Below are 140,199 nucleotides of genomic sequence, written 5' to 3' on the forward strand. Positions count from 1 at the left end.
GCTCAGGGGGTCTTACAGAGCCCTCAGGGACACCTGTAAGCCATCCTTTGCAAGGCAGGCTGGACCCTCAACTCCCGTCCCCAAACTTCAGCTGCAGTTGGCCATAACTGCAAATCAGTTATCCTCTCTTCCTTGCAGGCGTAATAAATGCAAGCTGAAAGCTACGAGATTGGTTTCCATAAGGGACACCACGTAGCAGGTTTCTTCCCGCTCTGTGATAGAGGAAGGAGAGAATGGACGTGATAGGTCTAGGGCTGAAAGACCGCCAAGGGATGAGCTGCGTAAATAAAAACTGGGGTTGTGCTTGTTTGATTTTTTTGTTGTTGATGTTGTTGTGTGTAGCGCTGGATTTATTGCAGAAATGGAAAGGGAATGTATCTGGAAAGTGACAAGTGGAAAATAGGCGAGAGAACGTAAGCGCAAGGTATATAGAAAGACAGACAAGTTCCAGGTACATACGGCTGTACTAAGTTCTGTTGGATTCCCTTTCCCTGTAATCTGAATGACACGTTTTCTCTGTCACTTGTTTGCAAAGCTTCTTGCAGTCTGAAAGCCAAATAGGTATACAGGGTAACCTACGAAAATACCATCCGTGCACCAGGGTTAATGGTGAGCCACATTCTCCATTTCATTATGGTGTCTGGCTCTACGAAAGCACAAAGGGATGCCTTTTAATTGCGGAGAAGGATGTAGTGCGATTTCTGTTTGTCTCACAGCAACTTTCAGTGACCTGTCACTTCCCTTCAAGACATTACATAGTATCAGAGAAGGATAGTACTAGTGCTTGCGGTTCTTTGGAATTGAATTCACACTGTTTTTGAAATACATCCTTTTATCTCTTTCATTATGAAGTTTGAAATAGTTTATGCACTTTTTTTTTTCCTTTGGAGAACCATTTATTGGCTATGAGAATTGATTATAATTCACTTGTGACATGTCAGCGATATGAACAATCAGTTCTCTGCTGTATGTTGTGACAATAATGACATATTTATAAAGATAGCATGTGCTGTATGAACTGCAGGTAGATGCCTCTGTGAATTCAGCTGTCTGGCAACAATGCAATTTCTTTTGTTTGTGCTTCCAACAGGGGTGAATTTCTCTCTGCATGTTATGTGTTCAACAAGGCCAAGTGCCGGGTCCTGCACCTGGGGCGCAATAACCCCAAGCAGAACTACAGGCTGGGAGAGGAATGGTTGGAGAGCTGCCAGGCAGAGAAGGACCTGGGAGCGATGGTTGATAGTCGGCTGAGTATGAGCCAGCAGTGTGCTCAGGTGGCCAAGAAGGCCAACGGCACCCTGGCTTGTACCAGAAGCAGTGTGGCCAGCAGGGCTAGGGAGGTGATCGTCCCCCTGTACTCGGCTCTGGTGAGGCCGCACCTCGAGTGCTGTGTTCAGTTTTGGGCCCCTCGCCACAAGAAGGACATCGAGGTACCTGGCAACAGGACGAGGGGTAATGGGCTAAAGTTGCACCAGGGGAGGTTTAGGTTGGATGTTAGGAAGAACTTCTTTACCGAAAGGGTTGTGAGACACTGGAACAGGCTGCCCAGGGGAGTGTTGGAGTCACCATCCCTGGAGGTCTTTAAAAGACATTTAGATGTAGAGCTTAGGGATATGGTTTAGTGGGGACTGTTAGCGTTAGGTCAGAGGTTGGACTCAGTGATCTTGGAGGTCTCTTCCAAGCTAGATGACTCTGTGATTCTGTGTTTGACCTGTAAACTTCTTAGCAGAGAAGTTTGAAAGTGATTGTTGACAGGGTCAAGCTTTTTAGAATACAGGTATGTGAATTAGATAGGCACACCGGTAGCAGCAATTTCTTTTAATTGAGAAATTAAACTGATAGTAGGCTGGTTTTGTACTTTAAAGTGATCGGTAGTACCTGAGCACTAATGAAACTTCCCTTCAATACCAAATGCAAAACTGCCTTCTCAGTTCCTTTCTGCCATGTACTGTATGTAGTTTGTACCAGAATTACATGTATATTAGCTCTCCCTAGCCCCCTTTCGAGTGCTGCTTTTTATGTTAAGTCAAGGAACTTAATGACGAGGGGGATGGACAGTGGCTCTAATACTGAACATTGTGAATGCCTTTGGTCTTTGTGCTTTTATTTGTAGTAATAACGTTGGAGATAGGTAGTTACAAAATTGGTTTCGGTGCCTCTTTTCACTGAGAGCTTTTTTTTTTTAAAAAACAGTAATATTCTGGCTGTTCTGTTTGAACAGTTCTTTTTTTAATCATTGTGTGCACAGAAGCATTTGTGAATTAAAATATGTTCCTTTGGGGCAGAAAGAATCTGATTTCTCTACTCTGTCCTCCGGTCAAGCAGTGAGAGGTCTGTGCTGTCATGAACCATGCAAGTGTGCCTATCAAGAGCAGCATGATAAAGACTGCAGTTTCCTGTGGGGTTGAGCTCATCTGCTGTTCTGCTGCTGCCAGGAGGGAGAGCTGGGCTTCTCCCTTCTCTGTCCAGTCTGCCAGCCATGCTCCTACTCTCCCTCTGCCTGTATACCAGCTCAGGTGTAGCCCATACCTCTCATTGCATGGCTCTGACTTCAGTAAAGGACAGAGCTTTCCTGTAGCCATGGTGGGAGACTGAGTAGCTTCCTGTCATCTTAGCAAATGGGAGTTTTAGCTAAGGGTAAATAGCAGAGCTGGGAGAGCTGCTTTGCTTGAAGAGCTGTTTGTTTTGGCTCATTATATCTCTTGAAACCAAGCCCATGTGCTGCAGTACCAAAACAGTGATACAGCCTTCTCCAGCTGTTAAGAGGCGGGTCTTGCTGTGTCAACCTTCTCTGCTCTGCCAGCTTATCAACCTCCCTCAGTGAGATAATTCTTATTTTACTTCAACAGAAGGTTATTCACTTCTGCTCTGCTCCTGTCTAAATTAGCGGGCAAGTTCAAAGTACGTCATGGTAAGGTGCAGTAGAAAGAAGGGGGGCGAAAGGGAGTGGGATGGCCGTGATGAGTTACCAGGTCAGCTGAGCTCCGTTTCATGGAACTACATCCTGCATTCTCAGCTAATCCTAGATACGTATTTCAGCTAAGCCTTCAAAAGTGATGGTGGTTTATAGGTTCTCCAGTTTCTGACTTGTTTGAGACATCAAGGACTTGAGTTTAAAAGAGTGTTGGAAACTGTGCTGCTTAAAACACCTCCAGTTCAGAAGCCATACAAAAACGGGCCTGGAACTGGTGGCCAGTTTTGAAAATGTAGGCCTTGAAGTTCTTATAGTTAACTTCAGTCATGGGTGTTGGTATTATACTGGAGCAGGAGTAATGGAATTGCATTGTAAACAGTGTTAAGCATGCAAATGTACTTTTTTTTTTTCTTTTTTTTTTTTAGCCTGAAGAATTTCCAGAACAGCCAGAAGATCCACTACCGCCTCCACCACCACCGCCACCTCCGCCGCCACCACCACCGCCACCACCACCAGCAGCTTCTGTGTTACTGCCCTCTCCATCAACTCCTTCCTTCCATTTAGCTCAAATAGATGCCAGATTTGTAGATCCAAGTATTGGATTATTGATGCCTCCTCTCCAGACCCCTAGCAATCTTGCAGTTTTTTGTGATCACAATTATACCGTAGAGGATACAGTTCATCAGCGAAAAAGAATTCAGCAGCTGGAGGAGCAAGTTGAAAAACTGCGAAAGAAGCTCAAGACTGCACAACAGCGATGCCGGCGTCAGGAAAGACAAATTGAAAAACTGAGGGAGATTGTTCAGTTTCAGAAGGAAAAAGACATACTGTCAGGAAAAGGCTATGTGATTCTGCCCAATGACTATTTTGAAGTTGTAGAAGTACCTGCCTAACAGTCATGAACGTCAGCTTTCACTCTGCTAGGCCAGGACGTTTAGTTTAAAAACTAAATGCTCTCTAATTCTGTGTGAGACTCTCCAGAATTCTAAACCAGTAAATGTTATAGGGAGGACACCACATTTTTTTTCTTCATTTTCATTTCAGTTCGATATGTTTTTAATATACGGAAAATGCAAGCATCTCAGGATTAGAATATGCATTTAGTTTATGAAATCTGAACTGCTTTACAAAAGGAAAGGATGCAGGGTTAAAATGCACTTAAAATCTGTACAATTTTTATTTTTTATTTTTAACAATGGCTGTCTTATGCTTACACGGGATGGGAACTGAATGTGGCTGAGAGTGAAATTGAGGTTGTCGTACACTTGGCACAAAACTTTGTCAAGGCATTTAATACTGGCTTAGGTGATCCCCAGGAAGTAGTTTTCTTTGGTTTCAGGAGGAGTGGAATTAGGCCAGCTCAGAATACCTGAAAGTGCTGCCTTGTGTAGAAAAAGGTAAGTTACATATTTCAGCCTGGGAAACTTCCAGCCTCAGCTTGTTATGCCTTCAAAGCACTGCAAAAAGTCTTAATTCCTGGATTCCTTTTGGTGAGGTTTGTAATTGAGCCTTTTCTTTTGGAGTAGCATATACCAACGCGTGTGTGAGAGAGAAGGGGATATTTCTTTAGTGTAGCTAACTGGAGTTGTAGAGGATTTTGTTCTGAGGGTACTTACGAGCCCTGCTGAAACACAGTACTGCACTGAACGTGCATATTACCAGATTGCTGGCAGGATCAAGAAGGCGCTATCCTGTTTAGGGTGACTGCTTTCCAAAAGTGCCCTAACAATACACAGTCGTCCCCAGCATGCTGGAGTATGCCACTCCCATAAGCACTGTCACGGGTGGAATGTTGTCCTCGACTTCGAAAGTTTTGGTCTTAGCTTGCATCTCAAATACGTTTGTAGCTTCATGAAATGAAGAAATTTGTTTTTCCTTGTCTGGGGTGCTAGACTCTTTCTGCTTTAATTACAGCATACTCTAGTTTTCTTTTTCCCCTTCTTTTTCTTTCTTTCTTTTTTTTTTTTTTCCTTCCCCAGAAGGCATCCACCACTGGGCAGATATGGAATTAGACTTCAAGAATTGCTTGGTGCTAGACTGGTTTTTAATATCTCAAATGCTGCTGCCTCTCCTTCAGCCTTATTAAGAGCCTTTCTAAAAATGAATTTAACATTCAGTGCAGCAGTTTGCACTTACTGTCCAATAATTTGTTTAGTCAACAAACTCATTCAAAATCAGAGAATGACATCATGCTAACGTTATTGTAGCCTTCACAGCTGAAATTCCCTGACATAATAGACATGAGGGGAATGACTCTTCTCCATCCATCTCAAACCTGTGTGTAGTGTGAAATCTAGCTCTGGTGTTAATCAAGCCTTGTTCATGATGGCTTAAAAAACTTCCCTTAATATTCTGTTAGCATGACATTCTGAAATGTTTAGAACCAGTCTTGATACTTCTGACCTCACTCACGCTGTGTATCTACTTTCCCTGCCATTTCATATACTTAAAATGAACAAAAATTGCTGGTGCATCCTTTTGTGTAAATTTATTATTCATGATTAAAAATAAAAAGCAAATGGTGTGTTAGATTTTTAACTGCTCTCTCTCCTCTTTTCCCAGGACTTTGCCAAATCTATCTTAACATTTTCTGTCTTTTTATAGAGCAGTTTCCTTGTTTAGATGCTTATTTAAAAAAAAAAAAATTTTTTTGGTGGTGTTTCTGAGTTTTTGCGGTTACTTTTCATATTTAAAACTGAAAAAGCACAAATTCAAAAATTGAAAAGGAAAAGAAGTTTAAAAAAGTGTTGCTATACAGTTGGCAGTTGCGGCCATGTAGTGAATTGTTTCCATTTTGCCTGCAAAATGCCGCTTCTGACACAAGGGCAGGGCCAGAAGCAGGGGACGGGGAGAAGTCCTCTCTTCTGGCTGCAATGAGCCATTACCTTGTGGCAACTACTTTTGCAAATGTAAAAGTGACATCTTGCTCTTAAGTTTCAGCTTTGCTTCCTTCCACCCCAGCCAAGGATTCCCATCCAACAAATTTAGACTCTGGGAACCGTGTCATTGTGGCAGAAAACACTTTCTGCAAGTGTTTCCTTTTAACCCGTCAGAAAAGCAACACAGCAAAAGAAGTAGCTAGTAAGGTAAGAGTGAGGCATACTGAGAGATTCTTGTTTCCTCTACGAGGTGCAGTGCTGCTAGGGCTAGGTGTGTTGCGGGCTGTCAATACCACAGAGCTATGAAGTGTAAAAACAGCTGGCACTAGAACAACCAATTGACTTTCAGCAGCTGATCTTTCTCCACCTGTCATTCTGCTGCAATCTCTAATTGTTAGCAAAGTTCCTTCTTTCTTCTTCTTTTTTTTTTTAAAGTATGATTTACTATGTTCACACAATCAGCTGTGCAAAGGTACTGTGTCACTTCCTGTATGTATTGGCCACAACTGGTATCTGCATATAGCAGCAGTTTCGTTAGCATCTCCGAAAAATGCAATTGGGAGTTAAAAAGAAGAAGTGAGAATGTAAGATGTCAAAGGCTTTTGTGAGTGGTGTCTGTCCAACTGCAGATGAAATAGCTAATAACTGTTTAAATGCCTGTGTCTGCATTCTGCTGAAGACCATTCTGTAAAGGAAACAACCTGAGGAGGTTTGCTGGCAGTTGTCGGAAGTGTCCCATCCTTAAAATCTGGACAGAGAGATCTCTTGACATGGACTGATGTTATGACAGGCAGAACATCAGCACTGCTTCTGAAAAGAGAAGTGTCTGCTTACGTGCTTCCCTCCATTTGCCCCAATTTATTCTAGTAGAGCCTGTCTGAGCTGTATGTAGCATTTAAATTTTTCTCCTTTTAAAAGTATGATGTTTCCCTGTGTAATTGGGTTATTCAGCAGCCTACTGTAGAATGCTGTGTGGGCCCTGTGTTTTAAGGGAGGTTGGGGGGGAGTAAGAGAATGGTTGGGTTACTGCTCCTCACACTGAGGGAATCCTTCATTGCTGAGCTTCTTTCTCCTGTACTTCCCATCACTGCTTTGTCTCTGTTGTCATTAGAATGGTCTTAAAAACTTCTGTCGTGCTAAGATTTCATTTGCTTTCAGCACTATGTAGGGTAAACCTAGGCAGAGTGCCTGATACGAATTTTGAAGTTGTACAGCTGAATAAAATACAAACGAAATCCCAGTCTGAATGTAGGAAGAAGGAAAGCCAAGTAGCTCCTTGGGTAAAACTAAAACTGCAACTCCAGTTTCTAAATCCATTTCAAAGGACTGTTCCTATCCCATGCTTCTTTGGAGCAAGGCAGTTACTCATAGTCAACCTTTTTGGTTCCTTTCCTGAGATCTGTTGTAGGTTTTTAGTCTATAGGCTATTCTGTCTCCTGGTGGCTCACATCTTTGTCTGTCTCTGGCAGGATGGAAAGGGGTCTTTTGAGCTGCTGTCTGATTTGAACAACTAAAATACAATCTGCCCAAGAACATTGATGCTCGTGCTGTATCACAACCGCAAGTTTAGGAATGTTAGCCCTGCTGCGTTAAACACAGCAGTTTATTTGCCATACCTTAGCCACGATAACGTCTGATTGGTAAATGAGAGACAGCAAAACAGAATAGATACGTGATTCAAGAGAGATCCTGATAGTAATCACTATTACAGATCTCCTTTTGTGCCTGTCTGATATTTTCAACAGAAATTGTCTCTTCTTACAGGGATCTCCTTTTGAACTAACCACAGCATTTTATTGCTCAAATCGGACAGAAAGCCTTGCAGTGTTACACAGACCAAAGGAGTTTAAAAGTGTGTGTGGGAAAAAATGTGTAGCAAAATTGCTTGATACACCATGTAACTCTAGGAGCAGCTTACGAAAGAAAGTCATCTTCAATCTTCTGAAGAAGTCAAAGGAAACATTTAAAGCGGATATTCAGAAGGAAATTTTCAAGGACTTCTCCTGTGAATAGACGTATTATATTGTCATAATTAAATCTCTCCACACTCCTGCCCCTGTTGATTCATTTAACATTGAGTATCAAGGCTTTTATTGCCTGTAGCTCAAAATGATCTATTATTTCTCCTGTAGCTGCTTCCTCACACTGTGCAGGGAGGAAAGACCTGTAAAGCCTGGGCTCATGTTTGGACCTCTGAAAAAGTGATAGTCATCTGCATCTTGGGTCTAGTTAAATTGGACCTATGAAAAGGTCTTGCAGTTAGGCTAGTCTCTACAGTTTTAATTCAGAGAAGGGCTTGAATGGAGTAGGCAAGCTTCTAAATTCCTTTCAGGCTTCACTGGATGTGGCTATTAAAATTTCAAGGTCTATGACTGTACTAGTTACCTATAGATGAATCAAATCTTCAGTGTTTGAGCCTGTGAAAGATATGTGATTTCTTGTTGGGAAAGCTTCAGTCCGGTGACGGGTAATCCAGAAAAAGGAGGTCTTGCCTCCAGCAGTGGTTTCCTCTTTCACCTTGGACTCACTTATGGCCCTCCTGTCAGAGACCAATACTCTCTGGCCAGGTTCTTCCAGATGTTCCAAACAAGAAGGGTATAAAGTTTAATACCAAGCTTATTTATTTGGAGATACTTGACATTACACAGGACTTAGACTTAGTCTTTAGGACTTAGAATGATATGGCAATATGCTGACATCAAGACACCAGCACAGCATAGCGGCTGTATGTGGTGGAATCACAACATAAATGTGATTTCCATTACTGCTTTCTATATGCTCGCCATCACAATGCTGGGTGTCCCTAATCTCCAGGATGAAATACATGTGTGAAAGGTAGCTTAGACCAGCTGCTCTCTTCAAAGTGCTTATCATGAGTTCTTTAGTTCTTACATGAAGGCTGCTTATGCAGTTTGACAACCCAGTAGTACAGCTGTATATCTAAAGCAAAGGTTACCATCCGGTTCCCTTTGTGTTGAGATATTTTCAGCTTTTCTTATGAAAGTTGGTGGTTATTCTTTACATTCTTCCCTGCGTTCATTGTTCTTACTCATCTCCTCTGAACCTTATCTGCAGCAGTTTGCTATTCAGTCACCCCTCACCTCCCACCCCCATCTCTTCTCAGGACTGTCCTCACATGTCTTCTGCAGAAAGAATTTGCGGGCTTTAGGTGCTTTACAGTCTGGACCTGCTCAGAAAGGAAAGAATTTTCAGAGGTGACTTTTTTTTTTTTTTTGGTCAAAGAGGAAGTGACCTTTTACTGGGCTTGAAAAATCCCAAGATTTCTGCCCGCATTTCAGGTTTCTGCTAATAACCACGATAACACCTGTCAATCAGAAAGGGAAGCTTCAAGATACCCGATTTGACAGCCTTCTCTCTCTCCATTTTTCTCTCCCTCCCTCCAGGAGTCATTTCCAAATAAAGAGATATCTATCTGTGGTGTCATGTCAGAGGTCTGAAAATCAATTTATTTTTCAAGAACTTAAAATTCTGCCATCTATACATTCAGTTCTTACTTTTTGAGTCCAGAGGAGAAAATCTATTAGTTTTCTTTGACTGACAAGGGACTGAAATTGCTCAGAGTTTATTTATGTGTTCAGCATGTTGGGAAAATGGGCAGATCCTACTCTACAGGTACTATGCCAGGGAAATCTCCTGGTCGTGGATAATAGGACACGTTTATCCCCTAAAGCGAAAGCACATGTGGGCATTTCACCTTGAGGAACTTCAGATATTTGTAAGTAACCTCTTAAAAACACACACACACAAACCACAAGTGTAGTATCACTGGAGTTATCTTCCTTTGATACTGCCATCCGTTGACAAAATTAAATTTCCTGGTGACACCAAATCAAAACCAGCCTCTGTCAACACCTTTTGCTCTGGGCCACAGCAGAAATCACTGGCTTACGCAAGCAGTAGGTGGCAGTGGCCTTGCTCCTGTCTCACAGCACAGTCACTACACAGCCTTGTGATCACGCTGTCTGCAGAAACCACCACTTGTGTGATATGACTGTAGACGTAAGACCTCTCTCCCCACTAAAAGATCTCTCTATTAACAGGTCAGAACCATTTTTCTTGTCGTGGATGTTATTTTCACCATCTTTTTCTTGTCTGCCTTGGCTTGCACCCCTGTGGTATTGCTCTCCTTGTATTCCCAAGTTAAGGTTCATCTGGGTTGTTCAATTAATACTGTCGGAAGTTAAGCAGCCCTCAGCAGCTCAGCACTAGGATATTCAGGACGTGAGACAGTAACCTCTTGCTACGTGCTGGTAACTCTTACTGTTGCATACTACAAAATGTGCCAGAGATGAAAATGCAAAGCGCTGTTGCAAACAGCACTGGTAGAAAAAGCATGTCTCAGATGAAGACTGCTTGGGGTTTAGGGATGAGGAGGCTTAATTGTTGTGATAGATTTCACTCTCCTGCCTTTCAAGCTGAGCTAACATACCTGTTTGCTTTTACTCTGCTTTGGCTTTTGATTCCTGTATGTGACTGCTAGGTTTGCAAAGAGAAATGCTCATTTAGGATAGGTGGAGCAGTGAGCTCAGGTACACCCCCTGATTCTCAGAGGAGCTGAGAGCTTTCTGGGTACGTGTTCACCACTGGCATAACTTTCCTCACGCAGAAACCTACAGAGAAAGCCCTGCCTATGCAGCAGTGCTGAAAGCCTGACCAAAGAGTTCGGGGAAAACCTTGCTGAATCCCGTGGGGCCGGGATTTCTTCTCTGTGTCGTTGAAAATTGTGTCATTGGAAAGCCCAGCATGGTTTTTCGTATCAGTATCACTGGAAAGTCCACCAAGGTTTTTCCCGTCAGTATCACTGGAAAGTCCACCTTGGCTTTTCTCATCAGCGTCACTGGAAAACCCACCGTGCCTCTTCTCATTGGCCCCGTGTCGACGAGGGAGCAGCGGGGCAGCACCTCTGTCTGCAGCGAGGTGCAGCAGCGCCTTTCTCCACCACCAGAGTCACAAAGCCACGCGTGGCCCCAGCTGTCCCCTGAAAAGCAGGTGTTTGCCCATGATGTCACAAGGGGACAGTGCTGCGGCGAGGCCACAGCAAGGCAACACCCGCCCGGCTGGGGAGAAGATGGTCACCCTCAGCAAGTAAGGTGTCTGACAACATTCACAGCCCGATGGTCGTCCCCGCTACCCACGGAGGAACAAAACCCTGAAGTGGCACTGGTGGCGGGCTCCTGAAACCATAGGTTTGCTCCTTTCTGTTCTCTCGGTGGTCTGAAGGCTCTGGAGCGAGAGTGTCGTGGTCTGTGGGCTCGCTGGGGAGGCCTCCTGGAGCCTCTCTGCTGGCTGACTGAAAAGTCAGGCACGCTGCATTGAAAGCAAGTGTGAGGAGTCACCCCAGTGAGGGCAAATGTGGGTGATAACGCGCTGTAGGACGCTGGTGACAGCAGCCTGGTTTGTGTGGTTAGGTCCTGAGGTGGTTAAAAGGCGGTTTGTGGCCTTTGCAGAGTTCAGGTCAGTGGCTTGTGCTCTGCAAGCCCTCCAAGAGCCACCGTAAGTTGTCTGCTGGCACCTGCTCCTGTCACCTGGGGGCCTGGCCCCGCACTTACCAGCCTTCCCTCAGAGAGCTGGCCCTCTCCCTGCATGGCAGGGGCAGCCTGCAGAGCACTTTGGCCATGCCCCCTCCTGAAAATGCACACGAGCTGGTGGTCTGTGCTCCCAGCTCCAAGCAGCCTGGCTTGCTGTCAGGTGGAGCTAGGCGTTGAAAACCACGTCTTTAATGAGGTTAACTCCTCTGCATGGTCACAGGCTTGCCATTAAAACTGCTCTGGAAAAAAATAATAATAAAAAAAAGTTATTCTGCTGTGGCAGCAGGGGCAAATACAGCTTTTACATCCTTTGCAAGAAGGTAAGATTTCGCTTTCAAGTGAGGTGCAACTGTAAACATTTGGTGTTTGTATGCAGCCCGTTTGGCTTGTCAGAAGCAAGGTAAACGACAGGTACCAGATATGTTATCCAGTAGTGAAAGCTTTTGGGGTCTCGGAACCTCTAATTTTTCTATTTTAATTCCTCATACTATTCAATTAACTGATGCAGTTTTCAGATATATCCATTGGTTACATACGGCACTAAATAATTACAGAACATCACTCTATAGCTAGCAGTACCTTCACGTCTCTTCTGTCAGGATTATACATTACTTCAAAATTAAATTCTGCAAATTACCTGAAAAACGTACGCTGGCTTCATCCAGGAATTGTGAAGGTGTCTGTAACCCAATGCTCTGCTTGCAATCACGTTTCACACAAAGCATTAACATGCTCCCAGGTCAACTGTGTGACTTGGAGCAGTCCTGCTGTAGATAGCAGTCTATTATGCCCGTGTGGCCAAGGCCTTTATTTCTTCTGTACCAAATACTATTAGAATTCTGTTGTGAAAATTAAAGAAAAAATATAAAATTGAAAATTTGGTTTTTCAGATGTGCCACTCAGGGATCTAACTGGCTTTTGTTTGTAAATATTCATGAGCATGACTGGGAAAAACTCTAATGTAAAGAGCAAACGCCTTGCTGTAGACAGTGCTGAATTTCAGGCACATGGGGACATCTCCTTTTGAACTGGGATTAACAGCTTTGCGCAGTGAATTAGCACAGGTAGGAAACCCTAGACATTACTCTGTAAGAAAACTTGCTTCAGGATCTGCATTTAACATTCTCAGTTAGAAACCTGGCAGTGCCTGTGCGTGAACCAGATAAAATGGAAGCCCAAAACATGATGCAGCTTTTCAAAATGATGGTCCTGTGTATCTTATATCTTTGGGTCTTACCTGTAAGCGTTTCCATTTAACCTTAAGAAATCACTGGAAAGAATAAATATTATTCCTTATAAATTGTTTGACATTAATTCATCTCATATGGACTCAACACAGCAAGGAAAAAGTCTCACAGCCCCTTTCAAACCATCAGGTAGGCTTCAGAATTGCATTGGGCTGAAGCGAGCCCTGCTGTGACGGGACCTGGGGAGGACAGAAGGAGGTCAAAGGGAGGTATTAAAAGCAGAACCGCTCACAAACTCCCCCAGCACTGTTTCCCAGGGACATGCTGACTCTGTGGTCCTGGTTTGGGGTAACCGCTGTGACAGAGATGAGGCCTTGTCTGCTGTTTGGGTGCTACCAGAAGAGTTTCTCCTCTTTAACCAGGGGTGATTCAATCAGAAACGCATGCACTTTATAGGACCTGTCCCCTTTCATGTGGGAGTCCTGACTGCTATGAGGAAATTCCCACTTTCTAAGATTTTTGACTGTAAAGTAGCTGAGCTGCAACAAGTAGGAGAACTTTGCTCTTGGTGTGCTGTGGCCTACAAAATGTGAGTCCAGGCGGGGTCAACCTAGAGTCCAGACCTTTTTCTTCCTGGATGAGAGCTGAAACCGTCAGATACCATGCAAAAGATCTCAAACATCAGGTGTCTTGCTCATAGGGGGGCTAAATGGCCTGGATCCTAACTTAAGTGTGCCTGGCCACCTTTTGGAGATGGAGTGTTTCTAGGTAGGGCAGGCTTGCTTTCCCTTTGCAGCTCTTCAGAAGAGCTTCTTCTCATGTCAGGGGTCATGAGAACTAGGTTTGCTGCTGATGAGTGGTTGGCATGTGAAGGCTTCTAAGAGCCCTCAAGGTGAAGGAAATGGTCAGAGTGATCTGAATCAGCCAGAGAGTGCTCACCTTTGCACCTAAGAAAGGACCCTTCCCTTCCCTTCCCTTCCCTTCCCTTCCCTTCCCTTCCCTTCCCTTCCCTTCCCTTCCCTTCCCTTCCCTTCCCTTCCCTTCCCTTCCCTTCCCTTCCCTTCCCTTCCCTTCCCTTCCCTTCCCTTCCCTTCCCTTCCCTTCCCTTCCCTTCCCTTCCCTTCCCTTCCCTTCCCTTCCCTTCCCTTCCCTTCCCTTCCCTTCCCTTCCCTTCCCTTCCCTTCCCTTCCCTTCCCTTCCCTTCCCTTCCCTTCCCTTCCCTTCCCTTCCCTTCCTTGCCCTGCCCCTAATGGTGAAGACACAGACATCTGTCTGGCAGCTCCATGGCACATGTTGAGGAGCTGTATTTCTCAGCCCCTGAGTTTTGAGAGACTGAATGTGGCTGAAATGTTTGGTACTGAGGTGTTTTGTTGCATTTTCTATTAAAATAGTACCTTTAAATATATATTAAAAAAAAAAAGAGAGAGAGAGAGAGAGAGAGAGAACATAAAATGTTTTATTGAAACTCTGGATGGTAGAGCAACCCATCATGTACAAAAATTTGACTCTGAGGACCATGTTCATGAAACACAATTTGATAAGGCTATTGTGTGCTTGCAAATGAGATAGAATATGTATCTTTTTTTTTGGATGTAAATGCAAATTCTAATACACGTGCTGAAAATGCATGTGATAGAGACCTTGTGAACCATGGAAATAAGGATCTTTTTGTAATTCAAACAGGTAGCAAGAAGCATGGAGCAAGAGAGGAAAATGCACAACAGCAATTGTATGTCTTTTTAATGAAACAACAAGAAGAAAGCCACAAGCACCAGAAAAACAACATCCAGTAGTGTAATATAGCAAGAGACTGAGGAAAACGACCCTCCTAGCAATTCCAGCATTTCTAGATGATATGTTGCAGTTTCATCTTTTAGGCAATCAGGGAATTACCTTCTGACTGTATCAAAATAACACCTCTAAAGCTAAAAAGAGGAATCCTCGTGTGAATCTTGTGTGCATATGTGGATCTTCAAAGCAATCATCTCTGTTAGCCCAGGAGAAGATCATGACAAGCAAGGGCCCTCAGATGCAGGCGGGAGCAGAGCCCGTGGACCTAGCCACCATCACCTCAGGCAGAACATCGTAATTTCTGACCAAGTATCTTATTTCAGTGTGGTATCTTCAGGAGAACCTCCCAGCCTGCCCCACCAGACACAGCAAAGCACCGCATGGCAGCAGCTCCAAAAACAGGCTCAGCAGGCTACCATCATTCAGGCTGCATGGCGAGGCTACCGAGTCCGGAGAGAGCTGGATGAAATGCACAAAGCTGCTGTCAAGATTCAGGCAGCTTACCGAGGCTACCGGACGCGGCAGGAGTTGCCCCTTGGGTTTTATGATTGTTTTGGGGATGAAACGCTGGCATTAGATCAGACGAAGACAGAAGAAGAGAGGGTGGTGTCTCTCCCTGGAGCGTCTGGAGCCTTGGAGTGCTACATGCTCCTTGGTGAGGGCTCCCAGGCATCGGGAACGTCCACGGGACACGAGGGGCCGACAGCTCCGTGCGGGGACACACATGACCCCGGCACTGTTGTTATTCCCAGAGCAGTTGTCTGCAAGCCAGCATTTTCTCCCATGCCAAGCAGTGTTCTGGTCCTAGGTAACAGTTTACCTGCCTGTGAAGTCTTCCCAGCCTTGACAGCTGAACAGCAAGTCCAGGATGCTGCGGATAACCCTTGGGCTGCAAGGAGAGAGCATCAAAGACCGGAGGAGCTGGATAAAACGGAGAGACAAGCTGCGAAAACAGCAGAGCAGGGCCAGGTCTTGGTTTACAGCTACCAGCTCAGAACAAACAGCTGTGAAAAGTACCACGTGTCAGAGATACGCAGCATCACCGCCATGCAGGAATTGTCCCCAAAGCCCCAAGATGCGGTGCCCTGCCCCGAACGAGGCCTCACTGTACGCCTGGAGATGAGAAACATAAGCAAAGCGACTAAGGCAGGAGGCAAAGGGCCATCTATAAGAAACGTTGATGTGCGTGCAGTGGTGAGGAGCCCACCAGCCTCCTGGAGCTCCTCGATGTCCCTCCGCGTGTCCAGCCCCAGCGGGACAGTGGAAGGCTCTGCGCGGGACGCGGGCAGAGGCCGGCTGTGCGGGCTGTACACCGTGCACAGGCACGGGGCATCGCAGCCTTCGCACTTCCACATCCACCTGCACGTGGTGGGAGCGGGACGGGAGGCAGCAGGCAGCTAGCCACGGCAGGGAAGCGCTGAGGAGACCTGGGACTGAAACACCTTACATAAAACCTCATCCTGCACCCGCACAGCCTGGTGGAGCTGGAGAGGGGAGGGGGGTGCCGTGCTGGTGGCCCCCGGCACGGGCTCACAGTACACGGGGATTTGCACAGCGGATCCCACAGCACGCAGTGGGGCCGGGCAGCCGAGCCACGACCCCTCTGGGATCCCCAAAACCCCTCGGGACCCCTGGGGACCCCCCAGGACCCCCCGGGACCTGCGCCCGGCGGCTGCGCTGCCTCCTCCTGCCGGGGAGCGGAGCTGCGGCCGCACGGGAGGGAGGCAGGAAAACGCCTGAACGGCAGGCGAACGGGCAGGGAGAGGGGAAAGGAAATTATTTTCCCAAAAATACGGAGGAAAGCGGCGGCGGTGAGGGGGCGCCGCGGCGGAGAAGCGGGGATGCTGCGGAGCGGTGCCCTGGGGGGAAAGGGAGGAGGAGGAGGATGGCGAGCAGCAGGGGAGGGCATCGTGAACCCTCGGGGGGGACCTGCTGTCACACCGCGATCCTCCGAGAGCAAAGGCAGGTGCTGAAAGCTGATGGTGCGAGTTTCACCCCGAATTTACCGAATTCACCCCGTCGCCTGCGGGGGGCTGCCTCCCACGCTTCGCTGCCCCCTTGGTGAGATGGACCCTCTTGCACTGGGCAGCCTGCACAGTAAGTTCCTAAGGGAGAGTTTTGTCATACAAAGAGTTGCACTGGGCAGGATGAAAACATTTTGCACATTCTCAGCTTTAGGGTGGGTTTTGGTGTTGTCTGCCTGCCCCCTTCCAGCCGAACACCCTCTGTTCCCTTAAGTGAGCGTGAGAAGATGCATCCTTGCAGTGTGCTGTGGCCAGATGAACACACCTCAGCAGCGGGCTTGCAGCGGGTCTGGGTCTCACTACTAGGCTGAGCAGTCTGCTGGAAACAGGAACAGGGACAACAGAACAAGCTGCTCAGGACAGAGTCCCTCAATAGTGCTGCTGTTGTTGGGACGCTTTCTGCATTCAGGGTGAGGAAAGGCAGCCAGGATAGCAGCTGCTCCCCCAGCCCCACAAGGCAAAACCAGCAAAGCCATGGTGCTAACACAGTGCTTACAGGTTTCCCCTGAGGACTGTGAAGGTGGAGAGGGCAAAGCCACCAAGCTGCCGCAGGGTCAGAGGCAAGCCCCTGGCATCACAAGTCAGGTGGCGAGACACGAGAAGTTGCTGCTGGCGGCAACGTGACTTTGAACCACACTGGCATGACATCTTTTTCATCAGAGAAAGCCGAATAATCTGATAAGGCTACAGCTGCCTGTTATCAGTCCTCTGTGAGGACCTCAGCTGAGGCAAATCTGAATCGAATAACTTATGACAGTACCAAAATCCGGGCCTGGGTGCTGCTGAAATAGCAGGCTTCCCATATAAAAAGCAGCAAGCAAAAGTTCCTCTAGGTTTCAAATATGCGCTAGAGCATGAGGATAATCTCTAAGGATATAACAGCCTCGGTTTTGTTTGTGGCAGGCATGTAGGGAAACTGTGCCAGCACAGCGAGAGGGAGAATCAAAGCAGAGATTTATGTCTGGGTGCAGACTGAATGAAGTTTGCAACACTCTCCCTTAAACTTGAAAATGTCAGGGAAAAAGCTCCTCTGTAGGCAGAGATGGTGCGGTGACTTTACTTTGGGAAGAAAACCAGAGCTTTTGTGCGGCTGAAGATCCTGATACCCTTGGTGGAGAAGTGACTGGGGGCAGGGGGAGAAGAGCCCGCATCCCATCCGATATTGGAGATTTGTGGCTCCCGGAGGAAATTCAGCCCAAGGTGTCGCTGCCTTTGCCACACACATCACGTGTGGACACACACTCACGTGCCCTTCAGCTGAAAGTGTTTCTGTGCTGTCCCCTTCCCCCTAAAATCTACTTTTTAAGCTGTAAAACTGTATTAAAATTATAATTCGAAAAATGAATAAGCTAGGATAGGTCTTTAGGGATTTTGCCTGTTTTATCAGATCAGCAGATACAGCTGGAGCAAACAATCTTGCAGGCATGTGATCTGTCTTTGGGGCTGATCCGTAGCCTGGTTTTGGTTGTATTTTTCCCCCAGCTGTAACTGGCAGTGTAACAAAATGCTTTTCTCCTCCTTGAAAACCTTGCCTAGCTTCTACTCCTAGACGCCAGGGGCTGTAGCCACCCAAATACTGCCCCAAACACATCAGTCAGAGCTTAGGACCCAGAGACCCGTTTCAGGCTTACGGGACGTGACAGCTGACCGAAAATCAATGAAGTGTGCTTTACGGAGCGTCATAATGATGCAAGATGAAGCTCAAAAGGTGCCCGCTTGCCTTGCGGGCTCAATTGTCCGCCGTGGGTTTTAACCAGATTGTTTTAGCCCCCGACTAGGATGAGACTGATTTGCCTATGAAAACAAAGGACCATACTTAAAGGAAAAGCCACGGTGGTGCCCATGCTTTGCCTGATGCTCTGTGCGCTGTGTTTGACCCACTCAGGTAAGTGTGATTTTTTTTTCTTTATTCTTCCAAGACAAAATGCAGATTTTCAAGATTTTTTTTTTTCTTCCAGCCCGTTAGCTGCTGCTTGCTGTGATGAGGCAGACGCCAGTTTCTCCTGATCCCCTTCTCAGTGCTGCCAGGCTAGCAAGAGAGGGCTGTACCAGCTGCTGACTTTGCACTGCAGCCTCAGCCAGTTTGGCAATGGGGTTTTAAGATTTATGGTGTGACAGGGTGGTCACTGGGAAGTTAACCAAAGAACCAAAGCTCAGCTCTCACTGCTGGAGCAGGTTTAGGGGCAGATCTCCATCATCGGGAGTAATGCTTAAATGCCCCAGGTGAGACCATGGAGTCCTAAGTGTCCTGACAGCGTTCCTCAAGGGGCTTGCATGTTTGTATTGGCAGAGTCCCTATCCAGCCCTCCCTGTTCCTGCATTTGAGGGGAGCTGCTCCTGGCATGCATGGCGGTGAGAAAGGGGACTTGTGGCAATGGTGCTTTTTTTTTCTTTCCTTTTTTTTTTTTTTTTTTTTTTTTTTTTTTTTTTTTTAGTGCTCATGGCAATCTGCCAGGGAGCTCCAAAACTTTTACCCTCTCTATACTTAATGTGATAAATTCAGGGATACATCTGGCCTGCAGTCTGTGTCTGTTTTTCCAAAGGCAAAACTGCTCGGTTCAGTGTTTGCTCTGTGGCTTTATTTAACTTAATCACCAGACGAAGTATGATCAAAGGAGCTGCTAGGCTATTTTTTACCCTGATAAATCTTCCTTCCCATTAAAAACTTCTGCTTTTAAACCATCACCCTGCAAGTACTGAGGCTGTCTTATAAGAGCACTGATCTTGTTCCTTCTGCCTTCCTCCTCCTTGGTGCTTCTCAGGAGCACTTGACTCTGGCCCTCCCTCTGGAGGGGCCACAAGGCTTGTTCCCCTTAGGGCTGCTCCACCTCTGGTGCTTGCTGCTTGCTGTGTTTTGGCCCTTCAGCTGTACCCCCTGCAGGGCTCTCTTGTGCTCCCCCTCAACTGGGAAGAAGCAGAAATCCCAGTGCCTGCAGGATGGCGATGGGAGCACAGGGTCCTTGCTCCTGGTGGGACTGGCAGGGCACTGGTGGTGGGGAGCGAGGTGGGAGCAGGGCAGGGACGTGCAAGGTCCCCTGTGGCTGGTGGCAGCTCCTTTTTCCCCCGTGGGGACTGTGAAGTGAGGTGGGCAGGCCTGGCCCTACATGTGTCACCCAGCTCCTTTTGCCTCCAAGCCAGCTCCTTTTGCTGCTATCCCCTGGTGCTGCTGCCTTCCACCCCACAGCTGGGCAAACTCATCTCTTTCAGTAATTTTCTGCTGTCCCTTGGCTAACCCCAGGAGGGGTTTATGCTCATTGCCTCTTACCCTGGCACTGGGTTCTGCTGAAAACATCTGGGCTCCCGAGCAAGTGCAAACGAAGCCCCACAGCTCTGAAATGCCCACAGGTTATTGCTGCTGTTCCTAGCTACAAGCCAGGAATGTCCCCACAGTGACCAGCTTTCCCCTGTGGCTCCCTGGCTCTGCTATACTGCAGGTATCAGGAAAAAAATATAGGGGTAGCATTAATCAGGCTCTGTTTTTACTACTGAAGAGTGAATGAGGGCACCTGATGCTCTTAGCCTGAGGATCTCCTAAGGAATAGCAAACAGGACTGGGAAGGCATGCCAACTCATGGCAAAACACCACAGAAAACATAAACCTGGTGCAAACTCCTCACAGCTCTGTTTGCCCTTGCCCCCTGGCTCTGCTAAGGGCCCGTGTCCCGTCTCCAAGATGTCCCCTCTTTCTTCCAGGTGTGTCTGCCTTCATTTCGGTGGCTGAGAATGAGGACGCGCTCCTCAGGCACTTATTTCACGGCTATCAGAAATGGGTCCGCCCCGTGCAAAACTCCAACGACACCATCAAAGTCCTCTTTGGGCTAAAGATATCGCAGCTCGTGGATGTGGTAAGTGTTGTGGTGGGCTTGAGAAAGCCTCGCTTCTTCTGGGGAGGCCCAGTGGGCTGGTTGCCTCGTGTCATGGAGGGGGTAGGGATGGGAACCCCAGGACTTGTTTTATTCGCAGTGAAGCTGAAGGCCCTTCCTTTCCTGACCACTGCTCCTCGTGACTAAGGCCTCCTTGCATCAGATGTTCCTCAGAGTTTGTCCCTGGTGCCTACACCCTCAAGCTAATGAGGTGTAGGACGGGGGTGAGGAACTGTGGGGTTGGCTGGGCATTGCTCGCTCCAGGCAAGGCCTATCCAGGACAAATCCTATCACCCTGTGGGTGACCCAGGCAGCCCCAGGCTGCTGTCCACATCCTCTGCCCTCTCCTTTCAGGCTTTATTTGCCTGTGCAGGATCACATTTTGGCTCCTGCCTGCCCAAATGCTGCTGGGACGCCAGCCTGGCCCCTCTCACTGTCCAAGCCCTGCTGCCTCCCACCTCCTCAGCACCCTCCTCCATAGGGGGCTGAGACATCGTGGATATGGGACATTTCTCCTTTGATATTGCTGTCCTCTCTACCTTCTGTTGCCCTAGGATGAGAAGAATCAGCTGATGACAACCAACGTGTGGCTGAAGCAGGTAAATCAGACCACGGCAGGCCTCCCACCCTTGGCTGCAGGGCTGCATGAGGATGAGGGCCACCCCAGCCTACCACGCTGTCCATGACAAGTACAGAGCCCCATAACCCTGCCTTGAGTTCTCCTCTCCCTTCAGCAAGCGATTAAAGGGGCACAGAGGCAGGCAGTGAGCCTTCAGGAAATGGGGTACCCTCTTTCAGTGGCCTGCACCCCAGCTGCGGGCTCAAACCAGCTGATTTTCAGGGAAGAAACATCTCCTGGTACAGCAGTCACTGTCCACGGGATGCTGCCCGTGCCCTGAGGGACTATCTTGTCTCAGACATGAGTTTGGTTTGGATTACAGGGCACCAGTTTATTGACCTTGTGACAATTATTTTAAGTCTCTCAGACATATAAGCCCTATAAATGTGTCAGCTGATCCTAGGGAGAGGACATAAAACCCATAAACTCAAAATGATGCCTGGGGAACAGTTCCCAGGCTGCTGGGCTGGTGGAGGAGAAGTGCAGCTGAGTTTGTGTCCTCAGTCTGGTGCCTGTACCCCTGCAGTGAGTGCAAGTTTTGGGGCAGCGCAGGAGCCCAGGTGCTGTACACACAAAGATGGCAATCTCCCTCAGCGATGGAGAAGCAGTACCCCATCGAGGCCCAATGAAAGGCAAAGGGAGCAGAAAATAAGTGAGACATGGACACTGGCTTTCACACATGCAGGTGTCCCCCGGATAGCAGGCTGAGCCCTACATACCTGTGGCCTGACCCGGGTGTCCTCTTCTGGGAGCTGTGCCTTCCTGCAGACTTAGTGTGAACTGTTTCCACATGCAACCCAGTGCTCCGGGGATTATTAGAAAGTGCAAAAATAGCAGCTGGGAAGAGATGCCTTAAGCTAAGCAGAATTATTTTTCTCTTTTGGGTTGGGAAAAGTGAAAGAACACTCAAACAAACTGGAACTTTCTAATGACTCAGAGCTTCTGGTTCTGCAGGGGTAGGGAGCTCAGGGAAGTCTGCTCCTCACTTTAGGTGTGAGGTGGAGAGGGAATCCCAGTCATCATTTCTCTGCATGAGTTTGGCTTTTTTTTTTTTTTTTTTTTCCCCCCAAAAAAACAGCTTCTGAAGATGGTGGAACCTGATGCTGTGCATCGAGGCAGACATAAAGAGTACAAAGGAGCTTTTAGTAGCTGCTGGGATGTATCAGATTGTAGAAAGTAATAGCAAGAGTCAAGAGTCTGGGTCCAGTGTTTCTTGATCTGTTTGCTGTGGCTAAGTGCCTGTGTGACAGCCCAGGAGCTGGAGTTAGGCAAAGCTGGTGGAAGCAGAGAGCAGTGGAGGATCTGGAGCAGTTTGGAAGGCAGGGGGAGGAGAGGAAAAAGCCCTTTTGCATCTGGTGCTACAGTTCATGTCAGCATAGCCCGTGGGGAGATACCCATTTTAAACTGTTCAGCTTCAAAGTCTGCACGCAGTCTATTTTCTGCTCTAGTAAGGAGACACGCAACCATCTGCCTTGCAGACATGAAAGAGCACTTTAGCTTGGAGACAAATCAATGCAGGGCATGGGGGGGAGGGAGGAGGGCTGCAGATGTACAGATAACCCAGGCCAAGGGGCAGCTCCTGTTTGACTCCAGAGGGATGATTGTTTCCAGGTGGCTCACAGGGTGTTTGCCTCTGCTGTAAGCTAGCTGCCGTGGCCACTGCTGCCAGCCCTGGCTACCCCCTTGCACAGCAGGCGTATTTCCAGCCCAGGCCCCCTTGCACGTATTGCAGGAGGTGGCCAGTGTACACGTGAATCTGTGCCCATCTGACAGCACAGGCTGCTGGTAACATCTGCAAATCCTCATGAAAAGGGGAAAATCAATGCTAAAAGCGGTCCCTGCTGCTGAGGGTAAGAGCACTGAAGGCCCTCTCCTCTATTTCCACACCTGAACAGCTCCCACCCCTCCTTCAGCAGCAGGAGGACTCGGGATGGAGGGCTGAGCCTGACAGCTGACCCCAGCCTTTTGGGCAGCTCAGAGAGTGGTGGGTTCATCTCTTCTGGTGCAGGTAGCAGGGCCATTTGTCCTGCCAGGGTACCACCCTGGGCAACAGCCTCCTTGGCCTGTGCTTTGTGCCAAATTTTAGGAAGGCCCTACCAACCATATGCCCATGACCTTGGTCCCATCCCCTCCCTGCTCCTGGAGGAGATAAAAACTTGCTCTCGCTACACCTAGATCTCCACTGAGGCTCTGGGTTGCTGCAAAGGGCTGCAATAACATGTGGGTATGGCTGCAAAAGGCATGTGGAGCTGAAGAAGTGGGAGGGGAAAAGTATGGAAGGAGGAGAAGCAGAGAATACTGCTTTTTGGCTTGTCCTTAACTCTCAGAGGAAATTGCCCTGAGAAGGCCCCCAAATCCCTGGGAAGCTCTTAGTGCTGGAGCTTAATGGAAAGTGTTTTATCCCCTGCTTCATGGTATTGACCACAGCCTACAGCTCTCACTCCCCCTTGCTGCTGTTCTAGTGAGCAACTGAAAAGCCCCATCATGGACAGAAATCAGAGAGCTGATTTTCAGTGCAAATCTCCAGGTTGCTGGAGCCACTTTGCTGGGCTCTTCCCAGCTGAGAAACAAAACAAAACAAAATGAGTTCAGCACGATGGAAATGATCAGCACTCTCCTTGCTTTTACTTTTTTTTTTTTTTTTTTTTTTTTTTTTCAGCAAAATAAATCTCTTCAAGATTGTAACCAAATGCTTTAAAAGATTATTGCATTTTTTTTCCTGCAACAGCATGCAGGGTTTTTTTTGTTTGTTTTTTTTTTTTTTGTTTTTGTTTTGATGAATGAACAATGAAATGTTGGAAGGGACCATGTAATCTAGCTGATACAGATAAATGTCTTAACACAGACACCAGTATAAAAATCTTACACTTGACCTTATTACCAGCTGTTTTTCTCCCCTTGCAGTACAGAAGGGCTCAAGTTGCTTAGTTCCCCTGGCCAGTGCCATGAAATATCCATGGGAAAACCATCAGTGCTCTCCAGGAGTCCCCACCTGGAGGCTGTGTGGAGAGGCACGTGTTGATAGAGCCCACCTGTGGCTCATGAGGATTAATGTCTCCCTGCCATGCCTGCACAGCATCCTTCCTGCATCTGATCAGTGTTATGCCAAGCTCTGCCCATAGTGCTGGACAATACAGCCCCCCGAGAGAGGTGGTGGGAGGAGGAATGAGTGAGTTGGGTCTGGGTGGGCAGAGGAATCTTCTGTCTCGTTGCAGGAATGGATCGACCACAAGCTCTCCTGGAATCCAGAGGAGTATGGTGGGATCACCGCCATCCGTGTCCCCTCTGAGTCTCTGTGGCTTCCTGACATTGTTTTGTTTGAAAAGTGAGTAGCGTGCTGCTTGCTCCAGGCTTAGGCTAGAGCATGGGCAAGGCTTGTCAGCTACCATGGAGCTTGCATGTGCTGTTATAAAGATGGTTCTTTATCTGCATGTTGGCTTTCCTTGTGTGGAGCTGTGAGGAGGTAGGACCGGGGCAAACACAGTCCTGAACTTGGTGCTGTTTCTTCCTGTCCACCTCCCCAGTGCTGACGGGCGTTTTGAAGGCTCCCTGATGACCAAAGCCATAGTGAAGTACAACGGAGTGGTGACCTGGACGCCCCCAGCCAGTTACAAGAGCTCCTGCACAATGGATGTGACCTTCTTCCCCTTCGACAGGCAGAACTGCTCCATGAAGTTTGGGTCCTGGACGTACGACGGCAGCATGGTGGACTTGATTCTAGTGGACGAAAATGTAGACAGGAAAGACTTCTTTGATAATGGGGAGTGGGAGATCTTAAATGCCAAAGGTATGAAAGGCAACAGGAAGGATGGGCTGTACTCCTACCCGTTTGTCACTTACTCCTTTGTGCTGAGACGCCTTCCACTCTTTTACACTCTTTTCTTAATAATCCCTTGCCTGGGACTGTCTTTTCTAACTGTCCTGGTGTTTTACCTGCCTTCAGATGAAGGAGAAAAGCTTTCCTTGTCTACTTCAGTTCTGGTCTCCCTCACTGTTTTCCTTTTAGTGATTGAGGAAATAATCCCTTCTTCCTCCAAAGTCATCCCTCTGATTGGTGAGTATCTGCTCTTCATCATGATTTTTGTCACCCTCTCCATCATTGTCACCGTCTTTGTTATCAACGTCCACCACCGCTCCTCGGCGACCTACCACCCCATGGCTCCCTGGGTTAAAAGGCTCTTCCTCCAGAAGCTGCCGCGGCTGCTCTGCATGAAGGGCCACGTGGATCGTTACTCCTTCTCGGACACCGAGGAGAAGGAAGCCACCTTGAAATCAAAGCTGCCAGGGAAGCAGAAACACAGGCAAGCAAAAGATGGAGAGAAGATGGTTATTGCCTTTCTGGAGAAGGCAGCCGATTCCATTCGGTACATTTCCAGGCACGTTAAAAAGGAGCACTTCATCAGGCAGGTAGGTGAAGGGAGGGCAACGAGGGGTCACAGCTCCCGTGAGAGCCGTGACTTCCAAGCCCTTTTCTTTTCTGCATGCCTTTCTGCTTGCCTCTTTCTCCTGCATTCCTCTGAGGCATGTCCTGGGAGCTTTCCCACATAGTTTCTGTGGAAATGCATTGCTTTGAGAAGACCTGTATGTTGCTGTGGGAATCCTTGCTTTTCCCAGACACGAGGCCACAACAACCTGTCCTGGAAGGATTCCTGCCTGGGTTTTTCTGAAAAATGTGTGCATGAACATTGTACCTGGTGCAAGTGTAGGACATCCAAGCAATGCACCCAGCAGCACATGAACAGAGAACAACTCCTGTTAGCACCCTCCTAGCAAAAGCCAGGGCTTTGTTCAAACAGTATTGATGTCTTTGGCAGAGAGATTAACAGTAAATCAAAAATGCAGTATGTGAGTGTATCTTGTCCATGACCAACGTCTTCTCTTTGAGGCTTAAATCATTAAAAAAAAACAAACCAAAACAGCCCTCCCCTGAATTGCTTTTATAAATAGCTCTTCCATTTATGTGGGGTTGTGCCAGTACTCACAGTGCAGAGTCTCCCTCCTGAATGCACGCAGCCTGAGCCAGCAGAGCACTTAAGCAAACACAAGCCAACGGGACCACTTGTCCTGGAAGCAACATCCGAATCAAAGTGCTTTGCTACAGCCAAGTCCTTGCTCGCCAAGGGAAATGCAGTTCTGTTAAAAGAAACCTAATTCATTATAAAGCCATCTTCAAGCTTGAGCCTGTAAGCTTTTATCTGTGCACTTAGCTAAAAGCTTTTGCACAGCCTGAAAGAAGTCTGATTATTGTGTGCTAATACTACAGAAATGCTTCGGTGTTTGAGTGGCTGGCAGGTATGGGTAATGAAAAGGAGATCCATGTTGCCTTCAGGCTATGGAGCACCACAAAATTCTGGTTTAAAAGCCAGATTTTTGGAACTGAAATACGTGTAGCAGTAACAACAAAGTACCAGGCTCATTGCTGTTTCTGTTTCTTCTCCCTCTCTCCTCCACAGGTTGTCCAGGACTGGAAATTTGTAGCTCAAGTCCTAGATCGGATCTTCCTGTGGTTGTTTCTGGTGGCGTCAGTGACAGGTTCAGTTCTCATCTTTACCCCTGCGTTACAGATGTGGCTGAACAACACTCTGTAGAAAATGCTCCCACGCTAGCATACCGGCACAATGCCACGGGATGGTGGTGTCTTTGGGCTTGGTCTCTGGTGTAGAGGATTGGTCTCTGGGAAGCAAAGGCAAGAGAGAGAGAAGGTGATGGTAACGGGCACTGACTGATGCTTTCTATCTTCATGCAGCTGTAATGGTTACAGTCTTGGCTGAGATCAGAGAAGGGCTTGGTGAGCAGCTGGATACTAAAGTGAATCAGTGTTGCAGAACTGGGTTATAAGCATTTTAGTAGTAGCTTGGTTATGTTATAATCATGAGCCAAGAATATTAGTTAGAATTGAAAATAGTGCTTCTGGCACAACTATGCTTTGCAGGCAGTTGTTCCAGTTAAAATATGACTTCATAAAATTGTTGTAGGAACACTAGTCAGTACTCAGTCTATCTACATTTCCAAGTTAAAACCACAAAGTCCCTACGGATTGCCTCCTGTACATGTTGGAAATGGCAATCACAAAGCATATGTGTTAGAAAAACTATAAATACCTTTTAGATGGGATATTCAAGACCTTGACACTGTGGCCCTACCTTGCTTCAGGATCAGCTCAACCCTGGGAGAACTTACAGCTCTGCCCACTTGCCACCAGTCTTTATATCATGCACACTTTACCTCTCCTCTTGTCCATAAGGAATTTAAGTATTAAGTATTCACATTTTTTTCTGATGCTCTCTAATATTCCAAAAGGCTGAACAAGTAATGATTTTCCCCATGCTTCACATTTGGAAACTATGATTCCTGCACCTGCAGGTTCACAGGACTGGAAGTGGCAGATCATCAGAAGTATATCACATAGAGGAAAGTGACCATGCTACTCCACATGGCAACAGTGATCTTCCTAAATAATTTTGTTGGAGGGGATCTTTGTCACTGTGTGATCATTTGTGGCAAATGAAGCTTGTGGCTGGTGCAGAAGAGGAGTTTCTCCTGAGAGCTGTGGGGTTGGGAGGGTACCAGAAAGGTACATCTTTGGGTGTTGGCTTGTCCATGTTTCTCAGCCAGTTCAGAATTTCATTCCTCTGAAGCATTTAAAAGGGATTTTTCTGCTTTATTAGAAACAGCTCTCCAAAGTGTAAATAAGACATGACAGAAAATGCACATGTGAGGCTCTCACCACTTTCCCTGGGGCAGAGCTGTGCCATCGTAGAGTCCTTTAGAAAATCCCTCTCAGAACTTGCAGGTGTTTTCAAGGCTAACAAGGGGTTTGGAGATTTGTTTCTCAAGAATATGAATGCGAGTCTGTTGCTAAAGCTTTAGCTGTCCCTGAAACTTTCTCTCTAAGGGTGGAGGTTAGAAGGTGCTAAAAATATACAAGGATGTTCTCGTGCTTGGATTACATGTGCTCACCAGACCTCTGTGAGCTAAAATCATCCCAGCTTGTTTTGCCACTGCAGAAAGCCTTGTTTACCTGTGCAAACATCATTAATAAAGCTGTGTTCAGTAAATGATTCCTGGGGTGAGAATGCTTATATATTGATGCTGATCTTATTCCTTGTTGTTGTTTGTTTGTGTTGCTAGTCTAGCTTTCAGCCCACTTCAGAAAAGTCTTGTCTCAAATCTATTCAAATACAGGATTTTGCATGTTCTTGAAAAGCACTTGTGAATTTTACTTGTGTGTGTGTTTGAGGGGGAAGCATTCAGAGCTGGTTATTACATTGCAGGAACCTAGGACAAACCCATTTGGTTTAGCATATGCAGAGAGATGTCTTAATATGGACACTGGCATAAAAATCTTACACATTGGGTTTATTAGCAGCTGCTCTTCTCTCCTCACATTGTTCAGGTCACTTTGTTCCCCTGGCCAGTACTGGGAAATACCCATTGGAAAACTGCCAGGAAACTCTTCTTTCCTGTATTTATAGATTCCTGCCCTCAGTTAGTGATGGGTTTCCCTCTGATTATTGCCACCAAGGGGTTGCCTGTTGGCCATGGCATCCTCTCCTGGGCAAGAGCTTGTCCTCTGGTCCTCCTAGTATGCCTCTGGGACTGCTGCATTTGTAGCTCCACTGTTCATTATTCCTTGTTCTGATTGTTTCTGAGCTTCCCTGAATATTTTTCTCTCTGGCCCACAAATGCATTCAGTGTGTCCCACTAAAAATACAACCAGGGAGGACGTTTGGGCAGGCAGGAACCTCTGACGGGTTCCCTCCTTCTGCTCCCTGTGCTCCTGCCTGTGCATGACAACATTCCAAATTTAAAACCTTAAAAGCAAACCCAACCCTCTGCCTTATCGCTGCCTCAGAGTGTGACATCTGGATACATAGAAGGTGATTTGCGGGGACTCAGCACTGCTTTCAAAGCGCTTTTCACAGTGCTTTCAAAGGCAAATTCCCAGATGTGAGCACTGTCAGGTGCGAGAAATGAAGTTGTGTTTTTGCAGTGGAAAATTCCACTAACCTGGCATATTCAGAAGTGGTTGTGCAGGCATAGCAGTGGCATGCCAGTGGGGAGTATGTTAAGCAGATAAGGAGAAGGTCCCACTGCCCCAAAATAAGGATAGCTAAGAAAAACAAGACAAACAGTGCAAAATCAGTAAAAACAAACAAACAAACAAAAAATAACAGGCCTTCTGGTCATGAGAGAAGAAAGGAAAACAAAAGGAAAAGGAGAAATCAAAGGTTGGTCAAATAAAATTGTACACAGATGGTGTAGTAATAAGCATTGAGTAGTTTGTGAATGTGTAGTGCTCAGCTGATGAGGCAACGGAAGGAGTCAGGTGTGTTAGGGGGACTCCTAACAGGGGTTGGGGAGCTGGGCAATTACGCCTTGACCAAAAGGCAGGGATTTCACTAAGGTCAGCTTGCTGGCTATGGGGTGCAAGCTGCCATGCCTGAGACATCAATGCAGTTCACGTTCACACATCTTATTTTAATTGCCTTATGGTCATAGGTTGCAGCAGCGAATGCTGGAAGGCAGATGTCTTTCCTGCAGGAAAGAAGCTTTCACGCTCAGAATGCAGCTTTCCTCTTCAAAGCCCCTTTCTTTCCCCTTCCTCCCCTTGCTAATTAGGGATCAATACAGCAAAGATAATTTGGTAGCACATCTAAACACATTGTACAGAAGTGGGCTTTAAAAAAAAAATACAAATTCTTCATGAGAGCATGTTCCAGGAGTGATATTTAATTGACTGGCCAATAAAGTAAAGTGTGGTTGTTCATACATCTGTCAGCCACTACATAATCGTGCAACATGCAGAGGGTTCACAGAAAAAAAAAAAAATGTTTTTCTTCTAGAAAAGAGTGACTTGACATATTTCAAACATTGGACTGAGACAGTTATATTCCTGTCATTGCACCGTTACCTCCACTGTGCATTTCAGTCCCATTGACTTGGATGGGAATGGTGCGTCTTAGAGAAGAATCCTCCTGTGCACAACCAGCAGGGATCAAAACAGAGAAGGGACCTAAGGGTAAATTGTCCACATAATTTAGGAACCACATCAGGTGCACAGCTACACAGTACTTTAGGATGAAGCGCAGTGGGACTGGTACCTGGTTGCACGGGAGAAACCCCAGCCCCAGAGAAGTGTCCCTGGAGCTGTAAAACAGATCACCCACACGAGACTGACCCGTGAGGAGCTGTCAAAGGGAAATCTGCTGCAGAGCCACTTGGACCAAATTGCCTATTTATGCACAGGTTTCATGACAAACAACCTTCTCCTGATATGGTGTGTATAATTCAAGTTGGTCCTGGGTTTTAGAAATCCAGATCAAACCAATGCTGTTAAGCCATTACTGTCTGCGATGAGTAGCTACCAGGGGACAAATGCTTCTCTAGAGGGCTTATGTCTGAACCTGAGCAAGCACGAGTTTTCACAGCAGACTCTGTGGACTGGGACCACTGTTGGGCTGCTGTAGGAAATCCTGCTGGTCCTCACCACAGGATTTGATATTCAAAACCAGGAAATAAAGGGGACCTTGGTCACTTACGAAGGTAAGCAGCAGGTGAACTAGTTTTCAACAATCTTAGTGACATGTAGATTTCAAATGTGGATGCATTACTCTGCATCAACTCTGCACATATTACAACAACACATATTTGATTGTACTTTTATTTGGATTTTTGTCTGCCCTGTCACAAGGACACAATGAAGAGCATCTGTGCAGTCAGTACAGCTGTGGTATCTCATCTAAGCGCCATGCTGGAGGCTGGGTGTTGTACAAGGGAAGAAATACAGAGGAAACACAAATTAAGTCAGTGCTGAGGAAGAGTTGTGATCAGGAGAGAGCAGCAAAACCAGGCAGAGCCATTACTCTTCGGGTGATACACTCAGAAGTGCCTGAGCTGTCCTGACGCCCCCCTGCACCAAGGCCGAGGGAGAAACTCAGAAACTTCACTCTGCTTCTGTGGTCCTCGGTGCAATTACTCTTGCTGATCTGACTGAGAAAGACAGGCAGAAACTCCAAAAATCCCATCCTTTCTGCCTTAGCAAGACCACATGGTCATTTCCCATTTCCAGCCCTTTTCTCATTCTGCTTTGGGTTGGTGCTTGCACAAAGGTCTCTTTGCTTCTCTCCTCCCCACTGGGGCTGGGTGCTGAGAAGGGGCTGAGCACAGGAGTGATGTAAGTGGAGGGAAATTTTGGGGTGGTTCCAGACTGAAAGTGAAGTAAGAACAAAAGTGGATAAAATGCACCAGATCAAGTTATGTATCTGCTATTAGTGGCTGGATAAAGAGCCCGGCAGTCCCAAACACACAAAGGATTATAAATACCCAGAGAAATACTCTGTCTATCACCATAGCTACGTATTTCCAATCATCTTCCACCTGTAATAGAAAAGAAAAAAAAAGGAAAAAAGATAAACTACATGTAATATAAAATTTTGAGTTGACATTATTTGGTAGAAATGCCCCTTTTGCTTTTGTACATGGGGAAGGACATGCATACAGGCAAGAACATTGCTTGTGGTGTTTATAGTTGTTGCAGTGTCTTTAGAGGGGCTGATTTACTATCCATATTTACCAATTTTGGCTGAGAACATCAAACACTGTCCTAGCCTACTGATTATTTCTAAGTCTTCAGGTGTGTTGGCAAGCCATGGCTGTGACTGAGATGGCAAATAGGACCCGGTCACTTGGTGGGTGCACAGTGAGCTGATATCACAGCAGGCTGAATCACCACAGCTACATCTTGCCAGAGGATCCTCTGTGGCCTGATGGCCCACACGAGAGACAATTTACTGTTCTGGCCTGATTTGCCCCCCTCTCACTCCAGTTAGTCTCAAATGACTCGTCAAAGGGGACAAATGGACTTCAGCAAAGCGAGCGCCCTGACTGAGCACAGCAGTGTCATCTGCTACGCAAGCCAGAGTGATTTTTGTATCTCTCCGAGAGAGACACCCTAGAGCCGCACTCAGTGAAGTTGCTGCCCTTTGAGCTGTACCTGTGTGTGAGGACTACTTCAGAAGAGCCTTCACTCATACAAAACTAGCAAGTGGTTAAGGGTTCTCTGCTGAGGGGTCTTCCACTCTCCCAACTTCTTGGTGTTTTCCTCCAAAAGGCTGCTGCTTTACTTTTTGTGAAAGAAAACACAGCAAGAACTCCTGATGCTGTAAAGGTTGTCACAATTTTTAAAGGGCTTTTATTTGTACAGGACGTGCACAACAGCACCCATATGGCTTTGTTTTTCTGGATGAAGCAGAAGCAGAATGCAGAATCACTTCCTCAGTGCTTACCTGACAACAACCACCCCTCACCCCCCTTTTTTTAACAAAAAGAGGATTTTTCCCATATTAATAATCCCGCTTCTGATCCTTAGCATGCTTTGAAAGGTAAGCTACAGAGCTGCTGACGCACAAGCCAGACTAAGAGTACAATTGCATGTGGCAGAAGAGGTTTGCAAAATGCAAATCAGCATAACTGGCAGTGAAAGACTTATCGGGAGCTGTACAATCGAAGTGGCATGTTAGTTAGACTCCTTCACACAAAGTCTCCTCTTATTTGGAATGCTGAATACAGTGCATGGGTATATATTATGCTGCTGTGGCACTGAAAACAGGGCTGAAACTTTGGGGTCTAGCAAAATATTTGGGGTATAGGGTATAGGCACTAAGCAAAGCTCAGTTCAGTCACTGCCTTCCTCTGTGCTGACCAACTCCTGTCTTTTGCTTTGGGCTCACCCATGAATTCAGTCACCAGTCCTCAACAGTAGCACATTATTCAAAGTTATGTACTTCGTTTTCAGATGAAACCTCTTCTGGACATTTTTCAAGGGGGAAAATGATTTTTTTGGGGTTGCATTCAAGTTGCATAAATTTGTACTGATTTCTAATAAAGACTTTTATAGAAAGAATGTGTGTGAATAATTTTTTTCACAAAATGTCAGCGTTGTTCTATAGGACAGAAATAACAGCAGTATTTCATTTTGAAATGGATTTTGCCTTCACATAGCATCTAAAACCTTCAAAAGCAAATGCAAGAATTTAATGACAGATCAAAGGTAAATGTTTCCTTCAGTTCAAAGCTCTTCAAAAAAACATCTTGAAGTGTCAGGGAATTTTTATTCCTGGTGAGGCCTTGGTGGGTGTGTGCGTGACAGTCTTTCTTGGAGCTGCTTTTAGTTGCGTGTTTACACCTGAGGAATTGGCCCTGGATTCTTAAGATTCCAATGTGCATCACTTTCTATGACAGTAATCCCAGGCAGGATGAAAGATTTATAACCTCACACAAGCTAATGCATTAGTTCAAATGCCAAATCTATTTTTTCTTTTTAAATCCCCTCTCCTTTTATTTATTTATTTAGGTCTGGCCTTATTCATCTGATGTCTGCTTTTATTCAACTGTCCACCGAAACCAAACTTTTATTTCAAAATGTGGTTGCCATGCCATGGCTGGAAATACCACATTGCTGAAGCCACAATTAGTCAAATCATAAGAAAGAGAAGAGAAGAGAAGAGAAGAGAAGAGAAGAGAAGAGAAGAGAAGAGAAGAGAAGAGAAGAGAAGAGAAGAGAAGAGAAGAGAAGAGAAGAGAAGAGAAGAGAAGAGAAGAGAAGAGAAGAGAAGAGAAGAGAAGAGAAGAGAAGAGAAGAGAAGAGAAGAGAAGAGAAGAGAAGAGAAGAGAAGAGAAGAGAAGAGAAGAGAAGAGAAGAAGAGAAGAGAAGAGAAGAGAAGAGAAGAGAAGAGAAGAGAAGAGAAGAGAAGAGAAGAGAAGAGAAGAGAAGAGAAGAGAAGAGAAGAGAAGAGAAGAGAAGAGAAGAGAAGAGAAGAGAAGAGAAGAGAAGAGAAGAGAAGAAAAGAAAAGAAAAGAAAAGAAAAGAAAAGAAAAGAAAAGAAAAGAAAAGAAAAGAAAAGAAAAGAAAAGAAAAGAAAAGAAAAGACTGAACCTAAGTGTTGGCAACAGCATTTTGAAAGCAATATCTACCAAACATACCACTAGCTGTGAACAGTTCTTTTCCAGAAAAACAAAACAAAACAAAACTCTGTGCAGCTAGACAAGCCTTGCTGTTCAAAAAGCAGTTCCCAAATGTATTTGTTCCCTTGCTAACACAGAAAAGAGGTGTCACTGCTCACCAGGGCTGCAGAGTTCATGAGCCCCAGAAGAGCAGTTCCTTCTGAGGAATTACAGAAGTAGAGCTGGAAGGCTCTTTGAAAAACCTCACCTGATCTGTCTCCTGCCCCAGGGCAAAATCAACTCTGCCTGAACCCTTGCGGATCAAAACTCATTCCTCATGACCCCTACAGCAGTGGCTCTTCTTACCCCGAAAGTTGTCCACACGTCTAATCTACAACTGCCTTACTGCTTGAATTATCCACCATAGACAGAGGAGGAACAGCTGAAATATTTTTTCTTGTTCCATCCACAGTGGGTTATTTGGCTCCTCCCCTTTCTGTAGCAAACTTTGACCAATGCACGGGTCCCCAGATTTTCTTCTCTAGACACAACTCTGCTACCCTTGAGCTGGTCTCTCTGTATCACAATTTTCTGCCCTCGCTTGCTGTTTTCTTGTGGGATGCTGCAAGTGTGGCCTCGTGCCCGCCTCGGTGACAACCTCCCTTACCTCTTTGGTTTCATTTTGGGACCTCATGTTCTCTGCGATGAACTGAACGCTGCTAATGACGTCCTTCACTTCTGGGGAGTACTCCGTGTACTCTGCCATCCACTTCAACGACTGGTGGCTCAGTCGTCTTCTTTTGGTGGTAGTGAGTTCAGCCGCTTTATCACAGTGACAGCACTGCTGCTCCTTGTGTAGTTTGCTATCTTTGTGTTTGCTGTGCTTTGATTTGCCCAAGGTACTGGCTGATCCTTTCTTGGTCTTTCTGGAGATGCTTTTTTTCTGCTGTTCCAGAGGCCGCTGCATCAACAACACTTTAGGCAGCAGGCTAAGAAAGACGTTTTTTACCCATCTGGGCATTGTGTGTGTGGTTGGAGTTCTGTAATGTATATTCAGGACAAACACGGTGATGACAATTGATAGGGTCACAAATATCATTGTGAAGAGCAAATATTCTCCTACGAGGGGTATTACTAAAGAGGTGGACGGGATGGTTTCTGTGATCACCAGTAAAAAGACAGTCAAGGAAAGCAGCACAGAGATGCAAAGAGTCACCTTCTCACCACAGTCAGATGGCAGGTAAAAAACCAGCACTGTAAGGAATGAGATGAAGAGACAGGGAATGATCAGGTTTATGGTGTAAAACATTGGCAGCCTTCGAATATAAAAAGAATATGTTATGTCTGTGTAGATCTCTTCACAGCAGTTGTATTTGATGTCATGTTTGTAGCCAGAAGCATCAACTATTTCCCATTCACTATTTTCCCAGAAGTCATTCATGTCTACTTTGGAGCCAATGATCAGAAGATCAATTTTGGCTTTGTCATAGGTCCATGAGCCAAATTTCAGTGAACAGTTCTGATGATCAAATGGGAAAAAGGTAATATCCATAGGGCAGGAGCTTTTAAAAATAGCTGGTGGGGTCCAGGTGATCATTCCGTCATAGCGAAGGAGGGCCTTGGTCTTGCCTTCAACTTGAAAATCCCCCACAGCACTAGAAAGACAAATGAGGAAAAGAAAAGAAAAGAACCATGAAGGAAAAATAATGTCTTTCATGGATATTGCAAGATACTACTTTTTAGTGAAAGGGTAAAATGGAAAATTGTTCATCATACTTATTGTACAAGACAATATCTGGTTTCCAAATTTTATCTGCGGGTACCCGAACAAATTCAATTCCATCGTATTCTTTGGGATCCCATCGCAATTTGTAGTCATTCCAAATCTAAAAGAAGAAAGGAAAAGGATTTTAAAACCTGTTATCAGCAAGTATCTGCCTCACAGATCTTCCTCATAAGTGACAGGACATGATAAGGACTGAAAGAGAAGCATGTGTAGAAGGGGACAATGATCTGAAAAGACAGCAAGTCCATGAATTGGAGAAACACTAGATATCGGTGAGTGCTGTCTGCTATCTCCTTCTCTGTGGGGAGCTGGGAAATCAATAGCTACCAGCTGCTGACAAGCTGAGATCTCTCCTCTGGGTTTCCACATCCACATGCAGCAATGTTATTACCTCCCAAGCTCAAACAGGAAACTCAGGCCTTGCTGCTGCTCTTACTAGAGTGGAGCCTGAAGACTAAAGGAGACCAGCATCTGGGTGAGAAGGGAGCTGCATACACACACGGACAGGTAGCCATGGCCAGGGGATGTTGCTGGCTCTAGAGGGGCAGTGAATTACCATAGGGATGCCCAACAGCTCGCTTTCATTGCTATCTAGCGCCATATCACTGGGCCATGCTCCAAGTTCTCCCAGTCTGCCCTGAAGGTCTTGGTTGTAATTACAGGAGCTTTTCCAGAAAACTTTGTGTGGACCACAAGCAGGTGCTGAAGGAAGCTGCTTTTGGTGGAAGATGGCTCGTTTCTCTCAGCAATTTAATTTCTTTAAGGATCTTTGTTTATGTATGAGTACTAAAACCAACGGGAGACATGGAGGCACGTAGCTTTTGCTCAAAAAATGTTATGGTTGGAGTCTTGAATATGGAGATGACCTAGGATTGCAGAGACTCATATTTAATCGCTCCTTAAAGTTATTAAATCCAGCTCAAATATAGCTAAATTTCCCGGATGAACCAATAATAGTGAAGTTGGAGGAATACAGCAGATATGAAAGCCGGAAATGCAATTTCTTGGGAATAAGAATAAAGAAATAACTTTTTCAAATGTGAGTTTAGTTAATATAACTTCTTGTTTTTACCTTTAAATACTTACTACAAAACAAGCTCTTGTTCTGTAGCTCTGACAAGGTAACACACGTTTCATCACATTAATGCAAAGTACATAAGAAATAAAATGCAATCACTTACGTGTCTAAGCCACAAATTGGTTTCCATAATCTGATTGACTTCATCCTAGAAAGAAATACAGACATGCACATCTTCACTCATAAATCACTTACCGTATGCTGAGATGGCCACAACTTATTCTGATAAAAATGGAAATAAGAATTCTGCATTAACTGGTACCTGTGACTCTCAGGAGGATCATAGGCTACTTCTAGGGGCTTTGTGAAAGGTAAATATGCAGAGCTAGCCAGTTTTCAGGGGAATTACCTATTGTACACAGACATCTGCAGCTCTACTGAATAATTTGTAAGGCCTTACTGAAAAATTATGCCACACATTTGTGCGTGGCATACACCAGTGTGCCTGGGGCCTGAGTAAATGGAAGACAGAAATCTTTCAATTAACCCTGTTACTGTCAGGGGAGAAAGAGTGTGCTGGTGTCCATGTGTTTCATTGGATTCAGTTTTCAAAAGGCTGTTTACATAGCACAGTACTGGTCAAAATTCAAGGAAAATGACCTCTATGGTGCAGTTCTTGCATTTCTATGCAAGCTGGAGAGCAGATGAACCAAACCTGCACTAAGTTCAGCCATTTTTGCACTGAAAACTTGTGTTTATGATCACTTTCTGCTATCACCAATCAGCAATGAATAATGAAAGAGCTGCAAGAGGCACAAATATATAAAAAAAAATGGATCCAGTTCTAAGAAGTCTTCAGCCTAAAGGTAGTTTGAAAAACTCAGATTACATAAATATATGAATGCAGGGTGGCATTTGCAAAGAAAGTATCTGTGAGAATACTGCTTTGAGTAGTTCTTAATAACTAAACTTGCAGGATTAAAACTTCTAAGATATTTACAAACCAAAAGGTAAAGAAAATGCTGAGAATTTTCAGCTCTGAACACAGAAGACTAAGGACCAAAAAATCATGACACTTGAAAAAAAAAATTAATTGGTTTACTTATGATCTTCCATTTATTCATTTATGTATTTTGAAACCTGTCAAGTGACATGTAACACTGAAACAAAATAATTGCACCAAGGAATTTCCACAGGTGAGAGCTGCCTCCACCAACTTTTAATGCCTGCACTTATACTCTCAAGATACCTTAGCTCTGTCACCCTGGCTGCTCCTCACTGCTTGTCTGTCACGTCATTATGGACTCAGGAACCCCCAGAATTCAAACTCAGCCTCTGAGTTCATCATTTGGATGATTTACCCCACAGAAGGGCGCATGGATGAAACAAGGCCAGGACTTGCTTGCTATATGGTGCACCCCAGATCACACAACACATACCCAGCTCCATGCTCCAAACCAGTAGCTTGTTCATCCCTTATGTTATTTTGAACCAACCAAACTGAATGAAAAAAAGCATGCAAAAAATAAGATTTTGTCTCTCAGGATGACTAGGAAAAGACACAGACCCACAGGAGAACTGGGCTGCTCATTACACAGCACAGACACAACCGGGTGTCTCTGGAGTGGGCTGGCTCTGTGCAGTGGTCCTGAACATTTGGCACGGCTGCTGCAGATGCCAGGGGCTGCTGCCTCAAGCAGAGGGATTTGACATGGCAGAGAGAAGGAGCCAATCTGTACAGTTTGAACAGCTTCTTTGAGGAATTGAAGTGACTCGGCTGACAGAATGGCAAACGTCTCATCATGCACACATATGCACAGCCGATAACGTCAGCTAACAGAGCGGGAGGTGCAGCTACTACAACCATGTCTGCTGTTTAGCACTTTGTGTGTTTGGCATCCTTGCCCAAATCTCAGCAGCCTGCTGTAGTCAGACTTACCACGTTTGTAAGCTGGGTAATGGCCAGCTCGAAATGCACTGTGACAGGATCAGACACGTTTTCCACCGGCCTGATGAACTGGTTGTAGTGGGTGAAGAGTTTATGAAATAGGCGTTCCTCTGATTCGCAGGCTGCGTTATCTGGGTTCATAAAGACAAAGAACAGGTACTTCAGAGGTAAGGATGAGGAAAGGATGTTAAATAACATGCTACTCCATGCTTTATTTCTGGTTCCTGTGCACACCACTGTGTATCAAGACACAGAAGCTTCCTTCTGCTCTGAAGGAAGTCCAGCTCTTTAGTTCTGTGAGAAAACAAAACAAAACAACACAGGAATTTTGTAATACAGAACTGTTCTTTGGGAAGAAACAGATTAAAACTGTAATGTCAATCAGTACAGGACAGGCTGGATGGCTTAGCAGGAAGGAGGTGTATGAAATCTGCTACACCCCAAATCTGATATAGCTATTTTCCTAATGCTCAAGACAAAAGGTTTAATTGTAAATGGAAAGATTAAATTGTGTGAGCTCTGCCGACACCAGCTCAGAAAACGACTTTTCTTCAGTGATTTTGCTGTTTCAACACACTGCTATAACTTAGCACCTTCAATCCAAAATAGGACACAGGGGCCTGTAACTCAACGGACGTCCTGTGGGAAGGTGCTTAGACTAAACATACAGCACTGTGTGCATGCTTGGGCCACTCTTCCCTTTGTTTTGGAAAAGGACATTTCTGCCTCTAAGGTAACACAAAGCAAGCTCAGATTCAGGGGATTATCACAATTAAAAACTGAAATGCCTGTTATTGATGACTTTCATTTATGAAAGAAAATTGTACTAAAACTTCTATGACTTGATGTTTTGTTCCATCCTTTTTGCAACTTCTAGAGAAGATATATGAATGTCTGCCAAATTTGGTTGTTTTTATGTTGTGCATTGTGTATTTCAAAAAGGGAATTTCAATTTCCTTTTCAGACCTCATCGCTATGCAGTGCAATGTGACGAGAAGTACCCTACCATGGGGAAATGAGTTTTCGAACATAATATCACGACTAAAGCCACCGAGCCCAAAATCATGTTTCCTTTGAAATTTTCCAACTGGCTTCTTAGCAGACATGAGCTTTAAAATAAAACACCAGAAACAGACAAGTATTTAGGCCTTTCATTTTTATAGGTTGGTAGCAGATCCCCATTCTGGTGATGTTGCTTTAAGACAGTGCCTTGTGCCCTGCTAGTGCAAACACTGTAATTCACAAAGGTCTTGGTCTCTCTCCTGGTGAGACTTTCAGAAAAGGTGTTGTGACTTAAAAGCAGAAATCCTGCTGAAAGTCAGTGAGATCTGTGCATAGAAATCACCCCAGCACATTCAGCAACAGATCACAAACAACAGAGAACAAAATATATTGAGTTTTTGCTATTGAATGTGTGCATACAGAACATGCAAACATTTAACTTGCCTTATTTAAGCAATTGCAAAATTCAAGCATCAAGCAAAAATACAAGAACTCATTTTTGTTCTTTGTTAGAAACAGTTTCTCTGTTAGTTATCAGACTAAAATGAAGAGTTTTACACATGAAGACTAAGGTTGCTTTAGCTCTGTTAAAATATAAAATGTTACAGGTTTCAAGACAGGAATAACTGGCAGAAGCTTTAAATTGAATTGATTCCAGGGAAACAGAAACAAGAGACAGTGACTAGAAAATATTTTAAAGACTAGCATCAGAGACAGCCTACCTTTAATCAAGGATGTGACCATGAATGCCCACACACCAAAAGCAGGGTACCACCGAGACAGCCACCTCTCGGGATGCATTGCTGGAAGCAGAGCAGACCTTGCTTTTGAGGAGAGAGGTCTGGAGAAACCCAGAAACAGACAGCAAGAAGACACAGGAGCCCCTTGGATGTTAAGTACGTGGTGCAATGATGGATTTCAGTTTTGCGTTTGCAGCAGACTCTGCAGTCTGGTAAGCAGAGCAAAGCCTGGCAGAGTTGCTCCTACTATCAGCAGGCAGGAGAGCTTTTGCTGTGCAGAGAGGGGAGCCGGAGCATCCTATCAGGTGACTTTCACATCTCCAGTCACCCGCACCCTTGCCTCTGGGGGAATGTGTGAGAGTGCAGGCGAGGGAGGGAAGGGGAGACGCAGGGCAGCCGTGTCTGTGGAGTGTGTGTGTGGGGGAACCCATCCGTCCCTCCACGTGCTGCTTCAAAAAACCCTCATCCAAAAGCAGCTGCTTGGACTGCTGTGTGGTGCTCACCTGAGTGAGTCTGCTGGGATACACAGAGATGAAACAATTTCGCTTTATTGCAATTCTGCAGCAGGAGAAGTGGATGCACACCTCTACCAGAAAACACCTGAGCCTTGAAATCCGAAGAGCATCGTGTGAGAGAACTACCTGAAAGCATTCTGTGTCAATAAATCTAAGAAAAACAGATTTATTTAGACCTCTGACAGGAGCAACTAGGTGTGCTAAATTCTTTCCTGACAGACAGGCCAGCTCACAGCACCTATTTTCCTATGATTTTGGGATGTGTGTGCGTGCAGTGATTCCTGAGCCAGCATCTTGCTAGTGTGGAGGCAGAGCAGTCAAATCAAGGACAAACACCAGGTGCTGCCACAGGTGTATCAGACAGGCTAGGGGCACTGGGGCAGCGCTAATAAGTTACTCTTATTAATAGAAGTTTAAAAACAAAAATGCAGATCTTGATCCTGTAAAGATGAATGCATGTTCACTGTTCAGACTCTCAGTATGTATGTCGTAGCAGCAGGAATGTCTGGTGAGTATCTGTAGGAAAAAAAGCCTGAGAAACTGAGTGTCCTGCTTATCTGCGGAGGGGTGAAGGGCACCGCAGGTTTCCTGGTGCCATCCAGCCTCACAGAAAGCAGCTGGGACAGAGATTCTCCTTTATGTGAGCTCCGTACAGCATGAACACATCCGCGTGGCCGGATGAAAGCTTTGATCGAAGCAGAAATGCTGCTGATCTCCAGGCAGTTACGTTGTTGAGGTGTGGAGGGGAGAGGAAAGGAAAGCCATAAAAGCAAAAAGCAGAACACAGAGGCAATGCTGAAGCCCAGGGTGAGAAATCTCCTTCCTTGCTACTCAAGTTTCTAAAACATGGTTAGAAAATAAGACATCTGCATGGATGAAAGAGACTTAGGAATGAGCTGTCTGAAAGGAGATGATATTTGAAGCGTACAAAGTTGCCCATGGCAAATTTTGAGAGATGAAAAGTCAGCCGTGGAGGGTGGCTGACATCCCTCACCCCAGAGCTTACTGGAGTCTGTGGATCCTGCTGCTGACTGAGGGAACCCCAAGCTGAGCCACTCCTCGGCAGGGAGCCAAGGGAAGAAAAGAATCACACCACGGCAATGTTTTGGTGGCTGTGAGCCATCCTGCCCCTCAAAACCAACAGCAAAATAAACGTGGTTGTAAGTAAGGATAGGCAACAAGGCATGGCTATGAAGCATTTGCAAGCTGAAGGTAGATGTGAATTATTCTTAAAAGTGGTTTAAAGATGCAAGTATGTGTTTCAGCATAAAGATTTTTTTTCCTGAAAATTTCCATATTTCCGACACTCAGAGAAAATAAAATGTGAAAACCATGAATCTCATATTTCCTACTGAATTTGTGCTGCCCATCGACACCTGCTAGTGGCTGTGCTGCATCATGGCATGTGCACTCCGGCTGAGTCCAGAGCATAGTGAAAACAAACTGACCCCAAATTCATATATTTTGGCGTTTCCGAAACTTGCTGTTCTTCCAAGTAACTGGCAAGCCAGAGAACTGGGTGACACTGATCATCCAGCGAGCAGACAGGAGCACCATGCCTGCCCTTCAGGGGGGGCTGAAGGGAAAGGAGCAGATCAGACTGGGCTGTGACAATCTACCGATGAAGCACCCAGATGGAGAGGCCAGAGGGACCTGCTGAGCTACGGCCTCAGGGGCAGGGAAGGCAGCTGGGTGCAGAGAGAGAAGTCAGTGAATCGTTGCTGTGAAGGAAGGTACCTCACTGAATCCAACAGGAATGGCTGTGAAAAAAACATCAGGACCCACTTGGAGGTTTGCCTCTGTGCCCCGTAGTTCTGGCTGAAGGCTCCTCCCCTGGTGCTATTGGCAACTCCAGTGACAGATAATGGCTTTTTGAGCCAGCCCGGGGTTTGAACAACTGATTTTTCCCCCTCTCTGTTACCAAGTAATTCACTGCTGGAGATCCATATCTGAATTCTTTGTAGGCTTTGAAAATGCAACAGGCTCACCTGCACATGGGCTGTGACAAACACATTTTTCCAGGGTGGGTCAGCCACGCACTGACTGTCTGCTGAGTGTGGGAATTCACCTCCCAGCCCTGATGACTGCTTGCCAAATGCCTTTTTTTAAACAAACAAACAAACAAACAAACAAACAAACAAACAAACAAACTTTTGTTTTAAAACCTTTTTTTAGGCATTTGCTTTCCTCTGTTCAATTTTTTTTTCTCCTCCCTTCTCTACCTACCTATCTTCATGCCCCTTTTTCTTGTGAAGAAACCACAAGGGGAGCAAGATGTGATGTAGAAAATAGGGGAGAGAGAGGAGCATAGTAAGTCTCCCCCCTCTTCTCTTGTTCTTTTTGTTCCTGTTACTTGTTCTTATTCTCTTTTTTCTCCATTTATGTCTGCTACAAGCTCTGTCTTTCTAGTCATCCCTTCTTTTCCTCTGTACCCCTGATATCTGACATTTCCCATGCTGTGCCTGCCCTCTCTGTACAGAGTACAGCCTCATCAGGGCAGAGGATCGCTGTTAACCTGTGCTCGTACAGTGCTGAGTGCAGTCAGGGTTCCCTGTTTTGTTTGACTCCTGCATATCACTGCAATAAACCAAGCTTATAATGCATTTTTTCAGGAGAATCCAGTTTTCATTGCCTCACTGCCGGACATCTGGCTATCCGAGAAGCACTTCCAGGTCACTACCCTTTGTCTAAGCGTTAGCACAGCCCAGCTTGCCAAGTGCCACTCTCTCAGCAGTGCATTCACACAGCTGGATCCTTCCCCTCCCAAACTCCATGCAGCAAAGCCTTGTGTGAGCCCAGGGCCGTGGCCTCTGTCCTCCCCTGAGACCTTGAGAGCCAGCAGCGTCTGCTCTCTGATCCGTGAGGCACTGGCTGGTGGCTTGCACTGTGCAGGAGGTGTGGGGCATTAAAGAGGGTGGAAATCTGGGGGCTACTGTGTGCACGTGAGGTGCCACATGCCTTAAGATCATTCATTTTGAGTGATTTAAATGATGGGTGGGAAGAGGGCATGCAGCTCGCATTGACCAGGTCTTCTACAAACGTCGAGTGTAGAATTTCTTCACGTCAGCAGTTTGCTCTGTGATGTGTTCCTCTCTTCCTTCTTCTTCTGGGTTAAAGAGGCTGAACTGTAATATCTGCCAGCATCTTCCCCATCTGTAAAATCCGATAGCCAGGCATCTATTGCAGACTGAACAGAAGAGGACATTAATGGAGATGCCTGCTCCCATGACCGCCTGCTGAAGTGATGCAGCACCAGAGTATAACACAAAGATGCATCTTTGTAAAATTAAAGCATCACTGCTGGCAACATCCTCAAAGTGTCTTCCCCTGTACACAGGGAGTCAAACAGAGTTACTGCTTTTAGCTTCAGTGACCTTGAACTTGGACCAACCCTTCTTGTAATTTGATGGAGAGTTATCATAGGCCGATAAAACCTGGTCCAATTCAAGGAAACTAAAACCCAAACTAAGCATCTCTGTTTGGCTTTTCCAGCATTCCTACAACAAGAAAACATCCTGGGAATGTGTTTCAACATGCAAAATACCTAACTCTAGACTTCACTAATATAAATACCTTTCTTTTGTGCCTTTTACATTAGGGCGACTGGTGGCTTGGATGTTTCCGTACCTTCTTTTGATCTCTTTGTCATAGCTTCCTAATCCCAAAATAGAAATCAAGACATATTTTGAAGCAACTCTGAAGGGATATAATGGAGGTAAACCAGTAGACAATAATTTATTTATGTGCTTCGTTGTGATAACATCAATAATGTAAAGACTACACAAGCTTGAGTAGGATCTCTTAGAAGCCACATAATTCTGTATTGACATTTATAGTGTCTCCAGGGGTGCTAGAATAGCCAACATCTAACTTCTAAGACATTAACATCTCACAAGTAAAGGGGGAAAACAAGCAGAAGTGTAAATGGAATCACTGAAAGGGACGCTGTGGAATCACATCCTGAAATGATGCTGGATTCAGTGAATGTAGGGGTATCCCCCATTCACACGACAGAGGGACAAGTCATGAATACACTCATATGCTGGCTGAATAATTTCTCTGTGGCCATGTTCTAGTGGACTGAAAATTCAAATTTGGCAGGTGTTTTTGGAAATTCATGGGTGTGTTCCAAAGGAAAAGCTAAAATCTACGGGGAAGTTCATGGCTGGAAACTTGGCGTGGGGAGGTGGGGGGAAGAGCCATTAAATGGGTTAGGATGAAAAAAATACTAATAATTGAAAAATCGTCACAGATATCACAAAGGAAATGGTCCAAATGGTCTGGCCAGTGAACTGGAGGAGTAATGAATTTTCTCTCCCGCTCCATTTTTTTTTTTTTTTTTTCCCAGCATCTGCAGCAGAAAGAAAGCCAAACACTTGGACAAGCAGAAGAGAGAGAGAGATGCAGGGACAAATCTTCTCAACGCACATGTATCTCCTGGACACCTTCTGACTACCACATATAGCAGCAAGAACAAATGCGTGACTACATGACAATAAGCTCTGTATCCAGTCATGTCTCATCAACAGACTACACGTGGGATAGAAACCTCAGAAAGGTGCCACATCTAGACCAGGCATCTTGACATTCCTCAGCAACTAATTTTTTTGTCAGAAGACAGAACCTGAAAAGAAGCTAAGTGAGGGATTTTTTTTTTTTTTTGCCATGTCTGACACTTGAATAATGCCTTGTATCTTCCTGATGTTGGAGGAAAGCCTTAATGATGATGATAACCTGTAAATGCATAGGGTGAAAATTCCTCAGGAGGGGAGCGGAGGGGAAGGCACTGAGCTCTGCTCTCTGGGGACAGCGACAGGACCCTAGGGAATGGCATGGAGCTGGGACAGGGGAGGGTCAGGCTGGGGGTTAGGGAAAGGGTCTGCACACAGAGGGTGGCTGGGCACTGGGACAGGCTGCTCAGGGCAGTGGGCACAGCCTGCTGGAGTTAAGCAGTATTTTGGGCAACACTCTCAGACACATGGTTTCATTTTTGGGTGGCCCTATGTTGAGCCAGGACTTGATGATCCTTGTGAGCCCCTTCCAACTCAGGATATTCTGTAATTCTATGATTTTATTAAAATCTACATCAGAGGAACTCTGCCATTCACCTATCTGATTTCACTGGTAACAAAACCTAGCCGACCCCCCTTTAAAAATACCTATAGCACCTCCACCTGATACCTGAAACACTCTCACTGGTGTTGAAAATGTTGAAGTTCATAGTATCCCCCAGGCTATTATGTTGTTTTTATGGACACTGCATTGAGGTCTTTGCATTTGTGAAATGGGTCTCCTGAAGACAGAGAAGGATGTTCTTCTGGAAACAGGATTGGTGTTGCAGTATTTTGTATGGGCTTAATATATTTAAGACACACCTTCAAAAATGTTGGTGGGAATTTGCCATACTCAGTGCAAAGGAATTGAAAGTAGCCAAGGCAAAATGTAAAAAAATGTTAAACTCCAGACTTTCATCTTTGTTAAAAGAAGCCAAGTAGCTGGGAAGGTTAAGTAAACCTGTTCATTTCAGTGTCTGTGCCACTTTTCAGTGTCTGAGCTCTGTGGCTCTTCCAGAAAGTATCTTGTTTAGGACTATCCATGCTGCTTTTTTGGAGTAGATCTGATTCTTTCTACTTAGTAAGTATTAATGGTATTTTTAACTTTTTTTTTTTTTTTTTTTTTCCCTTTCTTTTCCTAAAGACCATACCCTCTTTCTGGAATACCAAATGTGGTAATAAAAAAGTTCAGGTGTTAGAAAATCTGATATTTCTCTTTTTATCCATTTTCCCAACCTATCACCAAAAGCTTCTACAGTTTCTTAAAGTGAGTGGGCAGTAAAGATGCGGTCCTGTAATTGCAAAGGCAGCCAAAGATTTCAGTGTCAAAATGTCCAACTTTGCATGAGGTTTGCACAAACACCCTGAGAGACAGCCCAGCTTCAGAGGAGGCAATATGAAGACTGGCATAGGAGAGGTAATGGGAGGACAAAGATCCTCTTGGTGACAGTAAAACCTGGAACAGTCAAGGCACTGAACAATCAAGGAAGTCAATAAATATCAAATGGTAAACCATAAAGGGATACTTTCTTCATGATAAGGCATATTCACAACCATAATTTCACTGAAACTGAGCCTGCACTGAGTTAGCACCATGGAGCTGGTAGTCAGATTGCGTCAACATGATTTAGCAGTGTTGTTTCGAACAGCCCAGAGCTATTTTCCTGAGTCATTTCTACAGTTTGTCAGAAAAAATCATGCATATTTTTAATGAGATATAATTATTTTCTTTTTGGTTTAGAAAACAAAATAAACAAACAAATAACAATAAACAAATTTAAAAAAAAGCAACCAACTGCTCAAAATGAGGAAAAGAAATATTGAGCCAAACCTAACAAGCCTCTAGGTGAGGTGGAGTAGTCTAGTAGAGACATACATCAGGAGAGCAAGCAGCCTGGTGACATCTCCCATGAAATCTCATCATGATGCATCTACTTGGTGAAATATTTCAATTTTAGGTTGATTTATATGGAGGGCAGGGAGAGGACTTTGTTTACCCCTAGGAAATGGTACCACCCTTCTGCACACAGGGCCACTTGGCCAAAAACCCAGACTTCAGCTGAAATTATTTTTAATCCACTTCAGTCATTACTTAATTGCTGGCTCTCGAACAAAGTGTACTGAGAAAGACAGCTGTGGGACTGACAGAATTTAAATCAATCACCATCTGCGGCGGGGCAAAGAACAAAGACACTGCAATGTAAGTGATCAGAGCTTCAGTGATCCTGAAACACATGGTGACTTTGGGATGTCTGAGTTGTGTTATTTTTTTAAACTTTCAAGGCTGTCTTAAGTTTGCATCTGGAGGGAGAGCACTTCAGATCTGCCAAGGGAGATGAGCTGCCCATTCCCGTATTAGTGGATGACAAATTGAGATCTGAATATTTGGGTAATGCAGAAGAAAAAAAAAATCTATCTTCTGTTATATGAAAAGCAATCCTAACTAAGAAAACAGTAACTCTATAACCGAAAGCACAAATTGGTCAAAAGAGCCATGTGCCAGGATCTTGCTTTTGGTAGGTTGGTGAGCTTGTCCATCTCCCGTATGGATACCTTTGTGTTTGTAACAGAAGAGTGAAGGCCGTCAGTAAAGTTGACTTACTTTCTTCTTTTCATAGTAATGCTTTATTTTTGTTAAATGACTGTCTGACAGATGCAGAGATTTGTACACTTCATTTATTGCATGGCTTTGTGAACCTTATGAGTTCAGACATTTCTAGGACAGGCAGAGCCATCAATACCTCTGGTGCCTCTGGCCAAAAAGTGTAAGGAGAAAGCCTAATGTCATTATGGTGAGAAAAACAGAACAAAACAAAACAAAAAACATCTTCTCTGCTGTATTTTGAAGGAGCATTTGGAAGGGAAGAAGGAGAATAACAGCAACCTTATAATGAACATTGTGAAGAAGTAAAAAAAATAATTACAAAACACCTGTTTAAGTCACATGAATGTTGCCACTGACTATTAACCGAGCAAGGCAGTATCTGGAGGGGACAGGCTCTGAGTTCTGTGCATAAATTTGGGATTTGACAGGAGTGTTTGGTGATCAGTTGCCATGCCACAGCCTTTGCAACGTGGTCTTAGGTTTAAGAAGAAGAACTAGGAGATTACTACATTTGTTTCATGCAAAGGTAGGCAAATTTCTTAGTGGGAGATTAATTCCATCCAACTCTAGCTGTCCAGAAATAAGGTATCTAGCTCAAAGCTTGCTCTGTCATCAGTGGAGGAAGATGGGCTGCAGTAACAAGTACGATGCTCAGACTGATAATGAGTGAGGCAGAATTACAGAAATGATGGGATCAATTTTGTTCTCTTCAAGGAGAAAACAGTAGGTGACAGAAATGAGGAAAAACACGGCAATTACTCTGCAGGTCTCTAGAGGATGTGCAGAAGGTCATATGCTAGCTTTCTGTGCCACATGCCTTAAGGCACTGTAATTATAATATTGTTCATACATTGTGTTTGAGCTCATGGCTCATCCGTATGAATAACTAAAAATTGGCAGCTGTTAAATACAGGTGGGTTCTGAAGTGCTGCAAATTCTGTATTTGCTTTCTGGCAGAGGATCCGCTAGCACATTATTAAGAGCACCTTAAATCACCCCACATTAACTGCACAGGGAAGAATATAAACACGCAGTCACACTCGAGGCTGACGCGGGTGTTGAGCCAGGATATGCAGAGCAGGGCAGGCAGAGTTCAGCTGTCATTCACACGTGCTACCGAGGTTGCAGCAGTTTTGAAACAAAAGCGGTGGAGAAGGCAAATATAAATCATCAGGTCACCACCCCCTTGGCTTCAGGGGTGAAAATTCAGCAGTGAATCTTTAGGGCCACAAACGCAAAGGTTAAGGGAAAGCATAATGAAGAGCAAGAAGTGATCCGATGGGTATCACAGCAGGTTGGTGCCGTGGAGAAAGTCTGCAGCGGCAGGACAAGTGTTGGTGCCTGCCCAACTCATTTACACCGTCACCGAGCTGCAGTGTGACAGGGAAGAGCAAGGGGTGAAATTCCCTGAGCAGGCCTACGGGACGCCAGCAGCAGTGACAGCGAGCATCTGCTGGAGCTGAAACGCTGCTCACTCTGCCAGCAGCACCGCCGAGTCTGCAGCTGGCTGGAAGCCTTGAAAGGTCAAAGTTTGGAGGAGGGCAGCAATGGAAAGACAAGACACGTTTTCTGCAAAGACACCTCATTTTCCTCGGCCACCTGTACGGCAAGAAGACATTTTTCAAGTATCCAAATCTGTGGTTTTTCAAAGTAATTTCTCTTGAAAACAAAATTGTTAATTTGGGAGGGTGCTGCAGCTTCACAGAAAAGGACACAGGGGTCCTGGTGGGCACCGAGTTGAACTTGAGCCATCAGTGTGCCCTTGCCACAGAGAAGGCTAATGGCATCCTGGGCTGCATTAGGCAAAGCATTGCCTACAGGTCAAGGCACACGATCCTTCCTCCCCCCTCAGCACTGGTGAGGCCACACCAGAGACGGGGAGTTACTGAGGGAGTCCAGTGAAGGGCCAGGATGGTGAAGGGGAGCCCTGAGAGAGCTGGGACTGCTCAGCCTGGAGAAGAGGATGCTGAGGGGAACCTTATAAATAAACATGGAAATCTGGGAGCAGCAAAAATGTGACATGTGAAGACACCATGCCAAAAAATGGTAATACAGGACATTGCCACTCCAAGGAGATCTCTTTGCAGGCAGCAACCTCTGAATGACAAGAATTTGAGAACTGACTTGCCTAGTGTATCTGTGTGTTCGTGTGCGTGCGTATCCATTTTTATTAATCAAGGCGATACATCTGCAAATCCCTGAAGCTGGATGACCTTGCATTCTGTTTTAATATATTCTCTGAATTTCAGTTTTTGCCTGTTTTAACACGTATTGCTTTGAGAGTTCAGTTCCCTGAAAATAAGCACCTGGTTAACTTGAGCACGTCCATTCCAGCACCGTATCAATGGGAAAACTTTGCCTGAGAAGTTTGCCCATAGATTACCTAATCACAAAAGTAACCTACACCTTCATCACTGGACTGATAACCCATGGGCAAGGGCAGCAACAATATTTCAAGCAACAGAACTGGTCTACAAGTCCATCTTGCTTTAGTCTGGATACCACTATGCACATACTCTTTCCAGGACTTGTTTCTCTCATTCAGGAGCAGGCTAAGGGTGAATGCAAGTCTGAGGTGCAAATCACAAGTTCATGGTCTTTCCTTACTTCACCCTGTGATTTGACAGGTTCCTCCTGATAATAAAAAAAATACTCTAGGGAGCCCTGTATAAAGTGGTGGGGCCCATGACAAGGGGCTGGTGCCCTGGGACTGGTCGTTGTTCTTTAGAAGAAGGATGGGCTTCCTTGGGAGGCTGTATGAAATGCTGGCCAGAGCATGAGTATCCCATACAACCATTTGGAATGGCAATGGGATGGAAAAGCTACTGCAAATTGTCACCGTTAACTTACTGCCTGATTTAGAGATGGCTGGTGTACAACTCTGACCACAGGTAAATCTGTCAGGATTCAAGGTCTGTCATGAGCCTCAGCCAGGACACGCTTGAGAACAATTTGCAAGCAGTAGGGAGACCTTTGGAGGACATGGAGAAGAAGCACAGCAGTTTCACAAATAGCTAGGGGTTGTTCTGCACACCAGCTGTGGAAGGGTGAGAGCACTGACTTGTTGCTGGCTTGAAGGCTCGCAGGGCTACGTAATTGTTCAGGCTGGTGACATCTTCCATCCTCCCCAGTTCTTGCTCCACCAGATGATGCCCAGACACTCAGAGACTGCAAAAAGGCAGTCTCTCTAAAAGCCTTCTGGTGTTTGTCACCCCCTACTCCATTTCAGAGGAGAAATGATGGTCAGTGCTAGTACTTGCAGAGGAGAACTAGGAGCTCAGGACATGAAAATGCTGCTGAGATGTCTCTAAAGCACAGGTCTTCCTCTAACACACTAGCACCAAGCCTTGCAAAACAAAGCAAAACAAATTAATAAATCATTAAGTAAAGTATTTCCAGTGTCTCTTCTGAACTTTATTCCTTTAGCTTTTAAGTATGACTTAAGGGCCTGTTACTCTGCTTTGTTCTGTGGTTCACGATTAAAATAGAAGGGCTGTGAAGCTGCAGGGAAGATGCTGATGGACAGCTCTGCAAATTGTTCCAGCTGAACCATAAAACTGTCAAAAAAATGATACATGTTAGTTGTGACGGCCCTATGCCTCCCAGAAATAAAGTGGATCCCTAATGGAAGACTTTGCTAAGGAATTAAATATTAATTAGGGCTTATACAAGATGCATATAAAATAAGATTAGAGGAGATAAAAGAGATTAGAGGTAAACTATAGGTTTGCTGTGGCAAAAGCTGGACGAAAGCCAGAGCATCTATTTCTTAACTTTGGTTTCTTGGCTGATGACAAGCAACACATACATGTACGTGCAGCTGAGAAGCTCATACATTCGTAAAAAGCTTCTTTACTCCAAATTTTGGGAGGGGCAGTGGCACAATGCCCCTACTTCAGGAGCACAGTGCTGGGTGAGTACGTACGCTCCCAGTTATTGAAATGGTTCCTGACTGGAAGAGATCCTGAAGGGTTGTTTCATGAGCTCATGTGATAGCCACACCACGTCTAGTATGGAAATTAAGGCTATACTCGGTGTCAAAGTGGCAGATGGCTTCCTAATGGAGGTGTGGTTTTGATCGAGTGCAGTTGGGTTGACTTGTTCTGAGAAAATGAGCCAACGATAGCTTTTCAAAGGACTCAGAGAGCAGCCATTGTGATTTTTATTTTTTTCTGGAGGACTTCATAATTTGTTATTGCCTTTGCCTCTCTGCAACCTAGGCAAAATATCAGCTACAATAGACGTCCAATGGAGCGAGCAAGTGGGAATGTGGAAATCCCGTGTCTTTCCATTTTTGATGTTTGTCTCCAATTTTAGTTGATACTTTGACTGGCATCTAATTGCAACTTGAAGTTCAAGCCATGAACCATCATTAGGATTAACGCAATCAGCATCACAGATTTCCATAAGTTCCTGTCAGACCAAATGCAGATAGTACTGGTTATAACTTGCAAAAAAAAAAAAAAAAATCCTGTCTGTTGAAATCTGTTTTACAATCACTGTGACCCACTAAGAGCAGATACATGAAGAATAATAACTATTAACTCCTGGGCCAGCTGCAAAGCAGAAGCTGACACAAACCTTGTACAACCGGGAGCAACTGGAAGCCCACCAGAGCTGAAGACACCTGGCCTCTATCTGCTTTGGAGAGCCAAATTTTTGCACATCCAGGAGTGTGGGGGATGGAGAAAAATACACCTTAATGGCCCTGAGCAGCCTCCTCAGATCCTACAAATCCTGCCCATGTGTCCTGGTGCTGGCTGCGACAGAGTTAATTCTCTTCAGAGCAGCTGTTTTGGGGCTGTGTTCTGGGTTTGTCATGAAAGCACTGTTGATAACACTCCGGTGTTTCAGTTGTTGCAGAGCAGTGCTTGCTCAGAGCCAGGGAGTTTTCAGCTTATCTCAGCCCACAAGTTCTTGCACTTTTACCTTTCCAGTTCTCTCTCCCATCCTACTGGGATGGATTGAGGGACTGGCTGTGTGGTGCTAGCTGCCTGCGGTGTTAAACCACCACACCATGGGCCTGGAGCTCCAGTGCAAGGCCAGGAGCCCGGGTCCTTCAATCCTCACCCCAGTGATCTTGTAGAAGTGCTGGTCTCAACCACAGCTGTACTAACATCTAGACGTGGACCCTGTTGATCTGAGCCCTGATCTGTGGACTGATTTCCCACCTTGGCCTCAGACCTGCCCTATCACCGTGAATTTGCCTGATGACTGGGATTCTGGGCTGACCACATCTCCTGCTTTATGGTCTGCCCTGCTCCTCCATTCTGAGGTGGTGGACAGTACTGGTCAGGCTGTTGCACTTCGATGTATGCAGCTTTGGGATTATAGAGCTATGCGCATGGATGCCTCTAGAATTGCAAGCAACCACACAAAACTTGTTAAATTTGTTGAATCATGCAGAGCAAGATTCCCAGTCACATCTTAGGTGAACTAAGCAATGAGAAGGAAAGCACTTGTGCAGGGCTAAGAAGTATTTTCTTCAGAGTCTGGCAGTTTGCATCTTCTCAAGACTGTGCTGTGTAACCACATACCAGCTATTGAATTCCTCACGTTGCAAAGGGTCTGTAGCTTACCTATAAAGTTCAGAAAGTCAATTGCAAAAGTCATTAAACACTTCCCAAACTTGTCAGAATGGTATTTTTAGAGCAAAAGTGGAAGTTGGGGAAAAAAATAATGATGGTTTGGCACGAGGAAAGAAGTAGACACTGAAAAATCGGAAACCTCAGAGAGGTCATGGTACATCCCAGCACACCCAGAGGGGTAAAGCAGCATGTTCTCTCCTCTGTGACTGATCAACCCGTGCAAATCCTTGAGTCAGCTGAGTCCATCTGCCCAAAAACCAGCTGCCACCGTGTGGGAATAAGTGATCCAAAAAGCAAAGGCTGTCTTAAGGTGAATGCCTCACCCTTACTAGTGCTTTGTTATTATGGAAAATATCCACAGATATCTCTCCATCACTTTCTCTGAGAGCCAAAAGCAGAACTAATGCTCTGGATGATTTTTTAGGATATAGGTTCCATATTTTGTAGCAAAACATTCTTGTTCCTGCCGTGTACCATGACTAGGTGGCTGTGTCAGAAAGCAATATGGGCTTTTCTAGGGATTTTCTTTTAGGCCAAGTTTAGAATTTTAACAAGTACTGAAGGTACAGGAGACATCTGAACTGAAAAGCCTCATAAACAAATTTTCCATGCACTGACAGCTTTCCCCTGTGGTGCCCAGATGCCTCCTGACAGAGAAAGCTAATGCAGCAGGAAGAGTCAACTGCTCCCCGTGAAGGAGTCTGATGTGCCTCTGTTCTCAAAACATCTGCAGGGATGCTGCAGGGAGAGCAGCTGGGACCAAATGGTTTTCACAGTAAGGAGTGACTCAGCTCTGGAGTAACAGGCTCTCACATCTCTCATCTGCCCTATCTGAGACACTGGATAGATGAATTTCTGCTTTCTAGGCAGCTGGCATGCTGGCTGGGAATGGCCAGCTTCCACTTACTGGTTGTTCTCTTGCTACTTCCTTCCATTCTCCCACCATTTCCTATACTGGTGTGCCTCCTCAGGAATTGCCTCAGGACAGGAAGCTCCCAGTCAGTGCATGAACACAGGAGGAGGCTGCTGCAAAGCATCCAGCACCCTTTTGCTGGGAGTGTCAGAAATGGGAAATCTCCCAGGTAAAACTCCCCACAGAAAACCTCCTGCTGGGGACCTCCCACTCTCCTGGCCCTTGGATGAGCAGAAAGCCAAAAGCAGTAGAGGAGTTTCCCTTTGGCTACGGTGGTTATCATGGCTCTGACTGACCATCTCCAGAATCGTGCCCATAGCAAGCTGGGCGTAGGTGTTCAGCCCTGAATAAAATATGCCTGGGAAACTGCTGGAGGTTACCTCTTGCAACCCTGGCATTTGCCCTGCCCCTGGCAGAAGATACCTGGGAGTGTTGTAGACAAGGCCACTGGATGTGACCAGTGTAGCCTGACATTCGGCCTGCAAATGCCTCCGTGGACACGTTGGCTACCCGGGTTTTGAGAAAGCAAACCATTTGGCCCCAGCTGTTCCCTCTGCAGCATCTCTGCAGATGTTCTGAGAACAGAGGTATATCAGGTTCCATCACAGGGAAGAGGTGAATCTTTTTGCTGCAGTTTCTTCCTGCAAAGAATAAGTACAACAAGTTACAAGGGCAGCTGTTGGTACCAGGAAAGATTTTCTGCTGGGAGTTGCAGCTCTTCAGAACATGAACCTTGGAAAATCTTGTTGATTGGTTTCTCAGGCACAAGAAAATAAACACAGGGCTAATGCTGAGAAACCTCCAGTTCACTGACTGTCTCTCCTTTGGCAAGAATGTTGTCTTAACTTCTAAGCCCCAGCTTTTGGTCTGATGTGCACTGAGCAGGGAGCATCCCTTGGGGAAGTTGTTCAGAACAAAGGAGACAGACTCCCAGTGAAGAGTCTTTCCCTTCCCTGAGCTCTGACAGATACTTTTTAAAAATGTCAACACAGCCCTCCAGACTGTTTACCCTTGCAACTTCTCTGATATCCTCAGCTATCCATTCCATGTTAGCCTCATGCTGCTCTCTTCATCCCTGGCTCTGTGGTGTTTTGGTATGTTTTACACCATACCTGTCATTGTGTCTGAAGAGGGCCAAGGTTTCCTGGACAGATCATAGTTTGTTTGGCACCTCGTCTTCCAGAGTAGATTTTGACTTTTCAGCCAGGGCTTAAACCTTCCTCGTGCCAACAGGGTCAGACTATAGTAGGAAACCATGGGGTTCACAGGGATTCTCCCTTGTAAATTTTCAATGAAATTTGCTGGCAGGTCTCTGGTTGAGAGCTAAGCTGACAAGATTTTGGCTCCTCTGCAAGGGGTAACTTCCATCCCATTGCAGCAGCAGCAGCTAGGTGCTGGTGGTGCTGGTATGCGTGCCCGCACTGCAATGTGTTCTCCATGCTCTGAGGCACCAAGGTGCAGGGTCACCATTAACTCACCCACAAACCACAGGATGACATTTGGTAGTCAGCTGTTCATCTCCTCCTGCCTGTCCCACTGGAAGGGGAGCCAGGATGGACAGCCCTTTCCAGGTGGCAAACTGCTTGCAGTCCTCAGTATTTTGGGTTGTGAAAAGGAGGCCCAGCTCTCCTCATTTTTCTTCCAGCTCACAAAATCTGATGAGATCATGAACAATTTGTGACAGAGATCCTTAGGGAAGAGAGCCCCACCTCCATGGCAGACCCCGTCCTGAGGCACCTCACGAGAAATAAGCACTTATATAACTTTAATCTAGGCTGCCTACTAAGCGCTTCAAAAGCTCCTCGCCACACTGAGATCACTGAATAAGCTTAGGTTGAAAGTAAAAAGTGACACGGTTTCAATTATGCTAGTTTGTTCGTTTTTCTGAAGGTCTATCCCATGTGGTGGCGGCGTGGGGGTGCATTCCCCTCCTGGGGCACACAGGGGTAAGCGCCGCGGGACGCGCCACCACTTGAGGGAAGCGCCTCACAGCCGCCAGAACTACAACAACAACAAAACCCACAAGTTGTGAGGTCTCAAACACAGCCCTTTCGACCCAAAAGACCCCGGCCCCGCCCGCCGAAGCGGTGACACCACAGCCGGCGCCTCACACGGCCGCCGGGGGCGGGCACCCGGCGTCGCGTCCGTGCTGCGTTTATAAAGGGCGCCGGTGGCGGTGTGGGTGCTGGTGTTGTGCCCTGAGCTTGGCTCGATTTGGCTCATTTCGGCTCGATTTGGCTCGTTTCGGCTCGATTTGTCTCGCCCCGGCCCCCTGTGCCGCCATGCGGCTGCTGCCCTGGCTCATCGTGCACCTCGGCGCGGGCTCCGCCGCCTTCATGGTGTCGGTGGATGTCCAGCGAGCCGGGCGGCCCCTGCAGCACTTTTGGCGGAGCACGGGTTTTTGGTAAGCCTGCCATGGTCCTCTCAGGGCAGGGGGCTGTGCACGGCGGCGGGCGACCAAGCAGCGAGGGTGGGAGCCGCTGGCCAGCAGCCCGCCTGAAGGGCAGCGTGCCCCGGGGTGCCATGGAGGGGTCCGGGCTTGCTGCTGTGGGGTGAAGGGCCCGGCGGTGTGCTGGGGGTTGTGGTGTAGCCTGGAGTGTGTTAACATGAGCAGAGCTGGACGTGGGGCCAGTTAAAGTAAGCGGGATGTTGCCAAATGGGGCCACTCGACAGCCCCTCTCTGTCCTGCGCCTTTGTTTCAGGGCCCCTCCGACACTCAAAGTCCTTCCTCCTGCCCCCAAAAAGGCACACACAGTGATACCCGGAGCTTACACCCCTTCCTTTTCAGCCCTTACGCTGTCACAGCCTCTAAACAGGACCCGACAAAGCTTCATCGCCTGACAGCTCTAGGAGTTTGCTCTCCCTGCAAGCATTTTCAGTGTGGATCATCACCCCGATGTGCTCAGCGAGGCCAGTTCACCACAGTCAGGGGACTGTGGACAAATCCCAGCCCCACCACTCCTCCCGACAGTGCTTTGCCTCTCAGAAAGGCCTGTCTGGCTCAACCAAGCGAGCCTGAGCAGCCCTCCAGAAGTGTGAAGGTTTCTAGCAGGCTGCAAGTCAAGAGACAGCATGTTCCTCAGCCGTGTTGTTATCTTATTTTAAGCTAATTATGACCCCCTTCACTCAGCCATACAGTGGATTAATTAATAGGTGAAGGATAAAAAGTCACAGCAGGGGTGGAATCAGCAGCATGTGCCTAGGACAGAAATTTTAATATAGCACATGAAGGAACTCAGAAAACTTGAAAGAAAATATTAGAGAAGAAACACAGCAGGCCCTAAAAGCACCTAGAGTGCATTAATTGAAATACATTCTGGTGAAGACAAATATTAGGGCTTTCTGCATTTTTTTCTTTTGCTATTTCACTTGTGTCTTTAATTTCTTCTTGCAAGTTTAAGAAACATTCATGAAATACTGCCTTAAATAGTACGTTTTTCTCATTTAAACTTCAATCCAAGAAACATCCATGCTTTTCATTGCATTAATGAAATTTCATCAGACTACAAGAGGGAGAAAGATGTCACAGAGGATGCTGAGCAGCAGAAGCAGAGGCCTCTGGTCAGCAGCTATTCGATTATAGTGTAACACATGGTCCAAACATGGTAGTTCTCAGGCTGTAGGATCCCAGCTCCCTTGAAAGGTCCCACTGTGACAGAACTGGGGCCCAGCTGTTAAAGCTTCTTTCTGCATCGCAGTTTCAGAGGGCTGGTCACATGTGCAGCTTGGGGAGCAGCAGACACTAAAACTTGAGAGACTGCAAGACTTGAGATTCCCAAACTCAGAAGAGGAAAGGGCAGATACTGGTACCAGCAGTAACAAAACCCCACTTTTTCCAGCATTCTGTGCTATCTTGTCGTGGTCCCGGGGTTTCTCTCCAGCAGGGCGTGAATTTCAGCATGCTTATTCAGCATGGACACAGCATGTGAGTGCTTTATGCCTTGATTTCTGTTTAGTTTGCCATTGAAACAGTACATTGGTCCAAGCTTGAATCATAGTGGACTCATAAGGCACTGCTTCAAAAATCAAGTGGTTAACATTGTCCTTATCCACTGGAACAATCGAAACCACCAAAATGGCTGGAGCATTTTTAGTAAGAGTGAAATCAGTAATTTCTCAGTCTTGTGTGACTTGCAGCAATCCCAAGGAAATAATTTTTAAGTGCTTTGTATGCTAGGGAAGTTGCCCAGTAGGGCTCACATGTGCTGACTGATTTCTATGAAGCACTACAAGGATGTAGTGCATGTCAAGACTTACACTTTCAAATGAGGATGCAGGAATGGGGTGATTGATGGGCAATGTCTTTGCTAGGAGAAAAGATGTGACAAATCCTTTTCTAGGTGGGGTCAGGCTTTTCCCCCTTTGGGGCACAGATGGGTGTACAGTAGCAAACTGTTTCATTGGGGTCCTTGCTGGAGCAGGGATGAACACGTAGAGAGGGATGGAGGAGGAGATTGCAGTATAACTTCATAGCATGGTTAAAGTCATCACAGAGCTGCAAAGATCTACCAGTATCTACTGCCAGTGACAGCAGCTGAGTAATTACATTTCAGAATCCCTTGCAGATTATATGTTTTGTTCCAGCAGAAAAGAGAAAAGCTTATTGCTGAAGAGCAGAAACTTGAACTTAGAAGACCTGTGTGTTAGTGTGGAAGCAGTAGTAAGTTTGGACCTCTTGTGTGACCTGCCCATCAGAGGAGATACCACAGTATGCAAAGCATAAACTATATTAGTGCATAACTGTAAAAGTGAGTAACTACCTGTGAACAATATATTAGAGCACAAGCCATCTCTCCTTGCTATGCGAAGATGTATACAAGTATTTTACCAGACTTTGGGGATAATTATTTTGTCTTTCTTGTAATACAAACACTTTAGCACTCAGAATTTCCATGTTCCCAGGAGACTTTTGGTGGAGTAGGTAGACAGTGAAGTCTTGTTAACATCGTCATTGTTGACCATCCCTGAGCAAGTTAAACAGCTTGCAGCATTAAATATAGGAACAAGCCACATGCTCCAGCGCTCCCTTACACTTAGAGGTGGACTCAGCATTGCTGAAGAATGTAGAGGCTTGGAAAGTACAATTCTGCTTCTAACCTCTGGGTATGCAGTGGAACTGCTAGCTGATTTTGTAATATGTTTCCTCTTCTCTGTCCTTCTTTTCCCAAAGCCCTCCTTTACCTCACAGCCGTGCTGATCTCTTTGACCTGAGCAAAGATCAAGAGCTGAACCTGGCATACATTTCTTCTGTTCCTCATGGTGGCATTGAACAAGTTCGAATTCACTGGTTACTGGAATTGGTTGCTGTCGGGTAAGCAAACAATTAATGTCAAAATTCAAGAACACTTGTCTCGTTAAGTGCCCAGTGGGTGCTCACACTGGTAGATCTTACAGGGTAACTGCACGCTGGGTAAGTTTTTGCTTTCCTGGAAGTCAGGTAACGGCCAGTGGAGGGGAATCAATTTGGGAGTGTATGAGATGAAGGAAGGCATGGCTAGCTTTCATGCATTGCATCCTAACAACTGGTTAAGGGGCAGATTGAGGCTTTTTTTCATCGGAAGAGCCCTGTGGGTGCACTCTTCAGGCTTTACCAAGACCACCTCAGGTGACACGCTGCAATCATTCCACATCTCCACTGCAGCCATCCCAAGCCCACAGGGGCTTGATTCTCAGCTGTGACATGACCTCCAGGGAGGCCTCAGGCCAGCAGAAGTGTGTCTCATCGAACATTACACACTTTAAGGTTATAGGACAGTATTTCTTATCTGCATTCATCCTTTCTAAAATCCTGCTTGGGACAGACTTGAAAAAAAGGACTCTAGAGGAGCCCCCAATGCTTCTTTAAGCAAGGAAGTTTTCTACTTTGCAGCCAGGACATTTATGCCTAGTATTATGGAGGGAACTCACCCAGATTTCAGTCAACAGTTACTCCTGCTGTTTTCAGGACACACTAGGTTTATCACTGCCATTCTTTCAGAGTCTGGTGTTAGCACAGTAACACCTTCAGCTACTCAGTACTGAGAGGAGGAACTGGGAGAAGCCAGACTTTCAGAGCAGTTTCAGCCTACAGCCTGGCTCTGCATATGTACCTAGAGCTCCCTCTGGCTGTAACTCTGGTTTTAATATTCAGGTCACAGTGTTAACACTCCCTTTACAGGTAGCTATATCTCTTGCGAAAGCTGGGAACAGAGCAGAATATGATGATAGACGTAAATTCAGTGCATTCCTTACCAAAGCACTTCAAGTGGCAATGCTGTCCTGAGCAAGGCTTTTGTTGAGAAGTGTGTAATTGGCTAGCAATTATCCATTCTATCAACAGTGCTAGGAAAGTAGCTTACATTTCTGTCCTTTAGTTTGGGAGACAGCAAAAAAGTCCCACAAAGATTAAAACAAACCTGATTTTTTTGAGAGTTCCAAATAAAAGCTGACACTATGTTATTACTACTTCCAGTGTCCATCCCCTTGGGAATTTCTTTTTACATGTATCTCCTCAACCTACCTATGCACTGCGTTTAGTGGCAGGAAATGACAACTAAAACACTGTGGCTTTTGTTCATACCAGTTCTCTTCCCACTTTCTAAAGGATTCATATACAAAATGGAATTTCTAATTCAAGGGCAGACAAATATATAGCACCATTAAGAAGACAATATTGGAATTCCTTGTTTTTCAAGTCCCGTTCAACTCATATCAATACATTGCTCAGAAAGGGAACACTGATGGAAATGTGTCACCCACCATGATAAATAAGGCAGAAGAAGTAGTGACAACCAAGGTGGACAAGGCTGAGGTCCTTGACAATTTTTTGCCTCACTTTTCACTGACAGTCATTCTTCCCAAGTCTCTCAAGTCCTGGAACCCTAAGCCAGGGACTGGGGGAATGAAGTCCCTCCCATTGTAAGCGAAGATCAGGTTTGAGGCCACCTGATAAACCTGAACAGAGGCAAGTCTGTGGCACCTGATGCTTTTCAGGGCCCGGAGGGAATAGGCTGATGTAGTTGCTAAGTTGCCCCATCGTATTTGAAAAGTCATGGCAGTCTGGAAAAGTCCCCATTGGCTGGAGAGAAGGGAATATCACACACATTTTTGAAAAAGGTAATGAGGATGCTGGAACTTATTGACCAAGTCAGGTCACGGAATATAGATCCTCCTGGAAACCTGCAGTAAGCAGTGTCTGTCAAGGGTCCAGGCGAGGACTGATACTATTTAATACCTTTCTTAATGGCACAGACCGAGTGCACCTTCATCAAGTGTGAGGCTGACATCAAGTGGAGTTGTGCAGTTGATACACTAGAGGGAAAGGATGCCATCCAGATGGATCTCGACAGGTTTGAAAAGTGGGCCTGTGTGGGAGCCTCATGGAGCTCAGCAAGGCCAAGCACAAGGTGCTGCACCTGGGCTGGGGCAATCACCAGGAACAGTACAGACTGGGTGATGAATGGATTGAGAGCAGCCCCGAGGAGGACCAGGGGGCACTGGTGTACAATGAGCTCGACATGAACTCTCAGCATGTGCTTATGTGCTTGCAGCCCAGAATTCCAACTTTATTCTGGGCTGCATCAAAAGAAGCACGGCCAACAGGTCGAAGGGAGGTGATTGTCCCTCTCTGTTCTGCTCTTGTGAGGGTGCAGCCAGGCTCTGGGGCCTCCAGCACAAGAAGGATGTAGCTCTGTTAGAGTATGTCCAGAGGAGTGCTACAAGGCTGACCTGAGGACTGGAGCACCTCTCCTGTGAAGAAAGGCTGAGAGAGCTGGGGTCATTCAGCCTGGAGAAGAGAAGGCTCTGGGCAGAACTTATAGTGGCCTTACAGTGCCTAACAGGGGCTTACAGAAGGGACTCCTTGTTGGGGATTGTAGTGATGGGACAAGGAGTAATGGAACTGTAGTTCACTTGCATTGGAAGTGTTCAAAGTCAGGTTGAGTACACGGCTCTGAGCAGCTTGGTGTAGTGAAAGATGTCCCAGATCACGGCTGGGTTGTGTTAAACGTTCTTTAAAGTTCCTTCCAGCTCAAGACATTATATTTTTCTATGATTTTATGTCCCTGGGGGGAATGAGGCAGGTGGGGTGGCAGGGGAAGACGCCTAGAACAGGATTGATTGGTCTAGGAGGAAATACAAACCGTGGGGAAAAACAAAACAAAACAAAGCAAAACAAAAACCACCAACAAAAAAACAACGGCATTCAAAGCAATAATAGCTCTTAAATTTCAGCCTTAGGCTGTTGCTAAGCTGGCCATATTTATCATGACAACCCATGTCACTATTACATCTCCTGTACCTCGCACAGGAAAATAAGAGTTTACCAGTCATAAGTTTGGAGAAGCAACAAGATGAAGGACAGCTCAGACTCTGAAAAAAGGGACGTGAGCAGAGCAGTAGTGGGTTTCAGAGTGTGCATTAGGAACAGGAGAGGTTTTCCTCCTAGGTATTCGGGTGTACATAGGTTTGGATGGGAAGAGTTCTGTGTTGACGCTTGATTCTGTGCATGTGCAGTTCTTTTTCTGAACCACTGACTTCCAGAAGGATGTAGAGAGGTTTTGGGTAAGAACCCCATGACAGAAAAGCTGTATTATGTTGTGAGGTTGGTGAATAGAGAGGACTTATTGAAAGATGATGGTGGGACTTGACTGAAGTACCTTCCGTATGGAAAACAGTGGGCTGGGAGGTATCACCACTGTGGAAGGCTGCCAGTAACATGCATTGCTTTTCTTCCCAGTGGTACTGCAAAAAGGTGCCTAAAATGTTCCTCCCCAAAAGTAGATGTGTCCACTTAGACGACTTCTACTTTTTCCTTTTTCACTTCTGTAATCATCTTCCTCATTATGCCTTCTAATAATAAATGACTCGATACTGAATGCATCCCTGTATTTTAACCCTTTTCTAGGACACCAGGCCTGCCTCTTATCTTCCACTTTATTGCACGTTATCCTGTTACTTTACCACCTGTGAAAGGATACCACGAGTCAGGCTGTTTTCAAAGAACTGCTAGTTTTATTTTCCAACCAAAAGCACACATTTGTCTCCAGGTCATGCCACACAGGATTCAGGGTAATGGGGAACCCAAGGTTTCTTCCATGGACTGGACAATTCCAAGGTTGTTATTTACCTGTGCCAATAAATGTAGCTATTTTGGTGGCCACATAGTCTGGCCATCCTGCACTCATCAACAGGAGAGCTTAAGGTAAACGCTCCCAACTCTATGCCCAGCTCCATGGGACCCAGACTGTCCCCAAGTTAAGGTCCCTTTTTTATTGTTGTGTAGCAGTACTAAAATTTGTTGGATACATTATGTATGCAAGGCACCACAGTGGACAAAAAATATAGTTAATGTACACAATGGATATAATGTTTTCTAATAGACATATAACAATTTTATTTCAAAATTAACATTAACCTATTTGTAATTACAAGACTATCCCCAGCTCCTCTCCCAAGTCCCAGTACATAATTCCTGGTACCACAGGAGAGAAGAGAATCAGCAGTTTTTAACATTTTCAGTCGTCATACACATAATCTTGGTGTAACGTAGTATAGCAAACATTAACCTGCCAGAACAAAAGGTGTACGTTTTTAGTTACTTTTTGCATACTCAGAAATAGTTCACAACCTCCCAGTGTCCCTACATCAGAAGGCTGAAAGCTGTTTCCCTGCTGTGTTTGATGTTGTCCAACACAACTTGATTGTGAGCCAGATCTGTCAATGAAACTGAAACAGACAGTGGTTCTTTTGGTTTCTGGTGGTTGGTAGGTTCCTCCTAGCAAAAGACTAAAAACTCATCCCCTCTGTTATGCATAGAATAGTTTCCCTGCTTTGCTGTTTTTTTCCTACAATAAGTAGGATTAAAAAAAATAAAAGAGACTCTTGACTAAATTTCTCAGTCTGATGGGTAAGAAAGACTGCCAGGGCAGCTTCTGTTCATTTTTCTTCAAAAACTGTTGCAAGGATACACCTTCCTTACGAGTTGCTCTTTTTTTTTTTTTTTTTTTTTTTTTTTTTAAGATTAATCTAGAGTTAAAGGTATTTTTTCCTTTTGTTCCTAGTTGGTAGTTTGACCCATAAAGATAAAAGGGTTTTGGACTGAAGCAATTTAGGTTGACTTCCAGCACTGGATGCTGTGATGCTTGTCACAGCAGCCTAAGAGTGTCTGTATGGATACTAATTGTTTACAGTAATTCCTGTGAACCCACTTCCTCATGTGAGGTCCTGGCAAGACTTTAGAAGGGGTACTCCCTGATCAAAGAATTGTTACAAAGAAAACCAGACACAAAGCAGCACTTTGTCCTTGGGCTCTGCTCATTTGCTTTTATGATAGAAATAAGCTTGTCATACCAAGTCAGCACTTTAAAGAATTATGGAATTAAATTGTTTTATGGCATCAAAACACTGCCAGTGGTCAATCCTGTAATCTCTCGATGGGCATTTCTGTCAGGTTTTACTGCCCTGGCACTGCTAACTGTGCAGCTGATACGCAGTTTTGTAATGAGCACATAAGAATGTCAGCGTTGAGTCACCTACCAAATTCTGTGCTGTTCTCAATCCCTGTGAAGACATTTTTTATTTTGTCTTTTGGGAATGCATTGCTTTTCCTTTAATGAAATATTTGTTCCTGAGAGCCAGAAAGGCTCTGGGGCACCTGGAGAACCTCGGTTTGAGTGTTCTTTCACTCAGTGACCCGAAAAGTTGAAATAAGCAAGTCACATGATGTGTTGGCTCAGCAATTTTTTTTAAATGACACAGCAGAGAAATGGCTTCAGCATATATAGACCTCATTCCTAGAGTCTGCTAAGTGTACAAGGCACAGCTGTGACAGTTTCCTTCCATGCGTTGTTCCATGTGTGAACCAGCCATGACTAAGAGAAAGTTAGGGCACCTGACCTAACTTTTATGCAGGTAATTAGGAGCTTAGATGTAAGAGAGGGTATTCTGCCAATGCCATATGCTAGAATACTAAGTACCAACAGTGATGCAGTCAAAATCTAGGTGTGTGCGTATTTGTGAAGAGAGAGCATGTATATAAAACAAGAAAACTGACTCCAAGGGTATCATTTGACACAATGCAGAACGAACAGCTGTTAATAAAAATTATTATTAAAAAGTAACCCATTTCAGTAAAACATGGGTTATTGGACCTCTAATCAAAGACTAATATGGTAGGGAGAAAAAAGAGTGTATTATGTACAAATCGTGGCGAGGTTTTTCTAGCATATGGGGATACACAGCTTGCAAAGCATTGTTCACTTCACTTGGCCCAGGTGTGCTACTGTAAAACTTCATTAGCATTGCATCAGAGAAGACAAGCTTTTTTTGGGTGATCTTTTTTTTTTTTTATGTGATCATTGTTGTGCAATGCATTGCTCCCCTCCTTGGCAGATCAGACTTACCTTCCCACCCTACCCTCTTGTTTTCTTCTCCTGCCCTCGCACCCATGCAGGCAGTTGTAGTGGGAACATGTCATGCTGTGGCACAGTACTGGGGTTTATATTCAGTGATCCTTATTCATCCTTGTATTAAAGCTGAATCTACCCAACAGAGGCAACACATTTTGACAGGATGGTACTACTACTACTACAGTAACTGTATGATTGTCAGTCAAAGCCATTCAGTTTTATTAATCACAGTTATCCTGTTCTACTAGTAACAACAAAATTGTTCATCAGGGTCATGTGTTTTTTTTTTCTGCATTATTAAAGGTATCAAAACTTTTAGTAACTAATTACCCCACACTGAAATTAATAATACAGATGACTCCAGGAGTTTGTTTTGGAGGAGATGGTTTTGAGAGGAATTTGTGGTGAATCATGGTTTCTTCTCGTGTGGCAGGTTGTGTCATTAAGCCCGTGCAATCAAAGCGACGAGGAGAGATATAACACATCCCACAATATTTTATAGATGTTATTTGTATGCAAACAGTAGCAGTTGCATCGGAGCATGTCTGGAATGAGTGAAGAGGCAGGGCCTTGCAAGCCACGTACACTGTTATGTGTCCAAGATGATAGATTCATTGCATTTTTTTGAAGATGGCTCATCCCTCTTAATAAACCCAGCCATTAGCCACTGGGAGAGGCAGCTGGCACTGGGCAGACTTCCCAGCACAACAGTCTCATGGTACATACATTTGGTCACACACGGTGAGGACAAAGGGAGGAAATCAGTCCCAAGGTGCCCTGAAGGTTGACTTCACAGCACCTTCACATCACCTGCATGCTGAAGTGAAGATGCAGATAGTGATCCAATCTGTTCCAGCCTGGTCCTGGACGATATCCCCAATGACTGTTCTATGTAGTGTCTAGCAAACCACAGAACTCTTCAGGAAAAAATGATTTGTAGGCCCGTTGCTGTACACGGACCACCGCATGTCTGATAATTTAACTATTGCAAACTGCCCCTCCCCATCTGTCACTTTTGAAGTGTATCATCAGGGGAAACACGGGATTAAACAGAACAATCTTCTGCAAGCTTTTGGTCTTGTGCAAACTGCACGGCGTTGTGTATGCTGTAGAAGAGCATTTCCTGCATGCTTCCACAATCTTTCCCAAAGTAGCCTCCTCTTTTCAGGGAGTCTATCACTGCGGGATTGCAGCAAGCCAGAAGAACAGAAATGTTTAACTCCTTGTAGTCTTTCAGAATTTCCTTTAGAGTATTAACTCCAGTGGTGTCCAAAAATGCGATGCAAGAGCAATCCACAATAAGAGTCTGGAAATCGATTTGCTTAGGAACTAGCTGCAGGGTGGTGTCTCCGCCGCCCAGTCCATTAGCAGTTGTGTGATCTTCCTTTTTCACATGCTGCTTTTCCTTCTTCTCATATTTCTTCCTTCTAGCCACTTCTAGGTTAGGGTCTAAGCCAGTCAGTCTGTACAGAGACTTTAGGAAATAGTTCCTGTTTGCATAGTAAAGTGGTGCCTCAAATCTGAATATTTTGACCTTTGGAATGGAGGAGAGGTTTTCATATTCCAAGTCATCCTCATAGAAGCTGGTGTCTTGGATTTGAGCGAGCAGGGCTGCCCGTGGCCGCTGTGTCCGAACAATGATGCAAATCATGGAGAAGACAATACCAACCAGCAGCCCAACTTCTGTGCTGACCAAGGCAGAGGCAGCCATAGTCACCACCCAAACCACCGTGTCCACCTTGTTCGCGTGGTACCGTGCCGGCACATCGCGGAATTTCCTCAGGGCTCCTCGGAGGCTGACAATGATGATGCAAGCCAGGACGCACTTCTGCAAGGAGTAGAAGAGAGGGGCCAAGAAGAGCAGCACGAGCAAAACCACCATGGCACTGATCACCCCGGAGACCTGAGTCTGGCAGCCGGTAGATGTCTTGACGAGAGTTTTCGCCAGAGCCGCGCTAGTTGCGAAAGAGTGGAAGAAAGAAGGGATGATGTTGCAGAACCCCACGGCGAACATCTCCTGGTTGGCCCGGATGGTGTAAGCGTATTTCTTTGCACACATTTCAGAAAGGGAGACGGTGAAGACAAAGCTGACCACAGCGAGAGGTAAAGCATCTACAGCAACACGGAGCATTAAGTTGAAACGTGGGACCTCGGGGGCGATAAATCCCGTCGGAATAGCTCCAGAAACACTGGATCCATAAACTTCATTTAAGTTTCCGTAGTGTGACACCAGCGTTGCCACAACAATAACCACGAGCTCTGTGGGCAGAGGGAACTTCAGCTTATGCTTGTACCGATCTCCCAGTTCTTTAGCAGCGACCAGCACTACAATGCAAATGGCACTTGTGATGACATCGCAAATGTTAGCCTGAGAAATGTTCCGGAAAATATTAATCCAAGTAATTACAAGCATGCCGTGCCCTTGGCTACGTGGGATTTTTATTCCGATCAGATACTTCACTTGAGCTGTTAAAATGGTCAGGGAGGCACCAGTTGCAAAGCCGTCTAGCACGGACTCAGACAGGTACATAGATACAAAGCCCAGACGAAAGACTCCCATTAGAACCTGGAGAAACACGGGGGGAAAAAAAAATAAAAAAAAAGAGGTAAGCTGTAAATGGTACTGCAAACAATTATTTACAGATGGGAGTTAAGTAGCTGGAGGGAGATAACATTTGGCTGCTTGAATCTTAAAACAGGAACTACCCTTCGATGTTTCTACTTATAAAATATGATTCCTTTTGCTGTTGTGTGTGCAAACCCAGGAGATGAACGAGGAGTTCCCTAACTTCATCGTTGGTCTGAAAGAACTCCATTAAAGTGACTTGTCTCAATTTTATTTCCCATGCAAAAGAGCAGTGGATCCAGCAGTGCTTCTGTTAATATGAATTTTCTTTTCCTCCTGGCTAGCAGCAATTACAATTACAATTTACAGCCATTGCTTTATGAACAGGACTTGAGTGACAACAGCTAAGACCTCTATTCTAGTTTCTCTATTTCTTCATTGCTGAAGTACACAGGTACCTCAGAACTTCCCTCATGATGAGATCTGTTTTGGATTCATGGCCAACAACCAGTAGAGTGTTAAGACAGTGTTATCAGACTTGCAGAAGACTGTTGTTTGACTTGTACTTGCTTTTAGATACTAAACTGCCTATGTCATGTTTTCTGTGAGCTGGTTACTCAGTTAGGCTTCCTGGAGAAGACAGTCCAAGATCATTTGAAGGAAATGATGCTGTATCTCTCATCGAAGGAGAGTCAAACCAACACCTAGGTCATGCAAGAGAGCTTTAGGACTTTCATACCTTGCCTCTGGATGTCAGCACCCACTTACCTGGTAGACTCCAGCCACAAACGTCAGGGCTGTGGCAATGCCGATAGCGTAGCACTCCTTGCCACACGCGGCACTCATCCCCGCCGCGGTCAGGTTGAAGGCAGTTGTGTTGGGCTGGCCGTCACTCTGCAGGGAGCCGTCACCCAAGACTGGTGGGACATCATCATTCAAGTCGAACCCAGCCAAGATAAGTTCTCGGTCCACAACTTGTCCTACCATTAGGCTTATCAGGCTGAAAATGCCCACGGAGACGTGACGGGATGTGCCCATCAAGAAGTAGATGATGTTGGCAAAGAATGATGTGTAAAGGCTGTAAATGGGCTTCAGACCTGCCAGGAGTGAGTACGCAATTGCTTGGGGCACCAGGATGATCCCAATCACTAACCCAGACATAACGTCCCCCCAGATGTACTCTTTGCACTGGTACTTGGGGAGCCATCGTAAAACTGGAAGGAAGTCCATGACGAAGTTCTTCAGTTTCCTTGGAGAGCAGGAGCAGCTCTTCCTCAGCTTGGCTAGCACAATCTCTTTCCTACTGGTCTTCACACGAGTCTTTCTTTCCATGAGAAAGCAGGAAGTGTTTTTTTCCATCCTGGTAGCCTCAAGTGGTCTTTCCATTGTCCCAGTGTTTACTTCACGTATCTGTTCCTGCAGTGTGAAAACGATACCTGTTAGGTTGCAACCTGTGAAGTGTGTTTTTTTTTTTGTCTGTTTGCTTATTTTTTGTTTGTTTGTTTTTAGCACAGATGCATAATGATGAGTTTGTCACCTTTTAAGGAAGCATTTAAGGAGGCATCATACCGACACAGGACTACAGTGACCGGGCATATAACACAAAAGAAATCTGCAAATTGAGTCCTTTCCTGTAAACCCTTATGTTTGCCTTAGATCAAATCCAATTTGTTTTACCAAGGAAAAGAGGAGTTAAAATAGTTATCTTGTTGTACAACAGCTCTTCCAGATGCTGCATTATAGAGGTTTCTGTCATCAGAAGCAGCACTTGATGGAGTGAAACAAGCATATAGTAAAACATACAGTAATGAGGTAGGCTGTGGACTTTTTAATAGCATTTCTGTAGGCATTGATGTGGAATTCACATGTGATATAGTGGTATGCCACTGCAGATGTCCTCGGTGCACAGGAGATGGATTTTGGTAGCAGAACTCGTAAAGCAGTGTTTCCTAGGCAGCATTAATCCTTAAGTCTTAGGCAAAAAAAAGTATGCACAAACTGCTGATGGTTAGAAGTTGTGCCTTATGTTATTAATTGCTGTGTAACATAAACATGTTGAATTGTAGGCTGCTTTGATATGCAGCCTCATTAATTAACAAACAGCTCCTTAGAAATACTGCTTTGGCAACCTGTGGACCATGCTGCATAATCAAGTCTGTCACCATCTCAGAAGAGTGCTACACATTACTATTTTCAGGTTTTAAAGTCATAGTTTACCTAGCTTTGCTCTCCAGGGAATAACATATACCAAGTACTTCACTCTGTGGGCTGCAGAACTAATTTTTTTTTTCTTCCTATGGGTCTTCTGCATTTCATTTTCTGATACATAAAGGATGGGAAAATTTGTCTTCTCCAGATGGAGGTGCTTTTGGTATCTGTTGCCCTTCCGAACACAACTGTTTTTGGCTAGCTCAGATCTCTGCATTTTTGCTTGATTGTCGAATTAAGTTGAAATTAGCTTAGTGCTTTCATATGTCATTTGGGGGCAGGGAGGGATGTGACTGAGAGGCCAAACAATGTCACATAAAAATGCCTGACCTTAAACACTTTAAAAATACAGAAAGGAGCAGGAAGGTGGAAAATGTCAAAAATACTATGCCAAGTGGCAAGTCTTGTCATCTGGTTCACAGTGGAAAGAGAGAAGATTGGCAAAAGTGGATGCATATATATTAGTACAGGTAGATAAGGAATGCCTCGTATTGACCTGGAAGAAGAGAGTATGCGATGCTGTGAACAATATGCAGAATCTAGGAAGGAAGAATTTCCCACGCCCAGCCTCTCACATTACAATAAACAGCCAGGGTCTCTGCAGCACTATTCTAACACCATGGCTAGAGCCCTTGGCTGGTCTGGTATTCCAAAATATTTTCAGTATTTTGACTTAATAATAAAAGAAGCAAATAATTGACTGCAGTTACTTAGTTAAATGAATAATTTTGGAGCCTGATTGTCAGAGTTAACTAAGCAAATCAAAGTGTGAATTAGCGCTGTTTAGGTTTTTCAAAAGCACCTTATTCCAGTACCTAAATTGTGCAAGTATTAGATGTTTTGTCTCATTTTAACAAAGAAGGGTTCCTGCTCAAAAGCACTTTTGCTTTTTGCAAAATATTTCATCCCCCTAAAAATTTTGCTTTTCTTGTGTCTTTGGAATTCCAGATACACCATCACTGCTATTAAAAGCTCTCAATTCACATGTCCAGGTAACAGAATTCACCTGCACATCACAGTGAAGTGGAAGTCCCCTAAGTTCTGCAGAAGTGACAATGGAAATGCTTTTATTTTTGATAATATAAATCTTATCTTTTTGACGACTCTAATTAACATATTTTCAGACTTGTTCTGAAACCGCTGTTCAGAATCTTTGCTGGCATGGTTGTGAAGAGAGTGTGAAAAAAAAATCATGAAGCAAAACCACCAATATAGACAATAACCTGTAAAGCTGCTACCAGCAAAAGTATAAGTTTGAGGTTTGACAGGTTCTTCTGTGGTGCAAGTTGTGTCTCAGTTAAGAGAAATGGTGGAAAAACTTACTGAATAGCTATGATGACAAAGCTTTTTGATGCCAGGTATGACATTACAATAAAATGTCAAAGCTTGTGTTAACCCAAAAGCTGAAGCTGTTTTTTAACTCCTTCAGCATCTAGAGACAGAAGCCATACTCCTCAGTTTCCTCAAACTTGAAGTCACTCACTGGCATAGCATTCTTTTGATACATTTTAATGATGTTAACAATTAAGTTTAGACTACAGTGATGTGAGTCATCTTTCCCTGGGTAAACTTCATACTTTTTTGTTGTTGTTCTTCGGAAGAATATTTAAATGTATTTGTGGTTGGTAACATTCAGCTAAAGTGTGGTGAGAAAGCTCAATAAGCTTATGAGCCCAACTAGGAATATGGTTGATAAACAAAGGAATACATTGCCAACAGTCTGTAAGTGTGTAATGTGATGGGCACCCCTAAAGGAACAAGCTCATTATAAAGTATTTCCTGTCTCCTTAGGTTGTCTATCCTGCTTATGAACTTTTTTCTAGATTTTAACAGATCCCTTCTGTCAGCAAATTGAAAAAAAAAACAATTCTTAACTATGTGTATGTAGCTACAGCAAAAATCTTCAAAAATGTCCCAAGTATTGTTTCAAATACATAATGTAATTTCTGAGGCCGTCCAGAGTTTAACTTCAGCTTGAAACAGAGTGCTTAAATGCTTCAGGTATGTAAATCATAATACAGTATAAGGCAGAGAAGAGATTCTTGTTGGAGATGCGTGGACTGATTGTCCAAACTTTTAATGGCCTGCCTAGTAGTGTAAATACATTTTAAAATATTAGTAGATTCCTATCCATCCCAATTACATTAAATGTTTTTTAACTCCCACTGTGTACGTTTCTTTGTTACAGTTTCTTTCCCTCATAAAGGAAAGCTAATTATAATTTTAATGTAATTATTTAGGAAGATTGATGGCTATTTTTACTTGTATTGTCAAACTTACTGTGGACTCTAATGTACTGAGAGTTATGCTAGGCAAGACGTGCCTGGACCGCAAATAGGTTGGATCTAGCCTCTGTTAGAATGCAAAGGTGAGAGAAAAGAAAGAAGTTACAGAACCAAAAAAAAACCTTCAGAGCATATGATTAAAGCTTACCAAATACTATATGCTAGAAACTGTGATAAAGACGTTCATTTTTTTAAGATGCAAAAAACAAACATTTCCTGTCTTACCTAAATTAGCTCAGAGAACGAGAGGCTTGTACTTGAGGACAGCAAGTCCTATTTAAATGCCACCTACTTCTTTACAGCCAAATGAATTCAGACAGCCAAGAAATAAATGTAGTGGCCTTGTTTTACATAGTTACAAGCCAGTGGGCGGTTCAATATCCAATGGTTGCTTTTGATAGGCTACACAAAAAAAAGATTTAATTGGCTTCTCTACTATAGGCTTAGGTATTTAATTGTACAGATGCTGCCTGCCTTTCTCTAAATTCAAGCAATTTACTTACAAATAAATTTATATTAAAATAATAATACATATGCATAATCTGTGACGCTTGATCCTGAGGGTTGATGGTATTTTTTAATATATAAGAATATAATTTCTCTAGAAAATCTGTTAAGAGATCTTGTATATGAGTGATAATTTTGTAATATGTCTGGGATGTACTGAATAATGTGTATGGTATCTGGGCTGCTGCATAATCAGAATGGTAGTTGTCGTAAAAGCTAAGAAAAAAAGCTAGTTTGATAACATATATATTTTTTCAGCAGTTTTGATGCATTTTAGCCAAAGGTCAAAAACCCTTTCTGATGGAAGAATGTGCTCAAGGTGAAACACAGACAAATGCTGACAGGAGGTGCTTTTCTTCATTTTTTTTTCCTCCTGAAAATAAGGGCTTCCTTCTTGTAAATAACAATTTCTTCGTCTAGATACATTTTCCGAATTCTATGACAAATGAACATGCTAGCTGTAAAGTACTCAGCTCTACAATGAGATATTATTGGTTTCCATTTTTGGCAGGTACTGTCAATGTTTACAGCTTAATTGACGTTTTAGAACAACATAATAAATCCACAGCAAATAATAGAGGGGACGTTGTTCCCAGCAAAACATTTTTCAGCTGAGTAAACCAAGAATTTTTAGACTGTGTTGCCTGTAGCTCAGTAATAATTTAGTTGCTTCACCAGAAGGAAATGAAGGAAAATTCCATTGTGGCTCTGTGCTATCACCCATACCTTTGTGCAGCCTGGCAGGGAGCTGGGAGCTTCCAATGCTCTTGCCACCTCCAAAGACAGGAGGGTGAAGAGCAAATCTGCCTTTTCTTGTGCACATGAGTAGACTCTGTCCTGCTGATTCTGGTGCTGATATACCATGCTGTCCTGCCACAGTGGTAGCACACAGGCAGTATTCAGGAACCCTCAGGCTGTCATTGAACAGATTTCTCTACTGTTTTGCCAAGCTGACCCATTTTCACCTCTGCCCATGCTCATTGGTATGTAGGAACAGGGATAACACATTTCCAGCTTCCCCTCATACCTCAGAACTTTACAGAGCACAGTATTTGCCATTTATTCAAGTGGAGGTTTCCCATCACTTGCTAAAAGATCTGTTCATAGTAGGAACACACAGATGAAGCAACATATAGCACAGAACATGTCTACCATACAGTATTTGACTTTGATACTGGGACATCCTCAACTGTTTAATCATGGTGAAAGCTACATGCACACACAAATGTGCCATCCATATCATTACAATGAGAAGTAGTCTGGGTTATTTTTAATTGCATTTTGATGTTTGGAATATTAAAGGCTAAGTTTTTTCACATTGTCCATGAGCATGTGAGTAGAAAGCATATTTTTTTCAGTTTGAGCCCTTAACCACTTATTTGATCAGGTTAAATTCAATGACTTGGTTCATCTGGAGAAATAGTGACAGAAAGCAAGGAACAATTCAAGCCAAACAAACTACCAGTTTTCCAGCTGGCCTTAGTCCCCCCTTTCTTCCTGTCTTTTCACCATGCCATAGAACTGACAAAAGCTCTCTCCATGGGAGAAAACATTCATCACAACATGTTCAATGGGAATTCTCTTGGCAGATTCCCCAACAGGCAGTCCCTGCTGGGACACATGTAACTATTCTTCCTGGCTGAGTTGTTTTCTGCAAAACAGCACAAGCAAAAAAAAAAAAAAATGTCCTGATGCATCCTTTTGTCTCCGTCAAAAAATCTGAAGCTTTGTATCTGAAAAGCATAAGAGGGAAAAGTAGGATAAGCCTGCCTTTCTATGCTAAGGAGATCTCAGAAATGCTATTTTGGGGACAGAAATCAGACTGTGTATTACAGCTTTGTGCTAGCATCACTCCTGTCTTGCTGTAATAGTGATTGCAAGTGTAAGGTGGGATGGAACCCTTCATACAGTGTGAGCCAAGTGCTTGAAGTTTTTTCAGTGTTTGAATTATGAAAAGTCAGCTAAAAAGTAATGTGGGTAGAGCAAGGTTTGCGTTTATGACCTGAAATTTCATTAAATTTTTGTTGCACAAATCACAAAAAAAAAATGAGACACCTCAGTTAAGCTGAGCATTTGATTTAAAACACCTGTGGGTGTTGAGCTAAACTGTTCATGTTACTTACTTGCCTTTCATATCAGCAACCTTTTCTGCCTGTAAGAAGCCTCTCTTGATCTCTAATGGCTATGACTACATTACTGTTCTTCTTTTAAGCATTAACACATTTTTGAAAAAAAATATCTAATGGGCTCATTTACTGTGCATAGATTCAAAATAGAGAGGAGTGCTATGCATGCAAACCAGACTTTTTTCAAAGGAAAATACCCAGAAGCTCTTCCCCAGTGCATTCTGACCCTTTATGGTGACACAAAAGCCTAAGCCAGAAATTGGTTCTTCGGGTAGATTTGAATAGATGTGGTGAAGACGATTAGTTTGCAGGACTGGAGTAGTCTGAAGAAAAAAAAACTGAATTGCTTATAGTATAATACTACTTTGGCACCTACTGCTTTGATTTATTAATCTTACTGTGCAGAATTACTTGGAAATGTCGATGAGGTGAGTTTTAGAAAGGATCAAGCAACAAAATAGAAAAGGTGAAATGAATGTTTCTCTGTCTTGCATAAGCAATTATGCTTTCAGCTTTAGATCGCCAGGAGCCAAATGTACCTGGAAGCAAACTTAAGCAAGGTTCCAGCAACCAAATCCATTTATTTAAGCACTGGCCTAGCAAACTTTCAGGCTGTAGACAGAATGTTGGAGTGCTTTTGAGGAAAATCAGGTGAAACTAGATGAGCTCAGTATATTTTGATTATCTGGGCAAAATAATGTAGCTTAAAAGCATTTTCTCTTTTTTCAACATTATGCTCATCTGAAATTGAAGAGGAAAAAATATTACAGTTTACTGAGTCAGGGAAGTCAGAGTATTTGTCTAATAGTGTTAGTCTAACAGACTTAAAGACTAATGCTGCTCATGCTAAGGAGTTATTCTGAGAGTCAATCAGTCTTTCAGAGTTACGTATTTCTAACTGAAATCTCAACCACAGCTTTTACTTCTAGCTGTAAAACTAATATTTCCAAGGCAAATTAAGCTCCTTTTCAAATGCACTTGGTTCAGCTTAAGAAATAGTGACAGATTTATGATTGTCTTTGATTCAATTCGTATTTCCCCAGAGGATTCTCAGTCCAGTGTCCCAGTGAGTAAGAAGACTGCCACTGGCAGGTAACAGTCCCAGAGGTGATATAGGCAGGCTGAAAGAGAAATCATACATTCAGCCAGCAGCTGTTGTTAAGGAAGGCCCATCAGATCACTGTGGGAATGATCAGACCATGTAAATAAATGATCAGGTAGTTCTCTGGGGACTGTTTTTGCTCAGAGGCTCCAGAACATGCTGGTCAACACACAGGCAGGCACTTGAAGGCAAGACTATGTTATTTTTTCTGGGGAGTCTTAGGGCATGACTGCCAAAGAAACATTTTCTGCAGGACCAAAGAACATTCCTAAAAATCAGGCTTCTTGCCTTGGAAAGGTTGCTGGTACAAGGTGAAAGTCTGCTTTTTTAAAATGTCTTTCAAGACGGCTCTCCAAGACCTTAGTCATCAGTCGCAGTGCTAAACAGTAAACTGTGTTTTGCTGCCCTGTGCTTTTGCTGGATGCCTGTTCCATGGCTGTGTAGCCACTTTAAACTGCTGTAGAAAAAAATAAATAGGTATATCATTCTTGGTTTTTGTTTTGTTTTGTTTTGTTTTGTTTTTTCCCCTGATACTTTCAGGGTTTATCTCAGGTTTAGTACAAGCAATAAGGACAATACTTTTTGTCTCTCTCTCTCATATTTAATCACTTTGAAAATGTTCAGTTTTAATAATAACACTGAGAAACAGATAAAACTCATGTAGTACTTCATAAGTACAGATAAAAACAAGCCAAATGCCTTATCTTAAACTCTAAGACCAGGTTAGTAGGAAAGATTACTTTTGCTGCAGTTGCAGACTATGTGTTTTAAAAACTTCGGCCCAGTAGCAACCTTCTAAGCAAAATTTTTGAAGCACAAAATAAAGGCAAAACTTGCAAAACAGCACCAGTTGTTGGAAAATAACTGGAAAGAGGCAGTTTGGCACCTTTCAAAGGTGCCACAGGCAAACAGGCAAAGAACAAACAAATCCTGAGTTCAGAGGTGTGGGAGGGGAGGCAAATCTCTTACCTGGATAGCTTTGTGACAGGAATGTTCACCTCTGTTTTTGCATGTTCGAATGAATGAAAGTCGTCAGTCTGGCTTTGCTCTATTTGCATGAATGATAATAATTAACTAGGTATTCTTCAAGGGAAGAATTGGTAGTTAGAGAATCTTAAGCTCTCTGCTTGGTAGTGTGTTGTCACTTGTACTCCTCTGAAAACTTGGATATTTATGCAGCACTCACTGACTATATGAGTTTAAATAATACATAAGATTATTAATTAACTAATGCTGATCCAAAAATTATGCTTAGTTCAGGACAGCACATCTTTGACCTTTGAAGCTGTTTTTTATACAAGATTTACTCTTCTTTATATCTCCCTATATAGCATTACCTTTAATTTTACATATTCGTGGTGCAAGAATTGAACTGCAGTCTTGCCTAAGATTTGTGCATTTCACGGGCTGGAGTAAGTGCTCTTCTGTTCTTTGCAGGGGACAGGACTGCTGGAGGTCAGAGTTCCATTCCTACATGTCAGCGCTTTCAGATCACAAGATCTCTGTTATTTCTGTGTAAACTAAAGACTGTAAAACGTAGCCGGGTCAGTGGGACATAGACTGTCTTCCTGCTCATTCTTTGTAAGATATATAAATGACCAAGTCCCCCCTCCTACCTTAGCTCGTTGTTGGTGGAGACCTATCCAAATGACCAATAATTATGCATCTCCCAGCAAAGGTGATAATTAATATTTAATGGTTACCAGGCAGTGTAGCTTAACAGGCTGGGCAAAAGGCCATGACTCACAGGAACTTGCATTCAGTTTCTGATCCTGTTCTGGGCCACTGAATTCCCAGAATTCTTATCAGGCAAATTGTCTTGGGCTACAAGCTAAAGGACAAGGAGATGTGTATGTTTCGCAGCCAAGACAGAACAGGAACATTTGCATGCAGTAAGAATCTGAGATGGGAGGTGCAAGGCCCGGAAAAGGTTGTGTTGCCATACAGGCAAAAATACTTTTTCTTTCCCTGCCAGAAGAGGAAGTGGTTGCAGAGGTACAATGCACAAATATGTCTACAGAAGGCTAGATTCCAAAAAAAAGTATTTTATCCTGGCACAAGAAGTTGTTTGCTGTTCTTTAAGAGTGAAAAGGAAATATTAAAATGAAGGAAATGGGAAGTCACAACTCCAACACGAGAAGGGAACAAAGCTTCTCTGGGCAACCTGTTCCAGTGCCTCACCACTCTGAGTAAAGAATTTCCACCTAAAATGTAATCTAAATCTACCCACTTTTAGGTTAAAGTCGTTATCTCTTTTCCTAGAGTCCCTCCCCAGCTATCCTGTAGGCCTGACTTACTTTTTTTGCTTATGTACAGGTGCCTAATATTAACTGGATTAAGAACAGTGAAAGGCTAAAAGCAAAATCTACCTGATGGCACTCAGGAAAAAAAAAAAAGTTATAAAGAGATAAAATACATTCGACTTTTTTGGCACATTTACGTGAGGAAAGAAGAATGTTTCAGGAAATTCACAGCACTGTTACATACAATTCATATCTGGTTACCTAATTGTATACTTAAAAGCATAATTAACTGTTAAATTACTCATATAGGGAATCTTACAAATGCTTGTTTATTGGGCTAAAATCAATAATGTAAAATTCTCAGAAGTACATAGTGCAAATGAAATAACCTTGTTCTACTTTTTGCGTGCTTGAAGATCATAAATTCAGTGAATTAAGAAAAAACAAACAAACAAACAAAACCCTTAAGCCTAATTAATATCTGTATGAATTAAAATGCCCTTAGGACCCTAATTAGTATACAATTTACCTTTATACCATTGTGCTCACCTGGTCAGGCGATGTGCCTAACAGTTCTTTCAATCGTGTTTTGAAAAGAACAATTTATGGAAACGTATTACTAAGTATTCCAATTTGTGATTCTGATTTTAATATGATGGAGTATTATTTATTTTCCTTCATTATGGCTGGTGCAATCCACAAAGCAAGTCAGTGCTGCTTCAATTTACTTTAGGTTAGTTTTTCTAAAAGCTGAGATAGAAACACGAGACCAAATGCACCTTCTGGGGCTAAGTTGTGTTCTTAGCGGTTTTTGAAGTTGTCTAGTTTGACATTTAGTCTACTGATTGTTATCAGGATGGTGTTAGGACTGCAGAACTCATTCAGTTCCCTTATATTGGAACTGTTTTCCTCATTTAGATGTCTTGTGCTGCTTAGCCAAACACTTTTTAGTTTTCACAAAGTAGCTGAAGTTGGAAGGGACCTTTGGAGGTCATCTGCTCCAACCTCCCTGTGTAAGCAGGGCCACCTAGAGCCTTCTGCCCAGGACCATGTTCAAGCAGCTTTTGAAGATCTCCAAGGAGAGTCCACAATCTCTCTGGGCATCCTGTGCCAGTGCTCAGCACCTGCACAGCACAGAAGTGCTGCCTGGTGTTCAGAGGGAACCTCCTGTGCTCCAGTGTGTGCCCACTGCCCCTTGTCCTGGCACTGAAACAAACCTGGCTAAAGTAGTGTCTGTTTGCTGACCTTCAAAATGGTTATATGTTCCAGACATAGCCCTTTTTTCTCCAAATATAATTTAAAACAGCACTTAAACTCACTGAATACTGCAAGGACAGCTGCTAAGAAAAAGAGACTTGGTGTACTCCATGGTCAGTCATGTCATCCAGAATGCACGAGGAAACTGAACAGTTGTGTTCAGAAACTATACATTAACACTACCATCACAGGAATGGCTCAGCAGAGTGAAGGAAACTGCTGAAATCAGAAAAGCAGAAAGGAAGACTTCCCACTGCACTTGTGATGAATTAATGTCTGTTGTGGTGGTGTTTTGCTTTGTTTTTTTTTCCTGCATTTTTTTCCAAACCACTGTTTTAAACTTGTAATTTTGGAAGGAAATGACGTGTTCAGACTGGTGTGAGGTTGAAATGATATTTCACTGCTTTGAAATAGGAAGCATTTCTCTAAAGAGCTTTAATTTGAACACTTCCTTGAGCTTTTTAAGTCATAGCATATAATAACTATTTTAGTTTTTCAGAAAATCATGCCACATTCAAATGATAATCTAGTACTGAGTGCATTTTGAATACACATACAAATGTAGTTAGCTAAAAAAACAAAGTAATTTGTTTGTAGGTCCATGGATGTAATATGAAGTATCATGAGTTATGTTGGTTTTAATGTCTGAAGAGAAACAGTAGCAGGAGTCAGGATTTACTGATGGAACTACAAACATTTGCAAAGTGCCTGGATCTGCAGATGCTGTCTGTGAGCTCCCCTGGTGGCCCAACAGCAATCGAAGAAAAGAACATTTAAATGTAGCACTGAAACATCTCAGTGAAGGATAGACTACAGATTCCCTGAGCATTCAAGAATAACAACATCAAGTTTTGTCTTCAGACTATGATCAATGGTAAATACAATAAAATGCCAAGAATGTTCTCCTCACAGTTCAGGGTTAAAGAATGTAGTATAGCATTCAAAATTAGGCCTAGAAATCAGTCAAAGTAGCTGTAGGCACTTGGTAGCAATTTTATATGAAAGATGAGAACACTAAAAACAAGCATTTGCTGCAAAGTCCTCATCAGTGCCCTCCAACACTTCCAAAGTTATAATTTTGTTATTCCAGTGCTCTAAAAAAGCAGAATTAGGGAGAAACAGGTGAATGGAACAATAATGTCAAAAACAGGTGGACTCTTTGACGAACACATAACAGGAGTTAAGTTCAGAACAACGTGTAGAAAACCCTTCTACATCTCTCTATTAGCTTCCACCCTCTTCCTCTACTCACATGCAACACCCATAACTACCAGTATACCAGGATGAGTTTCAGGTCTTGCACCAGTGTTGGGAAAGCCACCAAGTCTACGACGTGTCCACCAGAGAGAAAATTCAAGGACCACTGCCTAAACCCTTCCAACAGCATAGAGTTTGTTAAAAGAAAATCACTAACCCTTCCTTCATATTCCTGCCAGCATCACCTGGGAAAAGCACAAGTATGTTTTTTTCAGCTCTTTTAAAAGCCCTTACATGCTACTCCTAACGCTCCTTCTCTAGCTGTGGCAAGTCTCCAATACCGCTGAAAATTCCGTGTATGTGCGAGTGGAAAGATGTTATTAGTTAGTTTTCTTGATTTTGTTTTTTAATTTTCTGTAGTCCCTGCTGGCAGGAGAAATTCTGAGATCAGGAAAAAATCATTGCAAACTTGTATCTATATAAAAATGAGTAAGACCACCCTTTAATATGCATTCTTCATACTACAAGCATAGAACCAATTGCATAGCACTTACCAAAGGCACGAAGTAGCTGTGGTAGCTCCACAACAGATTTCTTATCAGCACACAGTAGCACAGTTCCTCAGGAGCACAGCTTTCTAAAGGAGTAGATTAGAAATTCTGTCATAATATAGATTGAGTCTGTCCAATTATATTACTCCAGTGGTGTTTACAGTGAGATAACATAAATAAATAGTAGCACTGGGAAAAATCTTTGTCCCATGAGTGTAATTACAGGTAGAAGAAGATAAGCTTAAAATCATTAAAGTACAGGGGCCGTTAATCTCTACCTTCTTACTCGTCTCTGCTATTCTGTTTTAATAGAGCCAGTTGCACTGCATGGAGACTGAATGGAAGTACAGTCATGACTTTAACATTTGCAGGCGTTCTCTATACTTACTTGACATAAAAAATAATAATAATAAAAAAAGACAGTGATGTGTTAAATGGAATTAAGGTAAGGTAGTGTCCCTCATACATGCACAGTGGTGAGCTGTCCATGGTAATTAACATAGATGTGTCCACTGAAAAAATATTTTCATTAATATACGTCATCATGGAGGGGGCTTGACTAATAAATCTTATGTCTAAGAGGAATTTACATACCTTTAGGTACCCTTAAGCATAAAATGCCTGAGCTTGTCTGTCTAGTAAAAAAAATAAAAAAGTGTTGTTGTTTTTTTTTCATCAGGTTCCCAGAATTGCTATCCTTAGTAATAATTGTCAAGAGTCTGCCTTAATGTCTGAAAATTACTTTCAAAGATTTTGTTAGTTCCATTGAGAACAACAAAAAAAAACTTCAACCTTTCCAAGGATTCAGCTTCTCTAAAGCAATGAAATCTCTCCTATAAAAAAGATGTACCCCAGACTGGACGCTGTCATTACTGAATTTCAGTAATCAGAGGGCTCACGGTAGTCAGAGTTAGTAGCTTTGTCCCATGGTGTCCTGTTCTTTTGACATTTTCATCCCTAAGCAGACAGAACTGTGGAACTGAAGCCTGCTTATTCATCAGTTCAAAATGAACTTTAGTAGTGATACTTGCAAATCTTTGGGGGAAATTTACTATAGCAAAGATAGTCTATGAGGAACACTGAAACTTCTTCGACTGTTCCTTGCATTCATGTGCAATCTTAACTGGATATTCAAAACCTTTTTTTCTGTGTGCAAAGGGAATAGAGTATTTCTTACTGCAATGCAAGCTAAATTTTAATGTTTCATAAGTGCACGAGATAATTTACTTTTAAATTGAAAAGGGAGAGATTTTCCATAGTAGTGGAAGTTGTTTGGGGTGGGGAAAGAAAGAAGAAGGAAGGGATATACATGAACTAAAGAAGACTGTGGAGTGGAAGAACTTTTGCTGCCATATTCAATCTTATATCATGAGCCTAAATTGTAGTCCCAAAACCAGGTTCAGAATAGAATTATCGGCTCAAGTTTGCAGAGAGCTATAGGTTTGTATTTCATTGAAAACTGCCTATAAATTCAATTAATTGGTTTTCTCGGCTTAATTGTAAGACATTTTTGCATTCAAGAGCCAGGAGGTGACACACCTGCCATTTAAAGAGCTGCTCTTTCCAGTTTGGGTTATAGTGCTTATTTGACAGTTCTGAGGTATTCAGAAAACTCTCACCACAAAAACTCTGAAAAATTAAGAGCAAGACAGTGGATGACATACTCACTGTGCCTTTTCACTGACATCATTTAATACGGAAATGAACTCAGAATCATTTAGTGAAGATTCCTTCCATTTTGTATTTTGCATGTAAGCGATATATTCAAGTCGGACATACAGACAAGGGCAGAAAAGGATTAACATAGAAAGACACACCTGAAAGCACACCTGTCCTGCGAAAAGATCCAGCTGGGCTTAGTCAGACACCACTTTCCATCTGTACTTCAGCTGGACACTAGAAAAGTCCATCAGCTGAGAAGGCTAGCTGAATATCTTCACACTTTCAGTGTGACATGCATGTTTTTGCTTTTCTTTGGCTGTTTGCTAGCTCTCCCATTACAGGTTCCTCCCTACAGATATCACCAAGTGAAAACAATTTTTGAGAAGAAAAAGCTGAAGACCTGGTAAATGCAGCATGCTGTGTTAGTCCAAAACTTCAGATCCAGCTGCAGCATATGAGTCCAGCCTCTGAGCAGCCTGAGTGCTTGTCAGATTTACAGAGCAGACTGTGTAGAGCATTGTTGAGTTTAGTTCTCACTGCGTATTTGGCAGCAGGGAGTGCAACCATTCTGACACCTTGTTGAGCTACCACACAACAGTAAATAAGCCAGGTCCTGTGCAGTTGGATTCGCGCGCTTTTGGACTATGTTTGCACATAAAGCTAACAGGCAAAATAATAGAAGGAGCTCAAACAGAAAATAAAGACGTGAAAATGAGGAATTAACAAGAACAGTATCGTGTAATTAAACCAGTAAGTCAGATATGTGCCATGGAGACTCCCTACAATGAAGATGCATTATCACACCGAGTGCTTGAGTTAGAGTGCTGGATACGTACAGAGAACAGTCAGCTGCCACTTGGAATGAAAAGTTCAGCGACAGCTTTCCCAGGCAATGCCAAAAGGAGTTACATGCTTGGCTCAAACTAGTTTTAGCACTTGGTCATCATTCCTCTTTTTTTTTTTTTTTCTTTTTTTGTGCATTTGCAAAGTCGTCCTTTAACATTCATTATGGATTTAGTCTCCCTACCCAGCTCTCCAAAATTTTGCTTATTTATAGTGGCATCAGCAACGACAGCATAAAACTACAGCAAACATTTCACTTGTAGTCATGTGTTATGCAGGAGCAAATCACTTCCACACATCAAAACCGGTCAGAAGGGAGGGTCTGCTCTCGCCGCCCAGTTTACAAGGTAGCTGAGCCTACCGATCAAAGTGCCTTTACATTTGTAGTCAAGCATCAGCCAAAAACCAATTCCTGCTACTGGATTCTGCGTATCATTATTTGATTAATTCCCTTCACAAATGAATGTATGCTCAGCAAATCTCAACAAGAGATCACAATAAGATCTCACGACATCCCAAATTACCCATGCCTAGGTAATCCGATAGGGTATGTTCACATGTCTGGAGAGGCCAGATACCAAAAAGCCTTTCACTGTTGCCTAAATTTCTATACTTTCGTAGCCTGTTTTTCGTTTTACATCTTACATTTGTTTTAAAAGGGGGTGGTGGGGGGTACAGACACAACAGACTAACAATATTTTCCTAGCAAGCTAACTCACCTTGGCACAGGAAGCTGCTGATGCTTTGTCTGCCTCTCTCTCTTCCCCCCTAACCAACACGCACATTGCTGAAGGAAGGACTGAGACTGTGCTCACAAAAGCAGGCTGAGTAAGAAATGGAAAATCATAGGCCACAATTAACAGCAGCTTGAGAGCATTCATTGTTTGCTTGCACTTCTGTGCAAGTGAGATTTAGCCAGATCACAGCAATAATTCTGTGAGTTGCTTTGCAAGGTAAACATCGAATGATGCTGATTTCAAAGAGGAAAGAAATTAATTAGGATGCTCTGTAAATGAAATTCAATTTGAATGAATTCAATCAAAAATGAATTACAATTTTGATGTCTTTTAAAAATAAAAAGATGCAGCTGAATGCACAGCTCCTGGCTGGATTGTAGAAGAGATCGTGATTTCCAGTAATTAGCAAATGTTGTGTTTTGCATGTATGAAGCCAGTTTGTTCCTAAAATACAAAGATTCATACCCGTCCTTCATTTTGTGCATGTATCGTGCTGGTTGGTTGTGTGGATGGATTAACTGTGACAGGCTGTGACATCAGCAAGGGCTGGATGCTGCCTGGCTGTGTAGTTTGGCAGTGCATCCTCCCTCCCCTTGCTGCTGGGCTGACTCATTCACTCCACAGGGTGAGTGAATTACGCTCAGCACAGGCCCAGTTCTGCCCTCAGAGAGAGGCACGGCGTGTGCTGAAGTCTCTGGCGTTCTGCCTCTCTGCAGAAGCTGTGCCTTAACCAAAGCAGGCAGATTTTCAGTCCCTGTTTGCAGAAATGATATCGCTGAGAAGCAAACGAAAAGAGATATTAATGCTAACAAATAAAGCTGGAAGGGGTAAAACATGCCAGTTCTTTAGCTGGTAATATTATTATTATTTAGTAATATCTGATCTTGCAGCTCTGAAAAATTGCCTAAACGAGGCTTTTTGATCCGTAAAGCCTGTGAAAAGCGCAGGTTGTTTTCCACAGGGACTACTAGGGACGAAGACACAGTGTTTATTAATCTGCAAAGGGTCATTTTGGGATACAAAGACTTCACAGAAGAGGGCCAACTACCATACCTGTGGTGACCGTAAAAAGCTAGAGCAAGTGGAGCAAGAGCATGGTAGAAGCAGCTCTGATGTGAATGAGTACCATACTGTCAGCTTCTCACTGGGTTCAGAAGGGGAGTGTTGTTTATTAATAACCCAGGAGCCTGCTGATTTCGTAGTTATTCATTAATGATCTTGTGCTTAAACCTGAGGTATCAATTTAGTAGTTTTTTTGGTTGATGTTGACGAAACCTGGAGCAATAACTGCTGAGAAGGCAGCCTCTGGAAAGGTGAATGCTAATGAAATACCCTGCCCTTCGTATACTCTGGGGTATAATTTCCATACTACTCACAGCCCCATAGGACCTGCTTCTAAGGTCAGAAGGTTTTAAAGTACTCAGCAGAACAAGGATCTCAAGTAGACAGTCGGTGGTTTTGGAGCAAACAAGGTCTTTGTAACAGCCTGAACTTTAAACCGTCTCCATTTCACTCCTCATAGCTGCCAAAAGTCAAGTGAAAAACAAGGAAGCAGGATTATTTTGTGCTGTAAGAAGGACTTGGAGGGGAGCAAGCTGCCCTCCTGGAAAAAGATAAACTCGCTGACATAGCCTGTCCAGAACTCTTGACCTTCATCTTGAAGATGCTGTGCCCACAGCTTACGTGACTCACTGTCACTTCACAGACTGCTTTCCTTGCTGAAGGAGTAAGCCTGTTCCTGCTGGAGAAGCTGGTAGCAGCAAAAGGTTGAACTGACAGAGTTTATCAGTGACTGTGCCTACACCTTTCCAGTGAGTATTCCCTAGAATCAGTTCTCCTTTCATCTGCAGAAAGCAAGACTCAAGGTTACAGGGACACTTTGCTCGCCATGTGCGTTAATTCTGTTCTGAAAATACACGGTCTCTTAAAATGGCATCAGGAACATCGAAAAGGCAGAAAGCCTTGGCACACTGTATCTAAGGGTACTCCTTACGCTAGCCACCTAAAAAAAAGCAGTTGATTACACTTGAGAGGTGGCAATGAATTACCGTGCTGTGTCACCTAGCCAAAGGCCACGTCCTGGCACCGTGGCCAGAGTGTATGCCTGCATGAACCAGCATACCGGGCCACATGATGGTCTGGCACCCAGCTAAGCATCTATCAGATGAATATGGGTATGTAACATGATCTCAGGTGACACCTGAGTTGTGTGGTAACTGTCCATAAGGAGGGCTAAGGTAGGCTACATGAGCTGAGTGAGGATATCTGGATGAGAAAGGCCCCGCTGTGATGCATTGATACTCCCTGGTCACATCGATTCTAGGCTAGACAAAGCTCTCTTCAGCAGAAGACCTCTGCTGATGGTCACCCCACACGCTACCTTTGAATTCCTAAACAGGGCTGTGGTCTACTGATGGGGGTCAGACAGTGTTTCCTTTTCCAGGGAATTTTGTTCACTACATCAAAGTTTGATAAAGTTACCTTGACGTGTTATCAGAGATTCAATACTTGACTGAAGATTACCTGGAACAGAAACACTCCCTGCCTGTATTTTTCTTGCTTTCTTCTCTGTAGATAAGATATTTGGTCCAATGTCTGTGTGTGCACTATTTTTTTAGAGTGTGCTACTATATCCCTGGATGGGATCAACCCAGGTCAGAAGAGAGGCAGATGCAACCTGCTGAGCACAGGAGGGGCACCACAGCCACAGGCTAAGGAGCAGAATTCACAGCTGTGCTAGCTGAAGCAGATCTTCATGTGAACTAAGGTGCTGACCCCTTAATAATTCCCCCCCTTCCTCCAGTATGTGGAAAGGCTGCAGAAAGCTGTTAACAGTGGCCTGTAACCTTTGACTCAGCAAAGGATGGCCCACAAAGCAAGCCATCTTCACGAAAAAGAAAATCGTGAGACTTTGTGGCAGTAAGCAGGACCCCCTCCTTACTCATCACTGCTCTTTGTGTGCATAGCACAGCTGTGACATGAGACACACAAGAGAAACACATGCAAATGGACCTGGAACCATGACCATGGCAAAGGCCGGACAGAAGCTTCACCAGCAGGAGCAGGCTCTGGAGTATAGCAGCCTCAGGTGTGGGACTTACAGCAGCATTGCTGCCAGGGTGCCAGTAAAAATGCTTAACTGAAGTTCCTTCTCGTGGCTGAAGAAAAGGAAGGGCTTACCTGGCAAGTCTCCCTGAAAAGCACAGGAGAGGAACTTCTGAAAGCCAGGCACAGACAGGGCAGTGATTGCTGCTCCACATCAGAAATAGCCAACAGCAAACTGTGAGCAATCCCAGTCTGGCAAGCGTTCAGCTGAAATGATGAGCACACATACTTCTGCCTGTTCATAAATAGAGAAAGGGCTGTCTAGAAACCATGACTTAGGAGCAGAGAGATCAGGAAGAAGGAAGCAAAAATAGAGGTTGCACATTGGTAAAGGTTTGCAAGTCAAATCAAATGCCTCCTTGCAGTTGTTTCTTACAGCTGTGTTGATCAGTTTTGATCTTGTCATCAGTGTCTTGAAATTATATTTGCTGTCATGTGTGGTAACAGCCTGACACTTGAGCCGGTATTCACCGTGCAGAAAGTCCGGATTTAATACCAGCTTACAAGCTCCCTGCTGTGCCTCACAAGTGGCAGTCAGCACTGCCTTCAGACACCTCATGACATGCAGCCCTGCAACCCGAATGCTAGTGATCACGTATAGGTCATTAAAAAAACATCCATTTCACATCAGAAAAGTAACATTATAAAGGGTAAGAACAAGGTCTGTGAAAGTGGCAATCATATCAGTCAAGTAGTCATTTTATGTTCTTGAAGTTGGAGATAAATTGGTTATACAAACAAGAATCTTGAAGAGCCCAGAAAACATTATTTCATGCAGCTATTCAAACACCTGGTCTGATGACTGGTGCTGTGTCAAAGCAGCGCCTCTAATGTATTTTTTTCTGACAAAAAATATTTCAGGTATTGAAATAGAAAAAGTTTGTAACTTGCATATCTTGTTAATAACAGGATACTTACTAATCCATCTGCAAGCAATAAAATATTCTCATAAAATGGCAGACCAGCCAAGGGAAGTAAGATCTACACACCTACACACATAGCACGGCAAATAATGTACTGCCACCTCTGTCATGGCTGGCAATGGCATCCTGTTTTAAATGTTTTACTTAGTGGACATAGGAGAAAAAATGTAGATTTGCTGGGACCTTAAGTGTACTTGCGCGGGACAGAAGGCCTTGTTTACATGTGTATTTTCACGTAGTACTATGTAGCCCTTAGACTGGAGTCAGAAAGACATTTGTTCCTTTGCTATTATTTGAATGGCGTTATTAAGTTTTTACAAGACAGTAGAGTTAATCATTCGTGTGCTCACTGACTGTAAGTGTGCAAGTAAGCAAATATTTCAATAGAACACAGGGTATAACTGGAAATAGTTAATGGATCTGAGGGAGCAGAACTACATTTTGCAACAAAGTATTTGTCTTTGAACTTTGGAATAGGACTGACAGACTTTTTTTGTTGTTTTTTAAATGTCTGTCTAAGCCAAAAAAAAAAAAAGGCTTGTTCCAAACAGCCATTCTTTAGTTCAACAGTAACTTCTGAAATGCTCATGTGGGTACGACAGTAAATCTGACATTTTCTTCTTTCACATCTGCATTGTTTGACTTTGGCAGGAGCTGCAAGCCTGTCAGTGGCTGCAGGCATGACGATGTCTGTCATGGTGGAAGAACATGCTTTGAAAGAGATGAGCCAGCTTCAGGTCTTTGGTGAGCGTGTGGCCATGCTGGGACTAAAAGTGTGTGCATGGTTATGCCACAGATGGGGTTGGTATTCACTGATATGGGTTGGATTACAGTTGTTTTGCCTGTTCTGTTTTGCTCTCTAAATCATAGTCAGAGATGCTGATGGCACGTTTTCATCTTTACATCGCACAGTTCCCTTCTTATTTGGCTAGGCAATTCTGTCAGCCCTTCTCTGAGAACTTCAAGATTACTCCTACAGTTCCTTAACTGAAACTTTCTCTTGTCAAGAGAGGACAGAGGAAGAACTCTCTGTCCAAGTGGCTCACATCCCTTCTTCCCTGTTAAGGGCATGGAAAGAAACGAGTTTGTGAATCTCTACACAGCATCCAGCAGTGATTAAGAGATCTTCTCTTGACTGTACTGCTCCCACTTCCTACTCTTTGTGGCCAGCATGCCTTCCTAGCTCTGATCAGGTGAAATCCCTGGGTCTGATTGTCTCTCCCCCTTCTATCATACCCAGGGCATTGCGCCTGCAGCTCATTTGTACAACCCAAGCAGAGGCAAGGTGCCTAGGACAGAGTGGTTAAGGCAGAGGAGGCAGAGCTCAGGCTGCAGTGGACCAGGGTAATTAGGTTTCTCCAGCAAGGATGGAGAAATCAGCTCTGACAGATAATGGCAAGACCCTAAACATATTGGCTAAGGGTCTTACTAGGGCTGCACTTAGTCTCCAAGGGTGCTTACAAAACCTTTTGCTCAGGGCATTCAGAAGCAGAATTTGGACACCAGCCCAAAGCTGTGGCTTGTGCCAAATGGCAGTAAGTTACCTTAACAGAATACTGTCAACATCAGTTAATTCTGAATTCCTTGTTGGTACTTCATACTGCAAGACCTCTTCTGCCCTGTCAGATTTCAGTTAAATCAGGCTACGTGCTCAGAAGTTAGGGCAAAATACACAACCTACATATCACATTATATTTGTTTTCAGTGGGTGCCATGCTAGAAAAATCTTTCAGAAATTTAAAGTGTATCTTCAAACGTATCATAGATCATTGCAAATTGCATTTCTCAGCCCCTGGGTAAAAGAACTCTGGTGTTCCCATGCAGTTGCATGCCCAAATTTTGCACTGATGAATTTTGCAATCCTGCAAGAATTTCTGACACAAAGGAATGCATCGTGGGGCTTTTACTAAGTCTTTGAATTCATAGAATCATAGAATATCCCAAGTTGGGTTATTCAGATGTGGAAAATTCAGATATTTAAATGTGGCTGACAGAATACTGATACTTCTAAATACAGATACAAGTTGGAAATACAAATCATTGCAGACAGAGATCCCAGAAGTACAGGAGAAATATTAAGTGAATGCCAACAATAAAGCAAAAATTACAAGCAAATTACAGTTGTGTGTATAAATTCATGTTCTGTGAAAGGCATAGAGCTATTTCTCAACTGGTTTTAAACCCATGAGCACTTTTAAGGAAAGTCTATTGTGTATTACAAATAAAAGAGCATTAAGAAAGAACATGAGATGAGGTGGAAACCAGCTGGCCTATCAGTCGGTAATAACAATCTCAGTAAATTTTGCTTTGGGAGGAATATATATGTAAAGAGCCTAACACACTATAAAACACTCAAAACCCAACAAGGAACCTCATTCTATGACTTCTGTTGCTGCTGCTGGAGTAGGAAAACGGCATGTGTTGGACAAGAAAAATGGCTTGCTTATGGTGAACAACCTTTAGAGCAAGAACATGTGCGTGCAGTTGCAAGAAACGTAGTTATATGTAAATTTTGAGAGCCAAAATAAGGCACACATCTGGCTTGTCTGCAAACAAATGCTGCAATATTTACATTGGACCATTTTATCACCTGTATCCTTCAGAGTGATGAATGAGAAACTTCACTACAATTTTACTGCCTTGGATAACCTTATGGATCTCCTGTGGGAAAATAAGTTAATTCCAGGTAAGAGCAGCTCCGTCTCCTCACTGCTAGCCACATCTGTTTGACCATATTGTGCAATCATCAGACAGAACCACTCTTAGTGAGCTTTGCCAAAGCTGATTTTGATCAGAATTCATTTTTTTTACTGCTTGCATTTACCTCATGTCCACGTAAATGTAAACAGGGTAAGAAAAGCATCATTAGGGCACTTAAGACAACACAAATTCTTTTACATTGCTTGCAACAATAATCTGAGATGTTTCAATTGGAAAATGAGATTTCTTGAAGAGGAGAGAGTTTTGTACCCATTAGCTTTGTGCCTCAAAGGGGCCAGAGAAGCAGGTGCTCAAAGTAGAGCCTTCCCCTGTATTTCTGCAGTGTTTGATGTTTACCATGTGCCTTCAGTTTGTGATTGTAACTATTATTATTGATTACTATTGTCATCAACAAGTAACAAGAGTGAGCAACCTCAAATCTGAAATATTCCCAGTGGGGACATGTAGAAACAGGAAAGAAAGTCCACTAAACAATGCTGCATGTTATCTGTGTTTCTTCACTAACACGTTTGCTTCAGATAATGCAATAACCCCTTAGGTAATCAAAAGGGATTATCGTTCACAATAAATAAATAAATAAATAAATAAATAAATAAATAAATAAATAAATCTATTTTTTGTGTCTATTTTAGGATTTGAATTGATGGGAAATCCGTCAGGATATTTTTTAAATTTTGAAGATAAAGAGCAGGCAGTAAGATGGAGAAATTTAATTACACTTCTGGCCAGGAGATACATAGGTAAGTTTCAAAAAAACAAACCTAACCAAACCAAAACAAAACAAAAACAAACAAGCAAGTCCTATTACTTATTCTGTTGTGATCCTTTCTAACTACCTCAGAAAATTTTGTGGGTTGTGTTCAATGTCATGACACTGAATTTCAGCACAAAACTGGAAAAATCCATGCCAGAATAGCCAATGGGACAATTGCCCCATTTTGCTCTTCCATGTCCAACAGCCTGGATGGGCATTTGGCCTTTGGCAGCACATTTGGCCTTCCTCTGGGGACTGAGTTTTAACTTCTTTATGTTATTGTGGTTGTAAACCACCAGCTGGCATTAGGCCATGATAACCTGAATGCATCCCACGTGACAGCTCCAAATATTTCCAACAAAGCAGAATCCTTAGCCTGAGTCTCACTTAGGCCGGGTGCCCTCCCCACAAAGCTATTACTCACATCACCTCACTGCAGTTCTGTGTTGGTGGTCCTGTCATCTTTTTCAAATATTGCTACATCTAAAATGAAGTATCGTTTTGAAATCACTAAAATTGCATTTTCCGGATTATTAAAAACAGTTAATTTACACTCGAGTGCAGTATAACAGGGTGGTATAACCTCATGTGTAGCACATGACTAACTGATAGGATTGTCTGTACATGCACTCAGCGCACTGATAAATGAGGCCTCTCACACAGGTAGATACGGATTGGCGCATGTTGCTAAATGGAATTTCGAAACTTGGAATGAACCAGACCACCATGACTTTGACAATGTGACTATGACAGTGGAAGGTAAGCATATTTTGGAGTACTTACTAGTGTAGTAAGGGAGAAGTGTGTGTGTGTTGGGTGGGAAACAGTAAGAAAGGAGAGATGCTGGAAAAGAAATAAGGTAGGTAGGAGAGCTAAGAAGTGTGAAAGGTGTATTTAATCTTTTTTGCTCAGGTCATATTACTTACTACAATAATTACTCTGTTCCCTGCTTCAGCATCAGTGCAATACAGGGTTAGCAGAACGGGGAAAACAGAAGAGGAGTTACACTGTTAAGTCCTGTTCATTGGTTATAAAACACTATAAAGTAGTTTACTAGAGGTAGCAGGGTGGAGGGTGGAGTAAAGAGGAAAACCATTCACTGATAGATGCATGATTTGTGAACCTGTCCTCACAAGACCTTTGAAAGAACCTTGTGAATGCAGCAGAGGTTTTCGTGTCTTCTCATGTTGCCAGTGCCTAGGAAAGAGTAGACTCAGCTTGTGAGGTCCTGCCAATAAATGCAATAATAGAAAGAGTTATAATATCTCCCCCCAGATTTAGACCAAGATTCTATTTTGAGTTATTATTGCTGATACATGTATCTGCTTGGACTTCAGGGTTCCTCAACTATTACGATGCCTGCTCAGAAGGATTAAGAGCAGCCAGTCCTCTACTAAAATTTGGAGGGCCTGGAGATTCCTTCCACCCCTTTCCCAAGTCACCCATATGCTGGAATCTTCTGCGTCATTGCTACAATGGAACCAACTTCTTCACAGGGGAGACTGGTGTAAGGCTGGACTACATCTCTCTTCATAAGAAGGTTGGTCCATGACTTCAATGTAAAGCTATTTTTAATCAGTTTAGTCCAACTTACATTTTATTCTGATTTATGACATTGATTCCTAGGTGAGTGTGCAACCTATATCAGGAATCATAACTAGCTGCCTATTCTAAAGAAACTTTGAAGAATATGGTCAGTCGCAAGACTTCAACTCAAAGGCCCATGCCGAATTCCCACAGGGATTCATCTCCTCTACATCTTATGTTTTAGGAGGAGCTCATACAATCAGCGCATACTGTAGTGGATGAGGTGTAAGATTCTAATACTGTCTAGTCCACAAGCTCCTCAGGAGCTCTAGTAACATGTTCTCGTAATGTGTTTAGGACTCCGTGTCGTGTCTCTACTACCATTTGCTCACTTTTACTAAGCAGACATGAAATATTGTTGCAGGGAGGTGGGCGTTCTCTCTACATCTTGGACCAAGAAGTGGAAACAGTTGAACAGATTCAGAAGTTGTTTCCAAAATTTGCTTCTGTTCCCATATACAATGATGAAGCAGATCCTCTGGTTGGATGGTCCATCCCACAGCCGTGGCGAGCTGATGTGACATATGCAGCTATGGTTGTAAAGGTAACTTTGTTCATTGACAGTCTTGTCACATTTGGGTCTCCTAAAGTGTTAATGCAGTTGCAAAAGTAAACTTACGGTCAATTTTTATTTTTTCTTATTCTGACTAGTCAGAATAACAGAAATAAAATAGAGAGCCTAATAAATACAGATGGTGTTTCCCTGAACAGTTTAACAGTAGCTTTACTTACTTTGTATTAATTTTCTTCATCTGCCCTAAAAAAACACTGATAACTAGCCATCCATGTGTTGGAGAATGTGTTGGATAGTGTATACAATTTCCCAGTTAAATCCACCTGATAAGACTATACCCACACATTCTCTCTCCAAGCTGTCACCTCACTTCTGTGGGATTATTTCCCAGCCTCTTCACAAGTTTATCTTGTCAAGGAACATCAGGTATAATTATGAAGTCCATTGAGCTCTAAGCATAAGCCCATTCTTTGTCTTTGAATAATGATTCTCTACATATGGTCATATTAATTACTGCCAATACTGCTCCTGATCAGAAAAGCAGAAGGAGAAGAGAATGCTCAGCTTTCCTGTCCTTGCAGGAACAGCAGTCTGGTCCCTGAGCAAGCTCAGGTCTTTCCCCTACAAAGCAACAGTTCCCACTGCATGCCTGTTTTGTGAGTCACTACCTTATACAGCATCCAGAGTCCAAACACTCCTGTGCAAAGCAGTAATTCCCAAACGTGGGAGCATGTATGTCACCCAGGAATGGGATGCATGTTGTCAGCTGTGCCTGTGGACAAAGGCTTCTAACTCCTTTAGGCTGCAAGTCAGAAGGATTCTTCTCCAGAGCAGCAAGTCACTGGCTGCATCGCAGGGAGTTTGTGAGAGAAACAGCAGTGTTTATAGTGACATGGCGTTATGAGGGGATAAAAAAGACCAATCCAACAAAAAATTAACACTTTGGTAGATAGGAGCTGGAGCCCAGTGTCGTTAAATGTACATGTACATGCTTCAGGGTCACAATTATGAGACCTTCTCTGTTGTCAGCTTTCTGAAGTAGTGTTTGATTCTGATATCTAGGCACAATCCAGTAAACACAGGCTTTTCGAAGAACAGCTCAGTAACCAGTGCAATACTGAGAGAGAATGTGTTCCTTGTTAGCACTAAAAGGATAAAACTCCTTGTTGAGGAATGGAATCCGGGACCAGTTTATAGGCAGTCTAATGGGTACAAAGTCACTCCAGATATGGAGTATTTACATTTATTTCAGCTAATAAATACAGTTTACTAATCCAATATTCAAAACAGAGGAATATCATTTGTAGTTCAGTCACCAAGGAAACATATCAATAATTTTTGCAAACTACCAGTGGTAGTCATTTCAGAGAATTTTTATTGCCTAAACTGTGTGGATACTTCAAATTTTCCAGTGATTAATGTATTATCTAAAAATAGTTTCTTCAAGAGGTGTGAAGAACAGTTTTGTTCTTCACGCTTTCCTAAATGACAGAGTGACAGCTCTTTCTAATATGCCGTAAAGACTAAAAATAAAAAATAAATAAAGATACAATGTTTTCTTCGGATTTTTTTCAATGATGAAGTTCCATTTTCTCCATGATTTTGCAGGTAATCACCCAGCATCAAAACCTGCTTATTGCCAAAGCCAACAACACCATCAACTACACACTGCTGAGTAATGACAATGCCTTCCTGAGCTACTACCCGCACTACTTCACACAGCGGACTCTGACAGCACGTTTCCAGATGAACAATACAAAGCCACCTCATGTCCAGATGGTGCGGAAGCCAGTGCTGACTGTCATGGGCTTGCTGGCACTGCTAGGTATGGTAATCACCGAGGAGAGAGCACATCAGTAACTTCATCTACCTAGGAGCTTCTCGCATGACAGAGATTAGGTCAGCCTCTTCACTCCTGATAAATGCCAGATTTCTCCTACCCAGCTGTGGTTGTTAGAAAAATGAACTCTCATTTCCTCCGAGAAATTAATAGCTCAGGAGAATCTTCCTGACAGCCTGTCATCTCTTTGATTTAATCTACTGCTTTGTTTACAAATTCTGCGTGCCAACCACTCTTTTTAGTTGACTGGTACTTCCTCATGTGCCATCATTTCAGGCTGCAAATGACTTTAATAAATCCCTACAGCTGTAAGACACACGCAGCCTACTAAAGGAAGATCCTAACTCACTGTTACATATGTAGACTTTGTTAGCTGAACTGCTGAGCATAAGACCTGCTGCAGTATGTGCATGCTCTGCAGTAATAAAATCCACTCATAATCCTTACCGATGCTACACCTGATAAAAAAACTATAGGCACTCAGCCTATAGATCCTTATGTTTTGACCCTTTTTATATCAGAAGTTGGACAGAGTAGCAGTTATGCTTACAGAGTTGTCACATTTTTTCAAAGGAGAAAAGCAGATCTTTGCAGAAGTAAAGAGCAGTGAAGGCAAAAGCACTGAAAATGACACAGTTGGTGTCCTGGCATCTGTGCACACCCCAAGTGAGCTGCAGCCCTCAGACAGTTGGCAAGCTACTCTACTGATTTATTCAAGTGAAGATAACAGGACTTCATCCAATATCAGCACTGTCACAGTGAATGCCACCCACTTCCCCAAACTTAAAGGTAAGTAAACATCACGTAGGCAGTTCACATAATTGATTATGAAGGCAGAACATGTGCTGAAAAACTTCTGATGAGTTTATTTTCCTGGCGAGAGTTTCATTTGCTAACTTTCTCACTCATCTTCTGGGCACTCCCATTTTTTTCTGAGATATTATGGTGCTCTTGTAGGAAAAGCTCTTTCTACTTTGCCCCTGTCTTTAACAACAGCTGCAAATGCTACCTTTTCAGAAAGCTATTCACCTTAGCTGGGTAATGCCAGGCAAAAAATTCCCTTACCAAGATCACTTCAGGGTAGCCAACATGACCACACTAGTACATAATTGATGCAGTTGTCCAACAAATGCATGTAGCACCTCTGCAAAAACTAAGTGGGCTTCAATTCTGGATGTGGAAATAATAACTTAAAATTTGAACTTGGAAACTATAGGTTGGGTTGTAGAGCCTTATAAGAGTGCTAGCCCTGTCGTCATGACTTTCCACTGTAAGCCAGGCTCCAGAGTGCTGAAATCACTTTTGCAAATGCAGATGTCAACACCTTCTGCTACATTTATCCTTGTTGGTATTTAAATCCAAATGGAAGGTTTACTTTCTTTCATTTGTGTTCCTGAAGAGCCAGTGTATATGACGTATTACCTGGATAACAACCAAACCAATCCCTACCTGAAGTGGAAGGAACTAGGAAGCCCTGACTTTCCCTCCCCAGAGCAGTTCCAGCAAATCAGGGATGCTGAGGTATGACCATGTATTTGCTTGAAGTGTTGTATGGCCAAAGAGGTTGTTAATTGATTAATTACAGATAAAGAGACAAGGCATCAGCTCAGGTAGTCAAATGTTTTTCCTTAGTCCACAGTCATGTGTTTCTCCTATGCATTTGGAAATGGACTTGCAGCCATGCAGAGAAGTGTATCTCACAGACAATTGGTAGCTCACAGACAATTGGTAGCTCCTCCTTGTGCCTCTCAGTGGCTCCTGGAATTTCCCCTCGTCCTCACCAATTATGATTTCACCCCAGAGGGGACAGAGGAATAAGTTCTTAGGTGTCCCCCCTCACTGAGAAAAGCCATGCCCACATTACTTACTGTGTATAAAAATATGTGAGTGGCAGATAATTTTAGGTCATTCTCTCATAGCATTCGGACCCGTGGGTTAAAATAAAGGAGAACACCTTTACCAACTCAGTGCTCACAGACAGTAATTGCCTTCCGACTTTGGTGTACAGTAGTACTGTGTCATCTCTTCCCAATCACTATAAACCCCTATTGCTAAGGCCTATGGGATCCTATAGGAGCCATAAGGTCTTCCTTTGGCAAGACAGCAAAAAGGCTTTAGATCCTTTTGGCCGTCTTGTGAAACCTCATCTGAGTGGCTGTTGCAGCTAGCAATAACTTTCAGTGCACACTGGAGATCTACAGCAAAGAGGTGGGGCAGTTTGTAAAGACCTTAGAGCCTGAAAGGCAAGCCTGAGAGGTTACTTAAACCAGCAGACTGCAGCTAAAGGGCATTGTGGCCTAGTATTTTGTGGGATTGGACATAAGCTGTGTGTTTTGTGAAGGGATGGAATAGAGCCAAAATAGAAAAGAGTCTCTTAGGTTGAAGAACTTTGATGGTTATAAACCATGTATCAGCAAATATTTACAACTCTACCAGAATTTTTTTACAACCCCCAAGTAAATGCACAGTCATTTTACACTGATGTAACAGTTAGATATTGCATTCTGTAATGTAATAATGGAAGATTATTCACAAGTCCTGTCTTTGAATCCACAGGACCCAGTGGCAACAGGCCCCTTCGCTTTTCCTGAAGGTGGCATCCTGACGCTGAAGCAAGACTTCCCCGTTCCCTCAGTCTTTTTCATCCACATCTGTGCAAGACCCAGTTCTGTACCTGATCAAGTATGTGTGTTCTACCAACAGACTTGCCAAATTAGAAACTGCTTCCTTCTTCAAATCTCATTAAGCATTTGGGCCTATTATTTATTAAAAGTACCACAGTACACTTAGTAAATAAACAGTTCTCTCCTTTGATAAGAAGCCTATCCGAGGCATAATTCAAGATAAAGCATTCCACAGCAAGTGATAGGAGCCATCACTGAGATAAAAGCACGTTTACCAATGGTAGGAAAGTAATAATGCAGCAATACAGTCTCTGCTTTAAACTTATGTCATGTGCTACCAGGCTTGACAACAGTTCTCCAGTTAATAATTCATAGCTAAAAATGAAGTGAAATCATGCCTGTCCTAGATTAGGTATCTGTATCTGCTTGTTCAGTCCCAAGATAACCATGCTCATAGTGGTGCACAGAGCCTCTGAAGGTCTTCTGCAAGGTCTAGAGGTTGGAGACTTGTAGTCTACAAAGCTGCAGAGCTATAAATTTTGTTTTTTAATCCAAGTCTCAATGGAAAGAATCAAAGGAAAATCTCAGTAAGGTAGGATGAGGACAGAACATCTAGCCTTACTGATTGGTTTGTACAGCTTTCTGATATGGAAATTTGTCTTTGGACAGGTGACTGGTGTTCGTTTCATCCCTCTCACAAAAGGACAGGTTGTTGTGTTGTGGGACGATGGTTGTGTAAATTCAAAGTAAGTGCCTTTTAAAATACAATGGGTATAACCAACACATGACTCGCTAAGTTGCCACCAGTCCTTCAGAGTGAAACAAGTTTACTCATTAATGACCACTTGTTCCTTGAGAGATGCTACAGTACATTTGCATGACAAAATGAACTGTATAACCCCCGTGTATTTACAGGAAGTAATTCTGACTAATTTATTGTCTGAGCAAGAGGATCTGCATGCTGCTCACCAGCATCCAATGACATTTTTGAGGGACTTTCCTTCAGCATAGCACACAGGAAGATTCATGACAAAAACTGTTTTACTAACAGGTGCTTAGGTAGAATTATCCATAAGTCTAAGTCTATAGGTTGGAAGAGAAAACCTCCAGTTCCTTGCTCCAGCAAGCTATACTGGAGTAGAAACTTTCTGTAGCCGAACTATCCAAAGCGGTCCAATATACATCCAGAGTTCCTCATGAAGCACTGATAGAGCTTCTTTTCAAGTCAGACTTCATCTTTGATAACCCCTGGTCTGGGAGTGAAAAATGCTTACCAGTTTATGATGCCACAAGTACCCCATATTGCAAGTCAGGCTGGATTTTCTTCTGTGGCCTGTTGGAGCTGTGATTCCTCCTAAAATACACAATTCATGCCATCCTGCATTTTATAGCAGTGAGTCAACTGAATATTTCCTATTTTTGGTGTTTGTTATTATGTCTCTGAGATTAAGATTTGGTAATTCACTGCACTATCGGTTGTGTTTACCAGCTCATCTGGTTTTCTTTTCTAGATGTATAAAGACATTTGAAGTGCAGTTCTCACCAGATGGAAAAGCCTACCGGCGGATTAATGCCAAAGACACAATATTCACTCTCTGGGTCTACAGTCCAGGTAAGGCCAAAACACATATACCACATAATTTTTCATGTTAATAACTCCACTGATAAATGTGTGAAACTCCACTTAGTAAGTACTGAAAACACGTAACTTGCTAGTGACATACATTCCCATCACAAATAAGAGCATGTCCCTTCCTTTAAGGGCCACATTCTTTGTGAAATCCATATTGTCAAGGACAGGCATTTATTGAAAAATAGTCATGAGGACATTATAATAAACATTGCTACAAGTAAACTCTTGTCACAGAAACCAAAGTCACCCAGACAAGGGCCTTTGCAAGCTCCCTGGGAGGCAAAGCAGCTCCTTTGTCTCTGCTGTTACTGGTGTAGAGGCATGCAAAAATGAGAACAAAAAAAATTGCTCCACATGATCAGAGCTTGGTATTGTGCTGATCCTGGCATTGTACTTTTGGTAGTTCACTCAAACCAAGACAATGCTGAGGTTTGGGCTCAGTCCCATAGATATTGGTCATGAGTTAGCCTGAGAGTGTGGCAAATACAGTTTGTACAGTCCTCTTGGTGTAGGGTGGTAGGAGCAAACAGCCTTGGTAACATTTGCTTAGTACCATTGAGTCTTGAGGTGTTTAACTACCAGACTTGGCAACACACAAGCAAGTATGAGGTCACATCCACCTTTCTTGCAGGGCTTGACTGTCATACATTTATCATGTTCTGAGCTGCAGCAGCAGAAGCTTGCACATCTGCACTCCTCCTGGTCATCTGTTCCTGTTCTTATACCTGTTTACGGTTTGACAGGCTTAAGCCACTGAAGCCCCCAGTTTGTAAAAACAGAAGAGGTCCTTCTGTAGGACAGTTTGTTTTAGCTGTCTGAATACCTAACCAAGGAGAGAATCCTGTCTTTGCTGTTTCCTAGAGCTTTCTTTTTAGACCTGACTAGCTGCCTAAGTTTTAGAGGTTTCACATTAGGGGGAAGTAAGGTTCATCTTTGTCAGCAGGCAAAGCTACTCCTCATGACTGTGGTCGTATCTCCTGAAGTACAGCCTACATGTAGTGCAGACATACCCAGATGAAGAAGGCTGAAAGAAGGCTGTAATGTTTTCTTTGTTGTTATCTCATTTGTTTGTTTGGGTTTTTTAACCGTAAGTGGTCTAATTCTTAATGTGATTCTGCCAAACAAGAAATACTAATAAGCACTGATCAGAGCTGTGTGAAACACTGACAGACCTTACCTCAAAGTGATACTAGTAAGTTGCAATTCAGAGAAGCTTCTTCCAGAAACACAAGCTCATCTTAGCCTGAGAAAGGCTTTAGCAGTGGGCACAGAATAAAATTCAGAGCTATTATTGCAACATAAAGGCTGCACAAGTAGCCAGGAACTGTAAATCATGGCCAAGGAAAATCTCTGAGATTAGAATTCATTATCATCTAGTGCTGCCCATCTGGGAAACCTACCAGATTTACTTGCTTGTTTCAAACATTAGAAAGAAGGAGTTCTTGAAAAAGTCCCCCATCTCTGCAACCGTTATTGCTACGTACATATTTCTTACTCATTATTCCTAGCCTTCTTTTTTTTCCTTTAAGAAAAGAAAACATAAAATACTAAATCACACCTAAAAGTCAAGTAAATAGATTAGGAAAACAAACAAACAAACAAACAACAACAAACATTTATATCGTTTGTGAAGTGAAAGTGTCTGCTAGTGAAGGCTGTGTTCTTCGAACTGGATCAAGGATGAAAACCAGGAGAGCTGCAGAACAGCAACTCACATACCTTTGGAGTAAGTCGTCCTGCCACCGGAGCAGAGGGTTTTCAGTCAGCCTGCATACTTCTTGTTCTGCTTCTTTGTTGATCCTGTCTGCATATAACCTGTCACAAAGGCAGAATAATAGGCAGAATTCAAGTCAGAGTCGGAAAAAAAGGAAATTAGTAGATATGTCCTAGCCTCCTTCCAAAGGAAATGCTGGGAAAGCAATCCACTACTCACAAATCCTGATAAGAAGACAAGGAGGTACATGGTGCAAATGAAAAGGAAAAAAAAAAGGGGCTAGTGTTTGGTCCTGAGGAATTTATAATCATTTTTAGTTAGGCAGGTACAGACACACTTACGTAGGGTGCAGGACTGAATTCACTGCTTCTCCACGCCATTCCACACACCTACATTTTACAGACACCCTCCAAGCACCAGTGGTGTCAGCCTTTCACAGTGACCATCTCTAACCTTTTAATTTGCAGGAAGCTCAGTCTCCGGCTTTTACAGAGTGCGTGCCATTGACTACTGGGGGAAGGCTGGCCTGTCCTCTGTTCCTGTGGAGTATGTTGAAGCTCTCAAGTGACTCCGAAGACTGGTGCCTGGTTTGTTGACCGAGTGGTGTATGCTCCGTGCAGATGACAACTCCCCAGAAAAAGTAAACTCCTCCCAAGCTTAGGAGGGAGTATTGAAAGGACCTGATGAAGCAAGTTGGGAATGCAAGTTGGAAGCAACTGCCCCCGTTAACTCTTCAAAGTCAGCATTATCAAACAGCCACAACTGACAACCCAGCTTGTACAATTATAGGATGGGGATTTGGTTTTCTAACTAGGAATTATGGAAATAAATTTTTGTTATTCTCTATTTTTCACTGAGCTAATGCCCAGGACAATCTAAGATTTGCTAAGCCTTAAACTGCTGCAGGAGCTGTATCATCAGTGTGCTGTATGAGTGAGGATGGCAGCAAAGGCACAAGGAGGACTTGTCTGAGAGTGAACTGCCTGTTTCAGCTGCCTGGCTGCCTTGACATAACAGAGTGATGGAAGGGCACAAAGCAACCGGACAGCCACATCCCAGTCATGAAGTGGAGGGTCGCTTTTTCCCCACCAGTTAATCATAGATGGTCCAGTGTACTATTTCAGAGCACTTCCCCTGTCTTCAGGTGTATGAGGTTCTTCACCCTCTCACAGAGGGATGTCCATGCAGCTGTTTTTGCATTTGTGGCTGTTACTTGCATTCCAGAGCTATTCCTGTCACACCAGCAGAAGGAGACACAAGAAGCTCTAGTCTCCAAACCAGATTGCCTCTTACACTCTGTGCTTTTGTCCAAGTCACTCAGTCACACCGTGGAGGCCTGTGTGGTTGTACAAGCCTGTCAGCCACTGCCTTTTAATGGTGAAGGCTCTAGCCCTCAAAACCTCTCTTGCTATCACCTAGCCAAGCTTTCTATATCCCTTCAGGTAACATTTCTCCCCAACATGCTTCCTTTGTGGAGTTTCGTGCTTAGACTGTAAGGGAGCTGAGGCTTGGCTTTGGATGGCCAGGAAAGTTAAAATTCTAGTTAGTCCTTTTGTGTTTTCATATTACACCCCAGCACATGCTTGGATTTAACTACTACCAGCTGGGAAGCTAATCAAGAACAGTTTGAGTTTCTATGTTTCTTGAAGCATGTGCACAAGTGTGTCACTGCCTCAGATGAGCTACAGAACACCTCTGGCTGTCCTTGCAAATGCCAAACACTTTATGTAACAGCAAAGTTCCCTGAAGTTGCAGGGATGTTTTTTTATTCATCCTGCTTCACAACTGGCGCAGTTTGAACTGTGCCTTTAAAATGCTTGTAGAAGGAAGGATAATGCCAGTGAAAACAGCTGGAGTGTTTTCCATAAGAGGAGCAACTTTGTCACACAAACAACTCCCCTACTGCTCTCTTTGCTGACATCAGCCACCTAACCAGCATAACAACAAAGCCTGCATGTTTGATGAAACATTCAGGTCACAGACAAAAAAAATAAGGAGAGAGCTAAACTATTTTGGATGGCTTCACACTTACAGCACAGAAAAGAAACATATAGAAAAAGTTGGTGTATGTCAGATGAAGCTTCATATCTCCTTACTTCCTAGTTACTTGTTCATGTGCTTATATTGAAAGTTAGCCTTAAAGATGCATCTGGTTTCAGAAATCAGATGAAATATTTCTTGCCTTACTGAAGTTTTACTAAGGCATGATTGCCATGCCTTAGGAAAATCCTAATCTGCCAACTCCTTACCTGTAAAGGTTTGTATAGAACAGAATAAGGACATCGGAGCGTAATTGATAACTTTCTCTGTTTCAGAAAAGAGTTAGTGAGAAATTCCACCTAGATGAAGATAGTAAACATTAAAGTTGTTATAACTACATCTAAGTGATAAATCAGGAGATACAGCCAAATAAATTCAGCAGCTAAGACATACTGTTTTTCCAGTATGAAGAGGAACTACACAGAAAACAACCCTTAGAAATAATCAAGTATTGGTCTGTAAGAGATTTCAGCACATCTGAAGTAGGGGAGGATACAGAAGCTTGCGAGGACAGTTAACCCTGTTAGGATGTCATATTTGTGTAGTCTTCTGCTTCACAATCTTCCCACACTGGTTAGCAGAATATAGCAGTAGTTTTCAAACCAAGGACCATGCACTACTTGAAGAAATTTTATCTGCAAGGGCGTACCTAAGCATATTCTAGATGCAAATAAAAACTAGTCACTTAGGATGCAGTCCAGCCACTTTGAAAATCTGTCAATAGCTCCTGCTTCTAGGGTTTCTGCGTTAAGCATCAGCCAAAGGGTGGATGCCACAGTGCTTTTTCAAGTATTTTGCTGGCAATGGCAAACGTGCATGGAAAACAGAGCTGACCAGAAATAGTGCACTGACTGTTCAGAAACATGATTTGAATATTCAGCAAGATTTATTTACATTTTCTTCTTTGCTGCTTTGATATGAATTTACTACTTTCAGCAATGAGCAAGTCTAAAAATCTGCATCAGAAGAGAGAATTTGGTATTTCAAAACTGGTGATTGTTTCCAGCAAACAACGTATAGAAGTTTTGGGCCTCTTTGGTCTTTTTTGTAATATAAGGTCTACAAAATATCCTACCTAGTACTTGAAACTTGAGTTTTCTATAACCATCCGTCAACTGATTCAGTCTCAGGGAGCTTTCAATATTGTTTGCTTAATCCTTCAACTCTGCCATCTTCTCCTTTACTGGGGCAGCAATCAGCTCCCCCTCACACATTCAGCTTTTAGAAGTGCTGGATGTGCCTAGCAGTAAGTGGAAGTAACACGTGTTTGGTGGTTCTGTACAACCAGAACAAAGGCAAGACTGCAGAGCACTTAGGTATGTCTCTTGCTGACCAACCAATACAAGAAACACTAATTGCAACTGCAAAATTAGATTGTTTGTCTGCTTTTCAACAAACAAAAGCTTCTGAGATTGTTTTGCAACTATTTGTTAAAGTGAACACAAAGGGAAAACACTTTCAGAGGGATATTTTGTTGTGTATATATTGGACATGTTACCGTGTTTTTAGCTACACAGTAAGACCAGTTTTTAATCTTTGACATGAATCCTGTAAAAACAGGACGTGATCATTGTGTTCTGGAAACTGCTCAGAACTCTTACGTCGACCACTTAATCATGTGAATTAAAGCCTCGGTTCTCAGGGTATAAGAGCCTGAGTGGTGCAAGTTCCAGCCCTATATAGAAATGAAGCATGAAGGGAGTGTGGCCATAAAAAGTTTCAAGGCTGAAGCAGGACCTTAAATGCACAGATTGCCTCAGTTATCACAGCTTGGGACACTTATTCAAGCCCAAAGGAAAACTGGTCTAACACAGCGTGATACCCTAGCATCAGATCTCAGGACTTGCAGTGTCCTTGCTGGGAGGAGGTGCACTGGCATGTGAAGGGCAAGATCCTTGCAGTGTCCCTCCTGCTGTTGCACAGTCATAGCCTTTCTGCCAGCACCAAAGGACCTTCTGAGGACAAAACAACAGCTCTTTTCATTCGTAAACAGCTTTTTCTTTTCTCTTGTTAGTAGAAAGTCTGTGCAGAATGGGAAATATGACTTGGGATTTATATGCATGCTTACAACTTCTAGAATCACCACTATCTTTCTGCATCTGTGGAGGCACAATCTCGTGTGACAGAGGAGGGATTTCACTGCCTAATTTATGGACTGACTATTCCTAGCACACTGAGGATGTGCTTGGTCCTGCATCTGGATTGGGCTTACTGTAACTCCCATCTGCCTTGGTCAAACAACTGCTATAACTCAGACAATTAAAATCCCACTCCCCTAGGACTGGTAGTTTTGGTCTGAATGTCTTGGCCAAAGGTCAGGCTCTTTCACCTAGGGGCTGGTGCTGTCTAATCAGCTGTGATACAAGTCCGAAGTTCACAGAACTCCACCCCAATACTTCCTCACGGGATGAGGTGGGCAAGTGGTGAACACTCAATCGATTCACCAACCTTGCACTTAGTTCAGCACAACAGGTTAATTCTCTTTCGACACTTGATAGTCTCAATCTGTGTGGTTTTCCTTTTGCATTGTGCGCTGCTCCTCTGCTTCTGTCCTTAGAACTACCACTATGTGGTAGTTCAATATCTTGCTTCCCTTCAAGATAGCTATTCTATACCCGAAGAGTGAGGAACACCTCTATCCCGTAGTCTTTCTGCTAGCTGACAAGCTTAGGAGTCCTGCCTGGGAAAAGCAAGCTTGAGAGACCTCCCAGCAACCTGAGGATAACATATCTGTCCCTGGGGAAGTCTTTAGTTAGTGTTTTATATGCTTCCAACGGATACAGTGGATAGTCTTTGGTTGCTGTAGATAAGATTTTGCATGTTGCAGAAGCTGTTCAGTGGTGTGGTGCTCTGAAGCTCTTCATTCAATATAAACATTTTAACTTGTACCTTAAGAAGGCTTCAAGAGCTGGGGCTGCCCAGCTTCGTATTCCCTCTGTCCTCGTGTGGCTGGCAAGCTGCAGGGTTCAGCGTGGTGTTAGGTGTGTTCTGGTCTGTCAGTTTTATTCATAGGAAATATTCAGAGTAAATTTGATTGTACTACAAGTTGTGGAAACTCTTTGTCAAAAATGCTGACTCAGGTTACCCTTTTTCCACAAGGAGCTCTCTAGATGTTATTCTTTTGGTTCCCTCTACCTATTAAATTCTTACCCACAAAGCCTGCCAGTGCTACATATTTCAGTTCTGTACCTCTCACGTACTGGAGACTAGATTAGGAAATTACAGTTTATGCCATTTAGTAGCTGCTCATTTAAAGCAATGGCCCAGCGCCGCTGAAAGGAACATTTTGTTTTACTGCACTCTAGAGTCAGGGTCTAATAAGAAGTGCTCGAAGAGCATTCAGGTGTACCACAACTAACCCTAAGACATTACCAGGCGGCAAGGATCACTTGTCAGTCTCACTTCAGAGGTGATGATCAAGAGGATTTCTTCACAATCTGGATGGAAATGTTGTTGGAAGAGGTATGATGTATGTGACAGCCCTGCGGGCACCCACAAGGTCCCTCATTTGGGACCTCTACCCAGGTACCCTGTGCCCGAGGGCCACAAGCCCACTTCAGCTCAGCTGAGCCCAGGCCCAGGCCCCTGGGGAGCCTGGTTGCTGGTAGCTCTGCCTCTAACCATCCTCCAGTCCTGCTTCTGGCTGGAGCCACATCGCGGGCATGCCTCGGCGCTGCCCCAAGCCCTACCCTGAGCCTCACTGCCCTCATGCACTGGGTGGGCTTCTGAGGTGAACCCCACAGCTGCTGCGTGCATGGTGCAGGGCAGGGACGCTGCCCGGGCTGCACTGGGGCCACCCTTGGCTTCTGGCTCTCCTTCCAGGGGGCCAGCCCCGCTCCTCCTGCTCCCCACCAGCATACAGCAGAAAGCAGCTACACAGGCGGGTTTTTAAAAAACATTTATTGACAAATGCCACTTGAAAATTCAGACACCAATACTGTATTGCACAGAGTTTACGAAATCCCCAATATTTTCATGTGTTTTTCGGAAAAACACACTAGAATTTATTTAATTAGCTGAGTGGCAACTTCAAGACCAAGGGGTCTGGTTTCTGTGCTTAAGGATAGAATCAGAAGAGTGCTTTTAGCAGGCCCCTGCAAAGAAAGAAAAGGAAACATCAGTCCATGTAAGTAAATTTACAAAGTGCTGTAAAGTCCTTTTTGTCTTAGGTGAAACTAGCTACCACATTCCTAGGGTACTGCTGATTCATAGTAAAAGATGAGGATAAATTGTGTTATTCTGTGCCTGTCATCCCAGCCTTTGCCAATACAAGATGGCCATGAATTTTTGGCCTGACTTGGGTTTATCCAGGCAAGGCCTTGTGCGTGCAAATGGTGTGGGCGCTAAGCTGCCAACGAGTAGAGACATTCCTGCCTCCAGCATAGCCCTGGAAACTTATCTGCTCACATCAGGAACAGCAGATGAGCTAGAAGATGACCTTCCACAGCTCCAGAAAAAAAAAGTGTCCTCAAAGTAGGCTCTAGGCATGCTTTGTTTGCATGTATGTGCAGCAAGTGCTGACTTCTACCGCCAGCAGTCAGAACCAGAACTGCTGCTCACAGCCCCTGATCTCTGCTATTTGGACAGCACACCTGAAGTAAGATGCTGTTATTTGGGTGGCCAAGCCAAACATGTCCAAGTCCGGCTGTTGCACCCCAACCTATCTGTTAGTAAAACAAAGAGCTGATCTTCCTTTGGTAATGTGCCAGCATCAGCACACAGGATTCCTACAGGGGGGGAAATTAAGGCTGCAGAACAGGCTCTCTCCCTGCCACGGGCTTGGCTTTTTGCAGCTATTTTCTTATTAGATGTAGATATAAGGTTAAGAGGTTGCCAAATTAACATAACTTGGCCTGCTGCGGTTCTGCTGCATTTACAGCAGACGCAGTCACCTCCCCTACAAGCTGCCCGTGGGGGCATTTCAGCGCGTGTGTGGAGCAGCTCGAGGTACCTGACTGAAGCACAGGCTGGAACTGGCCAGACATGCAGATCTCCTCCTGCTTCTGGCGCACAATGCGCTGGATGGCAGGGGGCAGGCCACGGGGGTTGCGGGAGAAGATGAGGGAGTAGCCGTCATCACAGGAGCCGTCCTCCTTCAGGCTGCGGCAGGCATAGGTGATGGCGTAGTTGTCATAGTCGGTGTCAATCACCCAGTAGTTGTCCCCTGAAACACCAGAGAATGGGTGTCACCGTGGGCAAAACAGACCAAAGGTGGTGTGGGCCATCCAGCAGAGGGGCCTCACTTTGTCACAGGGCAGGGGCAGCCTCCCCACGCATCCAGAGCCACCCCCTTTAAATCCCTTTAAGTTTCTTGCCCGGCTGCACTCTGAGCTCAAATGTTTTTCCTGCTCGTGTGCTGAAACGCACTGGTGCAGGCAACAGTTTGCTACAGGCCAGCCCAGGGAGGAGGCAGGAGGAGTTCACTCACCGCCGCTGGACAGGTAGCTCGCCAGGCCCTGGTATGTCATGTACATCTTTGCTGGAGTGGTTGGATCTGGCACGGTGTACTGAGCGGCCATGTCAGCACAGATCACCCAGAACCTGCAACGAGATTGAGATCGGGGGGAATGAAGGCAAAACCCACCAGCGGGGTGCACCCCGCCGGGGACTGGGCAAGCAGCAGGATGGGCTCAGCACTACAGCCTAGGCATGTTGTTAATGCAAAGTCACTGCTTGTCATGAAGTGCAGCGTGGGTTTGATCCCACCAGTGCCAGTGCCTTGCTCCCGCCTCCCCTCCCCTCTGCAGTGCCACCACGATGTGCCTGGGGCCAGACTGGGACCCTCCTGCAGCCCAGCAGGCTTCTGACCACCCGTTTGTGCGCAAGCAGACAGCCACCGAGCAGGATGATGGATGTTTTTTGACTCCCTGCTGGCAGCAGCTTGCAGAATGAGCTGATCTGCTTCAGGGCTCCTTTGGGAACATGGTGGAGGCTCCCTCCTTACCCAGTCCTCCTTCTACCAGCACAGGGGTGCCTGGTATATACACAGAAACAAGTGCAGCCTCTCTGCTGTCCAAACCAGTCAAAAGCCTTCACACAGGCTATGAGGACCCTGTACCTTCCTGAAGAGCCAGTCTTTTTGTTTCCTCTAATGAATCTCGTTTGCACTTGCTCGGAATATCACCCCTGCATGGTATGGCAAGTGTCACCTGGGTTTGTGAAGCAATGGGAGGATTTTCATTTGCGTTCTAACAAGGGGCGTGCTTCCTTTTTGCCCTGCCTTTAAAGTAAATATCTGGCAGCCTTGAGATCCCACCTGGTTCCTGAAGAGTCCTTTCAGGACTCTTCCCACTCAAATATCAAATATATGTTTCCCTGCCTCAAATATCCTGGAGTGCTGTGCTCATAAAATAAAACTAAGGTTTGCAGCCACCTATTATTCATGCCCCTATTATTCATGCAGCTAGGCAGTTTTTGGTTGTTAATGCAGAACAGAAGTAGCGCTAGCCTGTTGGAGACTCCAGATTGTCTTTTCCTTACCCAGAAAGCTATTTAATCCCTTTGCCTGCTGTAATCCCTTATAGAAACTATAACTGACAAACGAAACTCTTAAGCTTCCTTCCATCTGTCTATTCAGGAATTGCAGAGCTATTCAAGAGTTAACTGAGTGTTTTCCTCAGAAGTCCATCCAAAACTGTGTTGAAAACTCCACAAGAGCAATGCTTAATCACGCTCATTTCCATCCCCTGAACCTCTCAGTGAAATCAAAGCTGTGGTGCACTTATCCACCTGCAGTATTTGCTAGCTCTTCTCTCAGATGCAATTTACTTACCTAACTGCTCCGTATTCAAGATTTTACTTTATAATTGAACTGGCAGTTACGCAGTAGTTTTGTGATGGACCCAGACCAGAAGCAGGGTGAGAACCAGCCCAGACTCAAAAGTATAACCTCAAAAGTTGACTGAGCGTTCCGTTTTGACAAAGATAACCCAGTCATGTTGTGCACTTATCCCCACCTCTCGTACCTCATGACAGCCGCTAGAGCTGAAAGAAAAGAAAGCTCACCCAAAAAGCTTCACTCGGCCCTTGGAAGAAGCTGTCATTGTGCCATCTTCCTCAACGGTGTATTCAGCAGAGATGTTGTCCTGGAGGAAAAGACCTTCTGGATCCTTCTTGGCCAGGGCATACCATTTCCCTGCATACTAATGTGGAAGGTTATTACTATCTGAATTAGCCACCACAGCAAGATTAGCAAAAAAACATTTCTGTAAACACTGTGCCCTTCTAACTACCCATTGCCTGGCCTGTGGAGAAGGTCTGAGATTGGGTAGGTATGTCCCATACAGGTCCTGCTCTGCGGTGTGGTAAACCCTTGCCTCTGTGCCCTAAGGAACGGATCTAGCAGCTCTGCATTTCAGTATCCACTTCTTCTATCGCTTGAGACAAGCCTGGCACAGCAACCCAACTCTGAAAGCTTCTCCCACCCTGAAACGCCTGCCGTGAGTCAGGCCAGTTCTCTGTTCCCATTCAAACCCTGGCTTTTCCATGGAAGATGCCAATGATGGCACTAAAATGCAGCCACAGACATTAGCTACACCCTGCTTGAGCCACTCTGGTGGCTGCCAGGGGCCAAAGCTGATCTCTGACAGTTCAAAGGGTCTACCCAGTGAGGCAGAAAATACATGTACTATGAAGAGAAAAGGATGTACTGGGGACACCAGCAGCTGGGAGGGAATGAAATGAGATTAAGAAGAAAATTCCCAGGGGAAAAAAAAAAAAAAAAGGTTCCCTGAAAATATAAAGGCAATACCTAGTAAAATGAAAAGAATATATAAATAGGTCAGTGACAGCCATGAATGCCCTCAAGAGCTAATATTATGAGTAGAAATACTGGGGAAAGCAGAAATTAGCTGTGTTAAGTTTGACTCTTCAGTAAAAGTACCAAAATTTGGCAAGTTACATGCTGAGGTCTGGAATAGCATGTGTAATTCCTAATTACAAAGCCCTCAGAAGAACTTAATTTTTTAAAAACCCTCTCCAGATGTGGTTGTCTTTAAAACAAAAGTCCTGTGCACAGGATACCCAGCCAGCCAAATTTTCAGCTTGCTGCGACTCCCACGAATGGCCTGCAGTGGACGCAGCTCCCCCAGGGTACCTGTCTGGACTTTGTCTCTGATAGGGATCTAAACTGTTTCATCCCCGTGACTGCTCAAAATCAAAATCTCTCCTGAATTTCAGCTAGCAGAAGATTATGTCTAATAGTGTGACATCCCTGACCTGTGAGGCCAGTTTTACCACAGTGTTCAGGAGGTAAATCAGTAGCAAGATGAGCAAACTGTAGAAGCAATGTTCGAGACACAGCATGCAAAAGAAGTTAACTTCTTGGTGAGGAACCCCTTTAGATTAACATAACCCATGACTTGTAAAACCAGTTTATACAGATAAATTTCTTCACATATACTCTATGTACTGGATGAAGTAACCAAAATTACCCTTTTTGGATCAAAATTGTCCTTCACAGCGAAAGACTCCACTGCGCAGGTCTGAGCTAGGCTATATTCGATGGTGGAGAGGATCGATGCCAGGAAAACATACTGTGCGTATTTCATTCTGCAAGACAAAAGCAAACATCCAGAGTTTTATTTCATGCAGTAAATGTGGATAGTTAATGCTGTGCCTACAGGTACATTCTCCACGTTTTACAACTAGTTTCCTTCCACACTGAGTAGAGTACTACCTTCTGCCTGAGAAGCTTGGTCATTGTGGAGCCTGACTCCAGACAAATCTGAGCTTTTGCAGCAATTACTTTGCAATAAAATTTTGCTTGACAGTAGTAGCACAGCAGATTATGACATTTTTATATTATGAATCAAGCCAGACACTGGGTAAGGTTGTTAGGAATTGAAAGAAATTTGAAATTTGTTGATTTTTTATATTGAGAACTATAATAATATTTTGATGTGCTGGCATAGCATAGCATAGCATAGGTTGGAAGGATGCTATTTCTTAGTGAGTGCCCACGTCACTGAGAAACTAGCAGAGCTGTGTTTATGATCGGCTCTTGTCACTACATCAAGCTTCTCATAACAAAATACACCTTAGTATTATTTAACCTTACACAATTTTCTCTACAAACATAACAAATAATACTCAGTTTCTGGATGCTTGATCTGCCATTGCAGGACAGCCACCAGATGGCTATGGTTGTATTCACATCCCAGGGTATTCTATTTTCATTTTTACCCCAGCATATTTTTTTCTCCCAGCCTTTGGGAAGAAAGAGCATATACACTCTTGCAGAGTACTTGACCCTGAGTACCTTTTCTGATGCAAAAAATAAAACACGGTTACCTGAATCTTGTCTTCGACATCCAAGCTGAGCTACCAACTCAAGACTTCCAAACACCCAAGCAGCTACTCTGTTCCCAGCTGCTGCCACACGAGCTACACCTTGCTACCACAAGAGATGCTAATCTGGCCCACTTCTGCTGAAGAGAGACGTACCTGTCAGGTAGAGATGCTGGAGATCCCCGAGACTACTCTGCACCAGTCTTTGGGCTGCAGTCAGCAGGAGAGTTTTGTGTCAATTGCCCTCCAGCTGCCTTTAAATAATTAATCTGCAAAGTCACTAATTGGTTATTTTTGCTCGTGTGCCTGAATAAAACGCTTAATCTGGATAATCCATTATGTAAAAACCAGCTGTAATCCTCACACTGGTGGGTCTGACTGCTATACTAATACAAACACGGCTTTTACATAATGGAAAAAGCTGCCCAGAAAGCTAATAACTTTGCTGATGTGATTGTACCACACCTTTGTCTCATTGAAGTCTTTCTGCTTCTTACACGTGTTGGGAGAATAATCGGAAACTCATGGACCATACATGCCCATCTGCAGAGGCATGTGTTCATGTTTAACTGCTTCCACAGGGCAGATAGATCATTAGCACTTCCAATATCTGCATCATCAAATGAAGGTGATCCCTGCTAGACAGATATTATGCATTATCTGCTGAAAACAGACAAAAACAAACAAACAAACATAAGGAGTGCAAAAATAAAGATTTTTGCCTTCAGATTCTCATCAAAGCCTTGGAATGCCCAGTACATCTGTGCAGTGAAACATCTTCACACACATTCTTCCCAACTTGCCAACATTCCCAGTTACATAAATGACATAAATGTTACAGCCCTCTCCTTCCCATGATGCTCTTTCTAGTTGCTTTCCATGGGGATGCAATAAGGAACAAAGGGAAAAATAATAAAATATAGAATAGAATAGAATAGAATAGAATTATAAAATAAAATAAAATAAAATAAAATAAAATAAAATAAAATAAAATAAAATAAAATAAAATAAAATAAAATAAAATAAAATAAACAAAGAATGCAGAAATGGCTAGGCTAGGAAAAAAAATGTTAGTAAACACTGCCTGCCATTCTTTCAATTTCCCAAAATCATCAGAAAATTTCCCCAACTGCACAGGCTCTCCACGTACTCTTCCTACCCAGGGTCACCTGGATAGAGATTGAAAACTTCAGACACTCACTTAGGAGTTGCCATCACTGGTGGCTACTTCTCCCACTGGGCTGATGGGTGCCACGAAGCCTTGGACATCCTCACTGGGGATGACTGTAGTTCAGACAACTTGTTAAGGGTTGCCCATTATGTGGGAAAGGCAGTGCCAGCTTGCTGCCAGGGGAAACTTTGTTCTGGCCTTTGTGCGGCTTCCACTTCCACCTTAGATGGAGACAATGATACTTTGCATCTGCCGTCTGGTGGAGTGACTGAGCGTGTGCCTTGCTTCTCCAAGTGAGCAGAATGAAATTGTCTTTCAGAGGCTGCTTTGCATGTGGACCCTTCACAAGCACGTCCTACATAAAAAAGCAGAAGCTTGCTTTATGTTTTTGTTAAAAACAAGAGACTGGATTAAACAAAAATTGGCTTTGGAGCCAATCATAGCCAGTGATATGGTAGGGAAAGAAAGCAGAGGAGTACTCCATGGCTAGGAGTACACCCTGGCCCTTGGGTGGTGAAGACCTTGTGCAGAAGCGTTTGGTGGGACATCGCCTTCACATCTCCAAACACCACCAACCAGGTCTGCACTTGATCCCCACCCCAGATATGCACATGCAGGGTATTGGCAGCTGCCAATAAAATGTCTGCAGGAGCTACCAAAATGCTGTCTGCAGAATTTCCTGTCACTACAGGCAATCGCCCTTCCCACAGAATGGTGACAAAGTTATTGTCTCCTGAAAATGAGATCGGGAGGCCGTGTGGTGAGCTGTGAAGCAGAACACGGTGGTGCTGAAATTGCCTCAAAGGCATCCTGGGCAAGTTGACAGGGGGGTGACCCTCTGGAGGCTGGTGGGTACCCAAAACCTGATGCTGGTTTTGGGTACCCACCAGGTGGGAAGGGGAGAGCTGATGGAGCACTTGGGGGTGGTCAGCTTTATGAGCGATGGTCCCTTCTTCTCCCTTTGGTTGTTTGCGTCTGGGCTTATCCAGGGCCACCGGGACCTGGAGATGTGGGGAGATGACACATGCCCAGCTGCTGCAGCATGACCTGGGCAATGTGGATCCACCTTGTCCTGCCTGGACCCTTGGCCTGTTTTTCTAGAAAGATGCCAAATGGCTGTTTGCCGGGCTAATCCTTCAGCTGCATCTGTCCGCTCGCCATATGCACTGTGCCCCGGGGATCAGCGGGGTCCCTGGAGGGATTGCGCAGGGCTGGCAGCCTCCAGCACTGAGTGTGAAGGTAACCAGCTCTCTTAATTCAGGCACAGCTTGTTACCTGCGGCCTCGTGCACACGCCGTGCTGCCCAGCCTCAGTTTCCCTGGGACACGCTCCTCGTCTTCACATCTTGTTCACCAGCAGCGCTTGCTGCATTTAGGAGTGGAAGGAAGATCGAGCGAGTGCTTGAAATGCTTGGCCACTTTCAGAGTGACAGGAGGAGTAGGTTCATGGACTGCTTTACGTCGAGTGCCCACCAGCTTTTCCGAGGAACTTACCCTGAAACATCTGAGCGCAGAACTGTTCTTGTCCACCCCGAAGTGGTGAGTTGAGAGGGAATGAACTACAGCATTTTCTGTAAATTAGAAGGGCTTTAAAACACTTACCACTTCATCTGTTTCCAACAAAACAGATTAGTTTATGTCCCTGTGAGACATAGGTGACACTTGAAGCCATGCTTAGGTGACCACTTAATCCCCTGGAGATTATAGACATGCTAATAATAGCTAATCACAGCACAAGATTTTGGTTGGTGACCATAACATCTGTCACTCCATTATTTGCTGTTTGGAGAAAGAAGGAAACAAAATCAAACTAAACTTCATTTTTACAGCATTATGGTAGTTCATGCTGGGCATAGGAAAAAAAATATTAAAAGAGGAGAAAGACATCTAAGTATGATCCCAGGCCTGTTAGATCTGATGTAACATGAGAAGGATCTTATAAAGACAGAGGTACTCTGGAGGGTCTGGTATCAGTGAAAATATCCAAGAGCCTATTCCAGACCTGCTCACCAAAACTATCTGTTTGTTTGCTTGTTTGATTTTTCATGTAAGAGGTGCTTAGGCAAAATAAAACACATGTCCAGTCTACTGGACTCAGCCCAAGAGTTGACAGTAGTTTGAAATGCCTGCAGTAAAACTGGAGTGCAGGTGAGATGATTACTGTCATCTTCTGCCCTATCCTATGAAATACAGAAGCAGCAGTTTGGGTTTTTCTATCCCTAGCAGCCCCCCTTCTTATACCTTATTATTGGAATAAGCATTGGGTAAACTGCTCTAGGAATTACTGCAATTGCACTGCTGGCTCAGATTTAGCAACATGTGCTAGCTCAGCAGCCGATGGCACAGCCTGAGATCTCTAAATAGCCTCCTGCATCAGGCCTTAAGTTTCCTGCTGTCCAGCAGGCAATCGAGTTGTGGGCTTGTTTACCAACAAGCTGGAGAACAGCTTTATGCAGGTGCATTTTGAGTTGCCCTCGACAGAGTCAGTAGTGGCTATTCTCCTGCAAGGTGTGAGGATTTCCTGCTGTAGCTTCAGCTCCCGTTCATGTTGTTACAGATTCGGGGCTTCCTGCTGGGGTGTCACACACCTCTTGTCTGCACCCATATCCCCACCCCAGGTCTGCCAAGCCCTGAGAGGGCAGCGATAGCCTGCCCTGCTGCCTCACCCAGGCAGGAGGCAGGAGAAATGAGGCTTCCCTGTGGCAGCAGAACACGCAGAGGCCATTGCCTGGGGACTTCTCGGTTTCTGTGACTTCTGCTCAGAAATGCTGATCTTTTCCTACAAAGACAGCGGTGCAATATCAATGACGGGAAAATCACCTGAAGTTTGTTCCTCTGTGATTCAAGGGTAAGGTTCTTGGGTGTGTTACATTGTTAGATAAAAAAGGCAGCATAAATCACTGCCTTATGACTCTTAAGGCGCCATTTAAATACCTCGCTGCTTCAAATGACATAAACTGAAAGGCACCTTTTCCCCTTCTGGAGTATGATAATGGCATTCTTGCTAAACATGTTGATTGGTAGTTTATAGACCAGGGGCTTGTTTGCTGCTCTGAACATGACACAGCCCAGGCAGAGACAGAATCACACATCCCAGGCAGAGACAGAATCACACATCCCCCCAGCTGGCAAGCAAGAACAGAGGGCACAGAGGAGCCAAGGGGTCTCAGCTCCCCTGCTGCGATGGGTGCTTGGCCCTGGGGCTGTCCTCCTCCGTCCTTCCTGTCCCCTTTGCTCTGCATCCCTGGGCTGCAAGGGGTGAAGGGAAGGCATTATGCCCTACCACCATTCCTTGCATACCACTAACCAAAAAGGTATAACTTGAATTTCAAAGCCACGCAGGGACATTTGCTTTTTCCTTGCAGCTAGTGCAAACTTCTTGTGACCTTAGAGGGGCCATTTCTCTTAGACCTGCAGCCAGCAGGCAGATGAGACCCAAATGCTTGTCTGCTCACTTTCCAAGGCTGCATTGCAGTTGATGTTGTATTCAACATAATCATTAGAGTTCTTCCCTCTAATTGCACTGCCTTGCTGCAACAGGCCTGGTTGGACTTTTCTCACTTTACATTTTCTCAAGCTTTAAGAGCACAGTCTCACTGGTGGTTTCATCAGGGACAATGTGGAGGGCTTGGCCTCTGTCAAAAAAGTTACTGCCTCTGTCCCAAGCCCCTCAGCCTTGGCAGCACCGAGTGAATACAGAGATGGCTAAATCTCTCCTGAACTGGGATGTGAACATGCAGGGATCTTCTGACCAAAGGAGCAGATCAGTTTTCGTGCCATCACCTGTTTTCTTCACAGCTGTGTGGAAGATGGAAGCAGCTTGATCAATAAAGCTGCTGGATTCCACTCCAAGTCATGACAGTTCCCCTCATGGCCTCTTGCTGCTCAGAACCAAGAGACCATCCAAGCCCAGAGCAAAAACTCGATGAAAAAGACATTTTTGACCACCAAATAAAGGAGTTGATACATGTTTTATTATTTTTATTTTATATTATATTATAGATTTACTACTACTGAACTGGGCTATTTGCATATGTTGGCAGATTTATCCATTTCAGTTGCAGCACCTGTTTAAAGCCACAACATTTGTATTTTTATGTCACTGCCCCAGCTCCTGGATCATGGAGGGCACCCACTACAGCCCTGCACTTTCAGGGTGGATGAGGAGGATGGCATCTGCAAACAGAAGGGGAATTAAGCTGTCTGGGCCTAAAGTCTTTGCACTTGAAGACAGTCTTAGGGTACGTTAATGGCCTGATGTTTTTCTTTTCCTGGGGGGAGGCAGGAGGAAATAGGTTGTCTCCTTGATGCAGATAGTGCATGCCACATCACTGCACTGTTGGGTGACAGACTGGAGCTCGTTTAATCCCTGGAGTTATTCCCGGGATGCTTCCTGAAGATAAGAAGGTACAAAATATGTGTGTAGCATTTTAGGTTTAGTTTCTGAATGGAAGAAGCTTAACTCCAAAAATTCAGGAATAAATCTATGGGCTCTAACCTACTGTAAAGCACAGTCTAAGGGTAGAACCTTAAAATGCTGCAGACAGCAAGTGCTGCCTCCAGATTATTCCAACAGGGTATTTACAGCTCCTTACATGGCATGCATCTGAAGGTGCTTTACAAAAGACATACTGCTGGCACAGAGCTTGAGCAGTTCTGGATAAGACAGGATGTCCATGCCAGCCCTGAAGATGGATTTAAAAGCTAAAACCAGAAGCACAAATTACCAAAGCCACGGGAATCTCTATGTGCATGCGGCCAAAGACCATTAGTCAGGCACCTGGCCTTAGTAAGTATTAAAGGACACAGTTTCCATCTGCAACAGAAGGTGGAAGCAGACTAAGGGGGAAAGGTTTAGGTCAGAGGACTTCTCTGTGCTGCAAGGAAAGGGCAGCACATGAACATGAGGCTTAGTGAGTCACAGGGCTGGAGAATAAGCCAAAGGCTTTCACATACACCTGCATTTCAGCTTCCTCTTTCTGCTTTCTCTGTGGGAGGAAAGGGTGGCCTACATTATATTGCTTTGGAAAAGGGAAAATAATTGTGGTGGGGTTTTTTGTTCTCTTTTTGTTTTCCTAAGCTATCAAAGATGATTAAACTAACACCGTTTTTATGGAGGGGGTCCTTTTTTTGTTTTGTTTTGTTTTATAATGTAAGCAGATGATTTTCTTTGAATCTGCGAGAACTGAGATAGGGTAAATCTTTCATGGGTAGGAAACTTCAACATTCTCACCTTGGCATGCTTGTCAGCTGAGGGCACTAAAGTAACAGGTTGATTTATTTTACAGAGAGGTCTGAAGGTTCCAGCCACCTCTCAGGGTCCCAACATGTTACCAACTCTGTAAACTTGCAGCTTGAATGCATTTGACCTGAAGACCATGTTTATGTCCACTTCAGACTGAGCAACAAGAAGGAAACTGTGGAAATTGCATGAATAGCTTCAAAGAGATGGTTACAAGTGCCCACTCAAAATACTGTTATTATCACTGCATCAACCTCTGCTGCAGGAAGCAAACAAAGCATTCCTCAGCCTGCAGAGCAGCAAACATTAAACATTCCTTGGCTGCAAGGAGAGAAGGAGTAGGGGGTGAAGTGAAAGTGAAGCCACTTTCTGTGAGTGCAGGCCAGTGCCAACACCATCATATTATCCTGGAAAGGCCTGTCCCTGAGCTGCTACCATCTTCATTATCTCAGTATGCCATCAGCCTCTTTCTAAACTCACTGGAACATATAATTACCCGAGCATCTCCCCAGCCTGGTATAGTTGTCCTGGGACTGTTGTGGTGAGAATTACACGGCATCACCTGCTGCCATCTGAGCAGCCAAAAGCAAACTCTGAAACATTCCCTGTGGGACCCCTGCAGCCTTGATTTTCCTCTTCCTGACAGCCTTATCGGCATGCAGCAATCACCTTCATCCCCCAGATCTCTGCCGGTGACAGGCTCAAGGATTTCTCTGAACAGGTGATGCCAGAAGCACGGTGGGCCATTTTCTGATAGCTTTTACCCGTGGCCCTCCTGGCTTTTTAACACTCTTTTTAATCACTATGCTCTCTGTGCTCTACATATAGCTTCTTAAGTTTCAGTCCCTGGCTGTTTCCCCCATTTTTATGGGTTCACTAGCCCATTTTTTCTTCCTTGTTACTTTGTCATCTTTGTTCTTTCTTCACCCTCGAATTTAGAATCACTTCACAGAATCACAGAATCACAGAATTTCTAGGTTGGAAGAGACCTCAAGATCATCGAGTCCAACCTCTGACCTAACGCTAACAGTCCCCACTAAACCATATCCCTAAGCTCTACATCTAAACGTCTTTTAAAGACTTCCAGGGATGGTGACTCCACCACTTCCCTGGGCAGCCTGTTCCAATGCCTCACAACCCTTTCGGTAAAGAAGTTCTTCCTAACATCCAGCCTACTTCTCCACATCTTCTCTGCTAGGCAGTCCTATCTTCTGCCTTTTCTTTCCACTGTGGCCATGCTTTCACCAATCATTTCACTCATCTGAGATGCTACCCTCTTGTTCTCCAGACATCTGCAAAAACTGAGTTTTTCTTAGACTCTCTGTGCCCTTCGTCATGACATTGGTGTTCCTTCTTAATGTTTTGTGTGTTCTAACATTGCATTTTCCCTAATTTCATACATGGAGGATTTGGAGAAAGAAAAAAAAGGCACATGATAGAACTTGCAAAGAGTTTAATGATCTCTTTTGTTCTTCAGCTTCACAGGACATTTGACTAAGTAAGTAATAGTCTTATCTATGTTTCAGTGATTTTTTCCAAGACCTTTGGATAAAATTAGTCAATTGAAAAATAATAGACTCATGTAGTCTCATTGAAGAAAATTACCACCTTTGCTATACTGTAATGATATTTATTTTTTTATTATTTTTTACTTTATTTTTTAACTGAGCCATCTTACCTTAAAATTAAGAGGAAGGGAATCTCTGCATGTTTGTGATGGATACAAGGAGGACAAAGACAAGAAGTCATGTCTCCATGAGATATTTGGTGGACTGACTTACTCAAGGCTTGGACACAAGTATTCTGGCGTAGCAAAGATGCCTTTACTCAAAGGTCTCTCTCAAAAAAAATATCATCCAGAGCTGCTAAATCCCAAAGTGACTTATGTGCTGGAGTGTAAGGAAAAGTTTTGAAATCCCAGGACATGACCTGGAGTGCTGGTCAGTGCAAGGGCCAGCCTCTTGCACGGGGCTATTCCCTCTGTGTGAAGTGTCTCTGACATAACATCCCTCGTAACACTAGGCAATTACCATGGGAAAAAAATGAATAAATACTGCCATTCATTTTAAAACTTTGCAAGATTCTGCACTTAGAGAGGTTTCTTTCTCTGATTTTGTCCTCCTGTTGCTTTTTTAGATTTGTATTTTGCCTTGTTTTGCCTCGTTTTGGGCTGGGCGTCCCCGGGGCCCAGCAGGCCTCGCAGGGCTGTGCTGCACTGCCATCTAAAGGTGCCGGGGGGGACCGGGAGGAGCCGGGGGGAGGCTTCTGGGCAGGAGGTTTTGGTCGCCATCCCCTCGTGGGGCTGGGGAATTGGGGGGCTGTGGGCCGAGGAGCAGGTCCTGGTGCCAGAGGGGCGAGGGGTGAGGGACGAGGGACGAGGGACGTGGCCGTCACCCTCAGCGGGCTGGCCGAGCCCGAGGCAGGAAGGCTTATTCTTGGACACAAGCAGGTGGCATGAGAATATTACTTGGTAAATCAGATAAGCTGCAATCTCGTTATGCCGACGGATGAGTGAGCCTGAAAGGTTTGAGTGTAGCTGTCAATACAGCATCCTGAAAGGATAATGGCTAATCAAATTAGCCACCCGCAGCTCCCCGCCCCGCAGGCTCTTGGTGAGGAGAAAAACACTGTTCCCATGAAGGAGGGGCACAAGTGTCTTCAGACCCATCATCTCCAGCTTCTGCCATCACCCTTTCTTGCTTCATGGGTACTTTCAGCTCTGTCTGCTTTGGACACAGTCCCACAAATGTCCCTAACAGCAGTATGCTTCGCATCACACCCGCTGGATTGCTTTCCTTCACAACTGGAGCTTTCCATCGAGAGTCCGAGATACAAGTTGTTCAACAGGGAGGGATTTTATTCCAAGGGAATAAAATTATACTCCACTTCATTTTCCCAGCTACTGGCCAAGCCCTCAAGGCAGCTTAAATGTTTGGGGTTTCTAGCAAAGGACATCCACCAACACCCAACAAGGCGGAGGTGTTATGCCGACGCTGCAATTCAGTTTTAAAGCTATTAAAAACAAATGTGTGCAACCACACGTGCTCAGATATTATTATGCTGTGAGAGCCTAGTGCAAGTTTCCTAAAATAGCAGCCTCATCCTCCTCCAAAATCCTCCATTGTCTGCCTAAGCCCAATCAAACAGCATTATCCAGATGCAAGCTTAGGCTGCATCCACCTCAATTATCATTGTTATGCCAGCCACGGTGCCACACAGGTTTCCCTGAAGGCCTCAAGAACATGCAGCCTTTGAACCATGCTTTGAATTCTGGGTCCATCCATCCATGCTCCTCCAAGGGGGTTGCTTTGGCACCCCTTTGCACTGATGATTTAGATTCCCACCTGCCATCCCTACCTGGTTTCTTTTACACTGCAGCACTGGCTTGGCTTAACCAATGCTACCTCAGTTTGTCCTCTTTTGTGGCTATAAACTTAAGTACTTCGGGACCTTTGTTCATTCCCCACTAAAAATCTTATCGTCTTGTTTAGTTTCCAGACCTACAGTTGGAGGAAAGAACGTGAATATTCTGTGTTTGGAGCCTGGAGTGTCACTGTTGGATACTGTTTGGTTTTCTTATAAATGTTTCAAAACAAAAACATTTATCTTGCACTGAACAGAACATTTTGTACTGAGCAAAGTGCAGGAGTTTGCCAGGTTGAGATCCAAAAGACTGTCAACTTTGATTCAATACAAGCAGTTTCCCCATTTGCAATTTTTCAGCTCCCAAATCAAAACCCAAAAGTGCATACAATGATTTGTATACCCCTTAAAACAGTCATCAAACCTGGTTATGTCAGCTTATGCATAAAAAATGAAGCATGGAAAACACCATATGGTACCAATCTCAAAAGGCCTTCTGTTCAAACACAGGGCATCCTGAACACACACTCCAGTTGCATAGATCTGTGCTGAGATATCTGATGTACAGCCTGTTTCTTGGGCATTGAAACAATTCAGGAAAGTGGCTGTTAGCTCCCGAAAAAACATTCCTTCCACAAAGGACCTGCTGGGACAAGGAAGGCCCACTGGGTTAGGAAAATTGTCAGGCCACAGAGCTACACTTAACTTCAGACCATCCTCAAAATCCAGGTGATAGGAAGCTTCATTCCTCTGGAATACCAGCATCCCAAATGGACTGTGTGTGATTTTACACTGCCCTTTCCCCTCCCTGTTGGTATGGGATGAAACAAAGCTGGTGTTTTACAGTATTCTGGGAGGGCTCAGGTTGATATTTGGATGGAGGCCTTGAAAGGCAGAAGGATGATTCTGGCTTTCATCATGAATAATCACAAAAATTACTCCCATATGGCAGACTTTCACTGCTGCAAGGAAGTTTTTCCTGGTGCACAGAGAATGGTTTCCTCAATCCTAACTGTCCTAAGAGGCTGTGGACAAGGAAGGTTGGGCCCTCAGGAAAATGGGTTTCCCACCACCTATAAGTAGTTGTTTGTCCATACCTCTTCCAGCAAGCTGGAGTCGTTTTGTGTGCATCACTTGTGGCATGTTTATTAGGAAAAGAATGGCATCTCTATTTCTGGAGGTATCTAAGAGAAGATGAGAGTCATCTCTTTCAGTGTTTCAGTATTCCCACTGTTGTGGAAGCCATTCCCATGCAGATCTGATAGCTTCTCCTGTCCTTCATGACCATGAAGAACAGGCTTTTTCTTCTTCCTTGGCAGTAGTCTTTTATACATTTATACATACACTGTTTTGTTTAAAAAAAGAGATGACTCAAAAGAGACATGACAAACCTCAGTCTTTACTTAGAGGTCACATTTTCCCAGTCTTCCAGGTGACTTACCTATTTTGGACAAGCTGGTAAACTGTGTTACACAACAGAAGTTTCCTTCTAATAGATGCATATCCCCTTCTGCACATCAGTGTTCACATGTGTTCAGCCTGTGATAAGCTCAGATAGTGACTCACTGCCCACCCTGAATTCAACAGGTGACTGTTCCACATAAGCAGGGCTTTTCATGCATCCTCTGTGGGTTGTAGTCCACACCTGTTACAATTTATTTAAAAGATAGTACTCAATCACATTGACCATGGCATATATGCTAATTTAATATGCATTTTTCCACTCATACTGAGATGCTCTACAGTAGGACAACCTTTGCAGAGAATCCTCCTGAACGAGTTTTTACATTTCCTTGCTAGTGAGCTGCTAGCAACTACTTCTCTTCTTCCAAAGAGATTTGTCACTACCTTTAAAGTATTTCATCAAAGCCTTCACCTTAAGAGAGACTATTTCGTGTTTCATTTCCTGAAGCCAAGAGCTATGAAACTTGTTACTTTCCTTCTGTCCTTAGACTTCTTACAATGGTGTAGAGGAATTTATGCTGGTTGAACAGTTTTTTGACAAAACGACACTGGATACTGCTTATCTCATCTAGTTATTTACAACAACATTTTTTTTTCCTTTTTTTTTTTTTTTTTTTTTTTTTCTGAGACGTTATATTAAAGCATCCTAATGGAAGACTCTCAAACTCTTTTTTATTTTTATTTTTTCAGTTTTACTAAGACTACAAAAATTAACAGAACAACATTGACAGCTCAGAGGTTATTTCATAGAGCCCTCTAAACACTTCAGTCCTTCAATACTGTCCTTGATATTCCTACTCTTTCCAGTACGGTAACTGAAAATGCTCATTTTGTCCTTCATGTTCCTAATTTCATCTAATTTTGCATCCTGGCCTTTCTGGCTTTCCATTTTTTTACTGATTCATGGTATTTTTATACACATCTCTTAAGATTAACTCTTACCATGTGGTAATATGCTCTTTCTAACAAGATTAGCAAAATGGCCTATTTTTCCAATTTCAAACTCTCACTTCATGGTCTTGCTCTCTTTAACTACCCCCCACCTTCAAGTTCTTTGATAGTTTTTCCCCTTGAGTCCAGTTAAAAGAAAACACCCTTCTGCTCTTTCTGCCACCCTCTGTAACCAGAGAACTGCTGTAACATGGAAGATCTTATTGGACAGCCTACAACCTGTTGCATTCCCTGCAGATGTCAGACAATTAAAACTTCCCACTGATATAGGGTCTCGTGCTTGTTGCTTGCAACAAGACTCCATCCTCTTCCATCTTGGAGATCTGGAGCAGACCCCCACCATGCTAGTGCTGAGGTGGTCCTTGTCCCTCCTTTGGACATGGTCAATGAAGGCAACATGTGTGCCCCTTGATCACACCACCTAATGCAACAGTCTTCTGGAGAAACAATTCTGTTTTAATATCCTGGCTATGTGAACTACTGCAGCAAATCTCTGCTATGCTAACATAAAGGTGTCTATAGCATTCAACTAGCTGATCTAACTTACTGCCTCTCTAGTAATCCAGGAACTGAAAGAGGAAAAACAAAATAAAATAGATTATAAATACATTTTTAGATCTTGATTCCAGTATCCACTCTTTTGCCTATAATCTTCTGAAAGGATTTTTCTGTTAACCACCTTCTCCTACACTTCTGTTTGCACACCTCTGTGGGAAGATGCTAACTTCCCCTTTCAGAGGTGGAGAGGTACTGATCACCACCTAGCTAATCTGTCCTCGCTGCTGATGGGAGATAAGGTCCTCCCCATCTGCCCTCTTCCCGAGCTCCAGACCCACATGCATAGGCATTTCTAGTATCACTGCCTCTGCTCCTTCTCCTGTCACCCTCTTTCTAGGCACCCACAGTCACATCTGGGCTGTTGTGCACTCTTGGCAGTAGTGCCAACATTCATCTGGGCAGGCTGCCTGGACCTTTTCTCCTTGTGCAGGTGAGCTTTGGCTATCTTCCAGTAGCATGGAGAATTTAGGATGATGATTCCCTCTGTTCCCCACAGATGAAGACCCTAGCACATTTTTTCAATTTCCCTGTAGAGTAGTGGCTTCTGTGATATTTGCCTCAAAAGCCTTGGCTGAAGCATTCAGGATTGGTGCCTTACAGCACCTGTAAAAATACAGAATAACCTTTACAGCAGTGGATAAACATGCAAAAGAGGAAGCCCTAAAAGAGCAGAATTATCTCACTGATTTTGTTCTGACCATTGTGCTTTTTTGTGAAGGATGTGCTTCATACTACTGCATCCAGACCTTGCATGACTGGAGAAGCTCCCACTGCTAGATGAGACCCAGGGATGCTGGTCCACCACCCTGCAGCTGTAGAGGTTTTTGAGGCCCACTGCTACTGCTTGGACGAGATCAGCTCAGGGAGATCTGTGGCTGATTGTGGCCTGGCTCAGCAAGAACATCTGACTGCAGTGTGCATAGGAAAACCTCTCACACAAATAAGAGTTATGGCATGGCCTGCTCAATGAAGGTGAAAATTCTAGCCCATAGCTTAAGGGATTCAGGGAACTATCTGCCTAAGCCTATGCTCTTGAAGGCATCTTGTGTTTTCAGTGCAGTTAAATGAAGAGATCAGCTCGTGTGCCTCTTATCTGGTGGTGCAACACAGCTGCCTGTGGTCAGAATGCAGGAAGCCGAAATCTCAAAAAGCCAGCATGTACTTTTTGTTGCACACAGGAAGCACAGCTTGCATGGAGAGCTGAAGAAGAAAGAAATGCATAGTCGGACAGGCAAATCTCTACCACATCTAGGGGCACAAAGTGCAGCCAACTCTTCTCTGGCATTAGACAGGTTTTCAGTTTTGATATTGCTCGCTAGTCACATCATTCAGCACAATATCCTACTAGCAGACACTCAAGATCCTGGACTGCCTTCTTTGCTAATCTTGACCAAGAGTGTCTGTAGATTATACCTGTGAAGTCTTTGCATGTTATCACTCACTTCAAAGCCTCAGTTCCAGGAGAAAAGCTGGCCCAAAACTTTCTTAAGGGCATCCTGAAGTGCTTTGTCCATGTTCTGTCTACCAAAGCAGTAAAGAGGTGTCCTGTTTACCCACAAGACGGCTATTATATACATTTCTGTCCACCTTGGTAATGGGCTGCATCTGTTCCCTCTAAAACACTGCCTCTAATCTTGGAGGATTTCTGTATTTCTACCCCAAAAGATGGCAGGGAAATACAACTGAGTGCAGGAATGGGCAGAATGCATTGTACAGATCTTAAGGCAGTGGTAGGGTAGGAAAATCAGGAAGACAAACAAGATGGCCTGGGTAGAATTAATCCTGTCAACATCAGCACTGAAATTATGTTAAACCAGAACTGGGTTTTGTATTTTCCAAGGCAGGTAAATTATTCATAGTGGAGAATTTAAGTGCCCCTTCCAAAACAGTGAACGGAAGGCCATTCAGAGAGCTTCTCCCATTTAAACCAATGAGAAGATGTTATCCACTTCCCTCATGAACAGAAATGCTGTTCATTTCCCATCAAAAAAGCTCCACAGATCTGACATCAAGTCTACATGAATGACTGGAGTGTGCATGTATCCTTATCTTATCTGCATGGAAATACCCATTCTTTTTAGTCTCATTAATGACTAGTAAACATAATTTATAGTTGCCGTACTCTACCAATAACTTCATTAAGCTTTAAAGATTGACATGTTTAACATTCAATGAGAGATGTTTCTTAGAGAAGCTGGGAGAGCAGAAATAATAAGATGCTCACCTTGTTAGCCTAGGATTAGGTCCAAGCAGTATATATTTAATTAGACTTTAAAGAGCTTATTTCAATGTTAGGAGATGCAGCTCTTCTCTGTTGCTGCTACCTCAATATAATTGTTTCTGTGAGTTTTCTGCTTATCAAGAGAAGGGATAGTGCTTTAAGATATTGCGAATACTCAATTTTTGTTTGCATTTAGATTAAGAAGAAGAAAGTTGACCCAGAGCTTTTGTAGAGGTCATCTAATCTGTTTGGTTGAGAAGATCTGTCCTCCCACAGACTCACCTCTGGCAGTATAAAGGAATACCTTCCTGATGACAGTCTCTCTTTGCAGTGCTACCTTATCCCTGGTCGTTCGAGAAGCATCATCTTCTATTATGAAAATTTAGGAACTAGATCAGAGATAAGAGTGCTCCTCACATAGATCGCATCCTTGGACTACTACCTGTTACAAGATCCAGGACATTCACAATGAGCATTAGTGAAGACGACGTGGAAAAGTTTCTTGATGGAAACCCTGCTTTTGCCAAGCAGTACTTTGAGAAGAAAATGAAAACAGAGTCCTGGGATGACAATGAAAGTGATATACTTTTTGAGTTGATCCAAGACATGCAAGAAAGCATCAACATGGAGAAAGTTGTTTTCAAGACCCTGAGAAGAATCAGGTCCCTTATTCATGCTGACCGCTGTAGTCTCTTCATGTACAGGCAGAGAAACGGCACACCTGAATTGGCAACGAGGCTTTTCAACATCCAAGAGGGAAGCACGCTGGAGGATTGCCTGGTCTCCCCAGACTGCGAGATAGTCTATCCGTTGGACATAGGCATTGTGGGCTATGTTGCACAAACCAAGAAAACCATGAATATCAAGGATGTCAGCGAGGTAGGTCTGGCATTTATTCATTCACTCTGTAGACAAAATGCTTGCATGCTGACTTGTTCTAAGGGGTCAAGAGATAGCAGGGAACCTTGGTGCTTGGTCAAAACTCTTGCATTGTAATTGCTGTATAGTGGAAACCAAAGCACCAGTAGACAGTGTGTAAATTGCTTCCAATCTCACTTATGGAGCAAGGTGAAGCTAAGCACATTCAACTACATTGGACATCAATGCCTGCAAACATGTGCTCTGTCACACCTTACCTATCTCATTAAAATAAATAATTCACTTCAAGTGCAGCGGAGAGGAGAGAGTAAGGTAGTCAGATCTGTACTGAACACACCTGGAGTTTTCAACACACATTTATCTTCCTTCCATGAGTAACAGTCAGAGAGAAACCCTTTACAATGGGTCCACAAAGGGGTTTCCACCACTCATGACATTTGTAAGTGCTTGTTGTGTGGTGCTGTTTGGGCCAAGAACCTTTAGAAGCATTTTTATCAAGCAAAGGGTGTGGACCTTGGAGCAGGCGAGTTAACTGCAACTTGAGTATGGCTGGTCTTCAAGAGGTATACTTAGACTAAAAAACACTCTTTCCCCAGATGCTGCACGCTGCAATACCAGGAGGGATCCATGAAATTTTTATTTTATTCTTTTTTAGTTTTATTCTTATGCTTTCATGACAGTATTTACCCCTCATACTCATACTTTGAATCATGTAAATCTGAATGGCAGCAATTACAATCCGCTTGTTCTAATCATAGGTATAAAACTAAAATCCATGTGACCCAAATATGGCATTTGGGATTACTCAATCTATTGTTTGCTAGTTACAAAGAGACCATCTGTTTATCCATCCGTTTGTTGCTCAGGATGAGCATATCCAAAAGATTCAGCAGTATCTTTGTTGCCCTCCATGGAACATGCTAAGATATTGATTTTGGTTTTGTAACCATTCTTTTGCAAAATTTGCATCAGTGTATAACTTGGAAGGTTTAAGTCTCTCTCTTCAGGCATTTCTCTGAGAATAAGGAAGGATTTCAGAGCTGTCAGCCAAGTGCTGCACTCCAACTCTAGTTCTTTCAGGTGCTGCTATTCTTACATCAATTCTTCTTAAGGAAACACAGATAATTAAATGCTTGGTCTGCCCTACTTGGCAGTGAAGGCCAACAGTGGGGGATATAGGGAAGAAGGGGCACTAGGGAGTGATTGTTGTCTCAGGTGCAGCCTCCCTAATGTGGTCTGAGGAGTCAAAGCTCTAGGCTTTTTCTTCTTCGAATAAAAGGAATTGTAGCTGACAAGATGTTCAGCAGAACAGGGAGATGATCTTGGGTCAGCAAGGCCATCCCTGCACTCCCAGTCAGCAGGTGAGGAAGAGGATGTCAATAAGGCACTGTGCGGGACATTGGGCTATCTGCCTTCCCCACATTACCCTTTCTGAGCTTCATTTTCTTTTGGCATGAGGGGGAAAATGACATTTTAAGTAACTAGTGGTTGAGTTCCCTTTATGTTGCTCCTACAGCATGATCTAGCACTCTCCTTGCGGTTTGAATGGTGATTCCCTCTCTGGGCATCCAAACCATGACAGTGCTATCTGCACCTTGCAGCCCCAACCTGGGGCAAGAAGAGAGTGCCAGGAACCATGTGTCACTTGTGCCAGTTGCGTACCCCTGGGATAACCTGCCTTCTGACCCATGAAAAAAGGCCCAGCACCATCGTGGTTCATGCCACGGTCACTACCACATTTTTTTTTCCTTCGCTTTCCAATATCAGCCATAAAACCACCATCACATAGTGTTGATAGGTCGGTTTCTCACATCTGCTGCTGCATGAAGGAGAGGTGAAGTAACAGCTAGGTACTGTACATGTAAGACTAAGGCTAATAGTGCTCACACCAACAGGGGAGGGAATCCTCTGGAAAACATTTTTCAACAGAACCAATGGCTAGATAGCTCCACAGAGCCTGCAAACCAGCAGCAGTTTCAGGGTGAAGCAGAAGAAAATTGAGAGGGTAGGTATGTGTTCCTCGTGCCTATACTAGAAATCACTGGTTTAAAAACTGTGGCTATGCAGCACAGCATAGAAACTGGTTATATGCACCTCGCAGTGTCAATTCAATGTTGGAGGAAAGGAGGCAGGAGGTTCAGTACAGGATATCAGTCATCTGAGGATGGTTAGCAGAGACTCCTCATGGCAAAGTCCAACACATTAAAGCTCTTGATCAGCAAGATTTTTGCAAAAAGTGAAAAAGTGCATGTGTAATCAAAAGCTACAGCCAGTTTGTCTTTGTACTAGCTTTATCACCTGTATGTTGTCCAATTTTCTAATTCATTTATCTTCTTCAGTAACTGTTTGAACAAAGCTTTCTCTAGGCAGCTTCTCTAGGCTGTGCTTTGGTTTGGCTTTAAGACTACAGACATTGTGTTAAATGCTTAATTTGTAAATTCTCCTTTGAACAGTGTGCCCAGTTCAGTCCATTTGTTGATGAGCTCACCGACTACACTACAAAAAGCATCCTTGCAACACCGATCTTGAACGGCAAAGATCTAGTTGCTGTCATTTTGGCTCTTAATAAGCTGAACGGCCCACACTTCACCAGCTCTGATGAAACAGTAAGTGGTCAGTAGCTCAGTTTCTATCAAGCAGTTGTTGCTTTTGCTATATAGCATGGATTGCTCCTCTTAACACTAGGGATGTCCGCTTTACTGAAGCACCATGGGTGCAAATTTCCCTGCAGGGGACTCACCCTGTAACAGATGAGGCTTATTATGAGGATGCTTATCTCAGAAATCTTTCAGGGAAATTACTGTGGGATAAGCCTTATCTCACAGTGGTGCAAAGCAAAGCATTTATCCAGGGGAATTACCGTGACGTTGCTATAGTGGTGTTATGAAATCCAGTATACACGAGGCTGCTACTGCATTTGACTCAATCTCATTGTTTGCCTTTACAGCTTTTCCTGAAGTACCTGAATTTTGCATCCTTAAACTTGAAAATTTATCACTTGAGTTACCTTCACAATTGTGAGACTCGAAGAGGCCAGGTAAGACCGAAAAAGCAGATTGGGCTGTATCTCAAAGTCAAACCCAGTTTTTCTGGTTTCAAAAATGAAGCTGATCTGCTTCAGAGATCTGTGCCTGAAGAGCAGAAAGAAGAAGTTGTCCACAGATGCTTTCAGATACTGCTCCTTCCTTAGAGTCCCTCATTAATTTCTCTGCCTGCTGCTCTTGGCAAAACTTCAGGAGCTGAAGCAGTGGCACCACCTTCAGCAGGGCTGAGCTACAGAGGTTTTGTTGAGTTCAGTCTATGAAATACTCCTGATGCATTTAGCCACTTCAGACATCAGTACTGAAAGAACTCCAAAAACGATTAAGAATGCAGTATTTTTTCCTTCTCTGTTTATTAAAAAACAAAACGACACACACTTTAGAATTCCTTCTTAGTGGCAGTAAAATGATTCTCACATGACTGTTCTCTTTGCCTCCTTTGGTAGAAATTAATATAAATTACAGACTTACGGCATTTTGAAAGGAACCAGTTCAGCCATGATTCATTTCTATGATTTGCTTTGTGAAAGAACTCTTGAATTCTGTTGGGATGGATGTGAATCCATGCAATCACTTTCTGCAGCAGACAAAAGGTTGTCATTGAAGAGGACGTGCAATTGAGACTACACTTCATGGCAGTCATTTTTTCACCAGTGAGGCCTCCTATGGGGGATGAATGTATGTTTCAGCAAATGGATGCAGAATGAAAGTTTATTTCTGAAGCTTTTTTCAGCACCTACATTTAACAATTCATCATTTCTTGTTCTCTGTCTAATTCTTTCAGCGTTCCTAAAACTATGAATAATGATCAGGTGCTAGAGCCATCTAGCAATGCTGAGTAATCAGAATAAGGTAGAATTAGCTAAGGTTTATTCCTTCTGTGGGCTTAGCAGTAATGCAGTAGAAGTTGAGTAGGACTGGAGGAGGCAAGGAAGGTGCTAGAAGGCAGAATAGATACCCAAAGGTCTAATACTTCCTGCAGGGTGTTCTGCTCTGGACTTGAACCCAGGAGTATCTAAATACAGACAAAATGTTGAAATGTTTCAACAAAAATGACATTTTGAAAATAGTCTAGGATTACAACATTGCAAGGTCTCAACCACAAAACCTCAGACATACTGTAAGTAAAATGGCTTGTGCAAAGACAATTCAGGCTTCTGGTGCAGGCGCAATAAGAATCTTATTAGAAAACCACATAACATTTTTGCTAGACTTCTTTACATTGTTCCATGATCTGGCCTTTCTTCGGGTGTTTCTTACAGACCTTCTCACTGCATTGGTGGGTTTGATCCTTTTTTGTTGCACGCTGCAAAACAGCAAAAATAAGCCATTGCTAATTTTCCACTAACGATTTGCATGACAACAACACTATCCTATCTACAGGATGCTGAAAGGCTGGTGGCATTTAGCAGCGTGTCAGGCTCTAAAAGGATGTCAGATTTTTCCTATCTCATGGATTAGAAACAGAGACCAATGCGGGTCAGAACTCAGTGATGCACACTTTTCCTGCCTATGGCCATGTGATAGTGCCTCATGCCCCAAGCATTTTGAAGTGCTGCCACTGCTGTCTCCTGGGCTTTGATCTGGACCAGTCTCAACAGGCATGCAGGCACTAGTTAAGCTAGGCATTACCATTTCAGTGATGATGAAGTTCTCCCTTAGGCCCACGAAGACCCTCCTTTTTCTACCAGAAATATCTGCCTAATTCACTGCATAACCTCCATTTTTACAAATGAAATAGTAGTCTTAGCAACAGCTTTTTTAAGGCCACGCAGCAGAACACGGGGAAGTGGGTCATAGGCTGATGCACACACAAGACAGCTGTGCCAAGGCTTCAAAGAAAGTGTTCATTCAGGTATTTCCAACTCCAGCCTTTGCAACCTTAGTGTTACCTATGTTTGTATGCAAGATTTTACTTATTGATAAAAAAAATAAATAGGTGAGGCAGTCTATTTTTCTTTTGGTACCACTACCAGTGCAAGATTGGACTTTAACATAGTGCTCCATGATGGCACGACCATTCCTCAGAGTGCATGCTTCCTTAGTAATTCCCAGTGAGAATAAGCAACACTTTTACATTTTGCCATACGTATTGCTATTGCACTTTTCAGGAAAAGTAGTCTAAAAAAAAAAAACAAACAAAGTTTCCTTGTTATTACAGACACATTTGGGAAGTCCAGGTTTCAAAGGGAGACTATGCTTACATTTGGTTTTTGTCCTGCAGGTGCTGTTGTGGTCAGCTAATAAGGTTTTTGAGGAACTGACAGATATTGAGAGGCAGTTCCACAAGGCTTTCTACACAGTGAGAGCATACCTGAACTGTGACAGGTACTCTGTAGGCCTCCTGGACATGACCAAGCAGAAGGTAAGTGCTCACCTATTAATCGTCTGTCTTTCTGCCTTGCTGCTGTCCACTGATGGGTGATTTGTAAGGATAAGGTTTATTGGGGCAGCCAGAGTCCAAGCTAGGTATAAGTCATTTCCTACTATGTTTGGCATTTTTTCTTACATTGTACAAATGAAAAGACTGGGATAAAGAAAAGAGAGGGAGAGGAAAGAGCTTATCACTGGACTGCCTAAGGAGTTAGAGACTGGGAAGACAGAGGAGTGGCAAAGATGTATGACCACTGAACAACAATCCTGGTCAAAGCCTGCAGCACACACACAGTCTTACCAAGTCTGTGGATGCCAGAAATATAGTGAGAAGCCTGTGGAGCACTGCAGCCATCCTCTTCGAGGATTTATCCATACACACATAATCCAGGCTTTCAGCAGAAATTTGGCTTCGTGACAATGCACACTTACAAAAAGCTGAGTTAGTTCTGCCACTCTGATTTGGTCTGATTGCTTGCAAGCTGATTGACAAGCTTTATGTGGGGGTTACACAGAAATTTTTCATAGGAGCCCTGCTTTACACTATGGTCAGGCTAGCTAAGGCTACCATTGACTTTGATCTCCACCACACTGACAGAGCCATTATAGCACTTGGTCTTATGAAGAGACATATTAAAAGATTGTTAGCGTAGTAAAGACACTTTTGTAAGCTTTATAATGCAGCCTAAGAAAAAAATGCTCTTTCACTTTAGCAAGGTAGCAAGTCACCCCTATAGCCACGCTCTGGAAAAAGAACATGGGAAATACTGAAATAGCTGCTTGCTCTGAGTACAGCTCTGCTGTTCACTGAATGAAGTGGAGTTATGTGTATAAGCAGTATATAGCTACATACAGCCCTATAATGCACCTGACACTTCCTGATTTGGATACACCATTATACTGCAACCAATATTGGTCTAGCCATGTTGTTTCATGCCTTGTTTATGGAGTACCAAAACCAGCATGGTAGAGCAGCAGTTACTTTGAGGTTCAACGCAGAATGCATTTTTCCATTCTAAATATACTTCGTTCATCTGAAACACAGGAATTTTTTGATCTGTGGCCAGTGCTGCTGGGCGAAGTTCCTCCCTACTCAGGACCTCGCACTCCAGATGGGAGAGTAAGTGATGACCAGCTTTCTTGAAGTCTCTCTTGTCTGGCTGGATTGTCTCACCTCTTATTTTAACAGTGATCTTCTTCTTACTTCTAGGAAATAGTCTTTTACAAAGTCATTGATTATATATTACATGGGAAAGAAGACATTAAAGTCATCCCGTAAGTGTCTGGCCTACTGCTACTGTTTGTGTGTGCTTGGTAGTGACAGGGTGAAGCTAAATCGAGGGTTGTCCCTTGTTTAAAGACCTTCATAAGGAGGTATGCAAAGAACCAACTGAAGACTGAATAAGAAGCCAGATCGTAAGCTGGTGCTTTGTCTTACTTTTTGTAGGACAGAGATTTATTCTAGGGCAGTGGGATCCTGACTTGTAAATTAGTCTCCAAGAATCACTGAAGAAAAAAAAAAAAAAAAAAAAAAAAGAGAGAGAACAACTCTACAACTCTTTATACCCAGGAATTAGCTGATTTGACTACTTGCAGTTTTGCTATTCTCCATGCCAGGTCAAATTATAACTCCTCCTTGGTGCCTTCCCTGTGTCAGTGGCTGAGTCCATGCAGCTTGCCCTGGTGTTGAGGCACCTGCTGTCCCAGCCCTGCCTGTCATCCCTCTGGTACCCTCCTGACCACTCAGGGTCACTCCTGTTCCCCCACCTGTCCTCCAGCTCAATTGCTTCTCTCTTCTCTTCTGGTCACTCCACCTCAAGTTTGTCTCTGACCTTTCCTCCTCTCTTGACCCTATACTGAGATCCCCTCCTTCTGAAATCCACCCTCTCTTCTGGCCACTGAATTTTTCAGAGGAGCCTTGGGCACCATTTCTCCTGGGCTCTGGGAAGACATCACCACCATCCTGGTGGTTTAACACTCCAAACTACTTCTGTATGACATGTATCTCTCTGTGTTTTCTCCTCACTTAACAAAAGGTGAGAAGAGAAAAGCAGCTGACTGCACTTGCGGGAGCTGGTGAAAGATCACCTCGCTGATCAAGCTTCCTAGCCCATTATTATTTGCCCAACCAGCTCCTTTCCCCCTCATATATCTCCCTTCCATCCATAGATATACACCTGCTCCTAATCTCTTCAAATGCTTTCTTGTATACCCCTCTTTATCCCTCAGCACTCTCATTCTCTACCTTTTCCCACCAGTGTAGGATGTGGTTAAATGTCAAGTGACTGACAAATCTGACATAACAGAAATTTTGCCCAGTCCTGGTGACATCGCTTCACATTGCTGTAAATTGGATATCCACCTTCATGCTTCAAGAAAAGCCCCCATTACTTAGATACAGTAATGGTCAGTCTGGCAGACTCTCTTAACCAGAAACTTTCTTTTATCTTTCTGTATGCTGTAGCTCTGAAACATGAACCCCATTACCAAGAACAGTTTTTTTCCTAAGTCAAATATTCTGCGGACTAAGATATTGTATGTTCTAATCTGTACTGAATCCTTGAAGGAAAATATTTACTACGAAAATATTTACATGAAAAAATTATGCTTGCACACATAGGCAGGTTTGAAAGTAACAGGACTGCTTAGTAACTGAGAAAGAAATGTGTATATGTGGATTGTGCAACGAGCTGAAAACGTTTCATCTCAGAGATCAACATTGTCCTGCAATAAATATATATCCTTAATTTTCTTTTTCATTTTTCCTTCAATCAGAAATCCTACCCCAGATCACTGGGCACTTGTAACTGGACTGCCAACATATGTGGCTGAAAGTGGATTTGTAAGTACATAGTTTGGATTCTATTAATGTTTTCTGAAATGAAGCCTGACCAATGCTTCATCAATGTTTTCATCAATTCATTTTGTTGTTTGATATTTAAACTTCTCACTGTTAAAATTATATATTTTATATATATATATTTATTTTTTTTTTTCTGCAATCCTCTAGATTTGCAACATTATGAATGCTGCTGCAGATGAGATGTTTAACTTTCAGGTAATGTGCACACTTCAAATTCTATCAAGTATTCCGCATTGCTTACAGAAATATAATTTACAGTCAATATTAGGCACACGAAAATGTCTTTAGCCATAGGTCATGATGTAAAATGGGATTGCTGCTGTGTTTAGAAAACACATTAAGTACATGGTGTCTTTCTGCTTGCTATTGCTTCAAGGAAGGTCCTCTAGACGAATCAGGATGGACTATCAAAAATGTTCTCTCCATGCCAATAGTCAACAAAAAGGAAGAAATTGTCGGTGTTGTCACATTTTATAACAGAAAAGATGGGAAACCATTTGATGAACAGGACGAGACCCTTATGGAGGTATAGTTCCTTGCTATGTCTGGAAGTAGTTCATATGGTTGAGAGAGATCACTGTTTCGCATTGCAGCCCTGCAAAAAGTCCCCCAGTGTTCTGCAGCTAAATAAGTTTATTTGTTGCTTATACAGGTATTACACAGTAGCTTGAAAGTTTTGAAAGCAGCTAAAAGAAATGATGGGTGTGTGGAGGTTTTGAAAACTCAGCTGTGTTCAGATCATTTTGTTTTGGCATTCTTAAATTGACTGCCTAACTGTGAGCAGCTATGATGTAGTAACAAGACCATTTTGACCTGTGATCAGATACAGCTGGGCAATTCCCTCCAAAAGTTACACCTGAGTAATCTGTGTGGCTATGATACGAAGCGTGGCCAGCTATTGAATCAGCCTTCATCAAAGTCCTTGTGGCTGAGAAATGTTTCTGTGCTAGTTTCAGTCCAATACAAACATCCAGCTCTTGGCAGCTATTATCAACTAGAGCATTTCCTGAAAAAGGCTTTTGTTATCAAACAAAATGACCAAACAAAAAAAAAAATAATCAGTTGGAATTGGCCACTGAACAGCAAACACAGAGTGTGAGTAAACAGATGTGAAAGGTGGTGAGACCTCCTTGCTCTCCCTTGATACAAAGGTTCCTGACCTGCTGTTATGGTTATGACACCAGCCTTTCCATAGGCGTGGAGTACTATACTGAACACCTGTAACAACACACAGGTAGCTTTCTGTATGCTGAACGGGACAGAGGGTCCTCAAACCTTTGTCATACAGACACTCTTGAGACCTAGTCAGATCCATCAGCTGGGGTGCTGCTGTGCTGAAGAGCAAGTAGTGGCTGGGAGCAGATGCGTGACTGCCGATTGCTAGACTTAGAACCAGTGTGGAGCTTATGTTGTTATAAAAATACATCATGTGGTGTAGAGATGCTTTGCTTACTTTACTGTTCCTCATTTTTCTTCTCTCCAAGTCCCTGACACAGTTTCTGGGCTGGTCCGTTCTCAACACAGACACATATGATAAGATGAACAAGCTGGAGAACCGCAAGGACATTGCCCAGGATATGGTGCTCTACCACGTGAAGTGTGACAAGGACGAAATTCAGGAAATTCTGGTAATGCCTTGCAAAGTGCAGCACACCCATGAGCATACTGGTCTAGTCAGTGCCAAACAGCAGCGGTGTCTGTGGACACAGGTCTCCCATACTTCAGAAATGCTTCCAGCCACCGCGGCGTAGAGGCTGGACAATGCAGTTACTGCACCATGGCAGAACAAGTCTTCACTTTGACTTGAGGCCAGTTGTGGTCTGCCCTTTACCTCAGCAGGCTGTGCTGAGTCCTCTCAGTTTTCTCAGCAAAGTTAGCCCTGGAGGGGGGCTCAAACAGATGCTGCCTAGGGCAGAGGTGTGGGGGGTGAAAGAGGAGCTAATGTATATCCCAAAACCTCCTTGGTACAGAGTACGTGGGGTTACTGAACACGACTGAGACACTGGGAATTTTATAGAGGAATTTTTGCAAGTGGAGGAAAACCAAGCCCAAATCAATGAAAGGTAGGGCATTCCTACAAAGAAGAACACATTAAAACACCAGAAATAAAAGTGAGGACTGGAAAGAAAACATGATCTGCATATGAGAGCTGCCTCTAAAGCAGCACAGCACAAAGTCCTGTGGAATACAGTAGCCAATGTAACATGTCCATGCTCTTTGC

At 43.8% G+C, this 140,199-nt stretch overlaps 8 protein-coding genes across 19 annotated transcripts in view; 5 read left to right on the forward strand and 3 right to left on the reverse strand.

Moving 5' to 3' along the window:
- THAP1 (THAP domain containing 1) overlaps positions 1–5,452 on the forward strand; it is a 6,111-nt gene extending 659 nt beyond the window's left edge. The window contains exon 3 of the mRNA XM_038170716.2: positions 3,340–5,452. Coding sequence (XP_038026644.1) covers positions 3,340–3,807 — 468 coding nt within the window. The 3' untranslated portion in view covers positions 3,808–5,452. The remainder of the gene's footprint in view (positions 1–3,339) is intronic.
- IQCN (IQ motif containing N) lies at positions 4,174–15,785 on the forward strand. 2 transcript variants are annotated; one of them, XM_072031752.1, is made up of 3 exons: positions 4,177–4,311; positions 10,421–11,000; positions 14,213–15,785. In XM_072031752.1, the coding sequence occupies exon 3, from the start codon at positions 14,492–14,494 to the stop codon at positions 15,719–15,721; it is 1,230 nt and encodes a 409-aa protein (XP_071887853.1). In that variant the 5' UTR covers positions 4,177–4,311; positions 10,421–11,000; positions 14,213–14,491; the 3' UTR covers positions 15,722–15,785. The 2 variants fall into 2 exon arrangements, with proteins under 2 accessions (XP_071887854.1, XP_071887853.1); XM_072031753.1 differs by lacking the exon at positions 10,421–11,000 and having other exon boundaries at positions 4,174–4,311.
- A 241-nt stretch (positions 15,786–16,026) lies between these two features.
- On the forward strand, positions 16,027–27,888 carry CHRNB3 (cholinergic receptor nicotinic beta 3 subunit). 5 transcript variants are annotated; one of them, XM_038170712.2, is made up of 7 exons: positions 16,027–16,417; positions 18,112–18,229; positions 20,038–20,189; positions 20,762–20,806; positions 24,042–24,151; positions 24,351–25,233; positions 26,280–27,888. In XM_038170712.2, the coding sequence occupies exons 2-7, from the start codon at positions 18,187–18,189 to the stop codon at positions 26,412–26,414; spliced, it is 1,368 nt and encodes a 455-aa protein (XP_038026640.2). In that variant the 5' UTR covers positions 16,027–16,417; positions 18,112–18,186; the 3' UTR covers positions 26,415–27,888. The 5 variants fall into 5 exon arrangements, with proteins under 5 accessions (XP_038026640.2, XP_038026639.2, XP_038026643.2 ...); XM_038170711.2 differs by lacking the exon at positions 16,027–16,417 and adding an exon at positions 17,073–17,544; XM_038170715.2 differs by lacking the exon at positions 16,027–16,417 and having other exon boundaries at positions 17,074–18,229; positions 24,351–24,613; positions 24,833–25,233.
- Positions 27,889–30,474: 2,586 nt separating this feature from the next.
- CHRNA6 (cholinergic receptor nicotinic alpha 6 subunit) lies at positions 30,475–40,889 on the reverse strand. Its single transcript, XM_027446446.3, has 6 exons — positions 40,248–40,889; positions 38,515–38,654; positions 36,739–36,783; positions 35,548–35,657; positions 34,439–35,426; positions 30,475–31,206 (listed from the first exon to the last, which is right to left on the reverse strand). The coding sequence occupies exons 1-6, from the start codon at positions 40,324–40,326 to the stop codon at positions 31,084–31,086; spliced, it is 1,485 nt and encodes a 494-aa protein (XP_027302247.3). The 5' UTR covers positions 40,327–40,889; the 3' UTR covers positions 30,475–31,083.
- Positions 40,890–56,577: 15,688 nt separating this feature from the next.
- Positions 56,578–103,371, forward strand: IDUA (alpha-L-iduronidase). 3 transcript variants are annotated; one of them, XM_027446441.3, is made up of 14 exons: positions 56,578–56,843; positions 59,610–59,750; positions 91,742–91,824; positions 92,492–92,599; positions 93,277–93,372; positions 93,951–94,153; positions 94,565–94,744; positions 96,323–96,539; positions 97,128–97,343; positions 97,954–98,075; positions 99,111–99,236; positions 99,848–99,924; positions 100,690–100,790; positions 102,993–103,371. In XM_027446441.3, the coding sequence occupies exons 1-14, from the start codon at positions 56,722–56,724 to the stop codon at positions 103,091–103,093; spliced, it is 1,893 nt and encodes a 630-aa protein (XP_027302242.3). In that variant the 5' UTR covers positions 56,578–56,721; the 3' UTR covers positions 103,094–103,371. The 3 variants fall into 3 exon arrangements, with proteins under 3 accessions (XP_027302242.3, XP_038026689.2, XP_027302243.3); XM_027446442.3 differs by lacking the exon at positions 56,578–56,843 and adding an exon at positions 89,790–89,882 and having other exon boundaries at positions 59,633–59,750; XM_038170761.2 differs by lacking the exon at positions 91,742–91,824 and having other exon boundaries at positions 56,580–56,843.
- SLC26A1 (solute carrier family 26 member 1) lies at positions 63,409–103,103 on the reverse strand. Of its 3 annotated transcripts, XM_038170759.2 has the most exons (5): positions 102,979–103,103; positions 102,531–102,626; positions 81,872–81,954; positions 69,161–69,808; positions 63,409–68,392 (listed from the first exon to the last, which is right to left on the reverse strand). In XM_038170759.2, the coding sequence occupies exons 4-5, from the start codon at positions 69,776–69,778 to the stop codon at positions 66,872–66,874; spliced, it is 2,139 nt and encodes a 712-aa protein (XP_038026687.2). In that variant the 5' UTR covers positions 69,779–69,808; positions 81,872–81,954; positions 102,531–102,626; positions 102,979–103,103; the 3' UTR covers positions 63,409–66,871. The 3 variants fall into 3 exon arrangements, with proteins under 3 accessions (XP_038026687.2, XP_038026686.2, XP_038026688.2); XM_038170758.2 differs by lacking the exons at positions 81,872–81,954; positions 102,531–102,626; positions 102,979–103,103 and adding an exon at positions 77,590–77,803; XM_038170760.2 differs by lacking the exons at positions 81,872–81,954; positions 102,531–102,626; positions 102,979–103,103 and adding an exon at positions 73,111–73,230.
- Positions 103,372–108,448: 5,077 nt separating the features above from the next.
- LOC101792315 (purpurin) lies at positions 108,449–114,736 on the reverse strand. Of its 2 annotated transcripts, none has more exons than XM_021272089.4 (6): positions 114,010–114,736; positions 112,998–113,115; positions 111,571–111,707; positions 109,994–110,106; positions 109,517–109,729; positions 108,449–108,659 (listed from the first exon to the last, which is right to left on the reverse strand). In XM_021272089.4, exons 2-6 carry the CDS (start codon positions 113,112–113,114, stop codon positions 108,649–108,651), a joined length of 591 nt encoding a protein of 196 aa, XP_021127764.2. In that variant the 5' UTR covers position 113,115; positions 114,010–114,736; the 3' UTR covers positions 108,449–108,648. The 2 variants fall into 2 exon arrangements, with proteins under 2 accessions (XP_021127764.2, XP_071887175.1); XM_072031074.1 differs by lacking the exon at positions 114,010–114,736 and adding an exon at positions 113,857–113,991.
- A 10,978-nt stretch (positions 114,737–125,714) lies between these two features.
- The window catches only part of PDE6B (phosphodiesterase 6B), a 25,986-nt gene continuing 11,501 nt past the window's right edge, over positions 125,715–140,199 (forward strand). Inside the window, exons 1-10 of one of the 2 annotated variants that reach the window (XM_038170746.2) lie at positions 125,715–129,701; positions 132,155–132,307; positions 132,649–132,738; positions 134,967–135,107; positions 136,161–136,235; positions 136,326–136,390; positions 137,891–137,957; positions 138,126–138,173; positions 138,355–138,504; positions 139,463–139,606. In XM_038170746.2, the coding sequence (XP_038026674.1) occupies positions 129,291–129,701; positions 132,155–132,307; positions 132,649–132,738; positions 134,967–135,107; positions 136,161–136,235; positions 136,326–136,390; positions 137,891–137,957; positions 138,126–138,173; positions 138,355–138,504; positions 139,463–139,606 (1,344 nt within the window). In that variant the 5' untranslated portion in view covers positions 125,715–129,290. Of the gene's footprint in view, positions 129,702–132,154; positions 132,308–132,648; positions 132,739–134,370; positions 134,598–134,966; positions 135,108–136,160; positions 136,236–136,325; positions 136,391–137,890; positions 137,958–138,125; positions 138,174–138,354; positions 138,505–139,462; positions 139,607–140,199 lie in introns of those variants that run through there. The other variant, XM_038170747.2, reaches the window with a different exon arrangement.

The sequence above is a fragment of the Anas platyrhynchos genome, chromosome Z, assembly GCF_047663525.1.
Source record: "Anas platyrhynchos isolate ZD024472 breed Pekin duck chromosome Z, IASCAAS_PekinDuck_T2T, whole genome shotgun sequence".
NCBI classification, from domain to species: Eukaryota; Metazoa; Chordata; class Aves; order Anseriformes; family Anatidae; genus Anas; species Anas platyrhynchos.

Bases quoted from the DNA above. Each gene is read 5' to 3' on its own strand.
- LOC101792315 (XM_072031074.1), bottom strand. From the start codon at position 113,876: ATGTCGAAGACAAGATTCAG. The intron at 113,116-113,856 runs GTAACCGTGTTT...TTTGTCTTGCAG, and splicing joins ATGTCGAAGACAAGATTCAG to AATGAAATACGCACAGTATG. The intron at 111,708-112,997 runs GTAATTTTGGTT...CTTCCACATTAG, and splicing joins ACAATTTTGATCCAAAAAGG to TATGCAGGGAAATGGTATGC.
- SLC26A1 (XM_038170759.2), bottom strand. From the start codon at position 69,778: ATGGAAAGACCACTTGAGGCTACCAGGATGGAAAAAAACACTTCCTGC. The intron at 68,393-69,160 runs GTAAGTGGGTGC...GTGTTTCTCCAG, and splicing joins TTGTGGCTGGAGTCTACCAG to GTTCTAATGGGAGTCTTTCG.
- IDUA (XM_027446441.3), top strand. From the start codon at position 56,722: ATGCGGCTGCTGCCCTGGCTCATCGTGCACCTCGGCGCGGGCTCCGCC. The intron at 94,154-94,564 runs GTTGGTCCATGA...ATATTGTTGCAG, and splicing joins ACATCTCTCTTCATAAGAAG to GGAGGTGGGCGTTCTCTCTA. The intron at 97,344-97,953 runs GTAAGTAAACAT...GTGTTCCTGAAG, and splicing joins CCACTTCCCCAAACTTAAAG to AGCCAGTGTATATGACGTAT.
- CHRNA6 (XM_027446446.3), bottom strand. From the start codon at position 40,326: ATGCATCCCGAGAGGTGGCTGTCTCGGTGGTACCCTGCTTTTGGTGTG. The intron at 36,784-38,514 runs GTAAGTCTGACT...ATTTCTTTCTAG, and splicing joins TTACCCAGCTTACAAACGTG to GATGAAGTCAATCAGATTAT. The intron at 31,207-34,438 runs GTAAGGGAGGTT...TTTCTATTACAG, and splicing joins CCCAAAATGAAACCAAAGAG to GTGGAAGATGATTGGAAATA.
- CHRNB3 (XM_038170712.2), top strand. From the start codon at position 18,187: ATGCTTTGCCTGATGCTCTGTGCGCTGTGTTTGACCCACTCAG. The intron at 20,190-20,761 runs GTAAGTGTTGTG...CTGTTGCCCTAG, and splicing joins TATCGCAGCTCGTGGATGTG to GATGAGAAGAATCAGCTGAT. The intron at 24,152-24,350 runs GTGAGTAGCGTG...CCACCTCCCCAG, and splicing joins GACATTGTTTTGTTTGAAAA to TGCTGACGGGCGTTTTGAAG.
- IQCN (XM_072031753.1), top strand. From the start codon at position 14,492: ATGTGGATCTTCAAAGCAATCATCTCTGTTAGCCCAGGAGAAGATCAT.